The 116,358-nt window shown below is 33.3% G+C and overlaps 10 protein-coding genes, 3 long non-coding RNA genes and 1 pseudogene across 34 annotated transcripts; 10 read left to right on the top strand and 4 right to left on the bottom strand.

The window, feature by feature from the left end:
• Nucleotides 1-13,080: 13,080 nt before the first annotated feature.
• LOC108224318 (putative methylesterase 11, chloroplastic) lies at nt 13,081-18,088 on the top strand. Its single transcript, XM_017398873.2, has 5 exons — nt 13,081-13,566; nt 14,410-14,646; nt 15,731-15,874; nt 16,487-16,618; nt 17,562-18,088. The coding sequence occupies exons 1-5, from the start codon at nt 13,225-13,227 to the stop codon at nt 17,832-17,834; spliced, it is 1,128 nt and encodes a 375-aa protein (XP_017254362.1). The 5' UTR covers nt 13,081-13,224; the 3' UTR covers nt 17,835-18,088.
• A 1,621-nt stretch (nt 18,089-19,709) lies between these two features.
• On the bottom strand, nt 19,710-20,405 carry LOC108224319 (large ribosomal subunit protein eL39x). Its single transcript, XM_017398874.2, has 3 exons — nt 20,266-20,405; nt 20,045-20,148; nt 19,710-19,916 (listed from the first exon to the last, which is right to left on the bottom strand). The coding sequence occupies exons 1-3, from the start codon at nt 20,266-20,268 to the stop codon at nt 19,868-19,870; spliced, it is 156 nt and encodes a 51-aa protein (XP_017254363.1). The 5' UTR covers nt 20,269-20,405; the 3' UTR covers nt 19,710-19,867.
• A 694-nt stretch (nt 20,406-21,099) lies between these two features.
• Nucleotides 21,100-21,994, bottom strand: LOC135147054 (uncharacterized). Its single transcript, XR_010284457.1, has 2 exons — nt 21,896-21,994; nt 21,100-21,243 (listed from the first exon to the last, which is right to left on the bottom strand). It is a non-coding gene; the product is annotated as an uncharacterized LOC135147054 (long non-coding RNA).
• Nucleotides 21,995-22,958: 964 nt separating this feature from the next.
• LOC108224989 (uncharacterized) lies at nt 22,959-28,899 on the bottom strand. The gene is made up of 6 exons (XM_017399769.2): nt 28,576-28,899; nt 27,414-27,795; nt 26,896-27,092; nt 25,349-25,493; nt 24,538-24,691; nt 22,959-23,414 (listed from the first exon to the last, which is right to left on the bottom strand). The coding sequence occupies exons 1-6, from the start codon at nt 28,623-28,625 to the stop codon at nt 23,392-23,394; spliced, it is 951 nt and encodes a 316-aa protein (XP_017255258.1). The 5' UTR covers nt 28,626-28,899; the 3' UTR covers nt 22,959-23,391.
• A 3,789-nt stretch (nt 28,900-32,688) lies between these two features.
• LOC108226831 (uncharacterized) lies at nt 32,689-40,192 on the top strand. Of its 5 annotated transcripts, none has more exons than XM_064079117.1 (15): nt 32,988-33,635; nt 33,737-33,802; nt 33,907-33,963; nt 34,047-34,151; nt 34,734-34,782; nt 35,513-35,630; nt 35,732-35,797; nt 35,902-35,958; nt 36,042-37,625; nt 37,727-37,792; nt 37,897-37,953; nt 38,037-38,141; nt 38,724-38,772; nt 39,238-39,346; nt 39,514-40,192. In XM_064079117.1, exons 11-15 carry the CDS (start codon nt 37,945-37,947, stop codon nt 39,683-39,685), a joined length of 444 nt encoding a protein of 147 aa, XP_063935187.1. In that variant the 5' UTR covers nt 32,988-33,635; nt 33,737-33,802; nt 33,907-33,963; nt 34,047-34,151; nt 34,734-34,782; nt 35,513-35,630; nt 35,732-35,797; nt 35,902-35,958; nt 36,042-37,625; nt 37,727-37,792; nt 37,897-37,944; the 3' UTR covers nt 39,686-40,192. The 5 variants fall into 5 exon arrangements, with proteins under 5 accessions (XP_063935185.1, XP_063935187.1, XP_063935186.1 ...); XM_064079116.1 differs by having other exon boundaries at nt 34,047-35,630; nt 36,042-36,146; nt 36,729-36,777; nt 37,508-37,625; XM_064079115.1 differs by having other exon boundaries at nt 32,689-33,635; nt 34,047-34,782.
• A 114-nt stretch (nt 40,193-40,306) lies between these two features.
• On the top strand, nt 40,307-44,946 carry LOC135147016 (uncharacterized). Of its 3 annotated transcripts, none has more exons than XR_010284294.1 (4): nt 40,307-40,646; nt 40,954-41,017; nt 42,792-43,544; nt 43,647-44,946. It is a non-coding gene; the product is annotated as an uncharacterized LOC135147016 (long non-coding RNA). The 3 variants fall into 3 exon arrangements; XR_010284293.1 differs by having other exon boundaries at nt 40,845-41,017; XR_010284292.1 differs by having other exon boundaries at nt 40,825-41,017.
• A 758-nt stretch (nt 44,947-45,704) lies between these two features.
• Nucleotides 45,705-57,864, top strand: LOC108225073 (nuclear poly(A) polymerase 1). Of its 2 annotated transcripts, XM_017399884.2 has the most exons (14): nt 45,705-45,786; nt 45,881-45,937; nt 46,286-46,416; nt 47,252-47,329; nt 47,412-47,519; nt 48,841-48,903; nt 49,013-49,174; nt 50,225-50,338; nt 50,418-50,480; nt 50,661-50,990; nt 52,889-53,053; nt 53,142-53,999; nt 57,256-57,326; nt 57,486-57,864. In XM_017399884.2, exons 3-14 carry the CDS (start codon nt 46,300-46,302, stop codon nt 57,529-57,531), a joined length of 2,175 nt encoding a protein of 724 aa, XP_017255373.1. In that variant the 5' UTR covers nt 45,705-45,786; nt 45,881-45,937; nt 46,286-46,299; the 3' UTR covers nt 57,532-57,864. The 2 variants fall into 2 exon arrangements, with proteins under 2 accessions (XP_017255373.1, XP_017255375.1); XM_017399886.2 differs by lacking the exon at nt 46,286-46,416 and having other exon boundaries at nt 45,707-45,786; nt 47,412-47,502.
• Nucleotides 57,865-58,860: 996 nt separating this feature from the next.
• LOC108192820 (pentatricopeptide repeat-containing protein At5g39350-like) lies at nt 58,861-61,595 on the top strand. Its single transcript, XM_017359316.2, has one exon. It carries the CDS (start codon nt 59,096-59,098, stop codon nt 61,139-61,141), a length of 2,046 nt encoding a protein of 681 aa, XP_017214805.1. The 5' UTR covers nt 58,861-59,095; the 3' UTR covers nt 61,142-61,595.
• LOC108192821 (uncharacterized) lies at nt 61,456-66,374 on the top strand. 3 transcript variants are annotated; one of them, XR_010284611.1, is made up of 11 exons: nt 61,456-61,595; nt 61,677-61,871; nt 62,063-62,229; nt 62,452-62,550; nt 62,681-62,749; nt 62,815-62,955; nt 63,059-63,148; nt 64,055-64,222; nt 64,803-64,881; nt 64,975-65,157; nt 65,349-66,374. XR_010284611.1 is itself a non-coding variant. In XM_017359317.2 (10 exons), exons 1-10 carry the CDS (start codon nt 61,523-61,525, stop codon nt 65,100-65,102), a joined length of 1,209 nt encoding a protein of 402 aa, XP_017214806.1. In that variant the 5' UTR covers nt 61,456-61,522; the 3' UTR covers nt 65,103-65,260. The 3 variants fall into 3 exon arrangements, 2 of the variants coding, with proteins under 2 accessions (XP_017214806.1, XP_063935842.1); XM_017359317.2 differs by lacking the exon at nt 65,349-66,374 and having other exon boundaries at nt 64,975-65,260; XM_064079772.1 differs by lacking the exon at nt 65,349-66,374 and having other exon boundaries at nt 61,462-61,595; nt 61,726-61,871; nt 64,975-65,260.
• Nucleotides 66,375-91,858: 25,484 nt separating this feature from the next.
• LOC135147088 (glutamate-1-semialdehyde 2,1-aminomutase, chloroplastic-like) lies at nt 91,859-96,894 on the top strand (annotated as a pseudogene).
• Nucleotides 96,895-97,007: 113 nt separating this feature from the next.
• LOC108228194 (polyribonucleotide nucleotidyltransferase 2, mitochondrial-like) lies at nt 97,008-98,481 on the top strand. Its single transcript, XM_064079544.1, has 3 exons — nt 97,008-97,141; nt 97,222-97,392; nt 98,135-98,481. The coding sequence occupies exons 1-3, from the start codon at nt 97,037-97,039 to the stop codon at nt 98,198-98,200; spliced, it is 342 nt and encodes a 113-aa protein (XP_063935614.1). The 5' UTR covers nt 97,008-97,036; the 3' UTR covers nt 98,201-98,481.
• A 2,550-nt stretch (nt 98,482-101,031) lies between these two features.
• On the top strand, nt 101,032-101,781 carry LOC135146943 (uncharacterized). Its single transcript, XR_010284049.1, has 2 exons — nt 101,032-101,136; nt 101,268-101,781. It is a non-coding gene; the product is annotated as an uncharacterized LOC135146943 (long non-coding RNA).
• Nucleotides 101,782-102,308: 527 nt separating this feature from the next.
• On the bottom strand, nt 102,309-109,792 carry LOC108226133 (organellar oligopeptidase A, chloroplastic/mitochondrial). Its single transcript, XM_017401078.2, has 17 exons — nt 109,679-109,792; nt 109,304-109,471; nt 108,951-109,074; nt 108,397-108,473; nt 108,048-108,191; nt 107,720-107,950; nt 107,566-107,656; nt 106,735-106,856; nt 106,000-106,107; nt 105,667-105,912; nt 105,409-105,554; nt 104,652-104,769; nt 103,804-103,963; nt 103,627-103,658; nt 103,118-103,183; nt 102,693-102,764; nt 102,309-102,577 (listed from the first exon to the last, which is right to left on the bottom strand). Exons 1-17 carry the CDS (start codon nt 109,790-109,792, stop codon nt 102,497-102,499), a joined length of 2,100 nt encoding a protein of 699 aa, XP_017256567.2. The 3' UTR covers nt 102,309-102,496.
• A 2,026-nt stretch (nt 109,793-111,818) lies between these two features.
• LOC108224448 (uncharacterized) lies at nt 111,819-116,067 on the top strand. Of its 13 annotated transcripts, XM_064080400.1 has the most exons (11): nt 111,854-112,169; nt 112,254-112,343; nt 112,592-113,879; nt 113,964-114,019; nt 114,102-114,212; nt 114,460-114,556; nt 114,651-114,753; nt 114,832-114,916; nt 115,020-115,095; nt 115,182-115,576; nt 115,666-116,067. In XM_064080400.1, the coding sequence occupies exons 8-10, from the start codon at nt 114,864-114,866 to the stop codon at nt 115,437-115,439; spliced, it is 387 nt and encodes a 128-aa protein (XP_063936470.1). In that variant the 5' UTR covers nt 111,854-112,169; nt 112,254-112,343; nt 112,592-113,879; nt 113,964-114,019; nt 114,102-114,212; nt 114,460-114,556; nt 114,651-114,753; nt 114,832-114,863; the 3' UTR covers nt 115,440-115,576; nt 115,666-116,067. The 13 variants fall into 13 exon arrangements, 12 of the variants coding, with proteins under 12 accessions (XP_063936472.1, XP_063936470.1, XP_063936471.1 ...); XM_064080402.1 differs by having other exon boundaries at nt 111,851-112,002; nt 112,105-112,169; nt 112,592-114,212; XM_064080401.1 differs by having other exon boundaries at nt 112,598-112,710; nt 113,704-114,212.
• The last annotated feature ends 291 nt before the right edge of the window (nt 116,068-116,358 follow it).

The following is a 116,358-nucleotide window of genomic DNA, read 5'->3' as shown; positions in this document are numbered from 1 at the left end:
AAAGGAACAGGAATTAACTGTATACATTGTAACCGGTGTTTATTCTTAGCGTCTTTGCATATTTACATGCATAAATCATATCACATATGAGCTACGGCAAAAGCATGCCATTGTTAAACTTTATAAAACACTGATCTCTTTTGTAAAGCCGAAACAATAATTATGAACCGAAGACTTAGATCCCTTTAACCCTCCCCAGTAAAATTCCAAATAAAATATATAGTTCAGTAGTTCAAGTGCAACTTTTACTTTGAGTTCCTGGCCTTTCGTCTCACGACACCAAATTCTCACTACGTACTTATTTACGTACCAAAGCATCTTCCCACAAATTAAACACCCATCACATACATTACCGGACTATAAGCTGACACGTGTAAACCCTTGAAACAACTCTTTCTCCCAGCTGTCTGGTTATATCAGCAAAACGCTTATTGCGGTCTATCTCAGAGCTTTAATTACTTCACGCTAGTGGATTCAAAAGCGTCACTCATTTTATAACATGCATCCATCTGGCTATGCTTCATTCCGTTCATGTATTTTTATCCGCAAGTGTCTATATATATTGATTGATTAGTCCATTAATTTTCGAGCCGTCAAATAATAATTCAGTTTTTTTTTTGAAACCGACTGGTTTTGACTTATTAAAATCTTTTTTGGATAAATTAGATATATATTGTTTGGTTAGTCCATTAATTTCGAAGCCATCAAATTATAATCCAATAATTTCTTTGAAACCGGCTGTTTTTGCCTATTAAAACGTTTTCTGGATAAACAAGATTGATTTAATAATTGAACTTGAACAATCGAATGTAAAATTTTGACATAAGACGTATATTTTAGATATGATTGTATGATGTAGAACATTGATCATTTATCGAACTCATATATTTAAAAGGTTTTGATTCTTTTTAAATATCGAAACCAAGTTACGTGCGACTAATTTTTGTAGATTGAAATTATCTATTTTTGACCATTTTTGTCACATTAAATTATTTTCAATTGCTGACTAGTGAGTTGAAAATAGGCTAGTAGAAAATATACATTTAATCGAAAACAAATTTTTTTCGACCGTTTAAGTTTGACTTTTTCTAGATCGTTATTTTCAATCGTTGTTATATCATATTCAACCGGTGTTGGCGATCGAAAATAGGACGCATAAATTTCGATTGAAAACAATCAAATTTCTGAAAGAAAAAAAAAGGTTAATTACCTCATAGTCGAAAATAAATTTACTTTCTATGGTCTATGAATTCTGATGAAATCGCTAATTTTAAGTTTGACAATCTATTTCCTACCAGTTTTATATTCAACCATTTATGATCAAAAATAATTTCTGTCAAAAAATAGCTTGTCGAAATTAACAGTAATATTTTTGTAGTGTTGCATGGAACAATGCATCTGGACACTTGGTACAATTTGATGTCAAATTGGAATTGGTATTACCTATAGCTTGGTTGCAAAGATCATCCGTTCTTTTAGCCTTGCAAGCTGTAATATATAAGGTATGAAACATTCATGCATAGATATTTCAATTTCGTGTCACGCCTAGTCAGAGAAATTTATTTAAAGATTAATAGATTGAAATACATGCTAAAAACATGGGGTCAATTCATCAGGGGTTGGGAGAGATTTGAATCATACTAGGTGGGAGAAGTGGGATTTAAACAATTTGTAAAGATAAGATTATCTCGACTAGTGAGTGTCCTTCTCACCATTAACTAGTTGGATTTAGTGTACCAAATCTTCGATTATGAAAATAATCTTGGCTTAATTTGACAAGCCTAGCCAGCTCTAATTTATGTGAACCAGCTTAATTTTATTCCATTAATGGCTACTTTAAGAGTTGTTGCTCCTTTGTAACATGCGTGCATCCTTCTTTAGACGTAGATGTAGACCACTAATCATATCTTACATTTCGTCGTATTCCAATGCTCTGTTATGTAGAACCAGTAACTTGGTGGATCACTTGAGGGGTTGTTTTAATTAATGTTGATTAAAAATGCTTTTAACACGTCAAATTAGTTATACCAACCATCCTATTTGATACTCCTCTGTTCCATCAATTGTATACGTTATTTTTTATACGCTTCTAAGACTTTTTTAAGATATAATTTTATAATATATATTTTAAATTATTTTTTTCTGAATAAAAGTTTAATGTTGTATTTTATAATATATATTCTAAGACTTTTATTCAGAAGAAAAAATGAAACTATACTTTATAGATTTTTCAAAATACGTGTGAACGTATATAATTCATTGAGAAAGAATGAGTATCAATATCTAAGATACGAGTACTGTATTGTTTAGCATAACTAAACATATTTAACTTGTTTTTAACCTACATAATTATTTACCAAGTACTCCCTCCGTCCCAATGAATTATATACATTGGGATCGGACACGGAGACCAAAAAAAAGTGTAATAAATGAGTAAAGTTAGATGGAAAGTGGATAAAATGATGGGACCCACATATTTTTTTAATAATAGATTTGAGATAGTGTAGTAAAGTAGTGGGTGTAATAGTGATTTTATTATTATATAATGGAGATAGTGGGAGAATGTGGTGGGTGTAATAGTGTTTTATATTATAAAAAATTGCTATTTTGGGAATGTATAGAAATGATGAGACATCCCAAAAAGGAAAGTGTATAGAATTGACTGGGACGGAAGGAGTAATTATCAAGCCTATTTATCTCGACTGGTATTCTTCTTTTCAGCAATACCTCTAGCTAAACCAACCACTTCTGTACAGTTAAGTACAATAATGCTAATCCAAGACAACTAGGTTAGCGCAGCAACTTGATTAACATTCTAATCATTGCTAGGTTGTACTGTACTGGTTTTGGGTTGTACTCCCTCCATTCCAATTTAGATGAGCCTTTTGCTCATTTCACACATATTAAGGAGTATTAAATGGTTGTTTCTTTTACCATCTTTACCCATATTTATTGTGTTGACTTTCTATTGTGTATTAGCAAGTGGTACATTGGAATGATAAATAAGAGAGGGTAAGGATGGAAAATAGTTGATAAATATGCATTGAAAACGGAGAAGCTCAACTATTTTGGGATAAATTTTTTCCCCAAAAGGCTCATCTAATTTGGGATGGAGGGAGTATTTAGTTTTGTCTGTATCTGATTACGCCCAGCTGTTCCTAGTAAATTCGGCACAATGACTGATTATGAAACCCGTGTACGGACAGTATAAGACAAATTTAAAATTTCTGGTTTCTTTTTTCCCGTCAGTTTTTCCGGAGCTCAGATAAGCTAGTTTTAACTTTTACTCCCTCCATTTTTTAAATTTTTTAATGTATAATATTTTAATTTGTGAGATGTAATGTTAGGTGCTCTTGTTGTGTAACTATAATTTTTTTTTTAATTTAAAAGTTTGAATAAAAATATATAATTGAAATTTTAGGCGAGAAATGTTGATAAACCTGAAGGGAAATAAATATTATATTTATAAATAATAAATTAAAAGTGAAGGGACATTGTAAAAAGAGAGGAGACGAGAGAAGTGTTTCCGAAGCCTTATTAGAAGCTTGATCGAAGAGCACGTCATTTTAAATTTGAGTATTTGACAAAGTTGATCGAGGAGTACACATAGGACTATAGGAGATGTCCCGATTCGCCTGAAGCTTCCTATGCTTGGGGTTGGGGTTGTACAAAGCTGGTTATTTGGGCCTAAGCCCTAATTTGGGCTGCAACACTGTTTCTTCCTTCCTTTATTTTATTACAGTTTACTTCTACATTTTAGATTTTTCATTTAGTAATAAACTAGTGAAAAAAGCCGCGCTTCGTGGCGGCGTGATAAATTTTGATATGAATCAAAATTATAATAGGATAAAAATTATTTTGAGTCATTTTCTCATTAAACATATCACAAATGAAAAATATTATAATTGATATAAAAATTTGTTTAAGTGATCATCCTTTCAAACACAATACTAATAATAAAATTAGTTCGACCCCCCCTCCCGTCAAAGACAATATTAATTCATAATTATTATTTTTATGATAAATTAAATATTATAATTTAGATCAAAATTAGTTTGAGCCGCTCTCTTGTCAAACACAATACTTATAACAAAACATTATAATTTAGATATTAGTTTGAGTCGTTTTACTGTCAAACACAATACTACTAAAAATTATTCTAATTATGATAAAATTAAAGATTATTTTGAATTGTGTAACAAAAAAATATATTATAACATAGATAAAAAATTATTTTAGCGACTTTACCGTCAAACATAATACTAATAGAAAAATTTATTATTATTTGGATAAAAATTAGTTTGGGCCGCCTCCCGTGCCCGTCAAACGAAATACTAATCAAGAACCATTTACATTATCATAAAATCAATATATGATACCTATTTTTTATATATTATTTTATTTGTTAATTATTTTTATTTTTTGATTCCTATTTATTAGTTAAAAATTATTATTCTTTTATAAAAATTATTTTAGCGACTTTCCCGTCAAACATAATACTAATAGAAAAATTGTTATTATTTAGATAAAAATTAGTTTGGGCCGCCTCCCATGCTCGTCAAACACAATACTAATCAAGACCCATTTACATTATCATAAAATTAATATATGATTCCTATTTTTTATATATTATTTATTTGTTAATTATTTTTATTTTTTGATGCCTATTTATTAGTTAAAAATTATTATTCTTTTATGTTTCTAATTTTTGTTGCTATCAGTTTTTTTAATGATTATTATCTTTACAATCCTTTATTTTCTATTCAAAATTTAAGAAAATTATAAGACTAAATCGATAATAAAAATTGTACGTATTACCTTACAAATCTTAAATATAAATTGTATTTTATCTATAATTTTGTTAGTTTGAATAAATATAATCCTATTTCTATTAGGATTACTAAATAGGAAAAGAATTGTCTCATCTTTAGAATTCAATAAGAAAAACTAAATAAAAAAAGAATTGTATCATATTTAGAATTCGATAAGAAAAAAGTTGTATTACTTTTAGAATTCTTGAACCTGATTTTTTGAATTATAACTATATTTTTTATCCTTCGCGGCGGCGTTATGAATTTTTTATAAATTTAGATAAAATATTGTTTTAGCTACTTTCCCGTCAAACATAATACTAATAAAAACATATTATTATTTAGGTAAAAATTAATTTGGGCCGTCCTCCCCTTAAACACAATACTAATAAATAATCTTTTTTATAAATTTTGATACGAAATAATATTATAATTCCATAAAAGTTATTTTCAGTCGTGTTCCCGTTAAACATATCTTCAATATATTATATATTATCGAAAATAAGAATTGCATATATTACTTTACATAACTTAAATATAAATTGTATTTTATCTATTATTATTAGTTTGAATAAATATAATCCTATTTCTTTTTGGATTACTAAATAAGAAAAGAATTGTATCATCGTTAGAATTCTATAAGAAATACTATTGTATCATCTTTAGAATTTAATAAGAAATACCAAATAAGAAAAGAACTGTATCATCTTTAGAATTAAATAAGAAAAGAATTGTATTACTTTTAGAATTCTTGGACCTGATTTTTTGAATTATAATTATATTTTCTTTCCGAAATTCAAGAAAAATTAGAAGACTGAATCGAACAATTCTGGAGACGCTCGCATCCTCCTTTATATATATATATATATATTGATTGTGCTTGAACAGTAAGAGGCTCTTTCCCTCATTCCCTGCGCTTTAAACACGTTCTCAAAATAATTTTTTATTTTAAATTAAAAGATGTTTATGCATTTAATAAGCAAAAAATCGATTTATAATTAAAACTAAGTTAGAAAGGCAAGAATTGGTAGAATGTATTTCTTTTATCAGATATGTTAACTTTGTGATTTATATTATATTCTCAATAATTCATAAGTCATCTGTAATATAAAATTAATCAAATAGAAAACTTAAACATATTAAGTTATTGCAAATCATAACCCGCGACGGACTCTCAGAGACTCAGACCCGCTAATTCGCAGTCACACAGGATTTATGTTGCGTAGACTCACTGATAATTAGAGTAATTTTAATTTAGGTGAAAAATGTTGATTGATGAAATATTTTTAAATGCAGTATTTTAGCTTTTCTCGACCTTTCACTTTCAATTGAATATTCTCTCCTTTGTTTATTAAAGTCGACAAAAAATCCCCACTTAAATATAAAATAGTTGTTAGCAAGCGCGTAAGAAAATCGGAAAATCTATTATATATCTAATAGAACAAGTGTGAGTAATTTAATTCGTTGAGACGAAACTACCCTTGCTCACAATACATATATATTCATAAATAGTGAGGCTATTATTGACTTTTTATTTTAACAAATTTATTAGACATTAATGTCTCTTCATTAATATACATTAATTACTTTATAATTAAAACTCCAATATACATATAAGTATATAATATTTATAATTATGATTTAATAAACATGATCATTATTTGAAATTAATTTAATATTATATATGTTAAAACAATATATAATCATTTTTAAACTTTAAATTTTCCCCATAAATTTTGTAATTTTTTATATCCTGGCTGATTTTCAAGCTATTAATCAAATCTCTTACCAATTAGACATCAATTTAACCGGATTTTACCAAATCGGATCAAAATCTGTCCGATTATCGATTATTCCGTTAATTCGGCTGATTTTTAGAATTTAATTATTATGATTTAATAATATATATATATACACACACTCTAATATATACATATATATATACATACATACATACATATATATATATATATATTAGAATGATTATAAATAATATATAACTATATGACAAAGACTCTAATTCGGCAAGAACCTCATTTTTTTTAAACAAATTTTCAATAATTTTAGGTGAGTGGTATTTTAATTATATAATAAAAAATTTAAATAGTGTATATTTTTTGTAATTATATTTTAATAAATATTATTATAGTGAGGATATGTGTACATATATACATCAGCATAGGAAGTGACTTCTTACTTAAAAAAAAGTGGACTATTAGTGAGAAGTAAGTCTAGACTTTAAGTTTATTAAAGTGTTTGGAAGAAAGTAGAAGTCCTGATAAAAAGATGGAATTTTCGGTTTCTTATATGTGCTTTTAACTTTTTACACAAACGGGTCAATAAAAGTAGAAACTAACTTTCTTAGAGCATCTCCAAGAGCCTCCTTGTTGGCTCCTAAATATAATATAAAAAATGTGGCTCTTAGCAATTTAGAACAAAGTTAAGAGTGTGAACTCCAACAATACTCTTTACATCTCTTCTCTATTTCATATTTTATTCATATATTGGGCTCCACTACAACAAAAAAGAGAGTGAAAGATGGAGGTGAATTGGATGAAAAGATTTTTTTATTGTAAAAAAATAAGTTAGGAGCCATGCGGTAGCTCTTAACTTTGAGGAGAGAGAAGAGAGAAACAAGAGGCTCTTAAGATTTAAGAGCCATTTAAGAGTCTCTTGGAACAACATTTTTCCTCTCCCTCCTCAAATCTCAAGTTAGGAGCCTAAATGAAGAGGCTCTTGGAGATGCTCTTAGAAAAGGAAGCCGGAAGCAGGAGCAACCTAACATACACATGATATTACTTCAAATACAAACAAATATTACATTTAAATTACGTTTATAACACAAATAATCTTAATTTGAAAAAGTTGAACAAAAAAATATGAGATATATTGAAAAAATAATTTAAAACAACCCGTGCTTTGCACGGGTTAAAAAGCTAGTTATACTAAAGGAAGAAAACAAGGTTGTTAAAGCCATTACGGTTTTATTTCCTTTTTCTTCCCTTTAATTTTACTTAATTTTAAGGCTACCTGAAAATCCAGTTTCAGATGGTAAACACTAGAAAATACATATATCGAATAAATTCGATTTTTACTCAATATTTATAATAATTTCAATATTTTTTAAAAACTATCTAAAATGTGAAAAAAATCAAATATACAGTGTAATGTATAAGCTTAATTATAATTATGGCAACTTCAAAATCAACGCATTTCAGGAGAGATGAACTCGTACTTATATAAGGGGTGTTTGGATGATTGGTGGGAATGGGAATGGGGGTATGGGAATGGAGGGTATGAGAAATGATAACTCAAGGGGTGTGGAGGTATTGATTTAGGGGTCATTTGTTTGTGTCTTAACGGTGCTGAATAAGCAATTTTCTGACCGCAAAAGAAAGTCAGCTTGTTTGGATATAATTGTAAGGCATGCAGTATGAATCAGATACGGCTCACTGATTCAGCTTAACAATTACAACCTAGCGATTCAGCTGTAATTTCTCACCAGACAATCTTGCATGTATATAAGCAAATAGCAGTAAATATTAAATATTGACATGCATACAAAAGACCACTGTTATAGTCAAAATTAACCCACTGATATAAGCATCAAAATTTTATAAAACGTGAAGATTGGTATAAAATTTGAAAGGTCGTGTAATATCATAACATCACATGTCAATATAGGTAAATATTCTAGTTATAACAAAAATTATATTTTAATTTAGTTTAATATTAATTAGTTGGAAACTAATTAAATTTAACATTATCTTTAAATATGATTTTTTTTATATTGCAGAAGTGTTTAATATTTGACATATTTATTTATTTAACAAAGTAAAATTATAAATTAATTTCATTCAGATATTTCAAAAATTATCTATCAAATGATATTATTGATTTTGAATTCAGATAACTTATCGACTCAGATCATTCAGATAACATAATCAATCAGATATTTTTAGTTCAGATTTGCCAAATGACCCCTTACTCTTCAACCTCATTCCAAGCAAAAATTTTACTAATCCAAACAAAATGTATGGTTATTAGGTTCCGATTCCCGTTAATCGGGCTCATTAACCATCAACCAAACGCCCCCTAAGACTTCAAAATGAGTTGGTTTTAAGAGAGATGAATTTGCACTTATCTACGTACTAATTTTTAATTGAACTGCTTCATAGAGTTTCCTTAAATGTTTCATATGATAACAGAATTAAAGCGAAGCTCTATCATTGAGCTAGCTTTCCAGGTGTTTCAAATCTAGACCAAGAATTTCCTGCTTGCTTTTAAAATATAAAAAAAGCCTAAATTATTAACATGATTATGCAATCAGTCATAAATAAGTTGCTTACTCATCTGCATTTGCCTCAACCTCAAAAATTGTGTTCATATAAAAACACATCACAATTAATATACATTTAGTTCAGATTGCTGGTTAACTCTTACATATACGGCAATGATGGCAACAAAATGCTAGTATATAGGAGTATATATCAACTCCCGGAAAATTGACAACGCACACTACCAATAATAGAATTATATAATAAATGAATATTACAAAGTTGGAAACTTTCAGAGACTAACGGTGACAGATTGCGAGAAGCAAACCCAATGATCACTAGCATAATAATGCCAGATGTGAAGATTTTGCATGAAGAGAACTATCAGAAAAATGAACTAATTAACTAAGAATAGATAGAATATTAAGACAGCAAGCTTAAGTAAGATTATGAAATTAGTTAATGATCAATTGCTTTAAGAATGTTATATTTCGCCATTTTTATTTACCTGAAAACGACTCCTGTACGTACATTCAAGTCTAATCGTCGTCAACTGTTCCACTACTTGAAAATAGGTAAATACTTCCGTATTTAATTTAAAAAAGTTCCTCAACGGTGTGATAGACATTATAGAATCTAAAATTTTAGAATATAATTTTTCTCAAAATTTAATTTGAATTTTCACCAACTTTTTTATAAATAATCTCAACCCAATTTGTATCTATAGATCTTGATTCTAGGCTCGGTGACCTGGTTCCCTGATAAATTGATAATAATTTTAAAGCCCGGCCCAGATAAACAGTACCAGACCACAGACCATACCATATGGAAGTACAATAAATAAGACTGTATAGTACTCACTTATCGGTCCATCTTCTAAATATGGCCCAATTTAACCCAAACATATACTCCCTCCTCCGTCCCTTCCATTTCCTTACACTTTCTTTTTTGGGGTGTCCCATCCAATCTTTTACATTTCAAAACTTACCAAAAATAGTCAATAGGTCCCACCACTTCTCCATTTTTCTTTCCTTTTCACACTACTTTTACTCCACTATCTTCTTTTTATACTTTAAAAATCAATGGGTCCCACCACTTCAACTACTTTTATTTCTTTTTTCCACTACTTATACATATTTCTTAAACTCCGTACCCAACCCATTTGATAAGGAACTGGAGGACGGAGGGAGTAAAACATATAGACAAAGCAGTGCCATGTAAATACAAGAATTTTTAACGCTTTGCACCTCTCATTTTTACATATTTTCGCATTTTAGTATTATACTTAAATATAAGACTAATCATATATGGTACCTCATGATAGGATTTCACACAGTTGTTGATATATTTTTGTACTCATTGATGTGAGGTCTTGGACTAAAAATATGAAAAAATTTATGAACCTATACAAAAATTGATGTGAATATGTTTAAATCTGGAACCTGGGGTAATAGGGATAGACTTGGATCCCCAAAAGAAACGATGCTCCATAAATAAGGAGAATGTAAATTTGGAAGATCACTATTCTAGAGAGTTAATATCGTGTTCATCCACTAAAAAGACGTTTGGCTCAAAACCGTTCATATCGAGCCTCCTTCCCTTACAAATGTGTGTAAAGGATGCCTTCTTTTATGCTTCTTTCCATTTTTAAATTTCACAAATCATATAAGAAAAAAAAAATCTACTAGTAAAATTGACACATTGATTTGGTTTTTCAAGATTGTTATAACTTGCTAACTAGATGAGATGCTGATGGAAGTAGAAAAGTGTAAAAAGAGAGCTAACAGACGCTTCAATATTGTTATAGCCTCCTGTTCATCTTTAAAATATGATTATTGTTACAACCCAAATAGACATGATGAAATAATGTACGAATTGATTTGTTTGAGATGTGTTTGTGGAGAGTTTTGTGATGGATATGTGTGTGAAATGTTGGGTTATATGAGAAGCGAATAAACAAACATTAACATCTCTATTTGTAAACATGACTTAACGGCATGAAAAGTTAATTTAAACTTTTTTATTGATGAAACTGAGCATTAAGCTGATTAAGCTGTTTGATATCTGACTTGATACAAGTAGCTACAAAAGATACCCGAGCATCAAATGGCATGTGTTATAAATAATAGTTATGAATCTCTCTTATATACGTTAATCTCTCAAATCAAATCATTTCAAATTATGACGTCAGCAACACCAACACCACTCTGCTATATTATAACAAATTTTATACCCAACTTATTATATACGACAATGTCTAAAAGAAACGAGTACTAAGAGCATCTCCAGCAGAGTACTAAGAGCATCTCCAATAGCTTCTTTATAGTGCCTCTTAAATTGAAATTTGAGGAGAATGTCATTTTTGCTTGCTCTAAGAGCATCTCCAACAGAGTTCTAACATGTTTCCTAAATATATAATAAAATATACCTTTTTAAGGGATTACTACAATTTATTGAATGAGAACTCCAACAGCATTCCCTGTTTGTATTCCCTATCATTATTATAACATTATATTCAACTTGTAAGTAGGAGAGAGAAAGGAGGGAAAGAGTGGAAAAAAGGAGAGGAGTGAATATTTTATTCTTTAGAATAGTATGAGGAATAGTTCCACAATCCTTAAAAATGAGGAATGAAGTGAGCATCCTAACTTTTTAAGGAATTGCTAGGACTCTGCTGGAGTTGTGTTTTATGTCATATTCCTTATTATAATAGCTTAGGACACCATAGAGCTAAGCTGCTGGAGATGCTCTAATAGGCTCTTAGTTGCTCTTAAATTTACTAAATTTCTCCTCTCTCTCCTCACTTTTAAGAACTACTAGTCACTCTTAACTATTATTTTATAATAAATTTGTAAGCACACATTCTCTCTCCATCCACTTTCTTTTGTACTTTTATATACAAAACTTACTTTTAATAATATAAAACAAAGTAAGAAATGAATATTAGGAGTATTGTTGGAGTTGAATCCACTTTAAATCACTAAGAGCCAATAATTTATATTATATTTAAGAGTGTGTTAGGAGACTATTGGAGATGCTCTAACATGTTCTCTAAATATATAATAAAATATGCATTTTTTTAATGGATTACTACATTTTATTGAATGGGAACTCCAAAAACATTCCCTATTTCTATTCTCTATTATTATTATAATATTATATTCAACTTGTAAGTAGGAGAGAGAAATGAGAGAAAGAGTGGGAAAAAGAGAGAAGTGAATATTTTATTCCTAAAAATAGTATGAGGAATGGTTCCACAATCTTTAAAAATGAGGAATGAAGTGGGCATCCTAACTTTTTAAAGAATGACTAGGACTCTTTTGGAGTTGTGTTTTATGTCATTTTCTTTATATTAATAGCTTAGGACACCATATAGCTAAACTGCTGGAGATGCTCTAGAGAACCAGAAATGGTAATGAATTAAATTTGTCGCTACTATATTTTTGTTTAATTTTCTTCAAGTTGTTATTACTAAAATTACTAGTTGTGTAACACATATGTCAGCTTTCTTAAAAAAAAAAAAAAAAAACCACATATGTCAGCTAATTCTAAAATTGGAAGATCAATTCATTCCGGATCTTCTTTGTTAGAATATATCTAGTTATCCAAATTAGAATTTCAGTTTGCTTGATTTGTTGGGACGTTTTACCCATTTAATTCCATCTATTTCAAGAATGTTCATTAGAAACATTAATAATTATCTATTTATTAATATTAATATTAAATTTAGAACTAAAAAAACCCTTATCCCCAATTCAATTAGAAAACATCCACAACATACACATACACGCAACCTCAATTCTGACCATAAATAATATTCCCAAATTTAAAAACAAAAAAAATAAATTATTACTCAACCTAAAACCTTTATTATCATGCATCTCACAAACAATAAATAAAGTAAAAACCAAGCCATTGCACATGAAATTTCACAACACACTCCACTTTATTCACCAAAAAAGTAGAAATACAGGAAGAAAATAATAAAAATTTCTCGAACGAGCAGGACCAGAAGAGTAAAGAGGGCAACCCCACTTCGCATTCACACTTTTTTATTAGTCACCTGAACCTCGCCACCCCCTCTTCAAACACACACACAATTACACACACTCATTACACACACATAAGTTTCTAACATGGGCTTATGTTTCTCTCGAACGTCGGTGAGGAAGAAGAAACCTGCGAAACCTCGTTTGACGAACAACCAGTCAGTAGGTTCCGGTGGGAGCAAGCGGTGGTCGAAGAGCCGGAAAGAGAGGTTTGATGACGTGGAGCTTCAGGACCAGGCTGTGACGGCTGCGGCGAATATTCTGTTGAAGCAGCAATACGGCGTCGCTTTTGATCGGTCTAGTTCGTTGAGGTTTCCGAATAGTAATGGGCATTCTAGAAAGAACCAGGGCTTGCCGAGAAGTTCGAGCTCTAGGGCTAGGTCTTTAACTGATCCCCTGCTTCAGCCCCACCAACTTGTTGTTAGTCAGGTTCGATAAATGTTACTCCTTCCGTTCCATTTTACATGTCGTTTGTTAAATTGACTAAATTTTGACTGATATTAAAAGATGATTTTTTTATTATGGGTGTATATTGTAATTGTAATGTTATTAATTGGTTGTTGTTCTTGAATTGAGTAAAGGGTTAGTTTAATATTGACTGTTTTGACATTTGATTAAATTGGACTTGTTTAACGCTTAAGACCCTGTTTTTAAGATAGGGGTTTTCTTGTCTAGTAAGGTTAGTTTCGATATATCTTCCTTGTAAATCCCCCCATCCTAACTGTTTTGAGTGGCTAAAACTAGTGGATGACTTGTAGTTTAAAATAATTCGAATGTTCGATCCCATTAAGTGTCCTGATTGGTTTTTACAAAAAATTATATATATTGACCAGGCAGCCACAAGCAAAGTTTGTAGTCTGATAATTAGAATGGGTCTCGGTTTGTATGCTTGAACTGCTTTGACGAAGTGTCTTGGAGAATTTACAAGATTAGGAATTGCAAAAGCTAACTTTTGTTCTCAACTAATGGGACATTGTTTATGCACCGTGTAATCCTGAATTTGTACATTGTGAAATGCACTGTTTACTACTTGTTATTCAACAGCGACATAAATTGGGGTTTACTACACAACTGCTATAAGCAATCATGTATTTTGGAGATTGCATACCTGTAAAGATGTCAACTTTAGTGCTGTCGTCATGTAATATTTTAATGTTCCGTGTAGATCTTCGATATTTTCATTGCATGGGTGCTCTCAATCACCACCATTTAAGTGGTTCTAGTCTTTTTTTGTTTAGCTTTGTGATTACTAAGCGACTTCCTCATTACCAGGATACGAAGCTAGAAGATTTGGAGACCACCCATTTTGTCCTTGTTCATGGAGGTGGTTTTGGCGCTTGGTGTTGGTACAAAACTATAGCACTTCTGGAAGAAAGTGGATTCAAAGTTACTGCAATTGATTTAACTGGCTCAGGAATTAATTCTTTTGATACAAATAAAATCTTGAGTCTTTCACATTACACAAAGCCGCTTGCTGATTTTCTTGAGAACCTTAATGAAGGGGAGAAGGTTAGATCCTCCTCATACGTTCTTTCTGTTCCAGTATATGTTCACCGTTATACCAACCTAATGTCGTGTTAACAATATCAGACTGATTATTCGAACTTTAGGCCCCAGAAAATTATATTTTTCAGAGATTCAGCAAAATGAAGGTCAAATCTTTGATACATAGGAAGTTGAGCTGAGTATAGCTTTGACTTGTTTACTCTTTTTGTTTCGCTTCTGCTGTGAAAAGTATTCTTAGAATGCTTAAAACAATGAAACCGCTGCAACATCTAGTTTTTCTTTTTCCTTTTGTTTTGTTTTTTTTTCCTCAGGAGAAAAAGGGCGAACTCAAAAACACATCTTACAGAACCCACTACTATCGTTTGAACTATGGTAGAATTTTCCAACAGCTACAGTTCTCTTAGCTAAAATTCCGTGTCCATTTACAGAATCTAGGATGTAAATTGCTGGGGTCATAGAATTCTTTAGCCAAAAGCAGTAAGCACCCCTGTTTCGTCACTTGACACCTCGAATTACATAGCTGCGGAAAGTGCAGTCTTTCATCTTCTGTTTGTCCAGTATGTAAATTATTTGATGAATGGCAAATGAAAAGTATGTTGCCTAAAGATATAGGTGCTTTATACATTGTTGCATATATTAGTTTTGAGTACAAGGGAAGGGGGGGGTGAGGATTTGAACTTATGAATTGAACTTGTCACAAGGGAGGAAGGGGGCGGAAGATAAGCTTTGCCATTTAGCTATCCTGAATCCTCAAAAACTCACATTCTTTTCTTTTGTTAAGTAAAGCTAACAATTTTCAGTGTTGTAAAGGTAACATTTGTCCGATACAAATTTATCAGGTCAATATTTCTTCATCTCTCTATATCCAGAGTTCAGAGGAAGAAAATTATGTCTGGTTTGAACAATCATACATGCAGCACTTATATTAGTTTACAAACATCATCTTATGGTATAATCTAAAGGGTAGGATGTATGTCATTCATACGAACTTTATTGCTACTAGAAGCCAGTTTCCAATTAGTATTCTATTGAACTAAATGGGAAAAATAATCCTACTATTTTTCTGCTGAAATGCTGATTTTTGAAGGTGATTTTGGTGGGACATGATTTTGGAGGTGCATGTGTATCATTTGCAATGGAGTTGTTTCCATCTAGAATAGCAAAAGCCATATTTGTTGCTGCTGCAATGTTGATTAGTGGGCAAAGTACTCTTGATATGTTTTCACAAAAGGTATAGAGTTTTGAACCTCATTAGTTCTGTGTGCGATGATCTCTACATTTCCGAGAACATATAGTAATAACTAACTTCATAAGTTACTTTAATAATATTCTCTCACATAAATGCTATCATGCTTTCTTGAAAGGAATTTTTGAAGAATGCACTTTAAGTGCCTTCTGTTCGTAGATATCACCACATCAAATGTGAAGCATGTGTATAGTTTTAACTTCTAAAGTCTTGGTAGGTGGTCCTGGTCATTTTTGCATCTGATCTGCACATTCCAGTTCCATATTTGAACTATGAATAGATGTGGTTGTGGTCATTTTCAGATGTGCATAGTCTGCATATTCTAGTTCCGTATTTTGAATATATATACGATGTTTTCTGTTTAAATTCCCGCCTATTTATGGTGATCTGTGAGGCATTTTAATAGGTTTCAGTCTGAAGTTTGAGTATTTTTGTTTATTTTATATGCTTGCACGCTCATCTGAACTATTTTGGAAAGTTTCATATGCTAGACATTGATCTAAGTATTCAAAGTTGCTATTGCTTTTATAAGGGATTAGTGCCTCGCCTAGTATATTTTGTTAATCTTTGACATAAAGACTTTTATACTTCCTACAGGATGTTTCAAATGATCTGATGCGGCAAGCTCAAATATTTCGATATGCAAATGGAAATAAGCAACCTCCGACATCAATCGATCTTGACAAGTCACTTCTAGGGGAATTGTTATTCAATCAGAGTCCTGCTAAGGTATCCTGGACATCATTACACCAGTTATTCATTATTTATGGCCACATGATAGACACTACTGAAGTTAATTACAAGTATTACTATATTAAATTATAAAGTTGGAGTATGATTGTAAATTTCTAGTTTACTTAGCATTACATTGTCTGTTTGGTATTTGCATTAGTAATGCTTGTATGTAGCTAGAGATTTTTACTTTCAACTGTCGCCTGATAATGCTCACACAAACAATACTTTTATGCCTGCATGTAGTCTCTTTAATCTATACTCCCTCTGCTCTATGATATTAGCAGCTCTAGATTATCTCAATAAATCATTTTTTTGTGGTATACAAGATACAATGAATGACCTACTTCCGGATACCCTTTCAATTGTCCCCCTTCTTCTCAAATGTACTTTATGGTAACGTGGAGTTCATGTACTGATAACAAATAATAGGCAATGATAGAAGTTTTACCGACTGCTTAGAACTTTTGTTATATGTATTAGGGAAGTGATACAATGAACTATAGATGGTTCTTGGTTGATATCTTGGGTATGGGTGATGTATTTGTAAGGTAGGGGTTCAGCATGATAAACAGTGTTTAGGTATATTGCCCCATCTCCCGCTAGCAGTCCAAAAAAAAAAAAGGGTCTTTATACAAGAAAGTTAAAACATATGTTATTTGGTAACTGTCATTTCAATTGTTGTGTTCAGAAAAAAAATATTTCATTTTTATTCAAAAGTTTCTATCCACAACTTCCAGTAGTTGTGGTCTCATACACTATAAACTTCAGGGTGACTTTAAATTTCTACTAAATGCTTTCTATATCTCAACCACTTGTTTATCTTTGTGGATCTTTTTTATCCAGTGTAGATGCAAAATTGATTTACTGTAAGATGCAATGTTCGAGGGAATTTGTTGTCTGGTCTTACAAATTTGTAATTTGTGTCTGGTATTTCCAGGATGTAGCATTGGCATCAGTTTCAATGAGGCCAATCCCCTTCTCACCAGTCTTGGAGAAACTGTCTCTGACCGAGGCAAATCATGGCTCTGTTAGGCGGTTCTACATACAGACCCCCGAGGATAATGCTATACCCATCCAGTTGCAAGAGGATATGATAAGCAGAAGTCCGCCTGAACAGGTCTTCCGCCTTAAAGGTGCTGATCACTCCCCTTTTTTCTCCAGGCCCCAAACACTGCATAAGCAATTGGTAGAGATTGCAAAACTAGCATAAATGGCAGAGATTCTGGAGATAGCAAATTGGCCGGACTGATAACTATTAGAGTTGCACATTTCAAGGACACATGAAAACCTGTAGATTTTGGCATAGGATGTTGAATTTTCTTATATCCCCATAGTTTTAGGGAGTAGATTCCGATCTCTTGAAATATCAAGAGTCTTTAAAAAATGCGTCAAAAGTGTTTGTTTCATGTTTCTGATTATTATAACTGATGTTGACAACTTAATATCGAGATATATCTTCGAATATACTGCACATTCAAGGCAAGTTCTATACTTTTTAAACATTAATTTATGGCTGATGAAATGAACGTCTGCAAGTAATCAAACTCCTGGAAGATGGCAGTTGGTAGTGGAGTTTCTTTATGAATTGTTTAACAGTTATAGCACCAAAACTTGGTGTTCAGAAGTCGCGACTAGTTGGACAAAATTTTGGTGCTCCAGTTTTATCATATGGGGTGTCATTTCTCCTTAAATCATCCATATTGTATGGGCACATTTTCGGTGCGTTTCACCACCAAAATATAACATTTTCTCCTTGATTGCCGTTTATAAATTTACCTGGATGGATGAGTTGAATAATCTTGAAGATGTCTTACATTATGCTTCCTGAACCTGCAACCTACTAACTTCAAAGCTAATAAAAGAACGAGAGCGTGCATTGGCACAAACATTCTTTTACTGTATTGCTATAAGTAGATTACTTTCAAATTTGCACCAAATCTCAAGCAAAATTTGCTAATTTTGCTGCAGTGATAATAAGTTGGACAAGAAACAGACACTAGTCTGAGTCTAATAGCCTGATGCATAAAACTAGTTACTACCATAACTCTCTCTCACAGTCACACACACACTCCAGTACTCCACTGGCACAAGCATTCCTATACTGTATTACTGTAAGTCAATAATTTCAAATTTGCGCCAAAACTAAAGCAAAATTAGCAAATTTTGCTGCAGTAATAATAACTTGGACAAGAAACAGACACTAGTCTCATACTCTTATACCTGATACACACAACTGGTTATCAGATAAGCCTGATACACACAACTGGTTACTACCATAACTCGGTGGGAGCAGACCAATTTCCCTCCACTCCACAAAAATGCAACTGAAAAGGGAGGGGGGAGGTGGGTACACTGCCTGGTGCCTACCCAAAGTTCTATATTCTTTTTCACCCTCCAGTTATTCAATCCTATGTCTATCTACCCACCCAAAAAAAAAAAAGAACTAGGTCAAGGGTATTAAGAATTTGGGTCAAGCTCAGGGGCGGATCTAGCCCACAAATGTTAGGGGGGCACGAAACAAATTTTCGGAAAACACCTATATATTTTTAAATTCTTTGAGGGCACTTTTATAATTTTGTCAAATTTAGAATGGTGAAAAAATGTAAAAAGAAAATTTAGGGGGGACACGTGTCCCCGCGTGCCTCTTCCTAGATCCGCCCCTGGTCAAGCTTATACACTTTAATCACACAACGAACTGCACCAAATATCACAGGACTACAGGAGTATCAAATATATGTACACAGTGGTTGAAAGATATACAAGGAAAGAGATGGATCAACATTGCAAAATCTGCCCCTCCTACATGTCATTTTTGGTTCTGCCACTGCATATATCAACATTCCCCTATACTTCTTTCAAGTAACACCGTATTAGTATAACTATGAAAAACTACAGGCCTGTTAGTACCTTACTAAAGCTTAGCAAATAACGGCTCCAACAATTAATAATTATAACACTGCAATTGCCTCCAATATATTGACTGAAAGAGGAATTGACTGGATCATTAAGTTGAACGAATCAACAAAAAAAGTGGAACTCTGAATATAAAAACACAGGTAATATAGCGCAAAATCTGTAGTAACTAACACCAATAAAAAAGATACTTGATCATTAAATTTGTTCTTGACAGGACAATCAAACAGATAACAAACACAGAGTCACATTGCTACCACAATCTCCAAACTACACGATATCGCAAAGTAAATATAAAAAACACCGAGACCGAGCAGATACAAAATCTCCTTAAAACCCTAGCTTAGTTCTGCGCCAGTGCCTGCGCTTGGCATTGTACCTACACCAAACATCATCGTATTAATCACCACATCACACACAAATGACAAAAATAAAATAAAATTATCACTCTCGGGACCGCAAAATTCAATTAATTTATCGAGATTAAAAATACACCGTCACTGTTACCTAATGGTGTTATCGGTACGCATACGGATCCAGTGAGGGATGGGACGGTTCTGCCTCATCTTCTTAGCTAGCTTCTTCTTGATCATAAATGTCTTGTGCGACGGCTGTTCATCAACAAATACATGATCAATTTTTAGGTAAATAATCAATCAATTTGTAGCTGAAATTATTCATATGCATAAATTTAAGATCAGGAATAGCTGAATGAGAGAAAGACTCACCATTTTGGCTTCAGAGAAAACGGCTCCTCTTGCACAAATGAGCGGAGAAAATGTAAAACCCTAGGTGGAGGAAGCAACGGGCTCGGTTTATATGTGTGTATTGGCCCATTTTACTCTTCGTTGTTACACGTGTGTATCGGGCCATGTATATTGGGCCATTCCTCAAACTATACAAGGCTTTCTTGGGGTATCTCAAATCTCTTGCCCGTCCTATACATAAAATCCGTATCCTCCCGATTCCTCGTGAAAATTTATTTTTAATTCTGATTTGAGATTTAAAATAGCTTAAGGTTTAATCGTTTGGTTCAAACTCTCCGAGATGTTGGGTATGGAACTTTTTATTCCGTTTGATTAAGAAAATATATTTTGAGCTTTCAAAAAAAAAAAAAAGAAAATATATTTTGAAATTCATGTCATAAATTCACAAGATATAGTTTTTTAAAGGATAGGTTTCAGTTATGAGGAATTTAATATTTTAAATTTTAAATTAATTAGAATCAATAATTTAAAAATATGTTAATTCAAATATATTAATTTCATATCTTATTACTTTTTGTTCAAATACAATATGAAAATGTATTGAAATCTTATTATTATTTTTATTAACCGGCTTAAATCTCATTATTTAAACAACATTAATATATTTTCGGCAACCATGTATTTTTGTTACAAAGTAAAAGTTTTCAATAATATCGAAAATGCCAAATTAGTTAAGTTTACTTAAAATACATAGATAGTCATTATAGGCTTATAGCTATCAAATTAAGTCTTCATTATTTCTGATTACGTTAAAAAATTTTTTTTTTTTTTTTTTTTTGAAAATGAGAATAAATCTCAACGAGAATCGGCAATTCACCGTGATAATTCTTTCATTCAAGAAAGCTTATTATCTAACCGTCGGACATGCAAGATGACCGGGGAAATTTAGACAATAAAACTTTAATGTCCGAAAAGAAAACCGGCCTTCTTCCAAGAATCCTGAAAATAAAACAAGAGAAACAAAAGAATATAAGTCGATATATTTAACAGATTACATCAAAATATTCCCACAATCATGATAACTCATGATTGAGACAATTAAGTTCTTAATTAAGGCATAATAATAAAATATTAATATCCTTAATTAAGACACAATTAACGCCCTCAAATAAGGCCTGATTAACGCCCTCAATAAATAGGCACAATTTACGCCCTCAATAATTGAGGCACAATTTACGCCCTCAATAAAGAGGCATAATTAACGAGGCACAATTACCGCCTTCAATTAAGGCACAATTAACGCACTTTCCTTTCTGAAACCGGATCCCGTCCTGAAACCGCCGTCACCGCCACCATCCGCCACCACCGCTATGCTATCGATCAAGTTGTCTCGTCGTATGCGAAGCGAACAACGAAGCGTATCACATGTAACACGAAAAATCGCCAAAAACACCAAAAACCAAACAAAACACATGGATTAAACAAACAAACAAATACACACAAACAAACAAACAAGATTAAAATCAACACCTTTCGCAATTCCACTCAAAATCATGAGAAAAAGAAAGAATATTGTAAATAATTATAATAGAAAAGCATACCATATCATATTGTTCACGTAAGAAATATCAAAAATCAAGAAGAGACATACCCATGAACTGATTAGAAGAAGCATGAGCACATTTTGCAGATTTTCCCATGCATATTCCCATTTTCTCTTCACCACCAAACTCTCAGAAGCAAGCCAATTTATGTCAACAAAAAGAGAAGGCTTTAGGATAGGGGGGATTGACGTCCGGAGATGAAATCAGAGCCGTAGAAATCGAAAATTGGATAGCCAAAACAATAAAAATACACGATTTTCTGATCTCGAGACCCATTTTTATTGTTTGGAAGGAGGAAGATTGAAGCTTTTTTTCACGTTAAAAAATTATTTAAATGCTCAAAAAGTCTATTGTTGACCAACACAGTATCACTGACGGTCAACACTAACGAAAATCATCAAATCCTGTAAATTTGGCCCGGGCTAAATCATTTGGTGTGCAAAGTGTATACTATATCACAAATACTGGAATCTAAGGGGCCGTTTGGTTGGGCTTAAAAGAAGCGACTTATTGCTTAAAGTAAAGAAGTGGATTATAAGTGATAAGTTGGTTTGGACTTATAAGCTATTTAAGTGTTTGGATAAATTCATTAAAATTCACGACTTATTAGGTATAAAAATTGCTAAAATAATAATAAAATATCATAAACTATCTTTTAGAATGATCCTACACATTGTTGTGAAGTTAAATTTCGAAAAAAAATAAGTCAAGAAAAAAAGCTAGCATTTCTAACTTCCAAAATTTCAGCTTATAAGTCGCCAGAAGTGCTTCTAACTTCTTTACACAAACACTCCGCAAGAAGTAGAAGTTGGCTTATAAGCTAGAAGTCGGCTTAAAAGCCGTAGCCAAACACCACCTAAGTGATGATATCAAATCAACATGCTGATAAAGTGATAATCAGACTGGTCATTCAGCAAGCCATGTCCACTCTACCTGAACCTAAAACCCTCGCCCCCAATACCATGCCTACACATACCAGTCATCCTGTTGCTCAGATCTTTCCAGGAAAGTTGTAGATGTAAGATCCTACAGGATGGTAGATTTACTGCTCGCAACCTGACACTGATGACTTAACAATAATGGGGATATACGAGAGAAGTCAGAGAGAAATGATACATCAACAAATTATTTTGATAAAAAGTTTCACCATGTTGTACTTTGATCAGGTTTGTGTGTATGGGTGAAAGCACAAGAGAACAAGTCAGTTGACTCATTCAATGCTATTCTTTATTACAACTTTACGTAATCATACTACATCAAGAAAAGAATTGCTGAATCCAGCTAAAAGAATGATAACTGATTATATGACGGGTTACCAGTAGGTGAACGTGTTCCAGAATCACAGCAGTCGAATTAATACCTGACTGTTGTTTCACCGACGTCAATTCTATATAAGAATAGAGATGAATATAATCTGTGCATACCGATACAGGGATCTTTACTATCTTTCTCAAATTCTTTAATCTATCTATGGAGGGAAAAGTCGTTCTCGCAAGCACAAAGAATAACATGGTTGTTGTCATCATTGCTGATGATGAGTTCATTATTCTTTCGTACAAGATCGTTCTGCACATCAAAATGAAAAGTCAATCCAACAGAAAATACTGTAGTTGCTCTGCTTAAAAATAATTCTGCAGATGATAGTTGTAACATAAGCATGTTACCTCATAAGAAGTAAGAAACACAGTTTCCTATCCTATACAATCATTACAACTAAGCCATTGCTTTTATAACCAGTTACTAGCCTACTACAAGCATAGCATCCTCACTTCAATTCTAAAATAGATCAAAGAGATGGTAAATGATACCTCATATAGCATATCATTTGCAAGATAATTAAATGTCTACACTTGGTGGTACACTATACATGTTATGATAAAACATTAACAATCATAGCAACAGTCAGAAACAGTCTAAAATGTTTAAACAAAGTGACAGTGTAGGCTGTTGACTAATCATCTAGTGGCCTAGTTTTCCAGTTGCATTGACCCTCATACCACCACCCTAATGTATGCTCTATATCACCCTCCCTACTTCACTCTTATCATTTAAGTGCAGAAAAGTTAATTAATCGTCTATTGGCCTAGTTTGCAAGTTGCATTGACCAGAGTTTTCATTTCTTACCAATACCCTAAAGTATGCTCAATATCACCTCTCTCTAAGTAGAGTTTCTTCACACACTATCAATGACGTTCAGAATAGAGATGTCCATTCCATCATGCAAATTCCTCTCTTGTCCATTAATAGACTAGTCAAATCAAAAATTTGATGGCCCATCAGCGAAACCAGCAAGCTCACCAGTTACCAATAAAACAAGTGAGCTTTTTAAGCACAGGTAATGAGCCGCAACACAAAGAAATGCCTGTCTTACTGCATAAGGACACTAGGAACCTAATTAAATGCTAATTTTATCTACTATCTGAAACTCCATTTCTACTGGGCCTAAAGGGACTGATCGGGCCAAGAGGTTCTAGTTTGTTGCCTCTTTCAGTTGTCACTGTGTACAAGATGATGGTCGTATGATGGAAAGTCTCACAAAATAATTGGAAGAAAAAACTGCTCTAATGGTACCACATATCCATCTAGCTCATGTCGCAAAAACTCTAGGGACTGTCTGGAAAACTTTAGCATGAAGTAGCTAAACCATATAAAGATCATGAAGAAGAGAAGAGGGAAAAACAGTCAATACTTAGAAATTCATAGGCAAGTATCATTGAGGTTCCCCATGCTGACATGCTAAAAAACCTTGGACCTAGTCCTCTGTAGAATCCTTGCCAACCATCATCAGCAATCAATCTTCTTACTACTTGTCTTGTAGTGGGTCTCTTTTCATGTCCCATCACCTACAATGTAAAAAGGAAAAGATTATTTCTAAACCAATATGAGAGGCGGCATAGAAACCAGAAATATAAGTGTAAGTATACAGATTCAGGGAGAGCATGACATGCTTAAAAACAATTTTTCCTTCCTTCGTGTAAGGGCCGTATATCTGAGAAAATGACAAAGAACTATCTAATTCGTACTACCTCCGTCCCAAAAAGAATGGCGCTCCGACTTTTTCTAAGCATTTCAATGCGCTTGGAGGAGGAAATTGTAAATGATATTCTTTATTTTTTATTTTTGTATAAAAATGTTGATCTTATATTTTTATACAAGACAAAAAAATCGAAAAAATATTATTTGCAAGAACCTCTGAACACATTAAAATACTGAAATTAGCTTGTAATCTGTTAGTCTAAAGTTTACTCCAGAAGTTCCAATTTGTACTAAACAATAATATTTACTGCCTAGAAGGAAACAGGGATGTGAGCGTTTCATACTTGTATTGATTAATATTTAGAACCAGTTGATATTACATCATTCTGAAGTACAAAATGGCACTATTGAACATACAATATTCAAAATGCGGAGAAGTACAGATATTCAAGTTTACAGTAAATAGATGCACCAAAAGGAATACAAATAATGAGAAGAAAATAAATGATGATAGCTAGTTATACCTGCAACCGGGTCTTGATGGTATCCAGTGGAGTTGTAATGCAAGATGCTGCAGCACCAGCAATAATCCCTCCAGCACCCTGGACTAGTACTAATGTCGACTCACTCGGAGAGGGCTCTTCACTCTCGGTGCCATGACCTAATAACCTGCTCAGTAAATTCAAATGGCATAGTAAAGATTGAGTTGCAAAAACATTGATTATAATATACCTGGGAGAATCCAGGATAGGTGAATAAACATCAATCCCGCCTCATTAACAACCATGATTTATGCTTCTTGATAGCAATATTGCAACGAGAAAAAGGATAAAATCGGAAGATATATCTCGAAAACAAAATGAAAGGATGAGGCATGAATCGTGGCTCAAATAAGCCCTCTAAGGGACTTTATTAAAAGAAATAATGAGCAACCTCATGTAACCAGAATGTTATAAGGTTCAGTCTTATTTAAGGAAATGCTATATATGGAAAGTTCAAAAGTATTAAAAATCTTGAAAATTGGGTGTAGTTACTAATTATTGATCAACTTCTGATATATGTTAACTAGGTTTATTAGAATTTTATATAGATCAAAGCCTTAACGGTCCCAGCTAAAAGCACAGACTTGGGACCAATCCAGGATAACCAAAACTCAAATTATTACTCATGTAAACTAGACTACCCAAAATTTTTGGAATGGAAAACATACAAATTTTATAACATATGAAAGAAACACCCATTAAATTGTTGCAGGATTTCCAAAGCTCGAGACATCATTTGTAACTGATCAGTAAGACGACTTTTATCATGTTTCTGTTGAAAACATCTAGAGCTTTAGTAAAAGCGCTGAACCTAGGAAAAGATTAATCTAGGAAATAATGTAATAATGATCACCAGGCAAGTGTCAATAATCCACATGGTCCAAATTTTCAGTCTCAGTGCTCTTGCCTGAAGTGGGAGAGTTTTCAGCGTGTATCTAAATTGTATAAATAAAAATAAAGGCTTTCTCGTGATTGCATGATCATGCCTATGCCTAGGAATACTGCAGAATCATGCCAAATCAGGAAAACATCAGACTCACAGTAGTGAAAGATTGAAGACTAGATATGGCGTGTGACCATATTTGAAGCTGCATGCCCATGTCTGTTGTTTTTATTAATATTTGATATTTGATTTAATTGGGATTTGTTTTTATTTTATTCTACGGTTTTACATCCCTAAATAAACAACATAATGATGTAATAGTTAAAGATCTTTGATTGAATTAAAAACCATAAAGAATATTCTCTTTATATTTTCTTGTGGATTCAAGGGCTGTCTTGGTGTTTCAAGGATTTCCCGTGTAAGAGTCCTTTTAGAATAAATGCTTGTTTTTCCTACACTTCCGTACTGCGTCACTGCCCTTATTAGTAATCAAGAAAAGGCTATCTTATTTGTAGCTTAGTTGGGTCTTTTAAGCAGTCTAATACTAAAAGGCAAAAGGAAAAGACAACCACTTTATCGGCCAAATTTAAGTATAAGAAAAGCATTACAACACATCAAAATAATGAAAGACAGACAATCGTCTCACCTCCAGATAACACGTTGACTTGAACCATAACTTGCCCACCATACAGCACTAGATGGGGAATATGTCATAACTGAGAGACCAAAACCTCTATAAAATCCTCTAATTCCATCTGATTTTAGAATTTTGCGAGCAACATCCAGCCCTCCATTATAGCTTGTGTGACCTGCGTAACCTTGGACCATCAATCTTTGACTAACCTGATGAAAGAAGTAACAAATAAAGATACCAACCAAATCTAAAACTTCTCAAAGATCAGAAAAGAGAATTATACAAAGCATATATGATCTTTAGCAAATAGGGTAAATCTCATTTAGCCTTCAGATAAGAAAACGGAAAGAAAAAGAATAGTATAATCCCTCATTCCAGAGAGAAGAAGTGTTCGTTAATCTACATTTCAATCTAAATATCCTTAATTGAATGTTTTATAGGTAATCTTAATTAGGAGACGCTAAAAGTCTCTCACAACAAACCCAAAAAATTTCTAGAGACAATTTTCATCAAGATAACGGACAACATACCACGTCAATAGGAACAAATACAGCCTGAGCAAAAAGTGATGCAGTCATGCCAGCTACTCCATTTGCAATGGCTGCTTGAGTAGGTTCTGATACTTTGAATGGTTCAACCATCTTAAACGCAGCTGCTTTTGTTGTCTCTAATGCAGTAAGAAATATAATCCTGGCGGGCACAGCACCAGTAATTACTGTTCCAAAACCTCTGTACAAACCAGGAACACCTTCCGCTTTCAAAAGGCCTCTGACAACAGAGAACGCATTCCTCTCAACAGAATCCTTTGTCACAATCTGCAGCCTAGTCTTTACAACAGAGATAGGATATAGAGCAACCGTAAGACCAGAAAAGATCCCAGCTCCTACGACATAAAACTTAGTTTTATCAAGCCTGCACGATGACAAGGAAATCATGTAAGAACTTAAAGATTGAAAAGTTAAAAAGGGCAACACCAAGCTCAGACTGTTGCAGATAAAATGAAATGAGAAGTTTAAACAAAATAACATAAGAAACGTGCACAAGAAGATAATTCCTGCAATATCTCGGGGGAGGAGGTGGATAAGGGATATCAACTGCTTTGATGGGAATTGGACAGGGAATTAGAATTAGATTAACCTGGTTGATATCCCATTAATCATTATCCCAACAGCACCTTGATATGGGATTAACAGGAGTTGAATACTGTGCATAAATGTATAAGAAAGTGTTGAAAATTTAAGAACTAGTTTCCAGCTAAGATAGAAAAAGAGCAGTCCAACTTCATATCTTTAGTTCGTCTAGAAATGCAGGCGAGAAGCTGCTACATTGCCTCGAAACCCTAATGCAAGTTCTTATGCGAAGGAAAATAAATTAGGCCACCCAACTACAAAAATCATACTCGGCTAAATTCATTACAGAAATTACTTACCAATAAAATAGATTGATTATTCACAAATGATAATATCACATACAAATCAACAAAACAATTCTAGGTTGAACTTAATCATATTCCCACGAATCACACCATATTTAAATAATTCAAAACAGACTAAAAAAAACTACTCAATTAAAAGTTAACATAATCTAGAGAAATGTAAATTCAATTATATACACAATTGCACAATTCACGTAAAAACAAACAAGAACACAAGAAAAACAAAGGAATACAAACAAGGTTTATGAAATCAATACTTGTCCCAATCAATTTCTGTAGACTTTGTTTGAGAAGACGTAGGCTCCATTCGAATCACGATCCAATTCTAATTCAATTAAATCTTCTTCTTTGTTGTTTCTTTGAAATCTGATAACACCAAAATTGCGTGTATAAATGATTGGGAAATGCTGCTGGGCTCGCCTCGGCGGAAGTTAGGTCGTTATTTGGTTGTAAGTATATGTGTATGTATAGGTGTAATTTATTTATTTTAATTTATTGTTAGTTTGCTGGGGTTATGTATATATTCTTCGAGTTTCGTGTATTATCATCCATCAACGTTGAATATTTGTCAGGTAACCTCTGCTGTTATTCCCACACATGGCTCGTATTAACCATATATCAAACCGCGTTTTTCAACTTTCTTTCGTTTTTTTTCCTAATATATACTCCCTCCGTCCCACCCATTTCTTTACATTTTTCTTTTTGGTTGTTCTATCCAATTCTTTACATTTCAAAACTTACCAAAAATAGTCAATGGGTCCCACCACTTCTCCACTTTTTTTCTCCTTTTCACACTACTTTTACTCCACTATCTTCTTTTTATACATTAAAAATCAATGGGCCCCACCACTTTACCCACTTTTCTTCCTCTTTTCCACTACTTTATACATATTCCTTAACCTCCGTGCCCAACCCATTTGATAAGAAATGGGTGGGACGGAGGGAGTATATATATTTCATGGTCAATATTAGAACAAAAAATTACTGGATATTATTTTATTATTTAGAAATAAGACGTTTCGGAATTGCGAAGGATAACGGAATCAAGCAAGTTTTATTCTACTGGTTGTTTACTTAAAAATTATCACTCATGTTATCATTTTTAACTATTCTCATTTATATTTTTTGCTATTTTATTAAAGCATATTCAACAATCTAGTTTTTAACCAAAAATTATTAAAAAATATCATAAGGCCTTTCCTTATTTTTATCCGCATGAAATAACACCTTGTTTATGTACCCTATTAAACACTATGATATATTATTGTTCATAACGAGCATTCGAATTAAATCCTAAATCGCCTTGTATTCCGGTCTATTAGACTCATTGTTAGGCATGAAACAGATATCCCTCTTTTGTTGATAGATCAATATAACAATGTTAATATGATTTTTATTTAAAGATTTTAACATCGCTTCAAGCTCCTGCAAAATTTATTCAATTCTCATCGCCTTCATTTTATTCTCTTTACATAAAATTTTACTTAAAAAAATAAACTTGATTCTTTTTGGTGGTAGTGGTTTGTCTTCTTAAGAAATTGAAAGGCTCATTGATTTCATGGCCATGATTATTCTAATTTAATACAGTCATGATAGACGAGCACTCTTATAAATACTCGTCTTCTTGTTTCCATCATCATTTATGTACTTAGGCCTTGATTATTGTATTTAAATGAAGCACGAATCCAAGCTTCATATAATTTAACTATCTCTTATTTTGGAGTATTAGGCCAGCGATTGCAGAATTTTTTTGAGTGTCCGATCAATCAACAGATGAAGACATGTTCCCATACTTAAAATGTATCTAGATACATTCATCACATGTTTTTCCTAATTTAAATACAGTGTTCAAAAATTTTTGACATGGGTTATTACACGATCCAGACTCGTAAAATTAGAGGAACAAGATCGATATAACTTTCAATATAATTAACAATTTTAACCAAGCCTCAACAATTTCAGATCTCCCTGTCGAATGGCTTGTTCTCCCCGGTCCTCCCCGGTCGGAATAGGCCAGTCAATTCCTTCCCTTAGAACCGTACTTGAGAGTTTCCTACCTCGTACGGCTTAGCACTCAATTCTTTTGGTATCCCATAACATTTAATCTATCATATCTAAGAGATTTCTCGTAGATTTCTAACATGGAACCTATTATGAGATCATGTATATAAACCTCTAAATCAAACAAGTTCAAGTTAATGCATCAAAGATTGTCACTTTATTTCATACAAACTATGACTCTTATCTCGTCTCTTGAAAGACCAGTGACTTCTTCCTGGTTATCCTGTTGACATCCAATTCATGATAAAATTAAAATAAAAATAGATTATCTTATAATTCATCAATTTACACACCTAAAATAGATTGGCGTACAAATATATATTTTTCCTGACTTCCAAAATCCGTTAATGTTTGTCACATTATTAAGAAATTTACATGACATTATGCATTGAAACAAGCTGCATTGTCTGGACATTCACATGGCCTCTACACTAAAACGAGTCATATACATAATTTTGCATATAGTTGAAAAACATCAGACTATCATCACTCTCTTCTTCGACTCCTGTTATTAAGATGTCATACAAAACGATCAGCAGAGACTTTAAATATCAAAATACGACTCACTTATTCGGAAAATGACTTATTAAACCAAAAAGACAAAGACTAATCTATCTATCTACTTCTATATATTAAAGGAGAACCAGGGGCAAAATGAGCAAAGAAAATGCCTGTGAAATTACGTATATACCCTCAGTTTTCACATAATTTCTGCAGTGCCCTCAACTCTTCATTTTCTTTGTACTCTCGAACAGTTTCTTCTATGTGTATATTACCCGGCTGCTTTTGATATACCTCAGCTATCCTCTTCGACCAACAATTTACACAACCTCCGCTGTGTATTACACAACCTCCTGGGTTATATTGCCGGCCACCGTCTATAGCATTATGGCTGAGAAGGCGGACGTGGAGACCGAAGCATACAGACACATAAACGCACTAACACAGTTGGTGATGAAATTGGATCTTGCGACTTAGGGTATCCATCATCGCTATTCGGAACTCCATTTAGTCGAGAAATATGGCATCATCTAATAGTGAACCGAGGATTTGTTTCATGATAAAAAGCTTGTGAAGTATGAAGTATCCCTTTTGGTTTCTCTTTCCCTCTTTATTCTTTTCTGCCCTTATTTGTGTTTGTATGTTTCGATTACCCCGTTTATATATATACTGTGCCAATTATATTATTAGCTTTGCTACAATAATATAATCATCTTACAATGTTAGCTTCATTGTTGCCCAACTTCTGATGAAAATTGAGAAGCATGCATGTTTGATATCTCTCAAAATCTCTATACTGCCATCTTTATACGCATGCTTTCTGGTTCTTTCTGCCCAAATAGTATCTAGATGGTGTAGAGCCTACAAACCGGGAACTATTATCTGGGTCATTGAGGCGATATAATCAGCCAGTTGAAAATAGTCTTTTGGAAGGTAATTTGATACTATTATAGTGCAGAATGAGTGACCGACCTTAAGTGGATCTCAGGTGTAATCTGACGTGGCTGCCACATGGAATAAAGGATTAGAGTGTGGGTGGCTTGTGTTGCAGTTATTTCTATCTACGATTCTCCGTAAGTAAGCATTCTCCTTTTATGTTGTATTGTTAAAGTGTTATTTGCATTTGCGAGTCTGGAGAATCTAATACTGATTGGGTGAAAGAAATTGAAAAGCTTCTTTTTACTATATGCTGGCTTATGTTATGATCCGTAATTTTGAACAACTGACTTTTATACAGATGCTTTCTATATCGGTGAACTATGTTCAATAGTTTGGTATGATAAAGAAATTCAGTTATGATTAGATGGTGTTTGATTAAATGCATATGAATAGAATTTGAGTTTTTGTTACACCTCGCCTTGCCACCCCAGTGCATATATAATCACCCGATCGATGAACACTCAAACCGAACTCGACCATCCTTTTGGGAACTGGGGCGCGAGAAGAAATCTGAGTAATTACCATTTTTTATCTCTCACCGAGGAGGTGAGAAAAGTTGACATCAGAAAAGCTTATAAACCGGAAGAAATACCAGTAGCAAGAATTTATTAGCTAGGAGTCTATGACAAACTAATTGATTTATTTTAAAAACCTTAATTAGGTGCAGGGGTGGAGGGATAGAGAACCGAGAGGGTTCTCTCAAGTATTCTGAGTTTTAAATTTCTTTTATATATTTTATACATTATAGCAAACAAAATAGTTGGTACAAGTAAAGAAAGTGGGTGTTACTTAGTGTGTGCCTAGCCCAAATTTTTTTAATAGTCTAAAAACCTTAAACTCATTAGCCATTCTGAATTTTTGTTAACATATTTACATATTGTTACCGGAGTTTATGGTCGTCTCCTCTGCCCCTTGATTATGTCTGATGATATTTCATGTGTATATAGTCTCAAGAATAGCATAGCAACTTCTGAACTATGCAGGATAGCTGATTGTATGTTAATAAAAAAAATTATTGCTTATTTTAGTGCAACTCATATTTATTTCTGCCTCCACCACCGATTATGTCATTTCCTCACGCAAGTTCGACATGTAGAAAAGATTGGTAAATGTTCCTAATACAGCAATTTCCCGAGCAAATTATTTTTTTTCCTTTTACATGTTTCTTAAACATGGAGCTGTCACATTTTTGAAAAAATCTCAGAATTGGTATACCATGTTCCTTAATAATCATAAAGCCAAGCAAATGGACCTGAGAGATCTCTTCATTTCAAAAAAGCAGATCTTATGTTCCAGTTAGAGGTTTGAGATTTGAGCAGAGTCTATGGTCCAGGAATCTGGATTATATGGTTCAGAATATTCTCCTTCATTTTTTCATGAATGCAGAGGGCTGATTTTATTTGTTAAAAATGTTGCATTTTTCAGTCTAATATATGACAAAGTCCCTGCAGTTTTGGTCACTTTTGGCTAAACGTATTTCTTAGTTCTTACAACACTTTTTTCCCTCTATAATATTTTTCTTGATAGACATTTGCCATTTGTAATATTCTTTGTCTGTTAGAAATGTTGCAATTATACATCGTATATGACGAGTTCCAGCAGTATTAGACTATTAGCCAACTTTATTGTTTTCAACCCTTCTTTTTCCCATGTTATATTGCTTGGTAAACTTTTTCCATTTGCAATATCTTCTTGAAGATTGATACCGGAGGCGCCGATGAAGAATCTGACAGCTCGGACTCAGAATCTAATGATGTCTTAGACTTAAGTAAGATTCTGAGTTGAGGCTTGTGCCGGAAGATCATAGTCAATATATGTATGTACTCAATGTTTTCCCACTAGATTTCTTTTGTTTTCTTGCTAGATTAAATTTGATTGGTTATATTTATAAAATCATTTTTGGCTTCTGCTTCTCAGTGGACATACTTTTTGGTGTATTCTGCGAATGTGCTGAGTTGAATCCAGATCCTATTGAGAGTGAAGGTTTGATTTTACTCTTGCAGATTGGGAATCAGATGTTGTCATTGTGTTATGCTTATATTGTGTTGGCTATTTAAAGCATATACGTGTGTCTATTTTTTATTCAGAAGAAGAAGAGCATAATTGGGTTTTTAGTGCTGATCAGGTGGTTACTGATGGCGCAGGTTCAATCATCTCATTTGGTCATCTTGTATAAGTTTCATTCTATTATCATGTTGTTACTAACAGTATTGTTTCTAACCTTCAGATATTAACAGAGGTGGATGACTCGGAATGGAATGGCGTCTTGGCTCCAACCAGCTCAATTGGCTATTCAAATGGAGATAACGACTTGGCCCGTACCGCGCTTCAGGTTATATTTCTGTCGCTATTTCTTTTTAATTGGCTTGTATAATTCTTAAACTACTGCTGGTTGATCCTGTTATAATAATCTTTTTTATTCCTCCTTCCTATTAAGTCGCAATACTAAATTCTAGAGTCTTTTTAGGTTGACCTGTGCTGTTGGGGCCTGTCATTTAGGATTGATGTGATCATGTTAATAATAAATTGTATCGGGTTTGAATTTAGTATGACTGGAATGAGAAGAATCATTCGAGCTCATTTAGAAGCCAAAAGGTTCCGTTCTCCTGCTTTCACGGGAAGTAAACGCTAATAAAAATTACTTTTAGAAGTTACGAATAAAATTATACAAATAGAGAGAGTACAATCTACTTCTTTCATATAACTATGGATGTAGATATTTATTCACCGGAAGTACTGAAAGTGACTTACTTGCTCATCTTGTATGTTACATATATAAACTTTTAATTTGAGATATGAATTTGATTGTTAGTTGATTTGTTTTGCTAGATATGATGTAACATGGAACTGCATTGTTATTTACATTGTGTACAGATTTTAGGACACTAACTATAACTAACATAGTGAATAGCAGACAATAGGATTTTCATGTGAAGAGCTCCTGACCACGAAGTTGGTATATGGTGAGTTGCAGATCGTTTGTTTCATAAATTGAAAGCACAGGTACAGGTAACGACTTGATTTAAGACTTGAATGAGTTGGATAAAAGTCAGGTGACTATTGTAATGTTTTCACAAGTTAGTTAATTATCGCAATATCATATTTTTGCTTAGCAAGTTTAATTTTTTTATCGTGTTTATTATGGTAAGGTCTTAAATTTCTTAAACATGGAGCTGTCACATTTTTGAAAAAATCTCAGAATTGGTATACCATGTTCCTTAATAATCATAAAGCCAAGCAAATGGACCTGAGAGATCTCTTCATTTCAAAAAAGCAGATCTTATGTTCCAGTTAGAGGTTTGAGATTTGAGCAGAGTCTATGGTCCAGGAATCTGGATTATATGGTTCAGAATATTCTCCTTCATTTTTTCATGAATGCAGAGGGCTGATTTTATTTGTTAGAAATGTTGCATTTTTCAGTCTAATATATGACAAAGTCCCTGCAGTTTTGGTCACTTTTGGCTAAACGTATTTCTTAGTTCTTACAACACTTTTTTCCCTCTATAATATTTTTCTTGATAGACATTTGCCATTTGTAATATTCTTTGTCTGTTAGAAATGTTGCAATTTTACATCGTATATGACGAGTTCCAGCAGTATTAGACTATTAGCCAACTTTATTGTTTTCAACCCTTCTTTTTCCCATGTTATATTGCTTGGTAAACTTTTTCCATTTGCAATATCTTCTTGAAGATTGATACCGGAGGCGCCGATGAAGAATCTGACAGCTCGGACTCAGAATCTAATGATGTCTTAGACTTAAGTAAGATTCTGAGTTGAGGCTTGTGCCGGAAGATCATAGTCAATATATGTATGTACTCAATGTTTTCCCACTAGATTTCTTTTGTTTTCTTGCTAGATTAAATTTGATTGGTTATATTTATAAAATCATTTTTGGCTTCTGCTTCTCAGTGGACATACTTTTTGGTGTATTCTGCGAATGTGCTGAGTTGAATCCAGATCCTATTGAGAGTGAAGGTTTGATTTTACTCTTGCAGATTGGGAATCAGATGTTGTCATTGTGTTATGCTTATATTGTGTTGGCTATTTAAAGCATATACGTGTGTCTATTTTTTATTCAGAAGAAGAAGAGCATAATTGGGTTTTTAGTGCTGATCAGGTGGTTACTGATGGCGCAGGTTCAATCATCTCATTTGGTCATCTTGTATAAGTTTCATTCTATTATCATGTTGTTACTAACAGTATTGTTTCTAACCTTCAGATATTAACAGAGGTGGATGACTCGGAATGGAATGGCGTCTTGGCTCCAACCAGCTCAATTGGCTATTCAAATGGAGATAACGACTTGGCCCGTACCGCGCTTCAGGTTATATTTCTGTCGCTATTTCTTTTTAATTGGCTTGTATAATTCTTAAACTACTGCTGGTTGATCCTGTTATAATAATCTTTTTTATTCCTCCTTCCTATTAAGTCGCAATACTAAATTCTAGAGTCTTTTTAGGTTGACCTGTGCTGTTGGGGCCTGTCATTTAGGATTGATGTGATCATGTTAATAATAAATTGTATCGGGTTTGAATTTAGTATGACTGGAATGAGAAGAATCATTCGAGCTCATTTAGAAGCCAAAAGGTTCCGTTCTCCTGCTTTCACGGGAAGTAAACGCTAATAAAAATTACTTTTAGAAGTTACGAATAAAATTATACAAATAGAGAGAGTACAATCTACTTCTTTCATATAACTATGGATGTAGATATTTATTCACCGGAAGTACTGAAAGTGACTTACTTGCTCATCTTGTATGTTACATATATAAACTTTTAATTTGAGATATGAATTTGATTGTTAGTTGATTTGTTTTGCTAGATATGATGTAACATGGAACTGCATTGTTATTTACATTGTGTACAGATTTTAGGACACTAACTATAACTAACATAGTGAATAGCAGACAATAGGATTTTCATGTGAAGAGCTCCTGACCACGAAGTTGGTATATGGTGAGTTGCAGATCGTTTGTTTCATAAATTGAAAGCACAGGTACAGGTAACGACTTGATTTAAGACTTGAATGAGTTGGATAAAAGTCAGGTGACTATTGTAATGTTTTCACAAGTTAGTTAATTATCGCAATATCATATTTTTGCTTAGCAAGTTTAATTTTTTTATCGTGTTTATTATGGTAAGGTCTTAAATTTCTTAAACATGGAGCTGTCACATTTTTGAAAAAATCTCAGAATTGGTATACCATGTTCCTTAATAATCATAAAGCCAAGCAAATGGACCTGAGAGATCTCTTCATTTCAAAAAAGCAGATCTTATGTTCCAGTTAGAGGTTTGAGATTTGAGCAGAGTCTATGGTCCAGGAATCTGGATTATATGGTTCAGAATATTCTCCTTCATTTTTTCATGAATGCAGAGGGCTGATTTTATTTGTTAGAAATGTTGCATTTTTCAGTCTAATATATGACAAAGTCCCTGCAGTTTTGGTCACTTTTGGCTAAACGTATTTCTTAGTTCTTACAACACTTTTTTCCCTCTATAATATTTTTCTTGATAGACATTTGCCATTTGTAATATTCTTTGTCTGTTAGAAATGTTGCAATTTTACATCGTATATGACGAGTTCCAGCAGTATTAGACTATTAGCCAACTTTATTGTTTTCAACCCTTCTTTTTCCCATGTTATATTGCTTGGTAAACTTTTTCCATTTGCAATATCTTCTTGAAGATTGATACCGGAGGCGCCGATGAAGAATCTGACAGCTCGGACTCAGAATCTAATGATGTCTTAGACTTAAGTAAGATTCTGAGTTGAGGCTTGTGCCGGAAGATCATAGTCAATATATGTATGTACTCAATGTTTTCCCACTAGATTTCTTTTGTTTTCTTGCTAGATTAAATTTGATTGGTTATATTTATAAAATCATTTTTGGCTTCTGCTTCTCAGTGGACATACTTTTTGGTGTATTCTGCGAATGTGCTGAGTTGAATCCAGATCCTATTGAGAGTGAAGGTTTGATTTTACTCTTGCAGATTGGGAATCAGATGTTGTCATTGTGTTATGCTTATATTGTGTTGGCTATTTAAAGCATATACGTGTGTCTATTTTTTATTCAGAAGAAGAAGAGCATAATTGGGTTTTTAGTGCTGATCAGGTGGTTACTGATGGCGCAGGTTCAATCATCTCATTTGGTCATCTTGTATAAGTTTCATTCTATTATCATGTTGTTACTAACAGTATTGTTTCTAACCTTCAGATATTAACAGAGGTGGATGACTCGGAATGGAATGGCGTCTTGGCTCCAACCAGCTCAATTGGCTATTCAAATGGAGATAACGACTTGGCCCGTACCGCGCTTCAGGTTATATTTCTGTCGCTATTTCTTTTTAATTGGCTTGTATAATTCTTAAACTACTGCTGGTTGCTCCTGTTATAATAATCTTTTTTATTCCTCCTTCCTATTAAGTCGCAATACTAAATTCTAGAGTCTTTTTAGGTTGACCTGTGCTGTTGGGGCCTATCATTTAGGATTGATGTGATCATGTTAATAATAAATTGTATCGGGTTTGAATTTAGTATGACTGGAATGAGAAGAATCATTCGAGCTCATTTAGAAGCCAAAAGGTTCCGTTCTCCTGCTTTCACGGGAAGTAAACGCTAATAAAAATTACTTTTAGAAGTTACGAATAAAATTATACAAATAGAGAGAGTACAATCTACTTCTTTCTTATAACTATGGATGTAGATATTTATTCACCGGAAGTACTGAAAGTGACTTACTTGCTCATCTTGTATGTTACATATATAAACTTTTAATTTGAGATATGAATTTGATTGTTAGTTGATTTGTTTTGCTAGATATGATGTAACATGGAACTGCATTGTTATTTACATTGTGTACAGATTTTAGGACACTAACTATAACTAACATAGTGAATAGCAGACAATAGGATTTTCATGTGAAGAGCTCCTGACCACGAAGTTGGTATATGGTGAGTTGCAGATCGTTTGTTTCATAAATTGAAAGCACAGGTACAGGTAACGACTTGATTTAAGACTTGAATGAGTTGGATAAAAGTCAGGTGATTATTGTAATGTTTTCACAAGTTAGTTAATTATCGCAATATCATATTTTTGCTTAGCAAGTTTAATTTTTTTATCGTGTTTATTATGGTAAGGTCTTAAATTTCTTAAACATGGAGCTGTCACATTTTTGAAAAAATCTCAGAATTGGTATACCATGTTCCTTAATAATCATAAAGCCAAGCAAATGGACCTGAGAGATCTCTTTTAACTATAAATTGCCATTTTCTACTGAGATAGAAGGATTTAGCTTAGAGCCCCATGTTTAGATTTTATGAGACAAATTTTAGTGCGAGTAAATCTTGTCTTGCCATTAGTTGTATATTTTGGTATGTCCAACAAACGGTATATCTGAAAATTCTTATCGACTATAGGAACTTTCGAATTTATGAAGAGGGTTGTTAACAGCAACAAACTGAAGAGGTTAAGAAGGAGCTTACAACTACAAATTTTAATATCTCACTTTCAAAGCATAGAAGCCAAGTATGTGTCCAACCTCTCCAATTACTTCCAAGCTCTCCAATTACTTACAATCAATGCAAATATATTATGTATTATGGCTCATCAGTCACTACGCTTTTAAATAAATTAATTTTTTACTATTTTTTATTTTATTCGTGACTCTAATAATAATTTTTTCTGGCCCACAGCATGCTCTCAGAAAATTGTACCATGAAAGTCGCGGTGCTTATATGTATTCTATACATATCACCGACCTGTGATCCCAGGAGGACCTTGAAGCCAATCCCCACCAAGTTACAAATTTTTTTTGACATTTCATATGTATTTCAGACTATTATAACATGTCAGATTATAGTATGACTTGAGGACGAGAATTTTGTGGCTAATAAGTTTGTGTTTTATATGCTTACTCTTGAGATATGAGTCGTCTTATGTGGATTTCATTTTTTCTATACTTGGGTTCTGGCATTGTTTTAAGGTCAGTACATAAGGGTTTGGAACGAAGATCATCTAAAATCTAACTATCTTACTTGAACAATGCTTTAAAGAGACAAATCATGCAGAACACTTTCAAGACTTGGGTGGATGATATATACTATGTGTTATAGAAAGTATGAACGTATCTAATTTGATGCTAATCTTTTTATAGTTCTCTACAATTATCGAGAATGGGACCTCTACAAGGATCGACATTATGGTCTCGCTCGAAGCACCCTCTTCGCGGATAGAAATTCATACAAGAGGTCGGCATACGATTAATATACAACCCAAACCAGCAAAACCAGCGAAACACCTTTTTTAATCAGAAACATATTCAGTTATGTAACGATGCCCGTGCCTTGCACGGGCTTTTACGCTAGTTATATATATAATACTGCAACATGGGTTTTTTAGGAGCCAATTAAATCATGTGAAATTACACCTTTACCCTGCTTATGCATACAGTACATTATACACTGCTCTGCTCTGTCTTTTAACTTTACCTCTTCGGTCGACGCTTATTCTGTGTGAATGTTTGATGCACCTACCTACAACCCTTCGCATCCCCTCTTTATTCCTATCTCTTGTGCAATACTTTGGTGGACTGTAAACGAGATATATCTTGATGTTTTGATTCGGCATCTATTATGTTATGGGGCATTTTGTGTTTGTGTGGCACCATGATGTGCGAGCTTTAGAAGATGAAAGGGGCGACTAGCGGGTGTTATTATTGTCATCGGATTCACCACTAATTTACAACCAATTCTATTCATTTTGGAGGAAGAACAAGGTGTTTGATAAAATGTTTCAGCCAATCGATCCTCTTGAGTCTTGACATTTTGTAAGCTCCCTTTTTCATACTTTATATTTAAGTACATGTAATCATGCATATACTTCTTAGTTCTTAGGAATGGGACCATGATAGGCTGCTCAACAAATATAAGATTGTTGATGTAGAAAGTTATTTCGCTGTTTTCGATTATTTGTGTTAATCCTTCTTGCTTGTGATCAATACATAGATTGCTATATGTTACTACAGAAGCTATGAGCAGACTGAGAGTTAGTGAGAAAGAGGATGATGTTGATAATGATGATTCAGAGCATTTTCCGGATCGTCCCGATGAACTAAATTGCTTATATTGTCTCAGGACCGGAATGTGCGGTTATGATGCTACTTGTCGATTTAATCATCCTTCTAAAATAGAGCTCAAGGTTTATTTATTTATTTATTTAAATTATGCATTTTTTTTTATTTCGTTGATGGTTGTTACAGATTTTGTTCCAGTGGACATGTCTAATTAGATCCTGTACAATTAGGATAAGGTATAAATGGGATTAGGAGAATTGTGGGAACAATGTACGTAGCTATTTCGTATCGTGTTCTACAAATTTTATCCCACCAAACACCTCTTGTGGTTCTCCTTTGAACCAAACTCTATATATTTAAAGTTTGACTACAGGTGTATAAGTCTACACGATTAAAGAATGTTAATAATATTGGCATATTAGTCTTTGAATGTGGGTGGGCCATCTCATTACGGATCTACTGATTCATCTGGTCTATCTTACGGAGGTGGATTTCCTGCACGGTCGTTCCCCAAAACAATATAGTTGTCTGCTCCTCATTCAGGAGGTCCGCAGACTTGCGTGCCAATTATTTATCTATGCACCAGCTCTCCCTTTGGACATTCTGGTATGTAGGTTAGAGTAGTAGGTTGGATGGTTGCAATGGTATTGTCCTGTTTGGCTGTTCTCTCTCTGTTTTTACTACTATATAATCAGATGTAATATTCCTAAAACTTAGTCAAACTTATATTAAGTCGTTCGTATCTCATCTATGTATGGCATTCTCCCTACTGTTTAAATGATAAGACTTGCATTTGTCAATTTTAGAGTTAAATCTTCTGCCTGATAGTCTATTGCACTTCAAGAATCAAGATTATTATCATTTTTTGCTACATGATATTTGGCCTTTAGTCCTATTGTTTGTGTTTGCAGATAATTAGTTATCTGCTAAGCTTCACTTAGTAGAACTTTGAAAGCTATATAGAAATTTTAGACCAGTTTATGTTTCTTTCTTCTCCATGTACATATTTTTAAAACTTTGGAAGGCATATATATTCAGTTGTCTTGCTCTTAAAATAATTTTCTGGCATATTCCCTCATAGTCTCATGTGTTGATGACAGGATACAATATCTGAAAATTTTGAATATAAATATATCAAAATTAGACAAGAAAGCAACAAAATGTGGAGTCTATAGGTTCAATATTTCACATTTTATTAGATAGAAAACACTTTCATTCGTTATAAACTATATGTTTCTCTACGACTCTATATCGGTCGGTAAAATATAACTACGACTCATAGGTGTAGTAGAGCACACTGCACATTGTTTTGTAAAATATAAAGCATAGTTAATGACCAACTATTGAACTACTCTGAGATTACTCTTCTTCTGCTAGAATAAATGGTCCAGAGTGATAGCTAATGACCAGTTTTCCCGATCATTTGTGTTTATCATTATTAGAGCAACTCCAATGCAATGCTATACTTGGTTCTATTGCTATATTATAGCATCAAAAGTAAAAATACTCAACTCCAAAGGAATGCTATATTTGGATGCATCCATGCTTAGATGCATCCTTGGTTCTATATTTGAAACCAAGGATGGATCCATCCATGTTGCCACATCATCAATAACTAGAAATTGGAAACTAGTTAATGAGTTAATGAGTTAGGTAAAAGTTAATGAGTTGGTTCTATGTAGAAGTTGGGTAAAATTTGATGAGTTGGTTAAATTTGAAACTAGTTATAGAACTTAGCATTGGAGTGCAAGTTTTATTTTAGCACCAAAAAACGCTTTTTGATGCTATATTATAGCAATAGCAATAGATATATAGCATCTAGCATTGGACTTGCTCTTAGTTCACTTATTTAAGGCTTGCTGGATAATATCATAATCAAGTTTGGTATGACTTCTCTAGGTACTTTCTCAGAACCAAGGCATTGTTGCACATTGGCATTGTCCATTCCATAACTTAGGTATTTAAAGCTACCACGGCAAAGAATTGTATATGAAATACTGAAATTGTAGAACATGATTGCTGGAGCAGCGGAAATGGAGGGAGGTATCTTGGTTGTATCCGCTCCAGACGGGCCAATGCCTCAAATAAAGGAACATATTCTACTTGCTCGTCAGGTTTCACGCCTTGTCTTTGATGTTCAGATTTTTGTAAAAACAAGATAATGTTTTAAATCTTTTAAGTATCCAATTTTGGTCGAATTATATAAATGAGGCTGTATATAGATTAAACGTGATGTTATTATATGGAAGCCTCAGCAAATTATGAACCCGGCATACTTTGAGCTCGATAAACCTGATTTTGAGCCTATTGCTGCTATTGGCATTGAAATTCGAACAAATTCAAGATGTTATATTGTTTGATAATATATTGATAGCAAATGACGAAAAGGTTGCAGGATCATACAGACAGACCACATGGAAGCCAAAATTTGATGTTGAGAAAGAGAAACAGAAGGCCAAGGAAGAAACAAGCAGTCTTTCCAAAAGTCTTAATGTTTTCAGGTAATTAATCTATTTAGTGTTTTGCATTTCTTTTTTCCTTTAGGTGTAGTTTCTCGTGGCTTATTCCTTTAGGTGTAATATCATGACCAACTATACAAGACTGCAGAGTGCAGACATTCATGTCTTGCAGAATCACAAATTCAAAATTTTGGTAAGTGCTCGTGCAAATCTTTTTTTGTACTGCAGTACAGCGGGTTGAAAATACCTGACATTGTCTGTCACTAACATATTGCTTCTAAACTTTGTCTTGAAGGATCTCATTGAAAAAGCAGAAAGGCAACCAAAACTTACAATTGGTGTGCTTGTATCTATTGTCGTGGTTATTTTCACTGCTTTGATAAAACTTCTATTCGGCCGAGAAAAAACTGAGTTTATAAACTTTTCTATAGTAGTTTAGTGCTTCTATTTAATTTGGAGATTTCTCACTACCGGGCAACTTGTACATGATTACAGGCAACACCAAAGGTCAGTGTAAAACCGGCAAAGGAAGAAGTAACCGAGGCCTCAAACAATGGGGAGGATAGTAGTGAGGAGAAAAAACGGAACGAGGACACAACAGCAGCACCTCGTAGGAGGACCAGGTTTGAAGATTAGAATGGATGAGAATTTGATGCCCTCTTGAGGTGGTCTATAGTTTGGCTTCTGTGAGACTCCTCCAGATTTTAATTGTATCGCCGTTACTAATTTTTTGCCTTGATACGGATATGCAGCGAGTTTTTACCCGTTAAATTTATAATGTTAAATAATGTATGATAATGTAAATGAGATCTTATCTAATAGGATATTGTAATGGTTCCCCTCCCCCATGAAATTATTGTAAAATTTCGTGTCAAAAGTTGTTTGTTGCTGGCCAACAGGGGTTTATGCATAAGTTGAGGGGGGGCATTTGGTGCACATGGGGGTGGATTAGTTGAGGATAAATTCTGCAGAGGTGTGGGCTCAGGCGGCATTCATATGTGGTGTTTTTATTCCAATATACGTGGAATTGATATTTCTTAAAGTAGTCTGCAGGTAAGGTATGGTACAGTAAGATCAAAGCTTGATTTGTTTATTTGGTGAGGGTTTTACAGAAGGGCTTGTAAGGTCTGATCTCGGAGATTGTTGTTTGTCTAAGTGGTGAGGTTGTTTTGAGGTTTTAAATTTCAGAGGCATTATTTTCTGGTTACACGGATTGATTTGTAATTTTCCTTGGCGTAATATTTGTGCTTGTGAGTTGGAATTGTTTGTGAGCAGGTTTCATTCGAAGTTGGCCTTCTATAGGTGCAATTTGTGCTGGTTTATTATTTTATTATCTTGCTCTTGGTTTGTGGCAATTTCTAATAGGATTTCGTTTTATAATTTTCTATGCCACGTAAGTTTGCTTGGACTTTTATTATTTTATAGATTTTCATTATGTTTATTTCTTGGAGTGTGTTTGGAGAAATCTTTTATTTGGACATGAGAGTTCTTTTATCTTATATTTTTTTTGTTTAAATTTATAAAATTCGTATAAGGTGCGGTCCTCAATCATCAAAAAGAAAATACAATTCTAAAATAAGAACATATTTGTTGTGTTTGGAAATGGTAAATGACACTATACTATATGGTTTGGAGGAAGCTAATGCTCGAAAAACAAATTATCTCTCGATTTACATTGAAAATTTGTAATAAATTAAATTAAAACATGCCCGTGCCTCGCACGGGCTATAAAGCTAGTTTTCTTATAAAGAGAGAACAATAATTTTTCTTTCAATCAACAAAAAATCGCAAACTTATAAAATTATAATAGGAACATGACTATTCATCATCAAATATTTTGTTATCACATACTTCCCCGTCTTCTATATTCTTTTGTTCCTCAATTTAGCGTTTGCACACAATTCAAAATGCACTAAAACGATTATCCTCCCGTTTCTTTTAAACCTTTCTTAAATTAAAATGGTTATTAAACAAAAAAATCAGGAAAAAAATTGTTTTATGCACTTCAAATTCTGTTGAACTATTAAAGTAAAATTAAGATAATATATACTTATTTAACTTCAAAATATAACAATCAGCAAATTATTAAAAAAAAATTCCTCCATATAATATATTTGCCACTCTCTTCATATTAATTATATAATTAATATTAAAAATATTACACATAAGCTATTAATAATTTGGTATGACCAATAAAATACAATCGATCATTTGTTATCACAATATAATCAATATTTAAAATAAACGGATGGAAAATTACCCCATTCAAAAAAAATATTCGATAAAAAATAAAAAGCAAAATTTGCATGAAGCAAGTATATATACGCGTGGCACAATCTGTTACATAGTGTAACGCTCACCGGCCCACCGCCTGTTATACGCGATATCCATAATAGCTCTGCAGTTCCTCTCTCGCACCTCGTTTTGTTCACCTGGTAATTACTCCATCAACACACACAAACACACACAATTGATTCACACATTGTTCTAAAATCCTAATTTGTTTTTGTTTTTGTTGATTAATTCCAGGAGGAAACAACGGAATTATCAGGACTGGTTGATTCATCGATTTTCGGCAACTAATTTGTGCGTAAATTAGAATTCTATATTCAATTGGATTATATATATAGGAGAGAGATACAAGTTAGTTGAGTGTTATACAATTGTAATCGCCGCAAGTTAGGGTTTCAATTTCCTTTGTAATTTCCTTGTATCTGCTGCCCGGAAGTTAATGAATAATTTTGCCTGTTGCTTGATGATTTTCGATTTTTCCCTTGTTTTTCAATCTGGTACTTACTTAGATCACTGTTAATTGAATTGAAAAAAAAAAGAGAACAGAAAAAGGGAAAAAAATATCGATAAAGAAAAGGAAGAGAACTAGGATTTAGTGTCTGCTTTTCTGCTAAATAAAAGAATATATTTAATTGTGAAAAGGGAAGTAGTACTTCATGGCTAGCTTTGGTTCTGGTAATGCTGTCACTGGATCGTATGGTGTGGTAATAGGTCCGATTACTACTAGTGGTCCTACTGAGTTTGATGTGGCGCAGACCGCCAAATTGGAAAAGGTTGGTGGTGTTTTTACTGATTTGGATGCGTATTGTTTTCTCATTTTTCTTGTATGTGTGTTGTATAACTTTTTTTTTTTGTTGATTTTCTTGATTGTGTGTTATATAAGTTGCTCAGTTGATAAGAACCACATGTAGCTCGCACAATTTGAATTGAGAGATGTCCTAATTTTTGGTGAATGTGTTGTAAAGAATCAAGAAAAGCCTCGTAGGTTGTTCTCTAAAGATTATTATTTAAATTGTGAATGAATTATTATCAATTTATGTGGTTCAAATTGTAATAATTTGCAAATAAAAATAGTCGAATGCTTTATAGAAAAGGGCACTTGAATATTTGTAGCAACGGGTCCTTATTCACTGTGCGCACTCTTGTGAAGTCATTGCTTTCCATTTTCAGCTTCAGCACAGGGTTAAGCACTCAAGTGCCAAAAGTGAATTGGTGTGCATATCCATGTTTACGGGTGTTTTAGGAATTAGTATCATTTAGGATTACATGTATAATCACTCCTGTAACTCGAGCTGCTTTGTATTTCAGATTTTTTTAATATCAAAGCTCTCCAAATTTTGTGGTATGGTAGGATATAACAGATTGTGTACGTGATGTGTGCTCTTATTCTGGTTGCATATTTTTAAGCATGCTTTAAAATTTCCAACACCGCCCGTGCAACAAAGTACTTATATACTGTATTTTTTTCTTTTGATTAGAGTATTAAACTTTTAGAAGCATGATCCTAAATCTTTAAGTGTCAGTTGCATACATTTCTTTTAGACAAATAAATCGGTTATGAAGCAACATGAAGATGCATTCAAATCTGATATTGGTGTTAATTGTCAGCTCCTTGCAGATGCTGCGCTTCATGAAAGCAGGGGAGAGGCTATTAAAAGGGAGGAAGTGTTGGGTGGACTAGACCAGGTGAGTAATATATATGCTCAGACATAGTAATTGGTATCTTCTCTGCACTGGTAAAACTAAAACTAACTCAAAGCAAACATAGATTGTCAAGATATGGGTGAAGAATGTTACCCGTGCCAAAGGGTTCAATGAGCAGCTAGTCCAAGAAGCAAATGCCAAGATTTTCACTTTTGGTTCGTACCGTCTTGGTGTATGTTTCTTATCTTTTTTTTTTTTTTTTTTCAGTCGAAATATCTTGCAATATGATACCGTATGCAATTGTACTTAAGTTTTAAAGTAGGCAATGGAGCATTCAAGATATAATTTAGAATTTACTATGTAATGTTTTCTGATATCTATCTTAGGTAATCACCATGATAGCAATGTTTATTACTTTTTTTTAATATCGTTAAATGCATCATATTATTTTGGGCAATTCTATGATTATGCAATTGTTCAATGTTTTCGGGTTAGAAAAATTATTTGTTTTTGACCAATTTATATAGGCTGCTTGAAACAGTGATCTGGGTGACTTGAAAATGGAATGTCAATTACTTTCATGACTAGTACCCTACCCTACTATACACATAGGAGTAACTAAGTCCAATTGACAAACTTTGTGGAGAACCGGAGAATCTAACTTTTGGCAGTGCAGTATCGAGATCTTGATAATATAACTGCTGAATTGATAACACTTCCCCAGTTGCTATCCCTAAATTACGTCTTTAAAGTTGATGTGTGTTATGGTAAGTTGGCACTTTGCTTAGACAGAGGCTGGCTACAATGTAAGTATGTAATGGAATTGGAATTGACAAAATTGCTCAAGGAATCATTAAGCAGACCCTGGCTTTAGTATATTACACGTTGGTCACACCCGGTTTGTTGCGCTTAACAATTAAAGACCTCTGGATCTACTACTCTTAGCTGCTGAATGTAGTAGATGTTGGAACATACATTTAAGCACTACCTTTACAGGAAGACCTGCCTTCTTATGGAGGCAGATTGCCAAGCTAATCTGAACTGGCAAATTACTACCCTTTCACTATTTATATAGATCCCTTCATCTTCTTACAAGATAATTCATGCTACACAAATATCAGAAGTTATTTATATACATGTAAGATACAGAGTTTGGTCTTTCAGAAGGGATGTATATTTCTGCAAGTAAATGCACAGCATCTTTCTAAATGTTTGTACAAACATACAGCACGGTCTAGGAATTTGTATGACTTTTCATAGTTCTACATCAGCTAGATTTAATTTTCAAAAAAATCATGTAGAACTTGCATGGTGCAAGAACAGTCAGGAACACTTCTCTCCATTTGTCCACTATTTATTTCAATTTTATGGTATTTTAGAGCAGATTAGAAACAAGATAATTGAAGAAAATATGCTTTTCAAATTCTTGACAGTATATTGTTTCTTGTTATGCTGGTTTGCGGGATTCCTTCCAAGTATCCTTCGATTTTAAAGTCTTAAATTGTATTGCATAATAGGTTGCTGATCAAGCCTTATAATTCTGTGATGTATAGGTGCATGGGCCTGGTGCAGATATAGACACCCTCTGCGTGGGACCTAGATATGTTACTCGAAATGTAGTAAAAGAAACCTTGCCTCTGCTATATATTTTTTGCAGTGATACCTCGTGATGGTTGAAAAACAAAATTATGCTTTAGTTCTGATATAACTTGTACTGATACACAGGAAGATTTTTTTGGTGAACTTCATGACATGCTTGCGGAGATGCCTGAAGTACAGGACTTGCATCCTGTATCTGATGCTCATGTTCCTGTCATGAAATTCAAGTACAACGGCATATCTATAGATCTTCTATACGCCAACGTTGCGATGTGGTCTATACCTGAAGTATGTAATTATTATCTCGTGTACCACTCTTTCCCTTTGATTATAGAATTCTTGCTCGTCTTTCCTGTTGTTAATATCATTTACTTCGCCGCCTCCCAAAAGAAGTGGTCTATGGCCACTGACGCAAAAACTGTGACATTTCTGACCCTTGCTTCTTGAGACTTAATTTTACATGTTCCAAAAGCAAACACGAATTGCCTGACCATGCCATAATTAGCCATATTAAACTTGGATAATTATCATAGGGGCCACCTAAATAACCCGAGAAGTCTCAAGTTTAGCACCCGCGAATTGGGGTCTCATTTAAAACACTTTTTAAAGCAATATTATTCACTACGTTACCACTCAGTCAACAAATAAGAAGAATTTAAATATGCCATTTGCCTTCAGCATAACTGCTCTTTTTTCCAAATCCTCACCCAGCTGGAAATGACATGGCACATAATCCAATAAAAACTCTAAATCGTGTAGGAAAAACACTTAAACATACATAGAAGTTGGTGAAATATTTGAATGTACATGGTACAGCCCTAATTTTATGTTTATCAATGCCTTCTCTTCCTCCAATATTATCAATATCGTCGGATTATTTGTATCTCGAATTCAAGTATATCTGAGACCAATTTATTCTGCGGTCTCCATTATCTCTATAAACTCCACCATTTGCAACATCCCGGGAATCCGAATTTTCACCTTAAAGTGCATTCCTCTGTAAAAAAATACCATCCTCTTTTTTTTTGTCTTTCCTACTTAAGTCTTTGAATTTCAAAATGAAGAATCTGGTAAAGATTCAGTGTCGCTTCCTGTGTTGTGTTGACACTGTGATGGTGGTTTGAAGTTAATAACTGGGAGTAATAGAGACTCTAATAAATTCTAGCTCTTAAATGGTAAATGGATCTTTAAATAAGTATGAATTTTTAATATTTGATCTATAAGCTTTTCTCTATGGGGTTTTTGCCCATTTAAATGAAGAAATGATGCAAAGCTTGTTTGCACCTGGCCTTATAACTTAGAAGCACTCTTATTCACCTGCAAGTCTTCCTATTGCAGGATCTAGATGTATCTCGGGAGTCAATACTACAGAATGTGGATGAGCAGACTGCTCTTAGTCTCAATGGCTGCAGAGTAACTGATCAAATTTTGCACCTGGTCCCAAATATTCAGGTTTGCATTGATTGTGAGTATGCAAGTTAGCAGTATCGTAGCTGTGTTGTCGTGGCAATAATTTTTCTGTTGTCTGCAGAATTTCCGTACTGCACTCAGATGCATGAGATTTTGGGCAAAATGCCGTGGAGTATATTCCAATGTGAGTGTAATTAAATATTATCCATTACCTTTTTGTGCTTCTCGTGTTCTGTTGCTGGGAGCTCGTATGAGAGTTGGTTTGACTTCCTTGACTATGCTTCTATTGCTGTAGAAGCTTGTCAATTATACTAGTTTTACTTTATAAAGATCAAATTTCATCGATCAATTTTGTTGTGATCAGGTTATGGGTTTCTTAGGTGGGATTAATTGGGCATTACTTGTTGCTCGCATTTGCCAGCTATACCCGAATGCTCTGCCTAGCATGCTGGTATCTCGATTCTTTAGAGTATTTAAAAAGTGGCATTGGCCTTATCCTGTTATGCTGTGCCCACTTAAAGAATCATCTCTAGGATTTCCTGTTTGGGATCCCAGGAAAAATTTTAAAGACAGGCAGCATCTTATGCCTATAATAACTCCTGCATATCCCTGCATGAATTCTAGCTACAATGTTTCAAACAGTACGCTGAGCATCATGGTTGAAGAGTTTAAAAGGGGACATAAAATTTGCAAGGTACCTCCTGCTAAATTTCAAGTTCTACTGTTTGATTATTGGCTTGACCATCATGACTTGTTCAACTATATATTTTTCTGTCTAAATTTTTAAAAACTGATAATATAAATTTTATGTGATAGTAACAATATTAACATATTCATGTATCTCTTACATTAATAACTGCTTGAACTTAATGTCTAAGGAAAGTGGATATCATTTAAACAGATAAGTGCCGAACTGTATATTGAACATGTGTTTTGAGATCACTTGATCGTGGATCACAGATTTTACTTGGATGATAGATATGTTTGCTCCTTAATTGAATTTTTACTGATGATAATTAAGAAAGGTGCTACCTGATGCAGGACAATGGTGGGAGAGGATATAATTAAGAATAAAAAGCAAAAAGCAAAGAATGATTTTGCAGCTCAAGTTATATATCCCATTTGTGTAGTGCATAAGCAGATTGTTTAGAAACAATGCCTTGATGACAAACTTAGAAATGATCGGGACTCAATATCATTATTTGAAACAAAAAAATAGATATACCACTTCAAATTCTTATCAGTTTCCTTTTTAACAAACAAACTCTTTTTGCTTCATCTGTGGTTAAATTTTCTCCTTACATTAAACAATTATTTGGATAGGTTCATTCATATTTACGATTTCTGTAGGGTCTAAAATGTAATGTGATGATGTATTTTGAAGCAATACAATGCAAGATATGTCAAAACCAAAGTACTAATTTCTTTTTACAAATTACTATAAAACTAATCCACTACTACCTATTTATTCTCTACCTCGATAGCTAACAATGAATTACTATGAATTCTAAACAACAGTTTTTTTTAATATAAATTACTATGAAATTATTAACAATGAATTACTTGATTGTGTTCTCTGCATCATTATCCACTTAATTAGGACTTAATGTTGATAATAAATTAGCTGATTCTAAATACTCCCTCCGTCCCCCTCAATTCTTTACATTGGAGGGAGACACGGAGACCAAGACAATGGATAAAAAATAGTAAAGTTAGATGAAAAGTGGGTAAAGTGGTGGGACCTTTCAATATTTAATAATAGATTTGAGATAGTGGAGGAAAGTAGTGGGTGTAATAGTAGTTTTTATTGTTAAATATGAGATAGTAGGGAAAGATAGTGGGTGTAATGATGGAAAAACTTACTATTTATAGTAACGTAAAGAAATGAGAGGGACATCCCAAAATAGTAACTGTAAAGAAATGAGAGGGACAGAGGGAGTACTAATTTGTTCATATATACTAGCTTGTCCATAGACCTCTTACACATTTATTTACAAATCAGGACATGTCCAACTAGATCTACTTTTATCTGTTCCCCAGAGCAGAAGTAGCTCGAGGCGAGCCCCCCCATAAAAATCTAGTGAGCTTTAAACCCTAATTTTTGGTAGAGTCCTAACTTCTCATGCTTAGTTTAATGTTAAGTTTTACTCAGCTGAAGGATCTGTGTTTATAATGCTGTTTCATAGTAAATTACACAACACCGGTTTGTTGACTATGTAGGTTACTCGTCACTGATTAGGCAACAGATTTCTAGATCCAACTAAGCTAGAAAGCTAAGAATTTGAGCAGATTCAAATTGAAAAGTGACTCTGTCCTTGTCATCAGATACTTTGTCTCAAGTAATTAACATCTAGTAGGATGTTGATTGTTGGATATGAAATAAGTTCTTCAATATTTGGCAACTTCACCCTTGATGAAATCTCCACAGGCGAGAATTCCAGATATGTCTGAATAAATGTTCGTTTGTCTGCTTTTGCTTGCTTTCTTTTTCTGTTTGATATTTGGGGCGCATGGCAAATGGTTTGCAGTTAAATGTTAAGTTCTTTGTTTTTTAATTAATATGTTGAGGAGTATATCTCTTTATGTGAACAGGCCATGGAGAAAGGCTGTGGTAGCTGGAAGACACTGTTTGAGCGCTTTTCTTTCTTTGAAGCATACAAACATTATTTGCAGATAGATATATCTGCAGAAAATGATGAGGACTTGAGGAAATGGAAAGGTTGGGTCGAATCTAGAATTCGTTTGCTTACTTTAAAGGTAATATCACAGTGTTTTTCCTTGTTGGAGGGAGTCTTTTCGAGTTCATGAGTTATTTTCTAATGACTTTCATGCTAAAATGTTCTAGATTGAGAGGGACATGGCTGGTGTACTTCGGTGCCACCCATACCCTGGCGAATTTCGAGACAAAAATCGACGTTTCCATCTTAGCTATTTTATGGGTTTGAGGAAGAATACAGAAGCTGATGATCAAGGTGGTGAACAGATTGATATGAGGAGAACAGTAGAAGACTTTAAAGGCGCTGTTTGGAAATATATCTATCGCAAACCGACAATGCTGATTCATGTGTGTCATGCTAAACGGAAAAATCTTCCTGATTTTGTCTTTCCTGGCGGGGTCAGGCCTCCACAACCTGTAAAAGTATCTGGTGGATGTCAGTTGCCTGCAAAACGGCGCAAGAATGAACCTTCTCGGGTAAATATTGTAGCACCTAAGAAGATGAAACTTGATGTAGCTGGGGCAGAAATCAGTGTAGATGAATCTGGTTCTGTGGCTCTGTGTGGTGGCAATGGTGAGATTGAGAGGAATTTTTTGACAACACAGAATCATGAAACTGGCTTAGCTGGTGTCGCTCTGGATTTAAAACGTCATACCAACAATAAGCACAAAGGTGAAGGATCTGGGAAATGCCACCAGCCTTCTGTGGCGGAGTGTACTGGTAACTTGATTTTTGTTGACCAAGCTGGAGATCATGGACAATCCAATAAACCAATTTCCAACCTCCAGGGTTCTTCAAAGGTGCCTGACCATCTTGAAGATAATTTGCAACCGATGGATCGAGTTGAGAATGACGTGGCTACGGAAGGCAGTCTTATGCAGAAGTCCACGACCAAGCATCAGACTGCAGGAGCTACAGGAGGAACTACTGTTGTGGGGGACACTTCTCGCTACACATTTTCCAGTGAAGGCATAGATGAGCTTGAGGTCCTGTATGCACATTTCCTAGTTTAGATTCTCTCCGCACACAGAGACACACACACACACACACACACACACACACACACACACGTGCATTGGTTTAGGCTTTCCTCCTGCTTGGTTTACTATTTTTAGATTTAGTAAGAGGAAAATAGGAGTCAAAGTTGCTAGACTTGGCCTAGGCTATCAGTTATTGTTAAGTTAAACCATCACAGTTGGACCCTTAGTCCCTTGCAAATATGAAAATAAAAATTTCAAATTTAAATAATAATAAGCAATAATAATAATACTAATAATATAAGGTTTTTGAAGTAAATAATCTTTATTTATTATACAGTATGATTGTATTATTGAAGATAAACATAAGAATACATATATTGCCTATATATAGTTAGATGCCTAATTTACCTAACAAATGTGTCTAGGTAAGCATCTAACCATCTAGTTTGATATGTACCTCTGGAGGTACTTTTACCTCTTATTAGAGGTAGAGATGGTAAACCCAATACCCCTCATTACTAAACATTAAACTGCACTTTGGCTATGTTTGTTTTAAGAGATTATAGTCCCAGGACTGTTACCTATATATTCTGAGTTAGAGGACTAAACTAGATTCTAATCATCTTTATGGTTCGTTTTTATCAGATTGTTATACCTTCTCTTGCCAGGTATTATAAATCCATCAGAAATAGATTTTAAAAAAAATGAAAATGGTTATATGGGATACTAGTCCCTTAAATTTGAGTTAAACAAGTTTATAGTTGAGGAATGTATTCATTCAAGACAAACAATACCTTGAGGTTGTCTGAGTATGATAAGTCTCCAGAAGTTAATAGCCATATATGTACTGCATTTGGAAGCAGATAATGTTCTTCCTGTGTGACAGAGATCTGCTATCTGTTTTGAATGAATTTTAGATTCAGCTCTTGCTGCACTGATTTTATTTTTTCTGGGTTGTGTTAGCCTTATTGCTCAAATTCTTTAAACTAGCTTCTTAACCCGTGCAAAGCACGGGTTGTTTTAAATTATTTTTTTTATATATGTTCATCTTTTTTAAATTGAGATTATTTGTATTATAAAAGTAATTTAAATTGTATATTTATTTATATTTGAAGTCATATTATATTGATATCTATATGTACACATATCCTCACTATGATATTTATTAAAATATAAATACAAAAAATATACACTATTTAAAATTTTATTATAAAATTAAATTACCACCCACCTAAAATTATTGAAAATTTGATATAAGAAATGAGATTCAAATTTGATATAATTAAATTTGATTAGTCTCTTTAATTAAATTACTCATTATTGTTGTATTAAATATATAATCGAATTTGACAAAATTCGGTTAAAATCGATGGCTAATTGGACAATTATTGGATTAATTGGTTGAACATCAGGCCGAATATTAGAATTTACAAAATTTGTGGGAGATAATTTAAAATTTTAAAAATCATTATATATTTATTATTTTTACATATATAAAATAAAATTAATTATGTATAATGATCTTATTAATCAATTTGATTGATCGTCGATTTTCTGATTCCCGCTTTTTATAACGCTAAATATATATTTATTATTATTAAAACATAAATATAAATATATTATACATATATGTATTGGAGTTTTAAATATGAAGTAATTTAATGTATATTAATGATAGACATTAATGTCTAATAAATACGTTAGTGTTAAAAGTCAATAATGACCTTTATATATAAAGAAATATGTATTTTGAGCAAATGGTAGTATAAAATCGATGGCTAATTGGATAAAAAATGGATTAACTGGTTGAAAATCAGGCCGAATATTGAAATTTACAAAATTTGTGGTGGTAATTTAAAATTTAAAAAATCATTATATATATTTATTATTTTTACATATATAAAATAAATTTAGTTCTGAGTAATGATCCAATTAATCATTTTGACTAATCGCTGATTTTCTGATTCAGTGTTTTATAACATTGGATATTTGTTTATTTATTATTAAATCATAAATATTTATTTATTTATTAAATCATAATTATATATATAATATACATATTCGTATATAATATACATCTTTGTACTGGAGTTTTGATTATAAACTTATTAATGTATACTAATGAATAGACATTAATGTCTAAGAGACTCTCGTAAAGTATAGTTCGATAACGTATTTTAAATTTTTTATTTTTTCAATAAAAATTTATATTTCAAATTTTTTTTCTAAAAAATATATATAATGTAAGTATATTTTACAAGAGCCTTAAAATGCGTGTCAAAAAATAACGTAAAGAACTTGTGGACGGAATATAATAGATAATAGATATATAAATATGAAGTAATTTAATGTATATTAATGATTAGACATTAATGTCTAATAAATACGTTGTTGTTAAAAGTCAATAATGACCTCTCTATATATAAAAATATGCATTTTGAGTAAAGGGTAGTTTGGTCATATTGAATTAAATTGATCAAAGTTGTGCTATTAGATATATATAACGTGTTTTAAATTTTTTATTTTTTAATAAAAGTTTATATTTCAAATTTTTTTTCTAAAATATATATATAATGTAAGTATATTTTACAAGAGCCTTAAAATGCGTGTAAAAAAATAACGTAAAGAAGTTGTGGACGGAGGAAATAGATAATAGATACTCCCTCTGTTTTTTAATATATGACGTTTGACTTTTTGGCACACACTTTTAAATGCTTTGACCGGGTAGTTAAAAATATTATTTTTGAAATTTTCTTTTTCTGAATAGAAATATGCACTCAAAATTTTAATACACAAAAAAAATCAATTAAAAATAATATTTTTTACTACCCGGTCAACTCACCTAAAGATACGTGCCCAAATCAAAAGTGTCATATAAAAAAAACAGAGGGAGCATGTAAATATGAAGTAATTTAATGTATATTAATGATTAGACATTAATGTCTAATAAATACGTTGTTGTTAAAAGTCAATAATGACCTCTCTATATATAAAAATATGCATTTTGAGTAAAGGGTAATTTGGTCATATTGAATTAAATTGATCAAAGTTGTCCTATTAGATATATAATAGAGGGTAGTTTGGTCATATTGAATTAAATTGATCAAAGTTGTCCTATTAGATATATAATAGATTAGTATTATTATTTTCCTTTTTTCAATTTTAATTTGATATGTTTGTGATTGTCAAGTACTGCTGACACATTTAGCAAAAAAAAAATAAATATATTGCTGACACTTTTTCTGTATGTATCTGGTAATAGCCTGTTGCTTTGGCAAATTTTCCAAGTGTTGCTTCAGAGACGAATCATCTGCCTCAGAAGCCCCGTATTAGGTAAGGTTTAAGCCAGTCCTCTATTGGTATAGATCTATGTAATCAACTTAGTTTTTCTGGCTTAAATATATGTTGTCAATATAGCCAGTTGCTCAGTTCTTCTGTAGAATTTGGAGGCTTGTTTTTGTTTTTTAACTAATTGCTAGCCTTTTTCTGCAGGTTAAATTTCACTTCACTTGCTAAAGAAACTATGAAAGGCTCATAAGGGAACAATGCTGCCGGAAAACTATTAAAACTATGTCAACTTCTCTTTGTAAATTGTTATTACTTAGATTTCGCTTCCTTTTGCAAAAGGTTTTCAGGATACCGCCTTTTCCCAGGGCTTAGGGTTAGATCCTGGACAAGTGTTGGCCATAATGGAATTTTGAAAGTCTAATATAATCCTTCAGACTCCTTTATATCAAAATATAGAAGCTTAGAACCAAGTTATAACTAGTATCATCGATAATATCTGACATGTGTTCCAAAGAAAGAACATAATATCCAATTGCATGTATACAGGAATTTTGAATTCAATTTGAAATTTGGTTTTTATTTAGGTGGTGGTAGATACTTATTTTATGGGTTTTGTGGATCTCTTGCATGAAAAACACTTTTGTATCTGCGATTTCAGGGAAACTAGGCAAATGTGACTTGTGCAAGATTCTCAACAATAGTGAATCTCTCTCGTGAAACTGTAATTTTTTTTTAAAAATACAAAAATATCATCCACCCGTTTTCTAGGTAAACTAATTGAAGTTATTCCGATCAATGAACACTCTTTAATAAAATTGCTGAGTGCAAGACTGTGTACTTCCATCTTTTTGAAGACTTTGATCATGATCAAGTAAAATAGATGGATGTGTAGTTTCAACATGAATATAAATCTTTTTGTGGACTTTGATCGAGTAAAGTACATGGATGCAGCGTAGTTTCAAGATGAATGTGTATTACACGGATGAGGCGTAGTTTCAAGATGAATGTGTACGAGCAACTAGGTGTAGGTGTAGCTTTAAGATGACTGCATGAGCATGAGGAAGGTAGATAAAAATATAGTTGTTTTAATAAGACAGATAGAATTATTGTTTCAAGATCAATATTAAAAATATAAAAAAAAATTGATACATCATCATATAAATATTACAACAAAAAATTCCTTATAAATACTTTATACTTGATAAACTCTCGATAAATTGATAAAATCATGACTAACCTGGATCAATATTACAATTTAACAATATGTCAATATCTTCACTAGTGCATCTTTACAAAATCCTAGTATTAAATGCTAGTTTTAATTTTCGGTTTTTCTAGTGTGCCCATGGCCACATGCTAAACGCGGAATTTGATAAGTTTGAAAGATTTTGATTGACTCTCATATCTTAATAATGGTGGACCCTCCTGCAATACACCAATCAAAATCTCTCAAACATATCAAATTCCGAGCTTAGCATGTGCCCATGGCACACACTAGACAAACCCTTTAATTTTTACATAAAGGATCGTGAATATTATTATCTTCATATGTAATTCATTACTTCAGCTTTGCTTAATCTTTGTCTGTCATTTTGGATGGACGAGTTGAAATAAAAGAAAATTGAATATTTTAAAATTGTAACATTAAAATATAGGTTAAATGCCTAAACATAAAAACATATAATTCAAGAAGGTTTGAATTAATTATCCCATAAAAAAGCTGTTGTTTATGGGTCAGAAATCATGGATTTGTGAGGTGCTTGTATTTGTAAATATCATCACATTTGGAGCCATATTCGACTAGTCCAAGCCAAATGAATGGCAAGGCATTTGAAGCTGTTCACAAACTGAAACTTCTTCTTCTTACAACTGCAACCAACACAGCACAATGCAGGTCACTCTTACTCCATTTCGCCGCCGTCAAATCTCTTACAAACACCAAACAACTCCATTCCAAAATCATAGCTTCCGGTCTGCTCACCTCAAAAGACTCCTTCTACATATCCTCACTCCTAACTTCGACTTATGCAAGCTGTGGCCACGTTTCATATGCACGCCACCTGTTTGATAAATTGCCTTACCCAACTTCGCGGTTGTTTAGTGCTATGATTAGAATGTATGCGAAATGTGGGCTGGCTTATGATGCTCTCCAGCTCTTTGTGGAAATGCTTGTTTCTGGGTATGTTTTGCCCGATAAATTGACGTACCCTTTTGTGATTAAGGCTTGTGGGGACTCGTCATGGATTCGATTAGGTGTTGTGCTTCATGGGTTGGCTGTGGTTAATGGGTTTGACTGTGATGTGTTTGTGGGTAATTCTTTGTTGGCAATGTACATGAATTGTGGGAAGAAAGAGAGGGCTAGGCGGCTTTTTGATAAGATGGGTGAACGAAGGGTGGTTTCGTGGAACACGATGATTAGTGGTTATGTTCAGAATGGGAGTGCAAAAGAGGCTTTACTGGTTTTCAAAGAAATGGTGAATGGCGGGGTTGAAGTTGATTTGGTTACAATAATTTCGGTGTTGCCAGCTTGTGGGTATTTGAAGGACTATGAAGCAGCAAAATTGGTGCATTTGTTGGCGGATGAGAAGGCTTTGGGGGATAAGTTACATGTTAGGAACGCGTTGGTTGATGTGTATGTAAAATGTGGTCGAGTAGATGAGGCACGTAAGTTTTTTGATGATATGAATGTAAGGGATGTTGTGACGTGGACTACAATGATTAATGGGGTTATTTTGAATGGTGATTTTGAAAGTGCATTAAGTCTTTTTCCAATGATGTTATTAGAAGGTGTGAAGCCAAATGCGTTTACTCTAGCTTGTCTTTTGTCAGCATGTGTGGGTTCCCAGCACTTGAAGTGCGGTAAGGGCTTTCATGGGTGGGCGACGAGGCATAAGCTTGAATCTGATGTTAATGTAGAGACTGCATTAATTGATATGTATGCAAAGTGCAATTGTGTCCATCTTAGCTTTCGAGTTTTTGGAAAAACATCAAAAAAGAGACAAGTGCCCTGGAATGCAATTATCTCTGGTTGTGTCCGCAATGGCCTGGAAAGAGAAGCAGTAGTACTTTTTAATGAAATGTTGTCGAAAGGTATAGGACCTAATGAGGCAACCTTGAAGTGCGTACTTCCTGCTTACTCCACCCTAGCAAATCTTCAGCAAGCAAAGAATATTCATAGCTACCTCATAAAGTCCAGGTTTCTTACAAGAGTTGAAGTTGCAACTGGTTTAATTGACATATACTCAAAATGTGGAAACTTAGATGACGCGTATATGATCTTTGATGGGATTCCCTTGAGTGATAAAGACATATTTTTGTGGAGTGTGGTAATAGCTGGATATGGAGCGCATGGGCATGGAAAGACTGCTCTTACTCTTTTTAATCAGATGGTTCAATCTGGTGTTGCACCGAACGAAGTCACTTTTACTTCTGCTCTGCATGCTTGTAGCCATGCGGGACTGGTGGATGAAGGTCTTTGTTTATTTCAATTCATGCTACAAATCCAGCATAGCATTCCGAAGGCTGATCACTACACTTGTATTGTTGATCTGCTTGGTCGTGCGGGCCGACTTGAAGAAGCTCATGAACTAATTAGGACCATGCCTTTTCAAGCCGAGCATGCTGTTTGGGGAGCATTGCTGGGTGCATGCGTAATTCATGAAAATGTAGAACTCGGGGAGATAGCCGCAAATAGGTTATTTAAGCTTGAGCCTGGGAACACTGGGAATTATGTGTTACTGGGAAAGATTTACTCTGCAGCTGGAAGGTGGAAAGATGCGGAGAACATTCGGTATAATATGAATGATATAGGATTAATAAAATCGCCATCTAACAGTTTGGTTGAGGTCAGAAATATGTAACGCTCAAGTAATCAAAGTCCCCATCAAACAGTTAATTAATGTCAGTAGCTCAGCTTTGTATAGTTATGCTCCCGGCACAGTTTTATCAACTCAAATCAAACTCAGAATCATTGTATTGAATTTTTCACATCTTACTAACATACTACTGCAACTTTAAGGTTCGAGTTTTATTAAAATAAATTATTAATTTAAATACATATATAATTATAATTATAAATATATACATAGGTGAGTGTAATAATTGTAATTTATTAAAAAGTTTTTAAAATAGAGAAAGATGAGTTTGTTTTTATATCCGGCCCCGTAGGAGCGTACAGACTAACATACATGTGAGTACAATAATTATAATTTAGCCAATTTTTTTTACAAAATACAAGAAAGATGAGCTTGTTATTGCCTTCACCTTGTTCTTCTTCATCATCATTCCAACTTCCAGTTACAGGAGCAGCAGCAGGTTCGTATTTGAACTAATTATTTAAATTGGGTTTCTTCTTTTACAATTTCTGTTCGATTTTGACGTAATGAACGTTGGTAGAAAAATGCAAAAGAAGGATGCTGATGATGATTAGTGGTGGGAATTCCAGGGCGAGAATGTCGGGGATGTCGATTACAAAGAAGAAAAGGCAAGTGTGGTTGTGGACTGAGAGCCAACAAGTCATGACCACTGCTGTGGAGAGAGGCTGGACTACTTTTCTCTTCTCCTCTCCCCATCTCCCCACCATCTGGTCTTGTTAGCGCTCTCTCTCTCTCTCTCTCCCCCTCTCCCTCTTCCTCTCTCTCTCCCTCCCTCTCCTCTCTCTCTTTCTCTCGTTCTCTCTCTCTCTCGCTCCCCCTCTCTCTCCCCCTCTCTCTCCCTCTCTCTCTCTCTCTCCTTCTCGGTCTATCATCTGTTGGTTAATTTTTTATATGTGTATTGTGCAGCAATAGCAAGGATAAATCCTCTTTTCATGAAAGACGGGGAGATTTATGATGTTGATGATCAAATAGTTGCCACTTTTTCTTCAATTTCTTCTCCGGAAGAATTGAAGCAGTTTCAGCCAAGTGATGAGCAGCCAGATATTGTTATTGTCAATCTGCTAGACTGGCAGGTATCTTATCGATTTCTCATTCTTGTTTCTGTTGTGTTGGATCTTTGCTTACCTAATTCTGATATAAAGCAATTAGGCAATTTTCATAGCAGGAGAATCTTTAAATTGTTTGCAGATTCGTGATAATTTAACCAGTATTAACTATTACAAGTGGTCCTTTAGTTCATTTGTCACGTTTCCAGGCCTTACTTAATAGCTGGTTCCTGTTGATCTGATTCTTAGGCGATCCCTGCGGAGAATATAGTTGCAGCATTTCAAGGCACTGACAAAAGAGTAATGGCAGTTTCAAAAACTCCAAAGGAAGCTCAAATGTTCCTTGAGGTAATCCTTCAATTTTAGATTATAAGATATGTGAATGACGTAAAAATGCATTGGAAGGTTTCCTCTTACTAGATGTTGAGAAGGTTTTCTGGTCAAGGTTGTTTATATGGTTTTATATATGCTATTACAGGCATTGGAGCTTGGATTAGGAGGAGTGGTTTTGAAAGTAGAGGATGTCAAAGCTGTCCTTGATATGAAGGTAACCCATTTTTTAATGCTGCTTTCCTGTATAATTATTTTCTCTTATTATAATTTATTCAACAGGAATATTTCGACAGAATAGATGAAGTTGGCATTCCATTAGGCTTGACCAGAGCTACTGTATCTCAAGTTCAAATGACTGGAATGGGTGATAGAGTTTGTGTGGATCTCTGTACTATGATGAAGCCAGGGGAAGGTCTTCTGGTTTGCTTCCTGTGCCTCAGCGGCATTATGATCTCTTTCAACTACTGACCATCCAACATATTTTGATGCATGGATCTTATATTTTCTGATTTTACATCTCCAGGTTGGATCCTTTGCAAGAGGGCTATTCCTAGTTCACTCGGAGTGCTTAGAGACAAGCTACATTTCGAGTAGGCCTTTTCGAGTCAATGCAGTGAGTCCTTCTATATATTCAGATTGTCAGTCAAAAGTTATACATGATAATACTGCGGTCGCTTAGATAAGTAACTGAGGACCTGTTCTTTTTTAGAATTGAATTTAATGTTTTTTAATTAGTTATCTGTCATACAAATTACAAGGTATTTGGTTATTGGATTTCACTAGTTTCTCTGCTATATATCATTACTCGACATAATGCTTCACTACGGAACTACCATAATATTATGTCATTTTTAGCACGCAACTTACTAGTAAGATGTATTCTAAATATGTGCTACACTTTAAGAATATGATGTTGTATATCTAGTGAAAATTTGAAATTATGTGAACTATATGTTTTGTGTATAAGTGTATATACGTAGATTGTCAAATAATATGTTTTAGCTTCTGCCAGAAATCTTATTTTGCTTCAACTTCACATGAGACCTGGGGGTAAAACATCGCTACAACTTTAGCGCTGAACAGAATTTTGTGTATAGCTTCCTCATCAAGCCATGTCACAGTTCTTCTCGACAATCCCCACAAGATTTTTTATTATGTGGAAAAGAGGCCCCATTGAGAGGCATCATTTATTAATTCTGTTCACAAATTTTCTGACTATAAACAAACTACCTGCATCTGAATTCTCAGTTCACCTGCCTAAAATAGTCTAAAAACCTAATTGTACTAATTCCACAATGAAGCTATGACTTCAGATATTAAGAAACTTCGGGAATTAGTTTCAGTGAGTTTCCATCAAAGATGATATGTCTCTCTTCATTTCCATATCTTTGGATTAATACTCAATTCATTTCCATATCAAAGATGATATGGTTTGCCATTCCAATACCTTAACAACTTTAAAGTGATCATATAGCTGCTCTTCCAAATTTATGTTTCTACTTTATTTGAATATGTGCAGGGACCTGTTCATGCCTATGTTGCTGTTCCTGGAGGAAAAACGTGTTACCTCTCAGAATTAAGATCAGGCAAAGAGGTAATTGTGGTTGATCAAAGTGGCAACCAACGGTCAGCAGTTGTTGGGCGTGTAAAGATAGAGACTAGACCGTTAATTCTTGTTGAGGCAAAGGTATGTCTGGCTTTTTTTGTACTTCTAAACCACAATAACTAAATAGGTTCTTTTTAAATGCTAAATTTGTTGGCTTTTGATAATTATATATTTCCTGTAGTTTGTACCAATGATATATGCTTTATGACTATTTTTTTTTTGAGACCACTTTATGAGTATACGACATTATGAGTTATGACTATATTTGGTAAATGGCTAGAAGTGTTTTTAAATTATGGGGATAAAACCTCAACCAAGGGTATTCAAAATATGTTCTTTGAATCTGCATCGAGTCATTATCAATATACGCAAAAAATAATGATAATAAATTTGTGAATACATGCCCATTTCAAGTATGTCTTGCATGCATTTAGGCATTGCTAAATGCTAGACTTGGTTCCTGTGTTGTGTAGAATTTGTGACACGTTCTTATAATTGGATTCCACTGTCCGTCTGTCCGTCATTTTTAGGATTGGAGTGAGTGTAACAAACATTTTCTTTAAGGTTTTGCTCATTCATTCATTTGAACTTCATTGCGTGGAAAAGCTAATTTTCAGTTCTAATTTCATGCATGTTAATACTTTTAAACTTGTTGCTGCAGGCAGAAATGGATAATGTAATTGTTTATAGCACTCTTTTACAAAATGCCGAGACGGTTGCCCTAATCTCCCCAAACAAGGGTATACTATCTCTGTATTGCATATACCATTTTAAAGTTCAGACTTGAACTCTTTGCTATGTCACTAACTATTTGTTCCTAATATATACTTCAGGGAATGGATCTGCAAATATGGCAATACCTGTAACTGCACTCAAAGTTGGAGATGAAGTTTTGATGAGAGTGCAGGGTGGTGCTCGCCATACAGGAATAGAAATTCAAGAATTCATTGTTGAAAAATGAAATAAATTGTGTGAATCATGTTTACTCTGAGACTTGTTCGGAACAGTTTGAGTTGGTATGTTTCTCTCGCCTCGCAGCTAACTCTTGTATATTTGCATTTAAAATTTCTTCTCTTATAAATGTTTGATGTGTACATTTAATAAAATATTATCTGTTAACTGTTTGAAAGTTATTTATTTTAATATTTCAAAAAATTGAAGAAAGTAATACTCCATGCTAAAGAACAATTGGTACCAAATTCTGCAGACCACTATATCATATGTGATGTTCTGTAGCTGCCAGTGTCTACGGTCTTGCATGACTGGAATACTTGTCAACCCCTCTGAATGTTGAATTAGGGCTGTAAATTGATACGGACTATCCGGTGTCTCGGCTCATATCCGGCTCGAAAATATGATACATGTCTCATATCCGTTTTGAAAACGATCCAAATCTGGCGAAAATATTAAGCCCGTATAATATATGATCCCGGATCTGAGCACACCTGTACCCGCTCAGATTCGGTCTCATATAATTTTTCATAATATGATCCTACCCGAATACGCGAATATGATCCACGGTTCATATTTAATTCAAACTCATATACATATTATAATTTAAATCCATTTGTAAGTAAATAGTCATCATTTTATAAAATTTTAATATCTTATTTAAGTTTATGTCTTCATAAAATGTGATTTATTTAATCTGATCATGCTTATTATCTTCATATATATTTAATAAATGATATATATCAACATATAACTATAGGTTTTAATTAAAATTATTATATTTTATAATATTAATTTTACTTAGACTAAATGATAATTATTTGAATAATAGAAATAATAAGATATTTAATGTTAGTGGATCATATCCGGCTCATATTCGATGGATCATAAACTACCCGTTAAAAAATGGAAAATACGATACTGGATCATATTCGGTTCAGATCCGAATCTCAAATACCCAGGATCGGTTTATATCCGAATAAAACGATCCCGAACCCAAATCTGGACAAACTGAAAGTTATATGATCCGGTACTCGAGCATAGAGGTACTCGGGATCACCCGGATCATTTTACAGCCCTATGTTGAATTGTTGATTATCAGTGAGTGACAGACAATATCGGCCTCTGTTTCGACTGCTTGTTGCCTTTAGAGTCACACATTCTGATTTAGCATCTCTGGCACTTGTAATCTTTTTACCTAGCAGAACTATTGTTGAATACTTAATTGTCCTGAGTTACTTGAACTCTCTGCAAGTTAAAAATGGATAGGCTTTTTTGTCAAGTATTGAAATTGTTTTTCTTCCAAAAAAGGGGTATTTGCAAACTATGTAATTTTAGTTTTCTATGTATTTATAAGTTCAAAATATGATATGACAAAAAAAAGTAAAAAATGTGAAATAATTTTATAACAACATCCGATTCCCTGTTGTTATATTATATAAACTAGCCTATAACCCGTGCGAAGCACGGGCGACCATATTATTTCGATTTTATTATTTGTAAGCTTAATATCGTTTTTTAGTATTTTATTATTAATTTAATATAATGGTATTAAATGATATTAACCAATTGGTTATATTCACTTTTGAAAGTTTGGCTTGTACACTATTTTTCTATATTATAAAATATTTTAAAGCATGTAAGTCTAAATGTAAAGACAACCCTATCTGTTACATAGGGATGATAACTCAACAATAGAACAGGACAAGTAAATAACACTACGCCTGCACCGGAATCGGAAGATACGAAGACAAAGGTTGAAGAAGCCATCTACAGTCTTGAAGGAATAAGCTCACTGGAAGAAGTTCATTAATATGTTCATGCCTCAGTGAAGAATAAAGATTGAAGTATTCAAGATTGTGGAAGCAATGAAGATGTTGTCCAAGTACTCTAAAGATTTCAGTGCAACCCCTGAAGCAAGATATTTCTCTATATCTTGGTTGGTTATTTACAATCAACAATTAAAGCATAAACTAACCCTGAACCGACTGATCAATGTTTGCTGACAAAGAAGGTACAATGTTTGACTTCAGTGTTAGTCGCTTGTGAACCAGACCAGTGCACTAAGCGTCAGCACGTACGGAGCTTTGCAAAGTATTTATCGATCGAAGAATTGATCCAGTCATATCAAGTCATTTGTTCCAAAGCCAAGTCAAGCCAAATGCCAGCTATGCCAATGCTTACTGCTCAACTGTCAAGCTTCCACACAAAGCCATATCAGGAAGTGACCTATCTTTTATATGTGTGCACTTATATATTTGTATATGTACAAATATATTTGTATATATGTATATGTATATTTAATTAAATATAATATATATAATATATATGTATATATGTTTTTAAAACATATGTATATGTATATTTATATGTATGTATATTTAAATAAATATATATGTATATAATATATGTATTTATATTTTACATAAGCAATTATATAATTAAGTGTATATATATATTATATTATGTGCATAAATATATGTATATTTAGAGAGAGTTATATATATCTTTATATATATATTTATATTTATATTTACACATAGTTATATGTATATTATATATATTTAAATATATGAGAATATATTTAAATATATGTGTATATATATGTTACTATATGTTCATATAAATATTATATATATGTATATATTTATATATACTTTTCTTTATATATATTTATGTTTATATTTATATTTATAAATAACTATATATATCTCTATATATATTTATATATATATTTACATTTGTATTTACATATAATTATATATTATATATATTTAAATATATGAGAATATATTTAAATATATGTACATATATTATTTTATGTTCATATAAATAAAATATATATGTGTGTATATATTTATATATATTTTTATTTATTAATATAATAACAACATAATATATTATATTATATATATTATGCATGCATGTGATGATGTCAGGTGTCTAGGGCAACCTAGGGTTTGCATGTGAGGGAGGAGAGATAACAGTGGAGTTCTCCACTGTTATGGCGCAAGTTTGATGTTAGGTGAAATATTCTAAGGAGCTTATACTCACAGAGACATCCATGGGAAGCGCAAGTTGGTTATCTATTAACTAGGAGTGATAACAGGGCACTCATGGATGTACCAGGCGCAAGTTTACTTGACTTAGTTAAATTTCTAAGTCAAGTTAACACACAGGAAGTATACTAGGCGCAAGCTCACCAAAGATGGCGCAAGTTCAAGTCAACTACAGTCCAAAGAGAGATAACAGGAGGAATGTTGAATGGAGGCGCAAGTTTGCATTGCATGGATTTATTCTAAGTCCCTTGTATGAGTGTACAGGAGGCGCAAACTCCCTCTCAAGCGCCAACTAGTGATACAAACCCTAGTTTATATATATGTATAATCAAGTTGCGCCATCCTCTCTCTCTTGAGGCGCAAACTTGATTTATATGTATATAATCTAAGTAAGAAATCTCCTTCCTTGGCATGCATGAAGTAACTGGCGCAACTTCATCACAGTAGACACAAGTTCAGTGGATAAAGGTGGCGCAAATTCAAGTGGCGCCATTTCAAGACTTAACCAGGGTTAGTTAATGAGAAGCCTATAAATACTTGAGATGTGGGTTCATAATTTACACACACTCTTCACCACCTTTATGGTGGAATGGCTTTGTGCCTTGCACACTACTACACACAAATAAACTCTAGCTTAGTTTTGTATTATATATATATTTAGAAGCTAGGGTTTGTGAGTGTAAGTAGTAGTAGCCATTGTAGCCAACCTTCGGGTTTGGATTTATAGCACCCTTCGAGGTATTTATCAATATACAGATATACCTTGAAAAATATTGTGTGTTGGTTTAATATTTTCATATCCTCAGAAACCGACCAAATAAATATCCGGAACACGAAACCCATTACAGAACTGCAATTTGTTTATCCGCAAGATTCGAAAGAATTTTAAATTGTAGTGAGTATCGTATTCAACCCCCCCTTCTACGATACTTTGGACCTAACAATTGGTATCAGAGCGAGGTTGATTGATATACAAATCAGGATCCTTATCGTACGGAAAATCAAGAACCTAGCTTTTGATATTTGATTAGGGGAAATGTTCTTCCGGTTTGTGTTGCTGAATTTGTCCGTAGGCCTAAGCAAGGATTATCTGTCGGATACTGAACTTTGGACTGAGACTTATAAATTTATATTTTAAATTTTAATAAGTTTATTTTATAAATTTGATTTAATTTATTTTAAACTTATTAATTGAGTTTATTATGAATTAATTAAATTTATCTTATAAACTTAATTAAATTTACTTTATAAACTTTATCAAATTCATTTAATAAATTTGTTTAAATTTATTTTGGACTTGTAAAGTTTACTCTTAGACTTTATTAAGTTTATCATAAATTTTATAAATTTATTATTTAAATTTGTATAGTTTATGATTTAAATTTAAGTTAAAATCTAGAATATAAATTTAAGAGGTTTTAACTGATTATGGATATAAGTTCAGGTTCAAGGGTTCAATTTGGTATGTTCTAGGAACAATGATTTAATTGGAGATGAGACACTTGAATATTTTCAAAAATTAAATTTATACAATAAATTTTAATATATTTACTAAATGAATTTGAAATAAATTTATTCTAAACTTATTCAGTTTATTATGAATTTATTTGAATTTATTTTTTAAATATAATCAAATTTATTTTATAGATTTGACTAAGTTTATTTTATACTTTATTTTCTTTTATCTTTCAAAACTTATTTTTAAATTTATTTTCTTTATAATTTAAACTTAGTTTAAATAATCAAGTGTCCCTTAACCTTTTTAAATTATTCTACTCCAAGACAAATCAGATTGACTTTTAGTTAAGACAGATCAGGCTGACAGATTACAAGACAAACACCGGGCTTTCAAATACCAGATTCTCAGAACCGTAATGGAAGTACATTGATGACCCAATCCAATTGATTTCTCAAAGGATTATTAGAAGCAGTTTTCTATGTTCGACAAAGCTGATTGTGATTCGAAGAAGATTCTATTGAAGACTAATTTGGTACTACTAAAAGTGGATTTTGAATAAGGTACTTCAGGCCTTGATCTGAGTAATTACTCCGACTTGATTATCAGATCACCAGATCAGGATGGGAATTTGCTACATCTACAATGGAGCATCTTTCCAGGGCTCGGAATGTCAACTTTGAATGGCACCACTGGTAGTAGGAAAAGAGAAGTTTTTACGGACGAATCTTCAAGGGATTTCAATCTAACTCAGTGATTCAGGGATATACAATTACATAGTGAATTGTATCAATACTAAATCCATCCAGAATCAACTGAACCAAAGACAGAGAACTGTGGAGGTTTAAGGATATAATTATCAAGTTACTACCGCACCAAATCAGTTTCATGCATTTATGTCAGAACCTTAGGATTGAACAGAAGAGTTTGTAACTGCTGAATTTGAGGAAGCTCAAGTCGACGAAAGTTAATACTTTTGGAGAATGTGAGGACAGAACTTCAAGGATTAGCATAACACTGTCTGAGAGGTTTAGTCATGTCAGATTCAGATGGAATCCATTGGTTTCAAGTGGTGACTCTTCAGGGTTCAGTTCAAGGAGGTTGTTTTTCAAAACTGAGTTGGTCAGTACACACAATATTGTTTGGTATCTTTAAGCAAAGAATGGTTGCTATATATATTGAAGCCTCGACAAACAAGGATGATAAGGCTTGTCTGAAATTCAAGTGGATGTTTTGAAAGAAACATCACAACAAGTTCTTATGCTATTTTAGGAAAGGTGTGAGCTGGATCAGTTGCTGATGAGAAGGATGATTATGGTTATCTGGCTATCCAAGCATTCTCTGAAGATGATTCACTTTGCACATCTCAGGTACGAGTTCTTTCTAACTATGCAATACTTATTTCTTTATATTCAAAGCATGTTATAAATCTTCGAGTAGAATTGTTTAACACACAAGCACAAGCATGATAGCATCACAATAGATAATGTTGAACTAGTATGCTATAGCACATTCTGGTAACTAGGATTGATGATAATCTTGTGCATGTGTCTTTAGCAGATTCTTAGCATGTGTATGAATATTTAGGATTTGATTATTTGCAATAGTGAGATTAGAAGCTTTCCTTTGGAACACAACTCTTAGTTTTAGGGGTTATGATCCTAGCATGTATAACTTTGTTAAAACACTTACTTTCAGATTCCCTAGTACAATTAGATTTGCTTATCTAATCTGAATTGTTTGTTAAGGATTTTATTTTGTTCTATGATGAAATGTCTACCTTGTGTCAGTAGAACTTTTAGAACTTCATGTTAGATCTAAAACTGACTTAGGTAATAGAGATAGTATAATGCCATATAACAACAGATTGGGATTAGTATGAATTGATAATGTGATTATTAATTTCTTGTGTCTAATCCATATGCTTTTCGAAGATTATTGAATATATGTAATTCTACTTGCTACCTGTTGCACTTGTGTTAATTGGTTTAAGTAGAGAGTACTGAATCTTCTGAATTGCATAACTGCATGTCTTGCTCTTGTCTTATCTTTGATTGTTTGCCATGTGTATTCAACATCATGTCTGCTTATTTTCATGTCATGAATGCATTTCTTTGTACTTGCATTGAATTTAGAAAAGCATGTTTGAGAATCACATTAGGGCAATGTCTAGATAAGAATTAGCATGTTAAGGTTGCTTCTGTTGTTACCACTGTTAAAGAAAAATCTCTAATACATCCGGACCCAGTTATGATTGGGGACCATAGAACTCTTTCCATTTGTGATTGCAGGTTACATATGTTCCATATGATTTTTGGTGCACTCTGTTTGCTGAGTAGCTGAAATCATATATTTACCAAAAGTACCCTGTTAGCAAATGTGATCGTGTGAGCAGTTCCGTCAATAATCTTTGAAAGATGACAACAAAGATTCTCTTGCGGGACATGCATGTTTTCCTGGAATGTCATCATGGAAACATATCTTTCTTGAAAGAGTCAAAGCACACAAATTCGTAGTATCAGACTGTTCTCTAACAAAGGACATTATGTCAGTTAATGGAATAGTGTTTTATCTCAAATCAGGAAGGATGTGAATTTGCTCGTAGCTAATATATAACTTTAACTAAAGATGGAGTGAGCTGTCTCGGTAGTAAAGCTTCATCAGATAAGTGTTAGCTATAGCATCTGAAGCTCTCGCACTTGTATGTCAAAACAAGGAGCTCTTTCTATTCGTAAGAAGAGAATTGGTGAGAGGACTACCTCATCTGGAATTCATTATGAATGATGATTATGAGGTATGTCAATAGGGAAGTCGAAGGAGCATCACAAAGAAGCAAAGATATGATCAACATTTCTGAGCCGCTTCAGATGATACGTATGGATTTCTACGAATCAGCTAATGTCATGTCTGCAAACAAAGCTAGATATCTTTTTGCGATGATCATTGACTGCTCTAGATTTTTTCGTGTTGTTCGTATGTGTTCGAAGGACGAGACGTCACAAATAAAGGTTGATCAAGATGAACCCTGATCATTGATAAATCCAGAAAGACACCATTTTTGTCAGTGGCCAATCAGAAGCAAACACTAACTCTTGGTATGTGTTTGGAGGAAAATGCCTCTTTACAAGTCTTGCATTTGAAGATCAAAGAATATTTTCCTCGGCTACTCTATGGAGTCTACAGTCTACAGGGTGATTGTGATTAATCAACAGAAGGTGATTGTAAGTCTGGACAAGAGATTGAACGACACTTTGCTCCAAGCTGTTAAAGGTGATATTATTGGTTTAATAATGATTCAGATCCAAGCAGAATCTCTTTGCAAGGATAAGGATTATTAAAGAAATCCCAGCAACAGCTTAGGGGGAGCATTTGGTGGATCCACTAGTCAAACTCAACACCACATTGAAGATGAACAGGACAATTCAAGAACGTATCTGCTTTGACAAAGGGTTTGGAGTCAATATCATTCCCGGGTTCTAGTTCTTAAATGTTCCTAACGGTGAAGTGAAGACTGGGAGAGCTATTGTGAAATGATGTTATTTCTTTGAGTTTCAATCTGAAGTGAAACTTGAGGAAGATTCAGAAGCTCTTAAGGGATCCAGATTGAGTGATTGCACAACAAGATGATCTCAATCAGTTTTAAAGCAGATTGTGCGGATTCTGATACCCTGACCTAATGACAATTCATTACTTAGTACTTGTCGGGTATTTAGATTCCAACTGGATGTTTTTGGCTCTGTTACGAGGGACAAGCCAATTTGGTTGCTTAGAGTTACTTCAAAGGAGAAGGTTATGAAGATGATGGAAATAGAATCTTCAAGTTCAGGACTCTACATCTTAGGGGACTCAACGACCTTCATGATTGAACTAAAGCACCATTGACGAGACTCGGGTTCAGGATATTACAGTGAGCTAGAAGATGAAGCTTCATGCAACATTTCAAGGACTTTGCAGTTGTAGATCCAATGGAATTTGTATTCTCTTTCTTCACCAGCTCTCTATGAGTTACTCTCCAAGACCTGATGATCGTCATGAACATGGTATGACTTCTGACTAGCATATTATTTTAAATATCTGTTTGCTAGAGTCATATTTGGTATCCAAATTATTACCTCTCATGATATAAGGCACACACAATACAACTATCTGTGTTGTGATACCATGATTATATTATATGTGGAGTAACGTCACTTGTGCAAGATAAATGCTAAGTGAATGCAGATTAGTGATATGATGAGTTTGTTGGAAAGTTGCAATTCTTTATGGTCTACTAGTTAGCCTAAAGAATGATGGCAATAAAAAGAAGTCAAGGATCTTTTAAATATGCGCATTTTGGAAGATTTTAGACCTGCCAAGATTTATGCCAACAACCACTGGACTTGATCAGTACAAGAAATGTACATCTACTGAAATGTCAAGTCTCAGAGGCATTCAACTCATCACTTTACTCAACTGCAAGTGGATCACATACTATATTTTCTATAAGGTACTACTTCTTTCATGAGCATGTCTATCATATTTCTTGAATAAATTCATGAGTATTAAATTGTCTATACATAGGACTTGTGAATTTATTTAAAATCCAGTACCTCGTGCTTTTTGCTATTCTATGTGATTGCCATGTTTATTGCTTTGCATGCTTAGATGGTGATTATATGTTTTAGCATGAGTGTTTGTTATTTCAATTATTTAAATTGTGTTGCATGACAATTAAGTGACTTATTTGTTCATGATTTAAATGATTAGAGATGACATGAAGCATGACTTAATTATGTTATTTTTCTTGATCTATACCTCTTTAACAATTGGTATCTAGTAGAGAACTTTGTCATAATCTAGTCGTGATATATCTGTATTTGTGAAAATACTTAGGATTATGTTCTAGGTTGAATTCATTTTTATAGGTATAAAATCTGAAGCATGACTTATTTGTTTCTAGACTTGTGACTTGTATCAGTAATTGGTATGTGGTTGAAATCTAGTTAGAATTTAGTCATGATATACTAGTATTTGTGGAGTTACTTAGAGTCTCTCTAGGCTAAATCCATTTATATTAGTGTATATACTTGAAGCATAACTATTTGTGTTAGATATTTGATGATTTATTAATTGATATTTTATTTCATGTCTAACTGCATATAGTTGTGATACTTTTAGTGTTAGTGATATTTTGCATGCTTATATGTAGATCACTAATATTAATTGTTAATATTTTTCTGCGAGGAGTTGTGTGCGTTTACTTGTATTTAATGTTTACATGTATAGGACTTGTGAACTTTTCTTCAACTTTCCCTCGGGCTTGCGAATATCTTTGTATGATTGTCATGATTTTAGTTGTTATATGCTGATCTAATAATTATATGGATATTGCGTAGGTAATTATTATTTTATCTTAGTTAAATTGTGATCCACAATTATATGCTTATTTGTTTCATGATTAACTTTGATAGAATAATAGAAGCATGATTAATTCATTTTTGAAATATTTAATTGGTATCTATTTTTGATGCTTTATTAATGTTTTATTTGTGAATTGATTGTGATGTATTGGCACTGGTGAAATATTGTTGCATATTTCTTAAAACCACTAGTGCTAATATATTTTAGGTGTTTAATATTCTGAGTACAAGGGAGACAACATAATCTTTATTCTGTCTCATATTTATGTTCTGGAGTGGTGAGTTTCTTCAAAGAAATTTTCTTATCAATTGATTTCAACAATTGGTATCCACTACTCTATTTCATATATATTTCTTAGAATATTTTGCATCTATACATGTAGCGTCATAGGACGAGACATTGATTATCTTGTATTTGTGTACTTGGTGATCTTTGTCACTTGCAGCGTCTGTTTTGACGATGTGCTAGTATGAGGCCTTTTCACTAATTAGTGTGGCGAGTGCTTTATACACTGTAGCGCATAAATTTTCTTGTTTCCTTTTCAAATTGTAGTGAGAAACAGGAGTCTGTGTCTTTTTCAAAGACAAGTTCATTTAAACCTTTTATGCGTAGATTCAGACTCTTGTACTCAAACCAGTTTTTAATGGAAAAACTTTGATTCTTTCATCGGTTGTGATTGTCATTCTTTATGAAAATCATTTTTACAATCACAATTGATTCATTTTTCCTCAAAAGATTAAATGCAATTGCTTTCATTCAAAATCATATATCTTCAAAAATGCATTTATATCTCTTTCTGTTCTTCGGAACTTTATCAATCTCTTGGCTTTCCTAAATAGTCATAAGGTTGAAAACCAACAATCTTTATCCCAGACTATAAAACCAAATTCAGAACACATCCCAACTTTCCCCTGGAGTGATAAGGAACTTATTAGACTAGAGGTCGATGATGGAGAAACTGTACTCGTTGCAGCAAATAAGGATGTGAGGGATAGTGTACCCACAGCTCTACCTCTCAAGGAGAAAAGGTGTTTTCAAAATTGAGGTAACTGTTGCTCATCTGTATTCTCTCAAAAGAATATAGAGCTGAAAAGGCAATAAAACAGTCTCTGGAATCATTCTCTCAACAGGATGAGTCCATTGAAATTCGCTCGTCAGCCAGAGCATCTTGTATTGAGTCAAGCACATCATCAGTAATCACTCTGATGAAGAGCCTAAACAGAAAATATTATGGACACAATACAAGAGAGTGCACAATAATGTTAAAGGTTTTGTTCCAGAAGCAACTTCTTCATTTACCATTTTACGGTAGATAAGATGGTTGATGCCTTTACAGGTGTAAGGAGGAAACGAGGATCTCAATTGCCAAATCTTCAGGATTCTCGTCTCCCTCCCCAGATAAGAACAGATCTGGATCCAATTGGAATGGATTTCCTATTTATAGGAGATCGGCAACTCTCTGACTATGAGTCAATTTATTGATGAGTCAGTTGAGGATCGGGGATTTACGAAACCCCATTGCACCGCCAGTGACCTCTCTTGAAGGGGCTATGGTGATTTTCTCATGCAGGTACAGAAGACCATACTTTGAGTGCTGAGAGAAACACTGTGAGCCAAACACTGAGAGTTAAACACTTGGTGAGATTCTGAGAAGAACCAGTGAGACATCAGAATGAGAAATATGTGAGCATGAGTGAGTGCAAACACATAGGATTTTGAGAAGAGTGAAACACTTGTGAGGTACATATAATAATAATTGGTATTGAAAGCTCACAAGTTGTTGAAAGAATTGACGGAAGCAACTACGGTTCATTCCATTTCACGGTGTGAACTTATGGTTGATGATTCTCTTGAATCAAGTGTCTTCACAGACATTGAGGAGGACTTAGGCCTTTGCCATAATTATGCCTTTGTCTAACCTCCCAGATCAAACAACTCTGGATCCTTAATTGGATAAGCCACTTAGTGGTTGGCAACTTGTGGACCATGATTCGGATTTATCTGATGAGTCTACAGGGACTGGGAATTACGAACTCCCATTGCACCACCGGTGACCCCCTTTAAGGGTGGCTAAGGTGATTTTCTTGCAGGTACTCAGCATTTTGGAAGCTCAGTATTTGTGTGGAGGGATACACTTACAGAACTCGTGAGTGACACCCTTACCCAAAAACCGAGAGAAAATTGAGTGTTGAGTGATACACCTGCAGAACATTTTAGTGAGACACCCACTAATTACCAAATTTATACCTAAAGACAAAGTGGATGTTGTTACTGGAATGTTAGTTTTTACTCATTACTTTTCCGTTTGGAACCTATTCTTTCAGCATAGGGACCAACCCAATCAAAGTAAACCCTTCTTCTGAACTCTTTCTTCGACCCCAGCTTTAGCGTTGTTTAGTTCTCTATGGGGAGATTATCTTTTGGTACAGGAAGTATTGTACACGTTCCTTGACCTATTTGATACCACATATCCTTGGAGGATTCCACAACTAAGGGGGAGAATATATTTAGGGGGAGAATATATGAAAGGGGGAAGAAAAAGTAAGTTAGCTTTCTTCTATTGTCTACAACTAAAGGGGATTAAACTACTCTTTAGCTGTGTACTACTGAGGGGGAGATTCTTCTTTCAACTAAGGAGGAGGATAGATCTTTCATCTAAGGGGAGACAACTACTTATCACTAAGGGGAACCTGATCAAGGTAGCGGGAGGAGAAGTATAAGGTGATACATTTATTCTTCAGTATGTGGTAGACATGAACTCATTCATTACCACTGAAGAATTCAATGAAGCTGCTGATTGTTCTTTGCATAATGGAATGTTTTGAATTCTCTTCAAGACAGACTATGAGGATTATCTGGCAGGTAAGCAAAAACTAGAGAAATAAAGGTGATATGCACATCTGTTATTTCTATTCATGAAATCTGGAAATGTATTATATGATCCAGAAACTTTGTAGCATTATTTACTAGTCCAGGACTTTACTTTTTCTAGTGTTAGTTGAGTTATCCTCCAGAGGATTTGCTTGTTATGATTAACAAACAAATAGGGGGAGATTGTAAGTCTAAATGTAAAGACAACCCTATCTGTTACATAGGGATGATAACTCAACAATAGAACAGGACAAGTAAATAACACTACGCCTGCACCGGAATCGGAAGATACGAAGACAAAGGTTGAAGAAGCCATCTACAGTCTTGAAGGAATAAGCTCACTGGAAGAAGTTCATTAATATGTTCATGCCTCAGTGAAGAATAAAGATTGAAGTATTCAAGATTGTGGAAGCAATGAAGATGTTGTCCAAGTACTCTAAAGATTTCAGTGCAACCCCTGAAGCAAGATATTTCTCTATATCTTGGTTGGTTATTTACAATCAACAATTAAAGCATAAACTAACCCTGAACCGACTGATCAATGTTTGCTGACAAAGAAGGTACAATGTTTGACTTCAGTGTTAGTCGCTTGTGAACCAGACCAGTGCACTAAGCGTCAGCACGTACGGAGCTTTGCAAAGTATTTATCGATCGAAGAATTGATCCAGTCATATCAAGTCATTTGTTCCAAAGCCAAGTCAAGCCAAATGCCAGCTATGCCAATGCTTACTGCTCAACTGTCAAGCTTCCACACAAAGCCATATCAGGAAGTGACCTATCTTTTATATGTGTGCACTTATATATTTGTATATGTACAAATATATTTGTATATATGTATATATGTATATTTAATTAAATATAATATATATAATATATATGTATATATGTTTTTAAAACATATGTATATGTATATTTATATGTATGTATATTTAAATAAATATATATGTATATAATATATGTATTTATATTTTACATAAGCAATTATATAATTAAGTGTATATATATATTATATTATGTGCATAAATATATGTATATTTAGAGAGAGTTATATATATCTTTATATATATATTTATATTTATATTTACACATAGTTATATGTATATTATATATATTTAAATATATGAGAATATATTTAAATATATGTGTATATATATGTTACTATATGTTCATATAAATATTATATATATGTATATATTTATATATACTTTTCTTTATATATATTTATGTTTATATTTATATTTATAAATAACTATATATATCTCTATATATATTTATATATATATTTACATTTGTATTTACATATAATTATATATTATATATATTTAAATATATGAGAATATATTTAAATATATGTACATATATTATTTTATGTTCATATAAATAAAATATATATGTGTGTATATATTTATATATATTTTTATTTATTAATATAATAACAACATAATATATTATATTATATATATTATGCATGCATGTGATGATGTCAGGTGTCTAGGGCAACCTAGGGTTTGCATGTGAGGGAGGAGAGATAACAGTGGAGTTCTCCACTGTTATGGCGCAAGTTTGATGTTAGGTGAAATATTCTAAGGAGCTTATACTCACAGAGACATCCATGGGAAGCGCAAGTTGGTTATCTATTAACTAGGAGTGATAACAGGGCACTCATGGATGTACCAGGCGCAAGTTTACTTGACTTAGTTAAATTTCTAAGTCAAGTTAACACACAGGAAGTATACTAGGCGCAAGCTCACCAAAGATGGCGCAAGTTCAAGTCAACTACAGTCCAAAGAGAGATAACAGGAGGAATGTTGAATGGAGGCGCAAGTTTGCATTGCATGGATTTATTCTAAGTCCCTTGTATGAGTGTACAGGAGGCGCAAACTCCCTCTCAAGCGCCAACTAGTGATACAAACCCTAGTTTATATATATGTATAATCAAGTTGCGCCATCCTCTCTCTCTTGAGGCGCAAACTTGATTTATATGTATATAATCTAAGTAAGAAATCTCCTTCCTTGGCATGCATGAAGTAACTGGCGCAACTTCATCACAGTAGACACAAGTTCAGTGGATAAAGGTGGCGCAAATTCAAGTGGCGCCATTTCAAGACTTAACCAGGGTTAGTTAATGAGAAGCCTATAAATACTTGAGATGTGGGTTCATAATTTACACACACTCTTCACCACCTTTATGGTGGAATGGCTTTGTGCCTTGCACACTACTACACACAAATAAACTCTAGCTTAGTTTTGTATTATATATATATTTAGAAGCTAGGGTTTGTGAGTGTAAGTAGTAGTAGCCATTGTAGCCAACCTTCGGGTTTGGATTTATAGCACCCTTCGAGGTATTTATCAATATACAGATATACCTTGAAAAATATTGTGTGTTGGTTTAATATTTTCATATCCTCAGAAACCGACCAAATAAATATCCGGAACACGAAACCCATTACAGAACTGCAATTTGTTTATCCGCAAGATTCGAAAGAATTTTAAATTGTAGTGAGTATCGTATTCAACCCCCCCTTCTACGATACTTTGGACCTAACAAAGCATAATAAAGAAGCACAATGCCAATACGATTGAGTAATAACATGAACACCTTAATGATTGATTACAATCATTTACAAACCATCTATCTACTAATTCTTACTCACATTATGATCAATTTCAGATACATAAATGGTGCAACGAATACTTTCGTTTCTTTGAGGCTTAAAAGTTTTTCCACTTATCGCTTCCTTCCCTCGTTGAAGTTAGTTCTTCTCTGTTGAAACAAAATTCCAAAACCTTTGACGAAAGGTTGAAGGTTCAATTCTTGTCAAAGACAAGGTGGCTATTAGCGGCTTTAATTATAAAGAGAAGAAGGTAAATTATTTCGAGATCAAAATCACAGAAAGAGGTCTACACTTGTGTAGCCTCTTTCCACAGGTTGTTGGTACTGCATATATCTCCAACATTGCAGGCATTTTGTCCGTATTTCGCCTTGATGATGCCCTTCGGTACGTGATATACTGTTTTGACATAGTTTACGATAGACAAACGTTAAGACTTACTGCTCCTCTCATAAAAAAAGATGAACAAAATCATGTCAGTTACTGATAGCCTTTGCTAGAAACTGACCCTTTATTATGAGACATGAAAATTTTTATACACAATTAACAGTTTGAATAGTGTGGCATATAAAAACGTGTTGAAAGGAATTTCAACAGCTAACTTCAGTATCTAGTCACGCTTAAGTACAACATCTGTCAGGCAGAAAACACATAAGTGGAATAAATAACCTGCTAACCCTCACTACCCATACGGAGTGCCTCGGCAAATGAGCTTGCTCCAACAGGCAGGATCGTGAATTCTTGCATGGCCAAATTGTTTCCAGCATGGCTATCCCCTTTGATCACATTAAATGCTAAAACTGGCATCACGAGTTCTTTAGTTCCAGATATTTATTGAATGTGCTTGTACAGGGGTATTCCCTCTGCTCCTGCAGCAGCTCTACACACACTTAAGGATACTCCAAATATGGCATTAGCACCTAGCTTTGAGTTGTTGGGAGTTCCATCAATCTCCAACATAATGGCATCAAAATCAGCTTGATTCCTTTATATGAAGAAAAAAAAGTTTCAGTTGACAAGTGCTTTTCCACATAAAGCATACATTTAGGTAGACAAATATCTACAGAAAAACTCATATGCAGAATGAAAAACAGGAAACCTCCGTATAGAAAGGTAACCAAGAAACAGACATACAAATAAGCAAATATAATAATAAAACTGCCTCGGCTGCAAGTGTTTCACAACATAGTTGCTTCTGGATAATACAACCACCTCAGATTCACCAATGTGTAGCTTTCTTTCCGGTATTATTCCCAAACACAATTAAAATCTCTCTCCAGTATCATTTTATAACGGGAAAAAACTTCGAAGACATAACAGAAAAACACTTCACATTGTTTTGTCACTTCTTATGGAGTATCTTTGCAGTCGCAAACCAAAAAATTTAGAGACTACAAACTAATTTTCACTTTCTCGGTGCAGCTATGAGAAAGTCTGAACATTTAGCTTTAGGCCCGAATAAGTTAGCTGCCTTGGAGAAAATTTATTTAGTGCTAATATTACTACAGAATAATTTTGATCTTACAAAATTTCAATGGTTTTTTTAAGGATTAATTATCCTGACTCGTTAAGCTAGGCATCAGTGCATCACTAATCTGTGACGGCCAATATGTATGCTTATAAAAATACATATTGTAATTTTTTGAAAAATTTAGATGCAAATCTATACAAATCATGCTGAAAACAGAGACCTAATGTTTACAATTTACTGAAGTACCTTGGTTATAGTCTTCTTCGCTGAAAATAAATGCTTCTTCCTTAAGGAAAAGAAGTGAAGCAGAAATCAGAAGCAAGCTAAAACTTATAAGTGATCAAAGTGTTTGGGAAAAAAGTAGAAGTACTACTCTCAACTTCTAATAATTACTTCTTAACATTTTACACAAATGGTACGGATAAGTGTTTTAACTTATATATAACTCACAAGTAGCTTTGGCACTATAAGCATCTTCAGCATCCAGGCCAAGCGAGTAGTAGATTCACCATAAATACCTGAGATGGAAGAAATAAACTGATTAATAGAAAAATGCATGACCTAGTTGAGAGCAGGGCCTTTCAAGATCAGGATGAATAAATTTAAATCTCCAGAGCAGTAAATTATGCGCAAAGCAGAACTTGCAAACAAAATCTATAAGGTTTCAGCATATCATTTCTAAGTCAGTCCTTTTAGCTCAAGGCCAAATTATACACAACTGATAAAGAAAGCAATGCAAGACCAAAAAAAGTTGCACTGTATTATGATAATAAACGATTTTTTATGTGTTTTATCAAATATATTTTTATTCATTTGAACTAATTGCTCAAGGGCTTTGAATTCATGTGCTTGTAAACTGTAATTACTCTGTCTTGTCCTTGGATATCCAATGGAGAAACTATGTTGTATGATGATGAGTCTGGAGTGCATATAGATCCAGGGGGAAGTAAAGCATTATAAGTAATGGATTAGAATCTAAATCAAGAAAAAGATTGGTCGTGCCTCTAAGGGGTTTCGGGGAAGATTTTCCCCTACCAAGACATTCCTCTAGAATTTGCCCGTTTTTTTTGAAAAAAAAAAAAAGAAGAAAAAATCTCAGGATTTTTCATTGTTAATAAACTAAAATTTTATTTAAAAAAACGCAAGGGCTGTTGCAAACCTATTTTCTCCTAGATTAAAATTACAATTTAGGTTTCTTATATTTTTAATTAGTTGTATCTAAGTTGTTCCAAACACATTGAACTATAATATCATGTATCTATAAAGCTTTTGCTCAATTCAAGGCGAGACCCTTATAGTTTTGTGCTTGATTCTCTTGTTCTTCTGTTCTATATTGACTGCTTAACTAATATGCTACTGGATTTAACTGAAATGTCTATCAATTGAATACCAAGCACATCTACAAAGAGAAATGGCTACAGCCTACAGATTGCAAACCTGTGAGCCTGAGTGAAAAGATTTGGTGCACCTATCACCACCACCTCCTCCAGATGCAAGCAGATTTGTCTGACCTCGGTGTAATCTTGTAGCCTAAGCTCAAATGAATAAATTCACTTGGGTGAACAGGTTGTGTCTGAAAATTCAAAATCAAATAACTAAAACACTGGTAATTGCTACCTTAAACGCGAAGCTCCAAAAGCATCAGCAAAAAAGATGAGGTTGTCGATATGATCCATCTCAAATCCTGCTACTAAAGATCGTGCATAAGCCATTGCCTCTTCTTTCTAGAGCACAGATTTTTTAGATTGCAGGACATGCTTAAGATGATCCCTGTATAGTTGCTACAGAAGATCTTATAGCTTTCATATTGCAATAGGATAAACAGAAAGATGATCTTACCTAGAATTTTCATCTTGCACAGCATTATCAGCTCCATATGAACTACCACTCCACTAAATCATATAAAAATACATAGACAAAATTTTACATCAAGTAGTATAATAAAATACGAAATGCAAAAAATAATTATAATGCTAAGCAAATATATTTATTTGTACCTCTTCAGCTAATGTACTAAGAGGGAAGCTTAGGAAGTCAGCATTCCTGGAAGACTGGGTAACGAAAATAACAGCAGTGGCAACAGATGCGGAATTTAATGTGACAGCAGACTGGGATGAGTCCATTGGTGATCCTGGAGCATTCATCATCACTAACCAACCTCACTCTCAGTTTTACCTAAGACCAATCACTTTGGAGGACTTTCCTGGATGGCAGAGTCCATTTCGTTTATCCTGCAAAACGAAATGGGTTTATCCTGCAAAACGTTACAAAAGCAAACAAGTCTTCTTTGCAAACAAGGTACCTTTCCAGCCTCATCAAAATATAATCAGAATTACTCGTCGTCTTGAATCAAAATTTCATCATATATGGTCTCGTATTAGATACTACAATTTTCTAGCTCTTATCAACAGAATATTTGTTCTTCATATAATTATTACTCCGTCCCTCCCTCTCATTTCTTCACAGTTTCTTTATGACACGTATTTGAAGGTGCATATAAAATAGTTTACTAACTTATTTTTAAAACTTTCTTTAGTAATAAATATTTAAACGTTAAATTTTTATTCAGAAGGAAAAAAATAAAATAATTTGTGAAACTATATTTTAAGAAGTCTTAAAATACGTGTTAAGCCCTCGTCTCCAAAGGTAAACTACCCTGGGGACAACGGGAGTATACTCTACCAAGTACTATATCAAAATTGCAATCTTAAAGGTGCACAGAGCATAATATGTTCTTAAGTATTCTATAACCTACAGGATTAAGGGTAGAACAGAGCATTGTAATCATTTCATATTAGATGTGGATCATAATGATCGACAGATTATAGGTTATGAGCAGCCTTTGAGGGAAAAAAATGAAAAACTCGCAGCAAGCTTTCATAGGAATTGCATTGGTGTCATCTTTATCTAGGAATCCAGAAGTCACATGACTCAAAATTTACAACTCAGCTGAAAAAGAAAAACTAACCAGTAAAAAAATGGTTGGCCAGCATCAGCTTTACACCACTCCACATAATACAGATGCAAGCTATGATATAAATATACCAACAAGAAATCGGCAAGGAAAATAATGTGGTTTAAAATATACAAAAAGTAATCCAGGAAAAAAACCCTGTAAAGAGTTTGAAATAGTTTGGAAATCAAACCATCAACAAAAACTCTGCCAGGTTTTTTTTCACGAGAATGAAATATCCAACTACTTGAAAACTGACTGCTGTCAGCCCCAACTTCAACAGCTTTTTTAATAACCTGTCAAATTTTGAGAGACAAAGCTTCTGATGGTTTAAAGGGGAAAGAGCCAGAGAGGGAGGGAGGGAGAGAGATGGGAAAGAGAGAGAGAGACAGAGAGACACTTGTCTATAGACAAAGCTTTTGATGGCGAACCAATGCTTCTCCTCCTCCTGTTGTTCCTGTTGCTGCGTCCATGAGAGAGTCTTAATAGGTGTTCGGAGAGAGGGAGAGGAGGTGTATGTGGTGTGTACTATTTGCTGAGTCTGTCCAGGAGGAAATAGAAGTCTGAGAAGACCCGTTGTTTATTACTAATAGGAAACGAAGTAACATAAAAAAAGCCGAAAAAACAACGACCAAACCAAAAATTGTGAAGGAAAAATAGGACTACAAAATATACCCATGTTGACTTTTTATAGTATAGTATAGATAATATAATAGATAATAGATTTTACAATTGTTAGATCAAATTAGTCAAATTTTAGTCAACATATTCTAACAGTCGACTATTAAACAGATAATCACATATAAATTATTATATAAAAAAATTCATTACATATCGATAAACTCCCATCATAAGGTAACAACAGAGTATTTAATAATGTATCGAACCGTTAGTTATATACTCATTATAATATTAACATGGACTTGGTATATTAAATATATATGGATAATAATTTTATGTTTACAATTATTATAAAAGGTAGGGTTGGCGAATGATTACGGGGTTAGTATTAACCCGATATGAATTGAATTTTGATTGGAGTTAGAGATTTTAGAATTGGAGTTAGGTACTTCAGAATTACATTCTGATTTAGCTAAATTTAATATGACTATATATACATGGTCATATTTTGTCTATTATGTGTGTTTTAGATGTAGATTTGGGTAATAATCAATGTATCAGTAACCGATAATTGATTGATAATTAGTAAAACACGCTGATGGGTGAGATTTATATAAATATGTAAGAGCATCTCCAACGGCATTGGCTATAATCGTTGGCTAAATTGGACCTGTAAGATAATATGTAAAATTTGTTGAACCTGTAAGACATTGTGCTCCGATGGTGTTGGCTATATTGGTTGGCTATAATATAAAAATAGTATGTGATTAATATTTAGATTGTTATAAATAGAATATATCAGTTTAATATAGTAATAAATGATGGGAAATTTTCTTACAGATTTCTTACAGAGCTGTAGAGGTTCGACAAATTTAGCCATCCATACGAGGTTGTCTATAATTATAGACAACAGGTGGACGTGGTTGGAGTGTACTTTTTTGACGATGTTGGCTATAATTTTTAATTATGGCATGCCAACTCATATTTTAGCTAAAGGTACACTATGGTTGGAGATGCTCTAAGGACTTACTAGAAAAAGAGGGGGAGTAGGAAAGAGAAGGGCGGGAAAGATACAAGTACTCCTTTCATCTCGGCAGGTGTTTATGTTCACTGTTAGCACGCATTTTGAGACTCTTATAAAGTATAGTTTCATAATATTTTTAAAAACTTTTGTTTTTTCGAATAAAAGTTTAAAGGTCAGACTTTTTTCCGGATAAAAAAATTTTAAAAAATATATTATGGAACTAAAATTTATAGGAATCTTAAAATGCGCGCCAAAAAGTAAAGTAAAAAACCTACTGGGACAGAGAGAGTATTATGTTTATCTTCACTGTATGACTACTACATGTAAGCATGTTTTATATAGGATGTCCATCAATGTTCGATTCTATCTCTTTTTAATGATCGTAGCACACGAACATATTAAATCAATTTTAATTATCCTACCATTTCATGGGTTTGTTTATATGATTCGCTCAAACCGCATCTATAATTTTATCGTTTATAAACATATTTTCTTATGTTTTGATTGAATAACACACAAAAAAAACTGTAGTATAAACCTCTTTCATGTGCGAATTTTTACTGTGCCAATTCGAGCTATATACAAATTTATCAGTTATGTTGAATCAGTTGTCATGAATATTATTAATTTATTGTAAAATATATATCTAAAAAATTCATACAAATAATATTATATAGAAAATCAAAATTTGAACTGTTAATCAAAATATATAATACAGAAAATGATTTATAAATGACGGGCTCGTGCCTCGCACGGGCTTTTACGCTAGTATATAATAAAATAGTGACGAGTTTGTTGAGGAAGGCAGCAACACCGGGACGGACGTGATGGGCTTGCATGGAATCGAAGGGCGGGAAATAGAAGTCCTTCAAGAGAGGGTTGTCTCCGTCGATACCTGACATTGCGGTTGAGTTGCGGCGGAGTGAGAAAAGGACAAGACTAGTAGAGCCACGAGGTTTTATTAATACCAAATATATAGTACTAGGTTATAATATTAAAAGCGGTTTTTGATTGGTCCTAAAATATTTTTCATTGATTTTATAACCCGTGCAAAGTATGGGCGGGTATAATATTTGTTATTTTATCGTATGTATTTTAAATTTAACTAATTTTATTGTGAAAATAAAATTATGATAGAATAATGTGATTAAATAATTTTTTTTTTAATGGCTGAATGAATTCTTAATAGATTTTTTTTTGACAGAATGAATTCTTAATAGTTAGGTCCGTCAAATGACTAATTGAAAATTAGTTCGAGGATTTATATTAATTACATAACATATGTGATAACGGTTCGGTTAAGGTATTTTGGTTGATTTGAAAGTGAAAATCGAAATCAAATAAAAAAAGTTTGATTTTTAATTATTAAAACCAAAATAAACCGTTAACGAGCTGAAATATTCTTGTGGAATTATCTTGTATACTGTTTTTTTAATCTTATTTTCAAAAATACTACCTTCTCCAATCTTATTTTCAAAAGTACTACATTCTCTAAAATATTTTCAAAAATACTACCTTTTTGAAAATATTTTCCAAAAATACGGTGGTTGCATATGCAACCATATATGCAACTAAATTCCTGATTTCGAGTTCCAGTTTTCAAATGTCATTTTCGACCTCATCTTTGGAGCCAATATATATATATATATATATATATATATATATATATATATATATATATATATATATATATATATATATATATATATATATATAATATAGGAGGAAGATCCTAAGAAAACCCAGCTTATCAAGAAAACCGAGAAACCCACTTAATCACCGTTGATTTTATAAATTGTAATTTATCAAAATAATTAATCAAATCTAATTAATAAGGATAGTATGGTAATCTTCTACCTATATTTAATGCATTCAATCAATACTGTGTATTTAATGCATATAATCAATACATTTCCTTCTCCGAAAAGATTTGTACCAAATCTTACTTTGGTATTCACACTACAGCAATCAAACTTCTATATACTGATTATAATTTTAAAATATACACATTATTTGACTAACATAAATAATAAGTTATGCAATTAATTGATTTCCTTTTCTATATTATTCGTATCCTAATCAATCCGCCAGGCATTTAGTGTGTCTTAAATTTGAATTTCAAATTTTAAATTTCAAAAGATTCACCTTTATTTAGGTATTTATTTTTATCTATGATTTTCTGACGTAGGAAGTTTCTTTAAGTGTTCTTTTAGATATTATTATATTTTGTATCAGGATTCTTTTAAAAATTCGACTATATATTATTCGATTATATTTGAGCAAACATTTCACAATAATATAAATTTATTAAAATATCAATTTAAAGATTCTACTATATATTATTCTACAAATGTGAGTGAACATTTATCGGAATCTCATAATATTATCATATTTCAATGTTCAACTAAGTGTTCACGTGTCTTTTAATCTTTATTATTTTGTTGTATTCAACCAAACATTTTAAAGAATCTCCATATAAAAAAAGGGTATCTTTAATAAAATCATAATCTAATTATTCTTTTTAATCTATAATAATAATAATAATTTAACATTACTTTAATGATTGAGCGGAAAAAATGATAATGAAATTAATATTTAGAGTAATGTATAAGTGAATATCTACTAGAATCTCAACATACTATTATGAGATAGATATAATTTTAAAATATACACATATTTTGACTAACATAAATAATAAGTTATGCAATTAATTGATTTCCTTTTCTATATTATTCGTGTCTCAATCAATTAGCCAGAGCATTTAGTGTGTCTTAAATTTGAATTTCAAAATTTGAATTTCAAAAGATTCACCTTTATTTAGGTATTTATTTTTATCTATAATTTTTTGACGTAGGAGGTTTCTTTAAGTGTTCCTTTAGATATTATTATAATTTTGTATGAGGATTCTTTTAAAAATTCGACTATATATTATTCGATTATATTTGAGCAAACATTTCACAATAATATAAATTTATTAAAATATCAATTTAAAGATTCTACTATATATTATTCTACAAATGTGAGTGAACATTTAACGGAATCTCATAATATTATCATATTTCAATGTTCAACTAAGTGTTCACGTGTCTTTTAATCTTTATTATTTTGTTGTATTCAACCAAACATTTTAAAGAATCTCCATATAAAAAAAGGGTATCTTTAATAAAATCATAATCTAATTATTCTTTTTAATCTATAATAATAATAATAATTTAACATTACTTTAATGATTGAGCGAAAAAAATGATAATGAAATTAATATTTAGAGTAATGTATAAGTGAACATCTACTAGAATCTCAACATACTATTATGAGATAGATATAATTTTAAAATATACACATTTTTTGACTAACATAAATAATAAGTTATGCAATTAATTGATTTCCCTTTCTATATTATTCGTATCTCAATCAATTAGCCAGAGCATTTAGTGTGTCTTAAATTTGAATTTCAAAATTTGAATTTCAAAAGATTCACCTTTATTTAGGTATTTATTTTTATCTATAATTTTTTGACGTAGGAGGTTTCTTTAAGTGTTCCTTTAGATATTATTATAATTTTGTTTGAGGATTCTTTTAAAAATTCGACTATATATTATTCGATTATATTTGAGCAAACATTTCACAATAATATAAATTTATTAAAATATCAATTTAACTATTCTACTATATATTATTCTACAAATTCGAGTGAACATTTATCGGAATCTCATAATATTATGATATTTTCATGTTCAACTAAGTGTTCACGTGTCTTTTAATCTTTATTATTTTGTTGTATTCAACCAAACATTTTTAAGAATCTCCATATAAAAAAATGGTATCTTTAATAAAATCATAATCTAATTATTCTTTTTAATCTGTAATAAAAATAATAATTTAATATTACTTTAATGATTGAGCGAAAAAAAATGATAATGAAATTAATATTTAGAGTAATGTATAAGTGAACATCTACTAGAATCTCAACATACTATTATGAGATAGATAGATTTAAGTAAAATTATAACTAAATTGGAAGTTGTTAGGTGTTCCGTTTATTGATCATATATAATATGTGTTCTTTTTAAATAAAAAAATAATTAAATTAACATAATTTATTTAATTACGTGATAATTAATTAAGATTCTACTAATTAATATTATAATATTAATATTACAAATTTACTAAAAATTGTATACAATGACTTAAGTTATAATTTTACTTACTTCTATCTCATAACAGTATGTAGAGATTCTTGTAGATGTTCACTTGTACATTACTCTGAATATTTATTTCATATTAGAAAGTACAATTAGATCATGATTTTATTAAAGATATCATTTTTTTATATGAAGATTCTTTAAAATGTTTGGTTGAATATAATAAAATATTAAATATTAAAATACACGTGAACACTTAGTTAAATATTAAAATATTATAATATTATGAGATTCCGATAGATGTTCACTCAAATTTGTATAATAGTGATCTATATTGTGATATTTGATGATATCAATCAAATCTAGTATATATGAAATCTTTTTGTAACATAAAAATACATTAAATTAATGACATTAATTTCATATTTAACGAGATCTTCCTCTTAAAGAATCTTTCAGTAAAATATTTTCTTAGTTACTTGATGTGGGTTGGTCCTTCCAAGTTTAATTGACCAAATTTAATTTTTTCTAAATTAATATTTTTTGTCAACAAATTTATAGTACAAGCAAAATAAAAAAACACCTAATAAAAATTTCATTATACTTTTTAAATGTATAAAATTACTGAATTCGATTTTTTAAATGTATAAGATCTAATTGAACTCCTTTAGATGTTTATATTCATAATAATAAAATATAACTAGATTCCATTAACTATTTTATGCAGATTTTTGAAAAAAATAAAAGATATTGAGTTGTACAAGATATCATAAATAAAAGATATGCAAATATTTGAATAAGATTCCGTCCAAGATTGTCTAGATTTTTGATTCGGGTAGAATTTGATTGATATTAGATTGACATTATTGAGTTGACATTATTGAGTTGTGCAGCATACCAAGAATAGAAGATATGCTGATATATAAATAAGATTATGTCCAAGATTGCCCCTCTAAATTTTAAATTAAATTTATTATTCTATTTTATAATCAACGGCATCTAAGAGGGTTTCTCGGTTTTCTTGATAACTGAGTTTTCTCTGGAACCTCACTATATATATATATATATATATATATATATATATATATATATATATATATATATATATATATATATATATATGCTCATGATCAAATAGAAACCACTTTTAAAATAAAAACTAGAAACCAATAGAATTCGCGTTTCAATGGCGTCTGAGGACGGATCTGGGGAAGAGGACACGAAAGTAGCTGATATGCAAGTGGAGAATCCTGAAATTGAAGCTGAAAAAGAAGCCGAATCAAACCCTAACCCTAATCATACTCAACCTGATTCTGTAATGGCGGATAAGGAGGAAGCAGAGCAAGAGGAAGGTGTCGACAAGGCGGAACAAGATGTTGAAAAGGACCAGGAGGAACAAGATGTCGAAAAAGAGGAAGAGAAGGAGACTGAAGAGGCGGAAGAGGAAAAGGAGGAGGAGGAGACAAGTAAGAAGGGAAGTGGAATGAAGACACCGGTGTCGAGAAAGCGGAGAGGCGAAGTGAAAGAGTCGACAATTGAAAGGCCTTCTAGGGAAAGAAAGACAGTTGAGAGATATACCGAAACTTCTTTAGCTAGAGGTTCTGCCACCAAGCCCTTTTCGATTGAGAAGGTAATTTACTACTTACTTTCGACATTTTACAGTTTGTTAGTTATTAACTGAATATGATCGGAAGTGGATCTTTGAATTTTGGTAAATGCAGGGGAAAAGGATGATGCTCAAGGACATTCCAAATGGTATGCATTGATGATTTGTTACATTTTTCATTTTAATTAATCAGGCATTGCATGAATCACCGACCCTTTTACTTGCATTGTAATTACGTGCTAGTTAAAGTTATAATTACTTGAGAGCAGGTTTAAAGTTATTTATTGTTTAGTTTGAGTGGATATTGTCGCGAGTGTAATAATTTGTGATTTAATAAACCAACCAATTAATTTATCCGATTTTGTCAGTTAATTACTTAAATAGGCTCTTAATGCGTTTTATGCACATATTACTTTACACAAGCATCTCGCTTTACAAAAGCAACATAAAATAATTGTCAACGTGCATGTAAATATATTGTATTATGTCCGCTTGTTACATATTGTATATCACAATCTCTCTCTTTTTTTTGCTAAATGTATATTACAATCTTTATGCATGGCTTTGTATCTTAATTTCATTGTTTCAACTCTGCTATCTCATTTTCTGATTGCTTGACCTTGAGTTTGATAGATGATTTATGTAAGCTGATTGTTTCTCCTCGAGTTCTGTAGATGTTTTATACAACTTGATTAACGTCTATTCCTGGTATCAGGCTATACAGAAAGTGTATCCGTAGTGCCAATACAGTATCATGTTTTTGCTATTGTTGTTAAACACAACGGCACAATTTGCATATCTTGTTTTTCTAATGATGTAGATAACTAGTTGTCTAGTTCTGGTAATTTGCATGTATGTATGTATGTTATTTGCTGTCTTCTACTCATGCAAGATAGGTGTCCAAATGATTGGTCTATGAACATCTGTTCTTAAGCTTTTATCATCGTTTATGTTGGGCATAAAATTCTCTGAGATTGTGTGAGAAGATTTGAGTATCGTTTAATTTGATATTTTTAATTTTTGCAGTGGCCTTCAAGCTGTCAAAGATAAAACCTGATGATAACCTGCAGCTACTACATAACATCCTTTTTGGAAAGAGGATGAAGGTTATATTTTATGGACTTCACTGTTATTCATTTTTGGAAGTAAATCATTTTCATAGATGCTGAATTTTAAAATTTCTGTTGATGGTCACTATGTGCATGTGTTTCTGCTTACTAATAAAATTATTTGGAGATTTAGTCAATGAATTATAAGGCAGCCAGGCATTCATCATGGGATTATATTGCAGGTGCATACACTAAAAAAGAACATTGGGTTGTTTTCAGGCTTCGTGTGGGCTGAGAATGAGGTATGAGCCGGAGGATTAATATCTTAAATTGCTAAGCTTTTATTTTTGCCTACTCTTCATAGTATCAGATAGACGGGTGGAGTCGGTCTATTTCTTTTGGCCTGGTTTGGGTCATTTTAATTATGTAGGTACTCATTGCTGCTTGTTTTAATATTTTGTCTACATTATCCAGGAAAAGCAGAGGACAAAAATTAAGGAGAGGATCGATAAGTGTCAAAGAAAAACTACTGTTTTTTTTGTGATATCCTTAACATACCAGTTAATAAAGCCTCTACAAAGAAGGTGAGTGGGATTGAGACTATGCGAATAAGGTGTTTAGAAGTTGTCATCTGAACTTTGCCTTATTTGCAATTCTGACAAGTTGCCAACTGTGGTTCAGGAAGATCTGTCTGCAAAACTATTGGAGTTTTTGGAATCTCCACATGTTACAACTGAAGAATTGCTTGCTGATAAAGAAATGGTCTCTCTCTCTCTCTCTCACACACACACACACACACACACACACACACACACAGACGAACCTTTTCCCTCTAAGTTTGTTTGGTTTCTCATTGCTTATTATCTGTTGTTCATGCCTATCACTGAATCAGAAAGATAAAAAGCGGAACAGGAAGGCTAGATCTAGCAAGTCGCCAAGATCTGTTGAGGAAGCTTCAGGAACATTATCCAAGGTGTGTTCCATGCTTGGTTTGTAGTTTATGCTGAAGTTCTTATGCTGCCTTGTTTGTATTGAATTGTAATAATTGGAAGTTGTTTACCAAATTAAGTGTCACAAGTTATTATTATTATTATTATTATTATTAATTTGTCTACTAGCTGACAACTAGTTGCCCAGCTGGACCTGTATCGACTCGACTTGACTTCGGCGTTGTGACAAACAACCATGCTATGTTTTCATATCTTTAAAAATATTTGGAGGTTGTGAACCAATATAGCATAGTCTATTTTCAGCAATTCAGTTTATGAAGAAAATATTCTAGTTCTCTTGATAGCCATCTCTTTTCTTAAGTTTTGTTCAATCCTCCTCCCACTCTGACTTCAAAGTTGGGGAAAAACTTACAAACTTATTTGTTGATGGAGAGAGAACTAATAATTGATTAGTTCTTTTCTCTTACACACAATACGCATCGTTAATTGTATTCTTTTCTTTATCTAATTGCGTGTTTGATGAATGGATATGCTTTTTTTAGTTTCCTTTGTTTTCTCATCTCGTTGAGTATAATGGATGTTATTATTTACTGTAGTAATTTACTTTTTAGAAGGAGTCTTGTTTGTTGAGTTTATTTACTTACTCTGGTGAAATTTGGGCAGGAATTGATGCCTGGAGGTGTGAATTCGCCGGTACGAGCATTCAAATCAGTAGGCGGACAGCCTATTGTGATTGACTCGGTCAAGGGATCTCACATGTGGGACATTGATGGAAACGAGTACATCGATTACGTTGGTTCATGGGGGCCTGCAATCATTGGTCATGCCGACGATGAGGTTTATCATCTTCTTATGCCTTCCGTTAATTATGACTGCTAGTAGTACATTATGTTTAGGTACTGTTAATTTGCTAGATATCTTCATTTGTTTTACTAGCCTAATTGTTGTAGTTGTTCTTCTCCACCCCCATATAACATAAGTGGATGAACGTTTTGTTCTTGTTCTGTCAGTAAAAACATTTAAATTTTACTGTATCTTATTCGGTTATTCTGGCCGTTGTTGTTTGCAAAGAAAGGCCCTCTTAACGTCTTGACATCTCTTGAGAATGGGGCATATTAGAATGCTGGATACCCTGTAAATATAATAGTTCCACTGCAGATGTAGATATGACAAAATTAAACTGTTGATTGCCGCATTTATATACCACGATCTGTAGCCTTTTATTGCTAAAAGAATTCGCTTAGACAGCTCTGTTGATACTTCCACAGTTTTTCTTTCTCTTTTCTTCTGTGAAGATGTGAATAATCGGTTTTTTACTGTTATTTTAAGTCCACCAACCTGAACTAATATAAACCTACAGGTACTCAAAGCCTTGGCTGAAAGAATGAAGAAGGGTACTAGCTTTGGTGCTCCATGTCTTCTAGAGAATGTTCTGGCTGAGATGGTCATCTCAGCTGTACCAAGTATAGAAATGGTGAGATTTGTCAACTCTGGCACAGAAGCATGTATGGGAGTACTTCGTCTGGCTCGTGCATTCACTGGCAGACAGAAAATCATCAAGTTCGAGGGTTGTTACCATGGTCATGCAGATCCATTCTTAGTTAAGGCTGGAAGCGGTGTTGCTACTCTAGGACTCCCGGACTCTCCTGGTGTCCCGAAGGCAGCTACCTATGATACACTAACATCTCCATACAATGACATTCAAACTGTGACAAGTCTGTTTGAGGAGCACAAAGGGGAAATAGCTGCAATCATCCTTGAGCCTGTGGTAGGAAACTCCGGTTTCATCACCCCTACAGTTGATTTCTTGAATGCCTCCGCAAGATCACAAAAAGGAAATGATACTCTTCTAATTTTTGATGAAGTCATGACTGGATTTCGGTTGTCGTATGGTGGTGTTCAAGAATACTTTGGCATCACTCCCGACTTAACAACCCTGGGGAAGATTATTGGGGGTGGGCTGCCTGTTGGGGCATATGGTGGAAGGAGGGAGATTATGGAGATGGTTGCACCAGCCGGGCCAATGTACCAAGCTGGGACACTTAGTGGTAACCCATTGGCAATGACTGCAGGAATCCACACTCTTAAGAGGTTAAAACAGGCGGGAAATTACGAATACTTGGATAAAATCACCAGTGAGCTTATCAATGGGATTTTGGAAGCCGGAAAGAATGCTGGACACGCAATCTGTGGAGGTTATATAAGTGGAATGTTCGGTTTTTTCTTCACAGAAGGGCCTGTATATAACTTTGATGATGCTAAGAAGTGCGATACAGCCAAGTTTGCAAAATTTTACAGAGGAATGCTAGAGGAAGGAGTATACTTTGCACCTTCACAATTTGAGGCTGGGTTCACTAGCCTAGCACATAGTTCTGAAGATATTCAGAGGACGATAGCAGCCGCTGATAAAGTTTTAAGACAACTCTAGTGTGTTGGCTTCTGTATGTTCAAGTAATGAGGTTCTTTTTGCAGGAATATTGATTTTAATTCTAGGTTTTCTATAATCCTAGGCTGTTGGGTTTCATTTTATCTGTGTAGATGTAACTTTACCATTAAATGTCAATGCAATGTTCTCCTTTTTTTAATATTTCGCAGAATGTTTGCTTCTACCATAGGAGGGAAAACTGAAATTTCTAATTTTTTTAGTCACTATATACTGGACACAATTCGTGTACTTGGTTTGTTTGTTTCCCGGGGAACTTGCAGTTGCTTAAAATTTGGACTATTATGCATAGGAAGGGTGCTCCTAAAGAACGTGAACTATTATGTGGCAGGCTTATTGATCGGCCCATACGGCCACTTTTCCCTGCTGGATTTTTCCATGAGGTTCAGGTGTGTTGGTATCTCATAGTGGGTAATTTATTTTTGCTTTTCATCATTTTTAATTTATAAATTTTTGGTGTGGTTTACAGGTATCAGCCAATGTTCTTTTGTCTGATGGCAAACAAGATCCTGATGTGATGGAAGCCAATGCCACGTCGGCTGCTCTTATGCTTTCAGATATTCCTTGGAATGGTCCCATTGGTATGATTCGAATGGGGAGGATTTCCGGGAAATTAGTCGTGAATCCAAGCATGGATGAGGTTAGTTCTACATTTGTCTTTGTGAATAATTTTTTTTAAGGATTCAAGTTGACACTGTTATAAGCAATCTTTATCGAAGCCAAAAGTATTGACTTTCTATATGGATTTTTGTTCCAAGTAATATCCCTGTATATTGAAATTTCCTACATACAGAATAAATTATTGATTGATCTCATCGGTGGCACAATTCTGAAATGAATAACTTCCAGCTTTTATATTCTGGACATTGTCAAGTATTCACTTTGTACTATTGTTTGTGTTCTGTGGAGTTGTCAAACTCTCTTACTAGTACCATGTAAAACTTGGATCACTTTCTTAAGTCCTGATGCACTTTTAATGTGCGAAATATAATTAAGTATGACTCGTAACTACTTTATAATGGATGTTACACAGCTTACTATAAGTGATCTCAACTTGGTATACGCCTGCACCAAAGACAAAGCTTTGATGTAAAATACTTGGAAGAATATATGATTATGTATCATTAACGTTTGTATTCAACTGTGATTTGTCTTGTTGAAGTGTTCACCATAATTGTTTTTAATTATGGCATGATCTGATGAAAAATCTTGTGTAATACCTAGAACAACAGTTTAAGACTAAGCACAATTTATGGGAGATGAGCAACAAACGTGAATGCTATGCTTCTTTATATTATTGAAATATAGATATGGATGATAGGAGAAGTTGTTTAGATGGCTGACTTACATATTACACAACTTATAATATTATATATTGCTAGGAGGATCGGAGGTGTCAGGTGTGTTGTCAACTGGAGGAGGAGGGTCTGCAGGAGACATCTTGCTAGGAGGGTCTGCAGGAGACATCTTTTTCAGAGGCTGATCATCAGTAGGCTGAGACATTGCTGGCTGGATTTGAGAGAACAACTTTGGAGGCTTGCTTAGCACATTCCCTCCATGAATTTTATTTGATTCAAAACTTAGGATTATAAAAACTATGATCAATATAGTCTTTCTCATTTTTTCCAGCTTACAAGCACAAGTAATCTTTGGACAACACGTACAATTTATAGGACAACGTGTTTGCTGTTTCTACACGCCAACTCATTTATAGGACAACATTTTTTTATTTCTTCTTTTCTATATTTACTACTACTGTTTTCAGAAAGGTGCAAAGCGATCAACCACTTCTAACCTTTTTGGGTTAACATATTAAGTACTGTAGTGAACCTTGTTATATTCTTTTCCAGATAAGATTCAACAAAACAATTGCCGTTTTCACTCTGAATATTTAAAATTTAACTAAATTCACCAAGTAGGTGCATCCAGAAAACAGATTAAGTGAACAAAAAATTTACTTAAGTGCTTAAATATTACAATAATTCCGGGTTCATTCTAATCTCGTACCACTCGACTTGGTGAACCAAACGATCCCAAAATTTTGAAATCTCGATTAAACAAAATAAGCAGTTGGGTGTGGAATATGAATAAAATGATTATGCATTAGAAGGGTCTGGAGTCTAATAAATTAACTTTCTTCACAGAAATTGATAATTATTTTAAAAAATTTCTAAACAAATTGGTCAAAAACAATTTAAATAAATTATTAGTTAGAAGAAACTTTTATTATGTATCTAAAATTTAAATAATCTTTAATGACAATTATATTACCAATTAAACTTTTTACCATCAAAAAATATATATTTTAAGTTTAATTAAATAGGGTCGCGTTTAAGAGAGAATCAATCCTTAAAATAAAAATCAGAGACATAATTTTTAAGAAATGCTACTGTGTTATGTTTTGTTTGCATCAATTAATCGGGCAGGTATATTCATATTTATTTAAGGCGTGACAACAGTAATTTCTACTCCATTTATCCTTTTGATTTTCCTGAATATGGGATTGAGAAGGTAACTGGTAAGGTTTGATGATCTGAGTTGCTAAACCTTTATCTTGCATGAGGCTAAAACCAGTGAACAAGTGGTTAGAGAAAAGTTGGAAAGATTATCCTTAACATGTAAATGCATATTGGATGAGAACTTTGTTTCTAGCTTTAATTTCAGGCACGGAAACGTTACCCTCCAAACGGCTGATTGCAAGGACATCTAGCAAGCGTGATTATTCCAACTGCAATTTATAATTTCAGGATATTTGAAGGTTGCTTCCTCATGATGGCCTGATAAAACGACCTCCCCGTAATTCTCTCTTGTGCAGAGATCATAAAGGCCAGTCTTATTTCAACATGGTATTTAGCATTCTATTACCAAAATTCTGAACAGTCTTTAGTAGTATGCTTATGATGCTTATAACTTAACTGACTCCAAAATCTAGTAGGTTTCTTTTAGCCCGGTGGACTTCCTATCTAGTTGGGCTGGCCCAAGTAAATGGATTTGTAGCTAAGAGCAACTGACAGTTCTGAATATTAGATTTTGACATGTTTTCAAGGAATTTGAGCATATAGTTGTAAGCCCAGCCACCTCAGCGTACCTAGTCTGGTGAATTATAATCAAATAAGTTATTTCCTTTCGGACTAAGAATTGTCACAAACTAAAACTAGTGACCTTTTCCATTGATGCCAAATACTATAATTAAAAAACCTTGTAGCATGCTCAATTATAAATGCTTTTTTGTGTAGTACATGGTAAGTATCCTTTTTTCCAAACTCTCTATTGTCCTGCATAATTTGGCAATGTGTGATCCACATTTTTCAGATTGTGAAAGCTTCGAGTCCCACCATTATCAAACTTTCTCTAGTGGCCTTTTCTTGGTTATAATGAAATTGAATTGACTGAACAATCTTTTTCCATTGAACAACTAGCTATTCGTCTGCTGTCATCTACTAGCTAATAACTCTATCGTTAGAAGATTTTTACAAATTATTTCCTCAATAACCTTTTCTTGCATTGTGTGTGCTCAGAAGAGACGCGAGGGTTTTGTTGGGGGGGCTTGCTTTCTCTAGTGTTTATAACCAATGCTACTTGTTGTAGTAGGAATTGTAGTTGATGGGATAGTTCTCAGTTGAGCTTTTCAGCATTGTGTTGTGGGTTTTAAATTTTAATCCCGGAAGGCACTTATCTGTCAATATTATATAACTTTCTATGTTTTTTCTCTAGCTTCCATAGTTCACTAAAAAAAAACCAAACTGTTTGTAACTTTGGGAACTCGTATTGTGTTGAATTTGAAGTCTGGTTTGCTTGTGTGTTCCATCAAGTTAATCTACTCTGTGAACCCGCACATGGCATGGGGCACCAAGAACACCAAACTTCACTGTTTCTCCTAGATTGATAAGTCTTTATAAACTGTTGCTCAAACTTTGAAGCAAGGTGTTTCTATATTTGTAACGGGCATGCAACATCAATACTTTTGTTTGAACAATTAATGTACTTAAATTGTCATAAAAATTTACTGCTCCTTGATGAACTGAACATTCTTTACTGGCACAGTCAAAAATACATGATGTGAAAAAGTTAAACCTGAAGATATAGCTACTGATACAGAGTATAGAAAGCAATAATAGTGAAAGTATATCACTGTATATGCATGAATATATATGTATGCATATGATGAATGCAATGTGAAAAGACAATTATTAAGGATTTCTCATAATGTCTTCATTGATTATTTGCTCCACAGGTGGTGGTCCGACGTACACCTGCTGGTTGCTGCCCCCTTTAGTTTGTTGCAGATAATTGACTTCCCGCTCCTGAAATCCAAATACATCATTATGGGAAAATTGAAGGTTATAAGCTCGATCCAAGGACATCGTATATCTTTGATCTTTAGGTAAGAATTGCATACACAGTCAAACGTAAACTCTGGTCTAATTTCACCCAGCTCGTAAAATTATATGAAGAAGATTACCTCGCGGCTATTCACCATATATGATTATAGTTTATGTGTAATCATGTATGCAGTCAAGATTGTAAGTGTGGCAGTATCTTTAAAATTAGAAAGAGGGTATAGATGTGCCCTCCTTGGAGAACATCTTGTCGTAGCCCTCTTTGTACACTACTGAGAAATGGGCATCAAGAAGTTGGTACACACGTAATGTGTATCACTGAAATTCTAGAAAACAATAATTAGCTAGCTTCATCATAACACAGATGTGCCGACTAATGGCACCTGTGAAAAGAACGGAGAGCCTGGTTAAGAGGGTGAAGAGTAGAACCTGCAGACTATGCAGGTTCTGCGAGGAACAGGTGAAACCAGATGTACTGGTCTTAGAATTTCTCAGGACGTCGGATCAGGGTAGTTGATTCTTGTTAGGTCTGTGAGTCGTCAAATGATCTAACAGTTGATAATACAGATGTCCCGGAACTTATCAATAACCATATGCGAAGATTAGCATGAGAAGGTTCACGAAAAGGACAACTAAGAAATTAGTCCAACTCTTGAACATCTCCAAATAGAAAACTTGTTCATTTTTCAGAGTGCATCGTGCATGTGTTTCCCCTTTTTGTATTCGATTGGGATTTTCATACATTGTTTTTAGTTTATGGATTTTAATGGATTGTATGATATTTTGATTTTATGCGGATTCTTGATGAAATGTCGCAGAGTTGATAGGATTTAAGTACAATGCTTCAAAATCCCATTGAATTTGGTGGGATTTCAAAAAACTTAAAATACACGGAAGAATGCCACAAAATCCATCATTTTATGAAATGAAAAAAAATCCATCAGCATTTGAATACCATCAGATTTTAATGGATTTTAAACAATCCCAATTGAATACCATCAGATTTTAAAGCATAATTTAAAATCCCAATTGAATACCACCAGATTTTGTAGCATAATTTAAAATCCCAATTGAATATCTCAAGATTTTAATGGATTTCAAACAATCCCAATCGAATACCCTTGGATTTCATGAATGCAAAAAAATGCTTTAAAATCTCAATCCAATACACCCCTCTTAGTTTACTAAAAAGTTAAGTATCCTCCGTTTCATCGTATTGGAGACATAAGCGAGTTCGATTATGTAGCGAATCATTTTGTACAGGTGATGTTTTGCATATTGTCAATAGTTTTATAGCAAATAGCTCGCAAACATTAAGAAATTTTAGCATAAAAATCACCATAAGAATCCTTCCAGGTTTGTGTATACTGAGGGAGTGTGTGGAAGAAACTTTTGGCCTAGAATTTAAACAGAAACTGCCAACAAGCCATTGTGCCTAAGCAAAGACTCCGGAGACGGTTCGCGCCCTCTGAATTCCACAAAAACCTGAAATAAAACCAACCCCTATGATCAAGATTCAGTAACAACACATTTAAAGATTGAAACTGTCTAAAGATTCTGCCCCATCATTTAAATATACGGAAACTTCATCTCATCTTACATCTAGGGGTGCCTTCCCACCTCCAAGAGCAAGTATAGTCTCTCGGAATTTCTTCCCTGTTTCTTTCACAGCCTGTTCAAAACACAAAACCTTGCTATGGTTATATACTTGATTAGTACAATGTATATCAGTGACCTCTGTAGTTCCTGCAAAACACCATAGTTTTTTCTACCAGTACCAAAGAAACTACCATTTAAGGCATGGAGGGATTAGAATAATTAATTCGAGGAAATGAAATGAATGATCGGGTTCTAGTGCCTAATATGAAGATGCTACCAACATAGGAAAGAACTACGGGATCAATGTATCTAAATTTCTCCCAAGAGAAAACGCCCTCTTAGGAATGATGCCCTTGGGAAAAGCTGACCAAGGAAAGTAAGCTTGAATATTTAAGTAATCAAATTATAAACTGTCTTATTTCATACCTTAATGTCGTCTAAACCAGCATCTTCAAATGCAGAGAAAGCATCAGCAGACAGTACCTCAGCCCACTGCCAATATCAGACAGTTTATTTTAGAATATTGAAAGCTTTTATTCGTAGTAGCATTCACTAAAATCACTCCCAGGTCGAGATACTTCTATGGAAACCTTGGTACATATTTTTAGACTTTCAGCTAGACACAAGAGAATTACAGTTCATAATTTGCTGAGGCAGCAAGTTTACAGCAGATAAGAACCAAACAAAAGCATTTACTAAGACCGACTTTAAATTGTAAAGGACCTAAACTAAACACATAATATTGTACTAGGAATTTGTTTACAGAACAGGACGAGAATACTGACAAATTATAAATAAAAGATATTTATAGAAAAATAAAAGGCGTGCTTAAATATTAAAGTTGAGACATAGATAAGTTGTTACTTTCAACCCATGCAATCCGAAAACAAAAGTAAAAGATACACGTGAGAAAGAAAAACGAACATAAATCCTACCTTGTAACTGTAGTATCCAGCTGCATAAGGACCTGTTAATCCATTCGTTCCATCAGACCAAAAAGGAAATATTAGTTCCAGGAGGAAGAGGAAATAATTATATTAAGCTGCAAAAAGTTGCAACACTTAAACTAGAAATTAATTGATGATCAAGTAAAATTATTAGGAAGAAAAAACCTGCAAAAATATGGCTAAATCCACAAAGAAACCTATCCTCCGGAAGTGGAGGGATCACTTGTGTTTTCTGGCTAATCCTTTGATCAACATCATATATAGATTCAGACCCCCCAGGTACATACTTCGTGTGCAGCTCCAGATCAAGACTAGCAGATCTTATCTACAAAGAATTATGCAAGCAACAAAAGATGCAGAAAAATCAGAAGAATTCCACTTCCTTCTTTGTAACTGTTGATTTGTAAGCCATCGGTATATTTTGCTAACAAATATTACAACCCAGATTTTAGCAAGACAGAGAGCACCAAAAGAACATAGATGAATGAAAATAGATAAATACAAGTTTGGAAGCTACACAGAATTGACCACACCACACAAAGGAGTGATAAGAGTAGAAACAATGGAGTTTCAAAATATACTTGATGGGATTGTAACTCACAACAAGATTCGTTTGTTCTAGACTTGTAAAGATATACAAGGCTAATCACGTAACTGAATATGTGACACCAAGAACTTAGGTGAATAAAAATAATCTTGTGTTATAACTAATGATAAAAATAACAATCCACAGTCTGATTTATGTCACATCTTTCAGTGTTATTTGCCATTAGTTAATCAAACTAATATATCATATGCTGATGGGGATATAAGAAAAAATGTATATTATATATTACATGTTAACTCAAGGCTTTATGTTATGCATAGTGGTGAAGAGAGTTCTTGTGCCATTTACATTCATAAATTAACATCCAAATTGCTGTTCACTTTTATATATTAACTTTGAAAACACCAACCAGAAGCCAAATATGTGTGCTCTTAAATCAAAATAGGAATGGGGATGTTTCACTGACCTGGCGAAGACTATATGAGCCTGCACGGAAAGTCCTAGCTGCAAGAAGCTTTGAATATATATCTTCTGGGAGACTCTCCCCAGTTTCATAATGCTTTGCAATGCTCATCAAGGTATCCCTACAACAATGAATATAAAAAGTAGGAATCTTTCATTATAAGAAAAAAGGAAATTGTGCTAGTTATTGCTGATACTGATACAGATTTAGGTATTCATGTCCAGTAAAAAAGGATTTGGGCATCTGAAGGTGTCAAAGTAGCAATAAATAAAATTATTGTGCATCTGATAGTCCCCAGAATCTATAACTATTATTTATCTTTCTACTATATAAAACTCCGAGTGCCTGTGACTTCCCCTTAAGATATGAAGGGTTGACACTTGTTTTGAATATTGAAGTTTGTACGATCCCGAAGTTATCAATAATTGTTTAGGATTTCGACATAATCTAGAACAAACAATACATAACAAAAAAAAAAACTATGTTTACTGTGTGCGCCCTAACATTTGGGAAAAAACAGAACAGTTTGTATTAAGACCAAGGAGAACATTAGAAGCAGCTAGAATGATGTCAGAAACTAGAAAGGCAATTAACATCAATTCATCATTTATATCCTAAAGGCATTCAACTGTGAGACTAGAACTCTCTTCCACGAGGTAACTACTGATTTTTACAATACCCTTCTTTGATGAAATAAGCTACTATTAATATTCTAATTATCAAATTTATTTAGAAATATATACTGTATTAAACAATGTACCTGTGGTAACACCAATTTTCCATGAATTGTGAAGGTAATTCAACAGCATCCCACTCAATGCCTCTAACACCAGCTACAAGACCCTCATCTTCTTTAGTTAACAAATGCTGGAGTGCATGACCAAATTCATGGAAGACAGTTTCAACCTGAAAATTAGGCAGTTCGCAGTCAAAATTTACAGAACTGTAAATAGATTAAAAAAAAAGTGATATTCACTCTTCGGTTATATTATATCTGCCCAAAAATTATTATTCTTACCTCCTCAAAAGTCATAAGGCTAGGCTTGTCTCCAACTGGAGGCATTTGATTGCACACCATATGTGCAACAGGCAACCTAGCAGGAGCACCATCACGTGACATTACGCGGCTCCGGGCGACAACTTCATCCATCCACGCTCCTCCACGCTTTTCAGATGGACGAGAATATGGATCAAAGTAGAAGTATGCAATAGGACTGCCAGAAGAATCTTTGACACAATAAAATTTGACGTCGTTATTCCACACCTAGAAAACAACAACACAATATCATCAGTATGATACATCGCCTGCTACATGGCAATAAAATACAGTGCATCATAAGACCATGATTACCGGGGCTAAACCATCAGCTGCCTCTATGGCAACACCGAAGAGCGTCTTGGCAAGGTTGAAAAGGCCATCCATAACTTTAGGGAATGAGAAGTAGGGGCGTAATTGTTCCTGTATAAGTCATGTTAGTAGCACACCAGCACATCCGTGCAAAAGTTTTAAAATTCTAGTTATACAACACAAGAAGAACAACAAAAATTAAACATAAACAGTATTCGAGAAGGGCCACTATTGCCATAGAGTTGAAAAATGTCACATACAAGTTTCATCAGTATGACTGAAATTAAAGAGATTTAGAAGCATTAAATCTTAAAATGAAACCTACATAGAAAGGTTCTAGAAGACTAGAAACTCTGCACAGACATAGAATACGTAGTAAAAGGTCAATATCTGATAATCTTATATCACAAAAGCAAAAGGCGAGGATCCTGGTAACGCGTAGACTCTTGATGGCAGCTTATAGCAACACTGCTAACATCTAAAATGTGTATCATCACTATTTGAGCAAGCCCAATGTACCGGATTTCAGAATAAGTAAAACCAAAAATATTTTTCTGGAAATATTACAATAACAAAATTATCTGAAGTCGCCAAACAACGGAATCTGGTCGTCATATATTTCATCAACTGGTTAAAAAGCCTCAATTATATATAAAGTACAACTAGAGTATGCTTCGTCATGCATCTTACACTGGTTAGCAGTGATAGAAACTACGTTTAAAAAGGACAGTAACAAACCTCGTTTATTTCATATTTTGATTCACGCAGCCTCTCACTCCAAAATGTTGTATCCCAATGGGTCAAATCATCTGCTTCTAGAGCACCTTGATCTTTTGAGAATTGTTTGAGTTCTTCCATATCTACCAAGATCAGAGCCAGATCAAAGCAATTACATCTCTTTTATGTTGTTAATATAATCATACGAGTACTATCAAGCGAGTTTGTAGATCTTTCTTAGGCATCTAGCAATGACGATCAGACAGCTTTACAATGTATCTTAAGGTTGCAAAAATTGGAACAAGCAAGCTACAAGGACTTAATGGACTATTTTTGACTGCTGAGTAATGTTATTGTATCATAATACCAAACAGATCATAATTTTAATGTTACATCATCTGACGAGTAAGCATCGGCTACAAATGTTGTCTGTAATTTGCAAACTTCAATCAATACAGTCAAAGCAAAAAGGGGAATCAGTAGTCACTAGCTATGCTCCCCTCAGATAAATCTACCATAATTGGCAAAGGTTTTAGCTCTACTTGTGAAGCACTCTACTTGACACATGACTAAAGCTTATGCAGTGTAAAAATATGAAACTGGATTACACATAAACTTACTCTTTACTGCTATAGACAACAACTAACCTTATATAGGGGTATTCTCCTGATAGTTATATACTAAACTACCACATAAATGGAAGAGGCTTTGGCTTAAAGTGTAAAACACTAAAATTAAAATGGCGCAGCCTGCATTGTTATACAACATTTATCTCTATTTGGGGGCTTTTCCCTGTAACTACTCATAAACCCTAAACTGTTGAATTGTATGAAAATAACACCTACATAATACCTTTAACAGCTGCATCCCAAGAAGCAGCACGAAGCTTTTCAAGGAGCTCTTCAGCTTTGGCAACAGTAGCCATCTTGGTTGCCATAGATACCTGATAACATTCACCTTATAAGCATGTCTCAAAAGGAGTACTGCAGGAGAATCATACTCATACCTCAGCATAGTTGTTATAGCCTAGAAGCTTGGCCTTTTCCAATCTAAGCTTCAGAATTTGATCAATAATTCCCATATTATCAAGCTCGCCACTAGAAGCGAGGGTTAACCGAGCAAGATATACTTCCTTGCGCAAATCTCGATTTTTAGCATGTTGCATGACTGACATGTAACTTGGGTCGTCCAATGTTATAACCCATGGACCATTTTCAGCAGTAGCATTTTTATGCCCCTGTTGTATTATACACAATTGTAGAGTGAGATAGAAAAGCAAGTGTACTGTAGGTAACATATGTGACTACAAATTGATGTATTTCGGTACAGAGTACCTTGGACACTGCTGTTTGTGCACCCAAACCTAAAGCAGTAGCCGGCAACCCTTCAATCTCTTTCTTCTCAGTTATTAGTTTTTCAAACTTCTTTGTGGCATCCAAAACATGCTCCTCAAATTTTTCACTAAGCTTCACCAGTTCCTGCATTTAAAGACACAAGGAATCGAAATAATCAATAATTAACTTTCAAATTGTCATATTCCTATAGGGTGATTTTTTAATTCCAATCTAAATACAGATCCCTTGTACAGGCTTACTTGTATAGATGTTCCAAAAAGATAATTAACATGTGACTCACCGCACAGTATATATCTTCGCTGAAAGCATAATAAGTTACAAAGCTTACCTGTTCAATTTTGTTGAACTGGTCCCTTTTTTCATCTTCAAGTGAGATGCCATTAAGAACAGCCACCTTTATTTGAGCTGCATATATTGGGAATGCAAGTTGTTGGGAAGTATCATTAAGTAATATATCATAAAGGAAGAAGGAACTAGTGTAGTCCATGTTCTGAAGAATGTGTGTGGTATAAACTCTTGGAGATAAGCATCAAATATTATAAAATTCTTCGAGATATGCATCATTCTCCTCACTGATAAAGTTTCGAGAAGGCAGAAATTCACCAGAGTTACAGAACAAGAAAGTCCCTAAACTGAATGAATGACAAAGTGAGCTCGGATAATTCAATGACACTATCCAAAGTAGATGCTAAATATAAAATTTGAAAAAAAAAATTGAATCTTTATGTGGTTAAAGAACAATCTCAAGGGAGTGAGTTTAAGAAAGAAAAGGTGACTTTGGATGGATGTTTACAACTGACAATCATAGAATTTATGGACCTAAACATGTTTGGAGATATAGCTCCATATGAAAGTGCTAAAAGAATGTGGGAAATGACTTACATTCCACTATACGCTTACGAGCTTCACTTAGTGTGTCCCAACTGGAAGATTCTTTGATAGCCTTAAAAGCATTGTAGATTGGTAAACTTTGTCCTAACTTGAGCTCAAACTTGACTTTTTCAGGCTGAAAAAAGAAAAAATAATACAATATCGTAAAAACCAATAACATGAGTCAAGTTATTTGGGATTAGTATCAACAAATAAGATTTTACCAAACACTATCAAAAAACCTTACAAATACACCAACAGCCGAATGTAAAATGAGTAATGTCATAAGATATCCCAATTTTAAGATATTAGAAGGCAACGAAAACTCGAAAGATACAAAAAACAATTAAAGAGCCCAATCATACCTGAATTTCTTCAATGGCAGTACGGAGTTGAGGATTATCTTTGACGGCCTTGAGATGATTAACAGCTCCCCAAACCACTTCCAACCGATCAACTAGCTTCTCCAATGGCTCCACCAGCTTCGGCCATGACGGTTCCACACTGCTCTCCAATTCAGCCAATTCATTTTCCTAATCAGACAAAATTAAAACCCTCTTCTGTTATATATACACTCCAAAATCCACCTATATCGAATTTTCTGTTAGTGTGCTCATTGGTCTTTGTATCGTTAACAAAGATTGACGCATGCACAAAAATACGTATCAATAAAAATAAGCCTAATGTTAGTGCTTAGAGTGGGTTCATGGATACGTAAAAATATATAATAAAATACTGACGAGTTTGTTGAGCAAGGCAGCAACACCGGGACGGACGTGATGGGCTTGCATGGAATCGAAGGGCGGGAAATAGAAGTCCTTCAAGAGAGGGTTGTCTCCGTCGATACCTGACATTGCGGTTGAGTTGCGGCGGGGTGAGAAAAGGCCAAGACCAGTAGAGTCAGGATGTTTTGTTAATACCAAATATACGTAGCACTAGGTCATATAAGAGCATCTCCAACCCTAAGCACCTTTTAGCTATAAAATCTACGTGGATATACATTATACCTAACATCTAAATTTTAGACCACTCCAACCCACGTCATCTCCCGCTTGAAATATTCTAGGTATAACCCTAATATTGGTCCAAAACTTAATATCTTTTAATTGTAATATATAACATATTAATTTGAATTATTTTTAAATATTTAACTTAAAATATTTAATGTATATTTTAAATGCATAATATTATAATATACAAAATATTTATATATGTTCATTATTATTATATGTATAGGTGTATTATTTATAATTTATAATATTATTTAATTTTATTAAGTGTAAAAAATTATTTTATCGTTATCCAAAGTTATAAAATTCTAACAACCAATATTATTATATATAAATATATAATTTATATTTTTAATTTATAAAGTCACATGTAATATTATTAAATGTTAAAATATTAATTTTTTTTAAACTATATTTATAAAAAGATATGATTAAATAAGACATGCTTTTGGTAAAATAGTTATTTTGTTTTATTTTATAATGTTTACTTTAAAATATTGAAATAGATATAAAAATATTATAATAATATTATTAAATAAACTTTTTATTAAATATAACATTTAATTTTCATTAAATTTTCAAAATTAAAAAAATATATAATATTTGAAGATAGCTAATGATTATAGCTAACACCGTCGGAGCAAAAATCGCTACAGGTACAGTAAAATTATAACTAATCATGTTTTAGCTAACAGTTTTCACTGTTAGCCTTGGAGATGCTCTAACTGTGCAAAACACGTAATAAATCCGAATATACACATGCCTTCATTGCATAATGAGTAACTGAATTCAAAATTCAAAATAATTATTAACTTCCTATTTATTTCAGATTAATAATGGAAAGACTTCCTAACCAAGAAGATTTTTTTTACGATATCGCATTCAAAATTCGAAAACTGTAAAGCTACCTATTAAGCTACCAATCGCCTTTTCTTAAAATATTTAATATTTAATATTTAATATTAAAATATAGCGAAAATATTTTCAGAAGATTACATTAAAATGAGGTAATGTTATACCCCATTAAATTTGTTAATTAGTTATTTTGATTTATCATCTTTTTATTTTGATTAATTTAATTGATTTCATATGTACATGTATATCTTTTTAAAGATACTAGGGAATTTTGCCAGCGCTTCACGTGCGTGAATCCTCGTAAAAAAATTTATATATGTGTATTTTTTACAGCGACAAAACATAGTTAAACCATAGAGAATTTTGGATACACTACGCGTACTTAGATCTACGCGTACTTAGATCTTAGTACAAAATCTATTAACCTCTTTAAATTCAAAAAATATATATAGAATTAGACATGTGTGTATACTGCATATAAAAAACACTATTAAACAACTATACAAATTAACAATGAAAAACTTTTAAAATCTATTATCTTATTGATGATCTGTTTTTCTTCATCATCAAATACCGAAAAAAAGAACATGTTGATTAAAAAGGAAGGACTGTGACACTAAAAAAACAGAAACTTACTCAGAGACAACCTGCAATCAATCTCTCAATTAAGTTTGGTACACCGAAGAACATGACATTCTCTTCATTGTTCTCTCCTACACTCTCCATATCATGATTCTCGCAAATATTATTAAAATTTGGAAACAGTTTATCACAATTTTTAAAATTTCTCAGAATACATGGAAATGACGGTGTGCAAGGTGCTTGAATTATAATCAAAGTCAATACTTACTAACTCAATCTGAAAAATGTGTTAAGAAAATACACGTATTTTAGTATGACAATTGTTTACTACATTCTCCTCATAATATATTTTTGAGCTTGTATCAGAATCTATTTATATTATAAAGCCTGAAGGCTCTTATAGTGTGTTATTACCAAAAGCCCTTCCACAAATTTGCGTATCTACGGGGTTTTGCCACTGGCTGATACGGTTACAGCTGTATATTACTACACACGTGCTTTGGCTACACACTCCCAAAAGAAAAGCGTTTCTCTCCGGTTAACTTTACCAACTGTTGAGCTCATCCACCGTTAATATCACCGACGTGTCGGCTGATTAAAACACTCTCCCAATTACAGTACAATTTCTAATCTCATTTCAAATTTCAAATTTGTAATGAATGGATTAGTTTACACAAACTAATTGGCGCTTCTCCCATTGCTTTCTCCGAAATGGAAAGAAAACTCATGCTGGGTAAAGATGTGGTGGATTCAGGTGTTCGACCACGATTGACTCGCAATGTTTGTAAGTTGCTCGAATGTTGTTATAATCTTCTTGGTTGATTCGTTCATCTGTGTTTGCGGCATACCTAAATGAGTGTGTATGCAGTTAACCACGATTTGTCCATGATGAAGGAGGACAAACAACCAAGGCTTCCATATACCATTGATGATTTGTTATCTGAGGAAGACGGACGTGGTACGTACAACCCACTTTGTTAATTGATTGTACCAGTTCTGTCTATTTATATTAATTGAAGAATGAGAATGAAATATTGTTGGTGCTGTGAAACTGTTTGATGAAATGTCTGAAAGAAAAAGCTATTAATTTTTGCACTATGTATTGTTAATGGCTTGATTTTGGGATATATATACAAGTTCTTTTTAGTATTTATTGTTTGAAACTCACTTATAATGTGATATATTTTGATGTGGACAAAATCAAAGATGCAGAATGATAATCCCAGACAAGTGTATGGCCCTGTTGTTACTGTATGGACTTTGCCTGGGAAGTATTTGGCGAAATGTCCAGGAGAAGAGAAGCTGATAAATTTGTCAATTTTTAGGTATTTTTTAACTGTGTTGTATAAACAAATTTTTAGGAATTTCTCAAGATTCGAATGCACTAATTTGGCAAGGAAAGACAGGTATTTTCATTGTTTGGTGTGATCTTGGTAGATAAAATGGAGTCTTGAAATTAGTGTATTTTCTTGATTTTTGTATTTTCTTGAATTTAGTGTATGTCTTTGTAGATATAATGATCTGTAGTCATTTAGTATTTGCTAATAAGATATATAGTGAAGAGATTAGTTTTGACCTCTCTTTTGAGACTAATGGAAGTGATGTGATTGAGAAGGTACGTCCAAGTCTGACACTATTATCAATCTGAACTTCAGCTCCTCATTTTCTTCTACATCTTTCACTGTAATCACTCGGTTGGAGTGGCTCAAATGTTTCTAACAAAATAATTTGATCATATATATTTGTTTCCATCCAGACATGTCAATTTAAAATATCTCTGTTTTGAATGCAGAAAATCATGATATGTTTGTAAATCATGGCAATTTGTATGAGATTGAGTGATAACAGTCTGACCCAAATGTGTGATACCATGTCAAAGTATTTAGTCATTTGATATCCTACATTCGTATATATATCTAAAGATATTTTCTAATACTACAATTTCAAAGTTATTGCACTTATTAAGCTCCTAGATCAGAGTTGGTTGGTTGTCTATAGTTGTATAAAATAGTCTCTACTGGCCTATTAATGTTGTATGGGCAACTTGCATTTCTGAAATAAAAAATAAAAAGAATAATAATATGTACGGCAACACGTATGACATAGAGGCATGCATAATTGTTTATTGAAAATCCAATTTCCAACTTCATTTAATTATATTTCATTTTACATTGTTTTCTTGCCATATTTCGTGTTTATATTAAGTGTTTTTATTTTAGTATTATCATAATTTATCAAGTGTTTGATAGTTATGAATTGTGATAATTATGTATTCACTAACAAGAATGGCTACTATAATTATTTCTGCATTATGTCAGGAGAAAAAACTCATGATTTCGTCCGGGATGAAGATGAGCGTCCCAAAGTTGCCTATAAATTTCAGTTAATTCTTTAGTTGGTATCTATGATGATTTTGTTGACAGGAGGTCTGTGGTATGTCATAAAATAGTGGAGGAGTTTGAGTGCCAGAGAATTTTTCAGGCAGTTGATCACGGTATTGACAGCACTTTGATTTTTGAAATTCATCACTTCTCTTCACTTCTAATTGTTTACTGATTTTGACTCATGTGAAACATAGACGGAAATGCAAAATTTTACAGAAATGATTGTCAGCATGATGAATTAATTATTGTGGTAAAGAATGTTAAGTTCCATATATATTACTTGGTAAGCTGTTTGGATTCACTTGACATTGTAACTGTGTCAAAAATTGCAGCTGGATCTCAGGTTAAACCGCCTCGGTTTGCCTCCTCCAAGCGAAGTATTAATCAGGTTAAGAAATCCAGTCATGCTTATCAAGTTACAAATCTGTTGCTGGAGAACAGAGGTGCACATCATCTTTAAATAATATATTGGGAAGGAAATATAACTTTTGTTTGAGAAAGCATATATGTGTCAAATGTTAATTATACTTAATGTTATAAAATCTCTTAATGTTAATTATAAAATCGAGTATTATAATCATCATAGTCCACAAAATCATCATAGTCCACAACAAACGGCATGTTAAAAGTCTAAAATCAATTTGAGCAGTAGGTTTATCTCTAAGCATTTTTAATACATCTTCAATTAAGGTACACAGATTGTTGAAGATTTTGTCAAGGCCGATGAATTGTGCACGAGGAGGGAATATGCATGATGGTTAGCACGGACAAACTTGCTACTAGAGAGGTAGTAAATGACTTGCATGGAATCCAATTTTTTATCTTTTAATATTATTATCATTTGGCTCATTTTTACCAGAGATTTGGTGTATGGGTTGTAGGAAAAATAAGCATACGGTGTTCCATCTATTGCACTTTCCGGATCTACATTATCTGCATTGGACGACGTGAGTGTTGAAGACCCTGATTTTCTATGCATACAATGTAAGGGGTAAATTGCCTTTAATTATTAAATTTGATATGAGAGTGGTGAAGTGTATAAAAAGTTCTTGGACTTTTCAGCTCTTGCTGAGGCTGACATTGTTTCAAGTAAGATGTCTGTGGATAATTCCAGTTGGCAAAAAGGTGTAAGATTTTGCCCAGATAGGTAATGCAGATAATATTTGTGTTTAGGTAGCTATATATTGTCTTTTACCTTCTCGATGACTTCGGCATTGGTCTTCACATTAAAACACTGAATTCTTCTGTAGATTTATATCTCGCCAGGATCTCATAAGTTGGAAAGCCAAGCTAGATTATGAAGTCATGCCAGGATTAAGGGAAGAGGTAAGAAATATAAATAGACTTTGTAGGCACGTACTCACACAATTAGTTATGCTTTTCTGTTAAAAGCTGACAAATGTACAGTCCAGATATCAAGAAAGAGCTTGGATTTTATGGATGTAAGGGAGATCAATTCAGATGCAATAGTTGTACTTTTCAAGGACTTGCTTGTTGGTGACAAGAGCATATACAGAACAGTTTTTGGTCTCTCTCTTTGTTTCTGTGTCCCGGAAAATGATCTCCACGATTCCAAGAAGAGGGCAGCTTCACATGAAGTAGAATGCTCTTCTGATAACTCAACTCCTCAGGCTTCTGAAAGCGGAAGCAAAAAGAAAAATGTATCGTAAATTAATGCAAATGGTGTAGCTGTGACTATGCATACCCAGCTTCTGTTCTTGATTTAACCGAAAGTGATGCTAAACAACCCACAGATCAAACTTTGGCTCCTATTTTTGACTTGAACCAGAGATTGGTAAGTTATCAGGTTACATTTTGCATCACAAAATAAATTGTTGGACATAGTGGCAACTGGAATAGTTACACTCTGTTATTCTTTTGTTTGAAATTTGGCAGGTAGCAGAAGAGGAATACCAGGATAGTTGTGAGATGGCAAGGCAAGACAAGCTATCTGAGTTGAAGTTATCTCTTTGTAGAAACGTAGGACACGGTTCCAATCGTGCGGTAAAGAGAAAGATCTCATGGCAAGATCCGGTTGCTTTGAGGGTGGGATTAGCTATAATTAATATTTTTTAGTCAGTTAATGTAGAAAGAGAGTAGGCCTATGAAAGATTGAACTATATAAGATATATCTTAACAGTTGTGTTATGTCTTTGTTAAAACAGGTTGTACTGTTATGTTGGTTTTGTTAATGTACAAGTGTTGTTTAGATATGTTACTATTAGTAACACACAGGAAGACTATCTGATGAATTATTAAAGTTAATGCAGACTGAAATACAAGAATTTTGTTCTCTCACTGGCAGCCAATGGTTTAATACAAATATATTTTCTTCTTCTGTCGATTGGCGTCAATAATGTTTCATATATTTATATTTATAGAACAATATTGATCATATCATTATCTCGGTTAATAGTATGTTAACTCAAATTGACACTTAAAATGATAAATTTATTTGTATATCACTTATTAAAATTTGAACATCTATTTCAAGTAGTTATGTAATTTTATAAATTTAAAAATCATGATAATATTTAAAGTATACATATTTAAAAATCTGAGGCATGGCCGCTCGGCCATGCCGAGGAA

This window comes from Daucus carota, chromosome 6 (assembly GCF_001625215.2).
Source record: "Daucus carota subsp. sativus chromosome 6, DH1 v3.0, whole genome shotgun sequence".
Classification (NCBI taxonomy): Eukaryota; Viridiplantae; Streptophyta; class Magnoliopsida; order Apiales; family Apiaceae; genus Daucus; species Daucus carota.
Note: the sequence above shows the minus strand (reverse complement) of the source record. Positions and strands in the feature narration are given on the sequence as shown.

Bases quoted from the DNA above. Each gene is read 5' to 3' on its own strand.
- LOC108224318 (XM_017398873.2), top strand. From the start codon at position 13,225: ATGGGCTTATGTTTCTCTCGAACGTCGGTGAGGAAGAAGAAACCTGCG. The intron at 13,567-14,409 runs GTTCGATAAATG...CCTCATTACCAG, and splicing joins ACCAACTTGTTGTTAGTCAG to GATACGAAGCTAGAAGATTT. The intron at 15,875-16,486 runs GTATAGAGTTTT...TACTTCCTACAG, and splicing joins TTGATATGTTTTCACAAAAG to GATGTTTCAAATGATCTGAT.
- LOC108224319 (XM_017398874.2), bottom strand. The intron at 19,917-20,044 runs GTAACAGTGACG...TGTTTGGTGTAG, and splicing joins CGTACCGATAACACCATTAG to GTACAATGCCAAGCGCAGGC.
- LOC108224989 (XM_017399769.2), bottom strand. From the start codon at position 28,625: ATGGAGCCTACGTCTTCTCAAACAAAGTCTACAGAAATTGATTGGGAC. The intron at 27,093-27,413 runs GTATGTTGTCCG...TTCTTTCATCAG, and splicing joins TATTTGTTCCTATTGACGTG to GTTAGTCAAAGATTGATGGT. The intron at 24,692-25,348 runs GTATAACTAGCT...TTTACATTGTAG, and splicing joins CCATCAAGACCCGGTTGCAG to GTGATGGGACATGAAAAGAG.
- LOC108226831 (XM_064079115.1), top strand. The intron at 38,142-38,723 runs GTTATATTTCTG...AGTGAATAGCAG, and splicing joins TGGCCCGTACCGCGCTTCAG to ACAATAGGATTTTCATGTGA. The intron at 38,773-39,237 runs GTGAGTTGCAGA...TATCGACTATAG, and splicing joins GACCACGAAGTTGGTATATG to GAACTTTCGAATTTATGAAG.
- LOC108225073 (XM_017399884.2), top strand. From the start codon at position 46,300: ATGGCTAGCTTTGGTTCTGGTAATGCTGTCACTGGATCGTATGGTGTG. The intron at 47,330-47,411 runs GTGAGTAATATA...AAGCAAACATAG, and splicing joins TGTTGGGTGGACTAGACCAG to ATTGTCAAGATATGGGTGAA. The intron at 48,904-49,012 runs GTAGTAAAAGAA...ACTGATACACAG, and splicing joins CTAGATATGTTACTCGAAAT to GAAGATTTTTTTGGTGAACT.
- LOC108192820 (XM_017359316.2), top strand. From the start codon at position 59,096: ATGAATGGCAAGGCATTTGAAGCTGTTCACAAACTGAAACTTCTTCTT.
- LOC108192821 (XM_017359317.2), top strand. From the start codon at position 61,523: ATGAGCTTGTTATTGCCTTCACCTTGTTCTTCTTCATCATCATTCCAA. The intron at 62,230-62,451 runs GTATCTTATCGA...TCTGATTCTTAG, and splicing joins TCAATCTGCTAGACTGGCAG to GCGATCCCTGCGGAGAATAT. The intron at 64,223-64,802 runs GTATGTCTGGCT...TTGTTGCTGCAG, and splicing joins TAATTCTTGTTGAGGCAAAG to GCAGAAATGGATAATGTAAT.
- LOC108228194 (XM_064079544.1), top strand. From the start codon at position 97,037: ATGCATAGGAAGGGTGCTCCTAAAGAACGTGAACTATTATGTGGCAGG. The intron at 97,142-97,221 runs GTGTGTTGGTAT...TGTGGTTTACAG, and splicing joins GATTTTTCCATGAGGTTCAG to GTATCAGCCAATGTTCTTTT. The intron at 97,393-98,134 runs GTTAGTTCTACA...ATATATTGCTAG, and splicing joins TGAATCCAAGCATGGATGAG to GAGGATCGGAGGTGTCAGGT.
- LOC108226133 (XM_017401078.2), bottom strand. From the start codon at position 109,792: ATGTCAGGTATCGACGGAGACAACCCTCTCTTGAAGGACTTCTATTTC. The intron at 107,951-108,047 runs GTACTCTGTACC...ATAATACAACAG, and splicing joins CACAAACAGCAGTGTCCAAG to GGGCATAAAAATGCTACTGC. The intron at 107,657-107,719 runs GTATGAGTATGA...GAATGTTATCAG, and splicing joins GCTATAACAACTATGCTGAG to GTATCTATGGCAACCAAGAT.
- LOC108224448 (XM_064080402.1), top strand. From the start codon at position 114,864: ATGTCTGTGGATAATTCCAGTTGGCAAAAAGGTGTAAGATTTTGCCCA. The intron at 114,917-115,019 runs GTAATGCAGATA...ATTCTTCTGTAG, and splicing joins GTAAGATTTTGCCCAGATAG to ATTTATATCTCGCCAGGATC. The intron at 115,096-115,181 runs GTAAGAAATATA...TGTACAGTCCAG, and splicing joins TGCCAGGATTAAGGGAAGAG to ATATCAAGAAAGAGCTTGGA.